The sequence below is a fragment of the Dromiciops gliroides genome, chromosome 4 (assembly GCF_019393635.1).
Source record: "Dromiciops gliroides isolate mDroGli1 chromosome 4, mDroGli1.pri, whole genome shotgun sequence".
NCBI lineage: Eukaryota > Metazoa > Chordata > Mammalia > Microbiotheria > Microbiotheriidae > Dromiciops > Dromiciops gliroides.
Window position 1 is genome coordinate 223,011,103 of NC_057864.1, and position 144,179 is coordinate 223,155,281.

Here is a 144,179-nt window from a genome sequence, read left to right on the forward strand (position 1 = left end):
CTAGTACATTTATCATTACTGTACAATTGATCATCCTTGTTTGAAAAACTTCAAGAATATTAAAATCATAATTTAGATTTCAACTTCTTTAAAATATGTTATCTAAATATTTTCTTCCATGCTGGAAAAACAATTCCTTCTTTAGTTTTATAACTTAAATTGTATGATAAACTTGCATAAAATCTGATTGAAAAGCACTTCTTGGAATCAAGAAACAACACAAATGTAAGACTGGTATTAGAAGGCAGTCTTAGCAAGGAAGGGAAAAAGAATACCGCAAAATTTTGAAAAATTAGATGTTCACTCAGCAATATTTTCTAAACTATCCCTAACCCTGAGTCCATTTATTCATCTAGAAAAGGGCTTTCTAAAACTTTTTTTGTGTAATGGAACCCTTTGGTAGTCTGGTAAAGCCTATGGATCTTCTCAGAATGTTTTCAAATGCATAAAATAAATTACATAAAATTACAAAGGAAACATTATATCCAAAGTTATCAGAATTTTAAAAAAAGTTAGAGAGTAAAAAGAATCTCTAGTTAACAATCCTTGATCTAGAAGCAGTCCCTTAAATTACAATGGAACAACACCAGGAATTATGGTTTGGAGGAAACAGTTAACAGACTGTTTGGTAATTCTTGAACCTTTCAAGACTAAATCCAGAACTACTTTCATTACAAAGGTTTTCAATCTACATTACTCTAAGAGAAACTACCAAAGATAAAAACAAATGGGCAGCTAGGTGGCACAGTGGATAAAGCACCGGCCCTGGATTCAGGAGGACCTGAGTCCAAAATCCAGCCTCAGACATTTGACACTTAATAACTATATGACCATGGGCAAGTCACTTAACCCCAACTGCCTCACCAAAAAAAAAAAAAAGTACCCAGAGAAAGTAAATCTTAAGAAAATTTAACGCTAAGGTTGAAAATATCCTATACTTTTGGGTATGAGGTACTCTAAAGAAAGACAACAAAAACGTCAATAAAAAGTTTAATATACATATATTAAATTTGAAACATTAAAATGAATTCACATGATACTCACAAAAATATTATAGGAAGATCAAATCATAGTCTGAATGAGACTGTGATGAGACAGATTCTATAAAGCCACACAGTGAAAAGCTTTTTCAATACTTTATTAACCATACTTCATATTTAACTAAAATTTAAATAGTAGTAATCCCCACCTCTCATCCAAAGATCCATTGTGCAAATCTTTAAGGTCACTATCCTCATTTACAGATTTGAAAACTAAGTACAAAATTACATCAATGGCAGTCAGGGAAAACTCAAGTTTCTAATAAATTCAGTTAAATACCTTCACTTTTATTCCTTTCTTAACAACACTACTAGCAATCTATAGATGATGATGGAATACTATAATATCTTGGTTGAATCATATTCCCCCAAATTTCATAAAAATGCTACTCAGCATTTTTATTCTAGAGCTGTGAAGAATCACTGGAAACAAAAGGACAAGGGAAAGGTCTGGGACATTAAGTGGTCTGAGGAAATATATTGGAGACATTTTTTATCTTAATTATAGATAACTTTAAGACCTAGGTAAATAACAACATGGTCAGTGTATCTTATTTCATGCTACCTCTGAAACTGCACTTAGCAATTATTAACATCCTTTATGTTTGTTAATTGTACTTAATCTAATCCAGTAAGAGGCCATAGAGACTTTTACAGACTTATTAATATAGCAAAAAAGGGATAATTCAGTACTTTTAAATCAATTTTCCTGATTCTAGTGTTTACTAGTGCCTTAAATATAGTACATACTTTAAAATATTTGAATTTTAAATCCTAATTAAATGCAGGTTTTCCCCACCTCTGCCTTCCTGCCTGTGGCTGATAACTTCACAATAAAAATTATCAATCTGAACATTAAATATTCTATTTAAAAATAAATATGGGGAGACAGTTAAGATTTCCACTTAAGCACCTCCCTCAATATTGAAATTACTCTCTCAAAGACCTGTGGACATCGCTGCCATTTTAATTGAAGAAAATAAGGAATAATTTTGAATAAGTTATTTTTCTCATTGACCATGGCAATCTAGGACTAGAGGACTAATTTTACTAGCACATAATGGACATTTTGTATAACATCTTCCAGGAGAACTATAGGCAAGCTTCTAGCTTAGCTGCTATGTTTTTGTTCATTATATCACTTAGCTTAACATTTTTTAAAGCCTCCTTACAATCTGTAACTTTGTAATAATTTTCCTTTGCTTTGATTTTTAAAGTTAAGCCTCAACTATAAACTGTAATTTGAAAAAGGGATTAGTGAGCAAAATGTTTAATAGAAGTTAAAGTATAAAGCTTTTGAAAGTTGAGATTTACATTTGAGCCTGTCCCATAAACTTTAAATTTAATTTTTACATACATATGGCCATATGTTATAGCTATTTTTCAATACTGCATAATAAAAAAACATACTCCATGCACAGCAGGAATCTTTAAAAGATACAAATTCAACAGCTAAGATGGATCCTCAAATAAGAACAGGAGTGAGAGGAACAATATTAATATTTTATAACCCAACTATAAGAGTGAAATAGAATTATATCCAACAAAAACTGTTCAAATAATGTCTCATTATTTCATCCTTTAAATATCCTACGTCTGTAAACTTGACCAACTTTGGCTGAGAGTCCTTTTTTCCATACTGGTTGACACCATCCATTATACTGTTTAAGTTGACTGTGGCTTCTTCATCCAAAATTCTGCAACCATGAATTTCTTCCCACTTTGCCAAGTTTTTTAAACAAAAATGCTTTAAACGTGAGATCAAATGCTTCTGTACTCCGAGCCTCGAGCTACAAAATCAGCTGCTTCCCATTCCACAGTGAAGAAGGAAAGAGTTCCAAAAAAGCCAAATATCACCATGACCAGAAGTTGCCAATGAAGTAGAAGGTAGTTGCTATAGAAAAATGCCACTGCTGCACAGATGGACTGAAAGATCACAGAAAAAAACCCACAGATGATATAAAAATATTCCTACAATTTCAATAAATGACCCCATTTCCTTTCCCATCTAAATGTTATCTATTCTAACAGTCTGATAGATGTTGAAGGGTTAGTTATTTCCCTAACATCACACATGTCCTTGCTTACCTCTGCTAATATTCACATAAGCTCTGATCCCAGCTGTTAAAATTGCATTTTGTACATAAAAAGAGGGCTAAAACACAGTACATGTAGTATGATAAATTCCATTCTCTGGAAGAATGGACTATGGTAACAAAGAGAAAACTCCCCTTATAAGCCCTGGAAGACAAGCAGGCCAATATCTCTTCAGAGAAAAGATTTTATACACACATGCATTTGTCATGTGTGTATATACGTGTGTGTATAAACACATACACAGAAATGAGACCATGAAAGCTACACTAATCACCTACTTCTAATCAAATATTCTTTGAAAGGCTAACCTTGACATTAAAAAAATATACCCATTTTTAATAAAAACCAACCCACCAATACAAGATAACACAAATTCCGAATACATAGCAAAAAAACCCTGCCACTTTAAATACATTTTAAGGAGCATGACATTACCTGAACAAACTTGAATATTGCAAAGGCAGGTGCACTATCTTCTGAATAAAGGAAACCCAAAATGCTAATTAGTTGGGTGTTAAAGCAGCTGTCTCCAAGACCCAACAGAAAGCTGCAAAGTAGGGCAATCTCTTTGCTGAACGAAAAAAATTCAAGAATATTTTTATATAAGTATCATGAGTATTTACTAGAGGCATTTAAGAGAAAGTAAAAGCATTACAATATAAGTGCTAAATACAAACTAAGTGGAAAAAAATAACAGAATTGGAAAAACATAAAATTCTATAGTAACTTGTTTTCAAACTCTGGGAAACTTTACTCCTGAAAGTTTTAGGAGTCATGATGCCTTTTTTTTTTTTTTTTTGGTGTGGTAGGGAAAGAGTGGGGAAGATAGATCCAAATCAGCAACTAATCTTTAACTTAGTGTTAGAAGGTTTTCTGAAGTATTGAAGTTAAGTGATTTGCCAGTAGTCACGCAGCAAGAATGTATCAGTGGCAGGACTTTAACCCACTTGTCCTTCATCTACTGTGCCATGCTTTTTTTCTCATCATGACCCACTCCAGGATAATTTCTGTTTTTCAGAGAAAGCCTCTATATCTTTTGTCAGCATGTGTTTGAAGACTGATATTACCTATACACCAGAATTTTAAAAGGATTTTCCATTGAAAGGACAATCTCCTGACAAACTAAAAAAAAACAACTTTCAATAATTCCAGTGTCTATTCAGAAGGGTAGCTATTGTGAAAGAAGACTAGATTTGATACCAGAACACCTGGATTAAAATCCCAACTAACATTTATTAGCTTAGTGATACTGGTCAAGTCACTTAACATCTTAGCTGTATAACCCCTCATCTGTATAAAAGGGGGATTATAATGTCTGCAGTACCTTAAAGGACTGTTGTAAGGATTGAAATGAAATAACCTATGTGAAATGTTTTATAAGTGGTAAAGCAGGAGCAGCTAGGTGGCACAGTGGATAGAGCACCAGCCCTGGAGTCAGGAGGACCTGAGTTCAAATACAGCCTCAGACACTTGACACTTACTAGTTGTGTGACCTTGGGCAAGTTACTTAACCCCAACTGCCTCACCAAAAAACAAACAAAAACCAAAGTGGAAAAGCATCACATAGATGCCAACTATTGTTATTGTTAATTTATGGTTCACTTTTCTTTTTTCTTTTGTCTAAACTAAAAGACTTAGTAGGAGAGGCCAAAATCAACAAACTAGAGAAATAATTTTGGGATTATCTGTAGGATTCCAATTTGCAAGCTCCAACTCTACCAACAGATATTTAACAGCTGTCTTTATGTAGATAGAACAGTTTTTTAAGGTATATGTGTGACCTTCTCCTCCTCCCAAGTTAGTCACTAAGAGAGTTATAGGCAAGATAGTTACTATACCTTGAATTGATATAAGCATTGCTATCAGTTCCTTCAATAGGAGCAACTGGGGCATCACTGGGAATGTTAAGAAAAATTAAATAAAAAGCTACAAAATGCACAAAAATGCCCAACAGCACAACTGGGTTCCTGCCCAAACGACTGTTCTTGCTTAATAAGCCAAAGAGACTTCCACCTACAAAGTCAAGAAACATTTATTATTGTTCACTGAAAGTTGAGAAATTCAACACTTCATTACATGGACAATTATAATAATGATCAAAATGTTAACAGTGTTTTGGAGAGGAAAAGGCACTTAACTTACCTGTTTATAATCTGAATGCAATACAGCATTTATAGGCAGACTCCTATCAATGAGGGAAAACATAAGAGGTCATTGGGTCATCATATTTTAGAGCTGGATAGGACCACAGAGACAGTATCTTGGGGCTAGAAAGTACTGCAATGATGATATAGCTGTAGTTCAATCCTTTTATTTTTACACCAGGAAATGCAGCCCAGTGTTTTGTCTACTGTCAAATAGAAAGTGAGTGGCAGAACTGGGACTAGATATAATCCAGGCTTTGTTTTTCAGGATCAAAGAATTTCAGAAGCAACCTAGACCAATTCAAACAAAAATCCTTGCTACATTCCTGACAAGTGGGCTTCTAGTCCAGTGCTCTTTCTCTTAAATAAGGTATTTGTGTAAAGATTTCAGGAGGTCCTTGGACTTGGATGGGAAAAAAATTACATCTTTACTTCAATATAACTGCTTTTTCTTCTAATCCTATGCATTTTATTTTATATACTGGAAAACATTATTCTCTGAAGTGATCCATACACCTGATTATCAAAAAAGAACGTGAAAAAAAGGTTAAAAAGCCTTGTATTATGCGGTTTTCTAGTACAAGTCATGTATGAATCATTGTACTCAACCTACAACTCACAACAAACATGAACAAGGGGAATTACTTTAGCCAAATTCTGTATCAATTTTTTATTCTAATCTCAATTAAATGGTTTATGAATCATACAATTCCAAATCAGATCCCTGACTCCTTTTCCTTCCCAGTTTCTCTTTGGAGCCCCACTTTAACTATATATATATATACACTACACTATCACCTCATACATTTTAGTTTTTGTATGGGTTTTTAAAGAAGTTTTATACCTATTATTCAAAATGATCCTTGTTAAATCTCAGTGAAATAGGAAATAAATCTGAATTAACCTTTGCTTTAACCATTTAAAAAAGCGATTTGCTGCAATTCATCCAATGAATGGAAAGACCAATATTCTCAAGGTCTGGGTTCTAGATCTGGCTCCACTATACTTATTAGAAGTATGATGCTGGGCAAGTCACTTATCTATATTTTAAAAATGAGGTTTTCTCTTCTGTAAAATGGGAGTGATAACTGCCCTACTTACATCACAGACATGCTTTGAGGATAAAATTAAAAAGTGGATATGAAAACATTATGAAACACTATTATTAACAACTAAAATCTTTTGATTAATTGCAGAGTGCTCTTTCTGCTACAGAATGCTACACAAAGAATGTAAGCCACTCATAATGCTTCAAACATTACTAGATTATTACTACAGACTCCAAAAACTAGAAGATGTAAGAAATTGCTTTAATAGCATTCAGTGTAATAAGGTAGAATCCCATTTAGAATCCAAGGAGAAATAGTTGTTTTCACCTATTTCTAAACAAGTTGGACTTGTTTCCAAGGGAGACCAAGGCTGATAATATAGGACTCTTCTAACATATGGGCTGGAACTAAAAAGTAATGACTTTATTTTAGCAAACTTGTTCCAAATACTCAATATTTAAATGGATTGGAAATGCTTATGTGGGAATTACTGCCATTGAGGCAGATTGTAACCCAAACACACTTACCTATCATGGATTCTTATAAATAAATCTGCCACAAAGGATCAACTCAACATTCTGGGTACTTTTGCTTCTGTTCACATTACAAAGATACTAATATCTGGCACATCATTAGCCCCCCCCCCCTTTTTTCCTCATACATTTCTTTAACTCCTTTTACATTACTTTTTCATAATTCCTGGCTTGTAATGCCTTACAACCTGGTCACACCTGTTTGGGTGAGCCTCAATTTCAGTTCTTCATAAACTATAGCATTCAATGACTCATATACCAGACATATACCAGAAGAATCCTAATAATGAAAAATAAAAAGACCTTGGTCTATTTTGAGGAGAAGACTAAAAGAACTCTGCCTTTTCCCAAAGACCACTCTTCAGTTCTTGACCCAACTCATCTGTTTTTGGCAATCAGATATATGCACATAAGCACACACAAAATTATAGATAAGCTCTATAGATTATCTATTCAATTGCACACCATAATCTGGATAACAAACATCCTTCAAATACTGGGTTTTTCCTTTTGGATAATTAGACCAAACTCTTGACGGTGACTACGAATCTTGTTTTTTACAATGTTATGATATGTCATGGCATATCATTTTTACATATATATGATTTATGATATATATATATATATATGAATGATTTATGACATTATGCTAATGGTAAATAGCAGAATGTGATGGACCTTATCATCTTTAGAGAATCCCTCCTCAATCTGGACTGTATGCTGGTCTTCCTCTGTAACAGTGATGAAAACTGGTTAGCATACATCCCTGTGTCTTATTCCTGGGTTGTTATTGATCAGAGGGTCAGCAAACACCTTTATTCTATCTTTTAAGGAATACAATATAATTTTATAACTTTTTTGTTTTGTTTTTGGATTTTGTGGGGCAGTGAGGGTTAAGTGACTTGCCCAGGGTCACACAGCTAGTAAGTGTTATGTGTCTGAGGCCGGCTTTGAACTCGGGTCCTCCTGAATCCAGGGTTGGTGCTTTATCCACTGCGCCACCTAGCTGCCCCTGCCCCCAATATAATTTTAACACAAGCAGCGGAAAACATCTAATTGGAAGTTCCTCGAGGAAAGATTTTGCTCTACGGAATTGACTTTTTATAGTCAATAAATAAGGACAACAGAATCTTACATTCTCTACATCTTTCAGCAAATTAATTACGTACTGGAAAAGATGCTGCTTATTGTGGGAAATGATTTGTGAAAGCCTATTCTCTTCTAATACCCTCAAGGATGCCCTCAGTATTTAGATTATAATAACAAAAAATTTATATACATAAGAAAAAGACATGTAAGTCAATAATTATTGATGTACATCAGTCATTTACTTTAAAAAAATAAAAGGTCTCAGATTTCTTCTGCTTTGGATATGTTGAGAATCTGTTGCTCAAAAACATGTCACCATCTTTGCTTTCTTTAGTGTCGTTTCCATTTCCTTTATAAAAGCAACTCAGTGGTTATGATACTAATGAGTTTAAAAAGTGCCTTTATGATCCTTGATAGTGAAAAGAGCTGGTTATAGAAACTTTTGTAGACTTTTTCCATCTTTTGTTTGTCTGCTGTCAGCCTGTTAGCTCTATCCTTCAATTCTTTGAGGACACTAAGGTGTTTAGGTTATTAGGCTCTTTTTGTCTCATTGCAATAACTAATTTACATTAGCTGAACTTCTGAATGTTTCAGTTTTTGATGTTATTTCCTCCATCCACTTTTTTAGTGTCAATAACTTGTTTAAATATTTCATGTTTTTGTCTTTTGATCTTTGTTTTTGTTGTTTAGCCATTTCAGTTGTGTCTAACTCTGTGACCCCTTTTGGGGTTTTTTTTGGGGGGGGCGAGATTCTGGACTGGTTTGCCATTTGCTTCTCCAGCTCATTTTACAGGTGAGAAGCTGAGGCAAATAGCATTAAGTGACTTGCCCAGGGTCACACAGCTAGTAAATGTCTGAGGCCAAATTTGAACTCAGGTCTTCTTGACTCCAGGCCTGGCATTCTTACCATTGTACTACCTAGCTGCCCCAATAATTTTTCTTCTAGCTTATATTCATTTAGATTTCCTTTCTACTAAGTTGGTGATCTGCCTGTACACAAAAAACCGACTCAGGAATGATAACAATAACATCAATATGAGTTATTTTCTATCTGTTAAAAGATGACCAATTTTATATTTTTCTAATATTATTCTGTGCTCAAATTTATCTTATTAAAGTGCAATTCTTATCAGATGACCCTACCCCTCCCCACCCCACATTCAATAAACTCTAGTGGCTCCCTATTACATCCAGGATAAATTCTTCTGTTTGGCTTTTAAAGCCCCATACAACCAGGTTTTTTCATACCATTCAAGTCTTATACTTTAGTCCCCTCCACTTTACTCTTTGATCCAGTGACACTGGTTTGCTTTCATTGTGCATCATACTCTATCCTTGTATTTTCACTGGCTGACCCCCATGCACCCCCCCCTGGATTCTCTCCTTCCACATCTCTCCTTCCCAGCTTCTCTAGTTTCCTTCAAGTCTTAGCTAAAGTCCTACTTTTGGAAGAAACCCTTCCCCATCCTCTTTAATTTTAGGGCTTTCCCTCTGCAAATTCACTCCAATTTACCAAAGATTTGCTCATAGTTATGAGCATGTTGTCTCCTCATTTGACTGTGAACTCCCTGAGAGTAGTGACTTGTTTTTGTCTTTCTCTGTAGCCTCAGGACTTAAGCACAGGCCTGGCACATAGTAGATGCTTAATAAATACTAGTTGACTAGCTACTCACCATGTCCAGAGCCTTCCAACTCTTTTCACAAAGAATGTACTACTGAGGTATAGCTATTTCTGTGCATTTTGAGTCCTTGGTCTTTCTCATTTTCCTTACTCTTGAACTATATTTAATAACATTTTCTATCTTCCTCATCTATATCCATCTTTGCACTGAAGCCACTAAGTATTAAGGTAAAAATTAACTTAATTTGGAAAATCTTACTAAGGTTCTCTAGAATTTCTCTACCTCTATATCTTCTACAATAGATGGCATATACTGACTGCATTTATTTTTACACTGGGCTTTATGAAAATATCATGAGTACCGCAACATGAGATGATCACATAAAATATTTCTTGTTGCCTTAAGGTAAATAGCAAAATCAACTTTGCCTACTCCTTTATTTGCCTCTCCAAGGAAACCTGTTGTTCATCCTTCCATTTTATAGTTTTGTTTATAGCAAGAATATCAGGATTGATACAATTTGATTCCTCCAGTATATGACTATGGTCACTGGACAAAAATCTCACATTTTGGGTAGTAATAGCTAAGTTCATGTTTATAGATAGTCTAAAAACCATCAGTTTCTAGACAAACTCAGCTTCCTTGAAAAAGAGCCATTTGGTCAAAAAAGGTTTATTAAATGCTTAAGTCAGTTGCAAAAGCCCATAGTCTAGAGATAGAACATTATGTAAGTCACTGTAGCTGCATCATAGGATACATGGAGGGATGTAAGGTGCAAGAAGCCTCGAAAGGTAGGAATAGGCCAGTTATATACCAAACAAAAGAATTTATATTTGATCCTATAAGTAAAAGTGAGACAGTGAAATTTATTTAATTGGAGGAGGGTGTTGATATGGTCAGATTGATTTATACTTTAAGAAAATCATTGTTAGCCGAATGGAGAATAGGTTGGAGATGATGAGAGATTTGAAGCAGAAGATCAATGAGAAGGCTATTATAATAGTCGAGACAAGTAGTTAAGCAAGCTGGAGACTGGGCTGTGGCTGTGAGTGAAGAGAAGGGTATGTATATAACAGACAGTGAGTGTGAATGACAAGATCTGACAATAGCTTGGATATGTGGGGTAGGTACAAGTAAGGAATCGAGAATGACACTAAGGTTGTGAAACAATGAAGAGTGCTATGTGAAATAAAAATTCAACAAAATTAAAGGGCGATGCTAGTGAATTCTTTCATCCAGAATAAGGATGCACCTGGCTGGAACCCCACAGACATGCCATTTGGAGGAACAAGCACTTAAATCCAGCTTGAGCTCCTGGTTAGAACGACATCAGAAAACAGGGCAAAGCCAATTTGAACTTCTGATCAAGAATGTGTGTCAGAAGAGCCAAATTCCCAGATTGTAGCAGTAGTGGGTACCTGGTACCCACTCCAGGTTCAATTCCAAGTCCCAGAGCTTCCTAGCAAGGGACTATTATATGGGATATGGAACTAATCCGGCCACATCATCCAAAACTGCATAAAAGTTGCTGTATTTGGATTGTAATGAGAGCAGGACATAGACCCAACACATAATAATAGAATATCCAATTCTAGGACTGCAGTGGGAGATAGGCTCTAGATATAGCCACTCCACCCAAGATTGTAGTATAAAGCACAATCTGGCACAAAGTTCCATCCAGGAACCAGGCCTGAAAACATGAATCAACAGAAGAAAACTTCTAATACGATGGAATCCTATGGATTAAAATAGTCTTAACAGAAGAGTACAACATTAAAAAAAAATTCTACAATATTTATTAGTAGACACCAGGGGGAAAATGAATTGGTTCTGAGGATTCGAGGATTAAGGGAGAAAAAATTAAGGAAGAAGTGAAAGAGATAAAAGTATGAAATAAAAACACTTGGAAAGTGAGTGAATAGCTTAGAACTGAAGATGAAAAACCTTACCCAACTAGTGGACACTGAAAAACAGCATGCAGTAAACAGAATTCAATTATTCAATAAGGCAACAAGAAATATTAGAAAAAGCCACGTTGTCATGATATGCCATAAAGGGCCTGAAGACCTAGCCTTCTGAACCTTGAAGTGGAGGCCTAATTCCAAAAAGTGGAGGTCAGAACTCAGGGGACCCAAGGCAAGACCACACCTCACCCAAATGCACAGCAGTATAAACACAAACAAATAGAGACATGTATATGGAGGGAATAATTCTGCAAAAACTATAAACAGAGAAACAAAGGGAAAAAAATGAACTTTTCCCAAAGACTGTATGAATATATAAAAGAAATGAAGGAAAAGATTTAAAAAATGAAATAAAAGCTCTAGAGTGAAGAAATGTAAGAAGAATCACTGGACTCCCTGAAAACCATGATATTAAAAAAAAAAGGCCTGGATGCTATTTCAAGAAATAATAAATGAAAATCTATTACACTTTCCAAAATCTATTAGAACCAGAAGGCACAGTAAAGATAATAAAAAAAAAATCCACTGATCACTTGCAAAAAGGATCTCTAAAAGAGAAAATCTCTGGAGTGGCAGATATAAAACTCAGAAGCTTCCATATCATGGAAAATGGATCTCAAATACAAAAACCATAGTCAGGATCATCTAAATCCTTGAAGCTTCTCCTAGAAATGAAAGAAGAACTTGGAATACAATATTCCAAAAGGTAAAAGATATAGGCATACAGTCAAGAGTACCATACCTTAAAATAATACCATTGGGTCGGGTGGGGGGATTTAATGGAATAGAGGACTTTGATAACATTTTAATAAGGAAGAAGAAAAGAGTGTTCCATCAGAACCATAATATCTTTAAAGAATACTGTAGGAGATAAATAAGAAAAACAGAGATCCTGGGGGTGGATTGGTTCTGTTGGGAAAATGTGAAGAAAGAAGCAGAAGCAAAGATAAAAGAAATACAGAAGTATGGAAAAGAGGAAGAAAGCAGAGCTTGCTAGTTCTCTAACTGGACTATTTAAGAATACATAAACAGAGGAAGGTGTTAGGGAAATGGACATCAGATGAATCTTAACTTTTATCTGAAATAGACAAAGAAGGGTTGAACACACACGTATGGACTATAGAAAAATCATTCAATAGGGAAACAGGGAAAAGGGCTGAGAAGAAAGATCATACTAGGGAGGGAATAGTCACCAAAAAATCCCCCCAAATTCCTGATCTTGAAGGGAGGAGAAAGAAAGCTTGCCTCTAAGACAACTGGGAGAATGGATTAATAGACTGTGTTACATAAATGTAATGGAATATTTATCGTATTAGTGCAGTGATTACTGTATTAAAGCCTAGTAAGATGATAGAGAAGTTGGATCATGAGAAGGATGAAGAAAAGATGACAGAAATAATTTCAAAGAATCCTGGGTAGTAGGACTGGAATATAATGTGGTGAGTAGAACTAGGAGTTCAATTTATAAAAGGTCAGCAACTCTGAAAAGAAAAACAACTGAAAAACTAATCAAAGTCAACCATATCTGCAGAGGACCTGTAAAAAAGCATATTTCTATCTCCTAAAACAGAGGTGCAGAAGGAGACACGACTATGGTATGGATTTATTTTGCTTCATTATGCTTATTTGTTATTTTTTCCTTTGTTTTTCTTTCAGTTTTGAACTGGGTAGCAAAAGAGATGCTCCAAAAAGAGGCACTGAAACATAAGGAACTGATTCAAATACATAAGATTAAGAGCCATTCCCCAACAAAGAAATGGTCAAAGAATAGAAAAGGCATTTTGAAAGGAAGAAATGAAAGCTATCAATAATCATATGAAAAAATGTTCTACATAATTACTAATTAGAAAAATGCAAATTAAAGCAAATTCATTATCAGACTGATAAAGATTTTTAAAAAGAGGAAAATGACAAATGTTGGGGGTACTATGGGAAAATAGGTACGCTTGTGTATTGTTGGTGGAGCTGTGAAGTGGTCCAGTCATTCTGGAGATAATTTTGCAACTATGCCCAGAAAGTTACCAAATATGCATACTATGCTTTTGAAATGAGCAAACTGCTATAAATCAGGGCTTAATTTATTGTTTTATTGATTGTCTAAGCTTAAGAAAGTGATGGAGAAAATGTCAATAGTGTAGAATAAACTTAAAAGTGTGTTGTACACACATTGTTTTCTGGAGAACAGATTATTAGACATTTACCAGCACACCCTTGCCTTTGACCCAGATATACCAATACTAAGCCTACATCCCAAAGAAATAAAAGAAAATGGAAAAGGATCTATATAAATCAATTTATTTATGTCAGCTCTTTTTGTGACAGCCCAAAATTGGAAGCTAAGGAAGAATGGCTAAACAAATTATAATATATGAATGTTATGCTCTAAGAAGTAGATGAAATGGTCAATTTCAGAGAAAACTAGGAAGACTTTTATGAACTGATACAGAACAAAGCAAGTAGAACTAGAACAATTTATACAATGTTAACTGTTATAGAGAAAAACATCTTTGAAAGATTTTAGAATTCTGATTAATACAATGATAAACTTTGAATCCAAAAAGATGAAGATGAAATATGACACATTCTGACAGAGAGGTAATGAGCTTAAAATGCAGAAAGAGATAAATTTTTAGACACTGCTAATATGAAACTTGTTTTGTAGGACTATATAGATATGTATTGAAGGATTTGTTTGGGCTTTTTTATTTGCTCAGTGGAAGAAGAGGCTAGAGGAAAGGACAGATTAATAAAAAATAATTATTAGTTCAAAAATAAAAGTAACTAAACACAAAAAAGAAAAATGCACAGAAAAGAAGTAAGCACAAGCAGGAAAAGTTTTGAAAGCAACATGTAAAATTTATTATGGACTGTTTTGAAAAAGTAAGTAGTATGAAATGGAGATTCATGATTTCACAAAAATCCTATTTTGTGTCTCATGTGTGCATTTAAATACTTTTTTATATTTAACATCAGAATAAAGAATTTTAAAATAAAACGTAAAGTAGAACTTTATTCATTTTGGCTAATTTTTATTTTAAAATCAATATATATACATTAAGTCGGGTTAAAATAAATATACTACCCAGGTATGATTAAGTAGAGTCCAATTATCAGGTAATTTTAGATCCAGAAGAGGTTTTAAAGATCAAAGGAGCATAGATTAAAACTGGGAAGAGACAAAGAGATTACCGAGTCCAACACCAATATTTTACAGATGAGGAAATTGAATAGAGGGGATGGATGGGGTGAAGGAATATCTTGCCTAAAGTCACAGAGTGGCAAAGAAGGGATTTGACCTCAATTCCTCAGACTCCAAATATTCCTACTCTTTATACTATAGTATGTTTTGACAGTTTAGCTATTTCCCTCCTATAAATAAGAACAAAATTGAAGTCTGGAGATGTTAATGACTAGATGTTGATGACTAGAGCTCCAAATTTCTCAACTGCTAGTCCAACATATATCACTTCTTTTCTATTCATTTTCATGTTGCTTTGTACCATTAAAAATAATTTATTGGGGGGCAGCTAGGTGGCGCAGTGGATAAAGCACCGGCCCTGGAGTCAGGAGTACCTGAGTTCAAATCTGGCTTCAGACACTTGACACTTACTAGCTGTGTGACCCTGGGCAAGTCACTTAACCCCCAATGTCCCCCCCCCAAAAAAAAATTATTACTTTGTGTGCTTTTTTCCCCTATGAAATTGTGAGCTCATCAGGGATAGGGATATTCTGTCTAATACTTCCTTTAAATCCTCTACAAATCAATACGGTTCAAATATAGAGAGGTCAAACGACTAGACTGGCAGTCAGGAGGGATGACACTAAATTTTATCTTTAAGACATGTACATATATCTTAAGGGGAAAGGGAACGAGCATTTATTAATCACTTACTTTGTGCCAGGCATTGTGCTTTACAAATAATATCTCATTTGATTCTCATAACAAACCTGAGAGGTGAGTACATTATTATCCCCATTTTACATCTGATGAGATTGAGGCAGACATCACTTATATGACTTGCCCAGGGTCACAAAGCTAGTGCCTGAGGCCAGATTTAAATTCAGGTCCTCTGACTCCTGTGGTCTCTCCACTGCACCACCTAGCAGCCACTTGCTTGTATCTTAAGACATTTCCTTGTGTGTGATCACAAGTAAAGGACCTTTCTGAGCCTTAGTTTTCTCAAACATAAAATGTAGATAAAAGTATATGCACACCTACCTTAATGAGCTGTAAGGAAAATGCTTTAGTTGAATATGAATTGAAAATGAAATTTTATTATATGGAAGCAATACTAGAAGACTTCAAATACAAAAATGAGGAAGGAATTTGAAATTCCCGATCTTATTAAATGGAGAAAAAAGGCCTCTTCATGAAAAAGTAAATAGAAATAAGTTGTTATAAAACTATTTAGGATCATGGGATTTAGAGTTGGATTTGTCCTTCATTCCAGTTGCTCTTCCTCATTTTAGAGGAGGAAACTGAGGGCCACAAACTTAAGTGACTTGGCCAATGTCATTTAAATATGGGAAGTAGCATTAATTAGACTCAAACTCTGGTCCCCTTGAATCAAATCTGATGCTGTTTCTATGATAACATGTTTCTCTCATTTGGCCCTAACATTTGAGTCATGAAACTTCAGACTTGTCAGTTAACAAGGAAGCAAGTTTTTCATTATATACTTATCAATTAGACTTGTATACCTAAGTGTAAAACAGTTTTAGGCTCTATAAAGGCATTACAATAAACAGATATTAAAATTAATAGTACCTCTAGAAAGGTAAAATATAAGAATTTACCTTTTGAGATGAAATTTTGGGAAATGTTATGTATTTTTTTTGATAATTTTATTTCTGACTGATTTGGTCTAACTTGCTTGATTTATTTATTCTAAGATGATGGTAATAACCAGTAGTACAGAGTTCAAGTAAATAAGAGGAGAAATTGAAGGGCATGAAAAATAGAGAATCATATGAAAATTCTACAACAAACCTCACAAAACTGGAGAGATAAGTGAAAATTATTTCTAACCTAAAATTTCTCCAATGCCGATGAAAATGCCAGAAAGTCCAATAAGGCTTTTTTCTTCTGTGCCAAACTGATTTACAGCACCAATACAGGTTCCATATACACCAGAGAAGAAGGTTAATTCCAAGCCTTTAGAGAAAAAAAAAATTTTTAATTAATTATAGCATCATAATTTCCCTCTTATCACATATGTATTCTCTATGTCTAAAAGCATCATTAAAAAGACACATCCACACTCCAAAAATCTCATAGTTCTCATAGAACATTAGAAGCTGCTTGAAAAGGAATTGTTTGGTTATTTGCCTTTATATCTCCAGCACCTAGAACAGTGCTTAACACACAGTAGGCACTTAATGACAGACTGACTGCTTAAGGATGCTTAAGATAAATAATATTTAAATTAAATTATTAATCTGCAGCTGAGGAGTGTTTTTTCCATTCAATCTACAATTCTGATGTGCTACAAATGTAGCGAAAAACAGCTACAAAATGGCATCTGTATGAATCTTAAGATAAAATTAAATTATTCAACTGTATAAGAATATTATCAAGACTAACTTCTTAGTTTTCTTTTGGGAGTAAGCAGTGTACATAGCTTATGCTATAGTTACTATAAATGGGTGATGAAAATTAAAAATGTTCAACTTTCTCATGAGTAACCTTTCTTAGCAAGGAAAATGACAAAATTAGAAAAATAATGCTAAATACTTTAGTTTGGAGGTACAACACGTTCTAAACTAAACACAATTTTAAAAAATACTGGTCAAAACCAAAATAAGTTCATACTTAAACCAGTATGAAAACAGAATTTTCTCCTAGGTTATAACATTGTAACACTGAATTTTAAAAGGTCGTATTTTTGTTTCTAATTTCTCTAAAGACAAGTTTCTACCTTTGGAGCTCTTGAAGGCAAAATAACCAGCATGTTGTTAAATTATCATGTCTATAAAAGGATTGTTGCTCCAGATTCCTCTTAAGTCATTCTTTACATATCTCATTACACAGTGAATTATTGCATTCACCCATTTCAAAACATAAAGATTTATTTCTGAAGCTCTATCTCTATAGTGTCACAATACTGCCCTAGAATCATTAGATATTTACCATCTCTTTCATTAATTCCTTACCTGTATAGGCAGTTGTAACACTGAGAAACAGGATTTCTTTGGTGACACATAATGTAAGAGATTTTTCTATAAATAAAAGAGACATTAGATCAGACTTATATTAGCTCAACAAAAGTTCTCATAAGAAATTTCCTTAACCAGAACAAAAGATTGAGACTGTACACAATGGCAGCAGATAAACATCTTAGGAAGAAATTATGGGCCTGCAATATTCAGGAACTCATTTTACCGTAATCAGTATACTGGAATACTGGAACCATACCAAGGGAAGACTCATTCAATTTATGGACCAGGATTAAGTAAAAAATATATTATAGGGGGGCAGCTAGGTGGAGCAGTGGATAAAGCACCGGCCCTGGAGTCAGGAGGACCTGAATTCAAATCCACCCTCAGACACTTGACACTTACTAGCTGTGTGACCCTGGGAAGGCACTTAACCCCCATTGCCCTGCAAAACAAAACAAAACAAAACAAAACAAAAAATATATATTATAGGGGCAGCCAGGTAGCACAGTGGATAGAGTACCGGCCCTGGAGTCAGGAGTACCTGAGTTCAAATCCGGCCTCAGACACTTAACACTTACTAGCTGTGTGACCTCGGGCAAGTCACTTAACCCCAATTGCCTCACTTAAAAAAAATATATATATATGTATGTATGTATGTGTATGTATATATATATATATATATATATATATATATATATGTATGTATGTGTATGTATGTGTATGTATATATATAATAAATGTGTCAACCCTCATACTTTTTGGATTATACATTAGCATATTATTGTGGTTACCTCAAATTTTTTTTGCGCTTCTGATGTAGTCTCAAACGTGTGTTAGAACAGAAAAAAAAAATTTTAATTGGACATGTTGAGGTATATAAGGTCAATGAGGAAACTTTGTTGGGTCTTTCAGTACTCCTCATATCATACTATAAAGTGGTGAGCAACCTGTTAGGCTTTTCAATACCCCTCATATGCTACCATTTGAGTGACATGGCCCAATTTACATTATGCTCAACTACCAAAGTTCCAGAAATGAGGAAAAAGGTATAGCTACAAGCATGACACATAGAACATTCATCAAAATCCCATCTATAAACTCCTAATATAAACCTGATTTATATTATATTGAATTCACTCAACAATTATTTCTGGAAAAAGGTCTGATGTTTAGTTTGCTAGTTCCTATAAACATTTGTATTAGAGAAATTCTTTTGTGGAAAATGTTTATTGTGGCACAAACAAGTAAAGGTATATTGCTGTATTCTAGTTTTAATGAACATTATTACACTTAGATACTACAGATATGAAATAAGTTAACAACATTTTTGCAAAATATAGCTCTAGTTCAAAAGATGAATAAATAAATTATTTAGTTAAAGTTTGGTTGTAAGGAAGAATACTTCTTCAAAGTCAGAATTATATATTCTAATGAATAGTAACCATATTCTTTTTTTCCCCCTTTTTTTTTGCAGGGCAATGAGGGTTAAGTGACTTGCCCAGGGTCACACAGCTAGTAAGTGGCAAGTATCTGAGGCTGGATTTGACCTCAGGTACTCTTGAATCCAGGGCCAGTGCTTTATCCACTATGCCACCTAGCTGTCCCCGATAGTAACCATATTCTAATGAATAGGTTTGAATGGCTTTTTGAATAAACAGAGAAGACTGATGAATGTTAAATCAAGTAAACACATATTCCCAGAACATAATCAATTTCACTCACTACAATTTAAATCTCTATAAAATACATTTTACTTTTCTTTCTTTCTTTTTTTTTTTTGAGGCAATTGGGGTGAAGTGACTTGCCCAGGGTCATACAGCTAGTAAGTGTCAAGTGTCTGAGGCCAGATTTGAACTCAGGTACTCCTGACTCCAGGGTCGGTGCACTATCCACTGTGCCACCTAGCTGCCCCTACATTTTACTTTTCAAAAATAATTAGAAATGTATTTGAACTTTCTTTTCAGGTACTATGCGAGGGTGATCTGTAGTTCTTATAGGATGGCTGAAATCTGTGTATATTTGGTCAAACTGATCACAAATACACTGTTAATGGCATACAACGACTAAAGAGCTGTATCATTCCAGAAATCTTTTATCCAAATCACATCATTTGTTCCTCACAAACTTCCACAAATGTCCTATTCCAATGCCTAACAGGTATGTAGATGATTCTAGGTTCCCAAAGGAATTGACAGTGGAGTATAGTATTTGGTTAAGTCTTAACAAGTTAAAAAAGTCTCCAAGTATGCATCTGAGTCACTAAAGGTCCAACCTAGCTAAATTCAGAATTGTGCACTTGCAATTTGACTACGAGGTAATAAATTTTTTGGTTCACAACTCAGAGAATTTTTACCAGCAGTATAGGTGATTTCAATCTTTACTGATTATGATTTACTGTATGTACATCAACAACATCAAAAAACTTTAAAGTTTCATTTTATAGATTAGGAAATAGATTGAAGAAGTTTAAATGAACACTGCAAAGTATCAGATCTTGGACAGGAACTCATGGTCTTCTGGGTAAAAATTTAGAGTTCTCTGCATTACGTTGTTCATCTTTCTAAAGTGCAGGTTTGTCCATGTCATCTCCCCCACCCCACACCAAATATAAAGGCTGCCTATCACCTCCAGGATCAAATATGAAATCCTCAGTTTTGCTTAAGACCTTAATGATCTGCTCCCCTCTCTCCACTTTTCCAGTCTTTTGTTCATCTTCCACTCCTATATACCCTGTGATCCAGTGATACTGGCCACCTCATTGTTCCTCAAACAAGACACTTTCTCCTGACTGGACATTTTCCCTGGCTATCTCCGATGACTGTAATGCTCTCCCTCTCCTCATTTTCTTGTATATACAGGATAACCTGTTGATTCCTCTGTTAGACTATGAGTCCTTGAGAACAGCCTTTTTCCTTTCTTGGTATCTCAAGCACATAGCATGGTGTCTAGCACATAGTAGGTAATTAATAAATGTCTATTACCTGACCTCTTACTACACTGCACACTGACTTTCGGGAGAGCTCTTTTATAACACCATTTATTGACCCACTCTTTTGATCTTAGTCAAAAGACCAAAAAGTGATCACCACAATTAAATCATCCTCTCCATCCCACCAAACTAAGAGATACACATAATAAAAAAGCTTGTACCCTAACACAAATTTCATAAATGTTTTGTGATAACACACAAATTTCATAAATGTTTTGTGATAACGAGCTAGCAGATTTCTGAATAACATGAGTGGAAAAGTGAAAGTTGTATAAGGGTATCAAAACAAGTCAATTATGGAAGAAGGAATTTGCTATATTAATTTCAGATGTACAGAATACTTACTAAATGCATCTACTGCCTTTGTCATGTTGTTCTGGATAGACCTAGTTAAATAAAAAAGATTTTCTTTTTAGTCTTCAAGGAGAAAAAAGAAAATACATCATGTTTCAATATAGCATTGAAACAATTGTAGATTCCAAGTATTAAGTGGCTTGGAAAACATCTCTGGTAGCCTTCAATGTTCCTTGTTTTAGGTTTTATCATGAAGGCCCATGTTTCTGTTTTAGTCAAAAACATATGCTATGCTTCATAAACTTAGGTCTTCAATCTTCTGAAAAAAAATATGATTCACATAAAGTTAGCTTTCTGCTAATTTTCATTTAGATCTTAGTCAACTATAACCCATAAAAAGGCAGTTATTTTTAATTAATGAAAATGATTTATTTTTTTCACTACCTTTCAAAAATTTTTATATATACAACATTCTCTGTATGGAGAATGAAATTCTTTATTCTTTAATGAAAAGGTAAAAAAATTAATTCCTTTCATCACTATACCAATAAAGCCTACTTTAGCAAGCTCAAAAAAGAAGCACCTAACTAGAATTCCAGTTTACTTAATATGACAAAGGGAATCTCAGAAGTCATTTAGTTCAACCCTTCATTTTAGAGATGAGTTAACTGTGGCCCAAAGGGAGTAAGTGACTTAGCCTAGGGACACAAAGATAGTGTTGGAGCCAAGATTTGACCTAGGTCCTGTTATTCCAAAGCCAGTGAATGCTCTTTTCACTATCTTATTGTTTCCCTTATGCTAATAAAAAAGCATATTAATTTAATAAAGAGGAAAGCCTCCCTTTTCAACAAGGAAACTGTAGCTGCCATGAAGGCAATTATAATTCAATCTTTTGCTATGTTTGCTATCCATGGACTTTATATCTCTGATAAGGTACTCTAAGAATCCTAGCTCCAACTAATAAATTCCAGTTAAGGAAAATAGTACTCTCAATCTATAAACTACATTCAATAAATAGAGTTCTGATTATTGACATCTTTTATATCTTATCAAATTAAGGACAGAGGAACACAAAAAAAGTTGCTATTCATTCATGTGACTAATAATTTATCACAGCACTATGAAGTTTTTTAAAATTCATACCTCATCTTCTACATCCGAACAATCCAAGTAAGTCAACACACTTGACTTGTAACTTTAAAAGTCAGTTTGACGTTTTTATAGAAAAATTTTTACTGCTGCACAAATCTAAGTACTAACTAATTTGATCTTTGATTAGGATCCAACCTGAAGTTCTGATCTTTTAGTCTTATAAAAGAGAAATAAAACAAAATTGGTCTAAAATCTACCACCTTTCAAATATGTTCAAATTAACTGGAACTTGGTTACCAATTACTTCCTGAAATTCCATTTATCAAGAAATTCCACGACTGAAGAATTCATAGTGTAGAAGTACATTAAATTTAATTCCCCATTTCTCTAAGGGTATAGTCTAAAGTCTTTGGACTAATCTGAATGAAAAATATTATCAGTTTTTCTTTAACTATCAATTCAAAAAAACACGCTATTCTGAAATCTTTTTACATCATTCTTATCAAAGGGCCCTCTCTAGTTTTTAACCTACTCCCAAACTCCTCTCTGCAGATAAACTAAGAAAAGACTTTTCTCTGAAGTGATTACAGTAATGATCATACAATGAAAAGCAAAAAGTCTAAAATTTCAATTGAGAAAAACAGTTCCTAAGTTCACTTCTGACTAAGTGGAAAGGAGAATCCTTAAAAGGGGTAGTCAAAGGACTTAACAGTTTTAGGAAAACAATTTTCTAGGATGCTACTCTTAGACTGTTACCTAAACTCTTGAATTCTTGCTCAATTTTTGGTGGGGAATTTTGTCTGCTTGAAAATATTACAAATTTTAACTCCAAATGCCTTATGTTCAATTTCCAAGGATATGGGGATAATGCTTACTTGTATTTGTACCCAGCTTCCTCTATGCCTATACCTTAAATGGTTGTAAAAAAAGTGCTTTGCAAACTACGAAATGATATAAAAATATGAATTATGATTAGTTAGTGGTAGAGATAAAACTAGAGTTCACATCCAATGCCCTTTCCACTATCCAACACTGCCTCAACCATCTGACAAAAGAGTATTTACTACAGTTATGATATCCTATCTTTCATCCTATTTATTTTTACTCGTTTATGTTGAGGACATTAAAAATACTGAAATATATTTAAAAGAAATTTATACTTTTAAAAATATTTTACATGAACTCTTCATGTACTTTTTCAATCTCTAACCAACTCATAGTTAAAGAAAAATTAAATGCTTCAGGTAACTCTCTTGGACTAAAATGAACTGCTTTAAAGACAAACAAAAATTTTAAGTCTTTTAGTGGCTGAGAGTTATCTGACATACTTTTCAGTTTGTTATTTTACAAAAAAATAAAAATATAATGGTCCAAATGATTTTTGTTTTTGCTTCTCCAAATATAGACTTTTAAAGTCCAGGAACTATTCATTTTTTTTCTTTTTCAGGGCAATGAGGATTAAGTGACTCGTCCAGGGTCACACAGCTAGTGTCAAGTGTCCAAGGCCGCATTTAAACTCAGGTCCTCCTGAATCTAGGGCCGGTGCTCTATCCACTGCACCACCTAGCTGCCCCTTATTACTTTCAATAAACAACATAAAATAACATTTTCATCTGAAATTTTGCTAGAAAAATTTAAGCCTATACAATATAATCTAGAATCTAGCACAGTTCCTTGAATGTACCAAGCACTTGATAAACGAAATTAATTCATCCAATTCAAAGAAAATCAAGCATTATCCCTTAGATATACTTTAAGTGTCCTTAAAGCAACAACTGGAGGATTTACTATAGAGCTTAGGAAAGCGACACCCCAAAATGGTTAAAGCAACTTGCCCAAGTCTCAAAGCCAAGATCAGAACCTATCAGTTCATTTATGTAACACTTCCTCTTCTATTTCCATTCCACCCTTTTCTTCTTCCTTTTTTCTTACTTTCTTTTTATCTTTCCTCCAACTATTGGGACCGTCTAGCTTGGTTAGTGATCCCTGGACAACATATACGCAGCCTTTGAAAAATAAAAAAAGTTAATTTCCAAAGTTCTTACATGTTGACTTCCAGACTCTCATTATCAGAGGACTCATCATCTCCCAATACATTATCAGGGTCTGGTTTCCTAATGAGAAAGAAAAGAACTGTCCCCACAAGGCTAATCACCGTCAGAGCAATAAAAACTGTTCTTCGGTCATTCTCTGAAGAAAAAAGGTAGTCAGTGTTAATTATATAAATCAGTAATTTTTCCACAGAAGCTAACAACAGTTAAGACATTAGATTATCAAAATACTTGCTAAATATCAATAAAACCTGATGAACTTTGGATAAAAAGTAAAATGTCAATTCTACTCTTGCCTTTATGTTTCAGATATAGTAATGTGCCAAAGGAATGAGCATACAAAAAGAAAATAATATTTTGTCATTACAGAGCAATGTAAAAATATTTAAAAGAAACAAAGTACAGAGATTTTTTTCTTGATTAAGTATCAAGTATTTCTGGCATAATCCTCAACCCACAACAAAACTGCAGAGATGACTTTAAAGTCTTTAGTAGTATTTGAAGCATGGCAATCAACTCTACAGGAAACATAAGTTGCTGGTTTAAGGTTGTTAAAATCTCAGAATATGAAAATGATAATCTAGAAGCCCAAATTTTATTATAGCAATGCCTGAAGTAACAAATAATAGATATCACTGGACCCTACACAATATATTAAAAACAAGGTAAATAATACCAACCTGATATTTGAGTTTTTCCTTGCCAAGCCAAATAAATATAAAGATTTCCAAAAAACATGCTGGGAGGAAAAGAAGGTGAGGGGGATAAATTAAATTACTATTTACAGACTGTTCAAAAGTGAATTCAGGTATTTTTAGACAAAAAAAAAAGTATGAGGTTTTTTTTCCCAAGTCTTTCTACTAACACTAAGAGTAATAATTATGAAAGAGGATGACACCCCCCCCCTTCATTCCATGCTTGGAAAATTTTAATTCACAACTGAGATCTGAAATAATATGCTGTCCCTACAAATGGAACACAATCTGTCATGTGATAGTGACCTGATTCACAATAGCCTTTCAAAGAAAAGTAAACTCATTCTGAATCATGTGATTTACTAGAACTTTGTAACAAGACAATTTGGGAACAAGTTCCTGAATTACAAGAATCTATGGAGAAATTACTCTTCTCTTATTTTAAACATGTATTTCATTTGGCATTCTGACCTGGGAAATTTGGGATTCATTCTGTATTAATTTCCAGTCACATAACCTCTAAATTTGGATGTCATCCTGGACTCTTAATACTTTCTCTCACCCCATCTATTGCCAAAGTCCTATGCCTCATTCTCTCCTATAATACTTCTACCATCCTGGTCTAGGTTCTCTATCACACCATTATTAGACTATTGTAATGGCCTTCTTGTTGGCCTCCCTACTTCAAGTCTCTCTCCACTTCAGTCCCTCTTCTACTCAGCTATGAAAGTATAAGCCTGATTGTGTCAGCTCCCTAGTCTATAAACTTCATTAGCTCCCTGTTGCTTCCAGAATGAAATGTAAAATCCTATTTGGCCTTTAAAGTGTTTCATAACCTGGCCCCTTCCTGCCATTCCAGTCTTTTTATACTTCTCACTACACATTCTTTGATCCAATGACAGTGGCCTCATTGCTGTTCCTTATTGCACCTCCAGATTCCAGGCATTTTTAATAACTTTCTCCTATGCCTGGAATTCTCTCTATTCAAATCACTACCTTCTGGCTTCTCTGGCAAACTTCAAGTTTCAGACAAAACCTATCTTCTGCAAGGAGCCTTTCCTGGTCCTCCTTAATCTCAAGGCCTTCCCTCAGAGTCTGTCCCCAATTTATACTGTGTATATCTTGTTTGCACATAGTTGTTTACGTGTGGTTTCCTCCTATTAGACAAAAACTACTTGAGGACAGAAACTATTTTTGCTTTTCTTTGTATTCTCAGTGCCTCAGTATAGTGCCTGGCACCTAGTAGGTGTTTAATAAATACCAACTGATGCAACATTTGTATTTATAGTCATATGAATTACCAAAACATAACAAGAGCATGACCACGTGATGCTTTTTTATTTGGTTGACATAATTCATCTTATGCTTTTATATAGTTATAATTTTTTTTCTTTGTGATTGCACCTGTGACTTCTTGGAGGTACAGGCTGCATATTCTAACTCATTCTATAATCTTGAGCATAATGCTACACATATCTAGAAACTTAATAAAATCAACTGATGTGGAAATTGAGTAAACACTGAATAACAAAGTAATGAGTTTGTTGAGTTGAATGGAATTATCAAAGGAAAAAGACTTCATATAAGAATTCTACCTGGACTGGTCAAAACAATTCGGGGGTACTATCTCATACCTACTGGATTGGACAATAGGACAGCAGAGGAAAATGACAAATGTTGTAGGGGATATGGAGAAAATGAGATTTTAATGCAGTCTTGGTGAAGTTGTACACTGAATCAAACATTCTGTGGAGCAATTTGGAACTATGTATGGTCAAACAGCTATAAAACCACATCTACTCTTTGACCGAGTAATACCACTACTAGGTTGGTATCCAAAAAGAGATAAAAACCAAAAAGTTGAATTCAAAATTGAGGAGATGCCCATCAATTGGGGAATGGCTGAAGAAATTGTGGGATGATATTATGATGGAACACTATTGTGCTATAAGAAATGATGAGCAGGATGCCCTCAGAAAAACCTGGAAAGACTTACATGAGCTGATGCAAAATGAGATGTACTGTATACAAAGTAATGGCAATATTGTAAGATGATTAGCTGTGAATGAGTTAGCTATTTTCATCAACACAATGATCCAAGACAACTGTGAAGGACTTATGAAAAATGTGATCCATCTCCAGAGAAAGAACTGATGGTGTCTGAATACAGACTGATGGATAATTTTTTTTAGTTCCTTTTTCTTAAGTTTTTTTTTTTATCTGTTTTCTTTCACAACCTGACTAATGTGGAAATGTTTTGCATGACTACACATAAATACCTTACATTGAATTGCTTGCGTTCTTAAGGGGGGGAGGGGTGGGAAGAGAGGGAGGAAGAGAGAGGGAGGAAGAGAATTTGGAACACAAAGTTTTAAAAATCAACGTTAAAAATTGGTTTTACATGTAATTTGGGGGGAAAAAATACAATTCTAAAAAAATAAATAAATTCTACCTGGACTGCAGGAGTGCCCAGAAAATTCCACTGTTTCTTCCAATAGTATTTTCATCTGAATTTATTGTAAGGCAATTTCCTTGTGCTGTCCAAAGTACTAAAAGGCAAACCAAAGTTAATAAAAGAGAGAGAGAGATTAAGTCACTTAATTTTAAAAACAAATGATACCTACTGATAAGCCCCAGAAAAATGTAGAGCAGCAAAACAAAGCTATGCTTACCAGCAGCTGCAATCCCAATGAAAACAGATGCTGTGTAGAAGGACCATGTGAAAGGCTGGATAAAAACGGCAATGTATATGCTAAAATATAACAGGTCAATTTATTATCTTCAAGTAATACACAAAATATGCCAATAATGCCCTCCAAGAATCAATTTGAGTCTTCTCCTTCCTCTAAAATGTAAGTTCTAAGATGTCTTCAGGTTTCTAAAGGAAGAAAATGTGATTTGCTCATTTCTGCTACAGCTAACCATTGTTTTATAAACTAAGTGTTAAATGAAATGGTTTCCTGAAAAGCAGATCAGCAGAATATAGAGAGGTTATAGTGATACTCTCAGGTTGAAAGATTCAGTAATCAAGCAGTGATATGCCTCTGGCTAATTAAAACAATCTAAAACTATTTCAATGGAAATTTTGTTCAACTCTCTCAGGAAAGAGTTCAGATACCACAAATAAGTTGTTATATCAACCTGTCTCCAGTAACACAAAAATGAATACAAATGTCCTGACTTTAATTTTCCTTTCTTTCCTATAACTTTTTAACAAATGAACAAGAATTATACACCAGCCTGAACTACCCATTGACACAATAAAATTTTGTTGCTAAGACTTTGGAGCTAAGTTTTCTTCTGCAAATTTTCAACTAACTCAAATTCATTAGCCTGGTTTCCTCACTGAAAGTTTACTACTCTCAAATTTTTTTAAGCAAAGTAATTTTTAAAATTAAATATTAATGAATATTAGGCTAGAGGATTCCTGAGAAAGAGGATAAGATTTCCTACAGTTGTAAGTACATTAACATCTAGAAAGGATCCCAAAGTACAAAATAACCAAACTGATGAAATACTGCTTTAGAAAGAATGATATTAGGTTCACATCAAGCCAAGTTAGAAAACATTTGAGCTTTTACCAAGTTCTTATAAGATGCTGACAGCATTCTGATGAAATGATGTACTATAATACTACTTACCTATAAAATAAACCACTAGCAAACATAGATAGCTGAGGTCCCACTATGGCTACAACTGAAGGTGTAATCAAATTTGAAGCAGACAGCACTCCATAAATAATTGCCATGCTACATGAAAAAAAAAAATTAAGATTAAACAGGAAAAAACCTGTGAAATGCCATCTAAGAAGTTTCAAATAACTTTCTTTAAAAAACAAAACAATAACCTGCCAATCTGGATATATTGTACATTTTTCTTTCAATAAAAATATGTGCTATTAACATTAAAAGATGCTTATAAAAACAAGACCACCAGCCTGTATTAATCTATACTATTGGAGTTCACTAGACTGTATACAAAACATTTAGTCAAAAAGGTATTACTATCTAAGTCTAGAATACTTGGTTATAATTTTCCTTTTTAAAAATCACGTTACTTACTTCAGTACCATATTGCCTAAAATTCTTCTAACAATCTGATTTAACATCTTTAAACATGAAACATGAACCCCTGTTCTTGAAAGTGAATTTTCACTTGCCACAACTCCAATTTGCTTACCAGTGATATTATTTAAGAAAAAATTTAGGACCTACTCATGAATAATTTGCTTTGGCTACCAAGAATGTTCACTAGAATGCAATTTATGCTAAGTTTAAAAACTCAGTTTTAGGGCCTAACTTAAGTTTACAAAGCCAAAATAAGCCCTCTCTTAAAAGTTTTTAAAATGAGAAATGTTATCACAAAATAATGTTAATCAAGTTAGAATTTCAAATTAACTTGGATAAAGTACATATATTCTTATTAATCACTTTAGACAACCACATACTTATTACATACTTATTAATCTGAGATAGGCATAAAAGTTGGACCTGTGATTTCTTTGGTTATAGGGAACTCCTACCAATACAGGCTGGAGCCTTTTCTGCAACTTAAAGTCTTTTCTGAGAATGACTTGTCCAGAGACACACAACCAGTATGTGTCAGAGGCAAGACTAGATCCCAGATGTTTCTGGCTTGGAGGCCTGGGTCTCTAGCCACCAGGCAATGCTACCTCTCATTACTTAACATAATATAGGTCAAACCTAGGAGAAATAAATTACAAAATATAGAAACTGAACTGCACACAGGAAACTATACTGCTTTTGTTATTTCTTCCAGAAAAAAAAGTTAACTGTATTTCTTTGTTCAAATATGATTTACTTGGGACCTGAGCAAGACTATGCACCTCAAGTTTCTCCATCTGTAAAAAGGGACTTTGGCCAAAGAACTTAAACTTTTTGGGTCTCAGTTTCCTTAATTGTAACATGAGAGGGATAGATGTCTAAGCAGTTCCCTTCTAGCTTTAAAGAGAAGATCCCATGACTCAAAACATTTTCCAACAGTAATTTATACTTGGAGGCTTCTTTTGATGAAAGGCAATGGGCAATATTACTTTTCCTTTGTTCTAGACTTATGATTCTGTTGGCAAATTGGAAACTCTCTATTAGGAACCTAGTTCCCTTCACCAGGGCAGATCTACAACAGTTCTGTAACTTCCAATCTTATAGAGTTGCTAGGGGCATTGAGAAGTGAAGTGATTTTCCCAGGGTCACACAACCAGTATGTTTAAAAGGCAAGATTTTAGCCCATACCTTTCTGAATTCTAGGCCAATGTTTTATTCACTATCCCAATATGCCTGTCATTACCGTACAAAATGGGGAAAGCAGAGAAATGCTTAAGGTACCAAGTAAATTCCCTCCTATTTAGGACTGGGTACTAATTAGATGACTTTGATAACTAAGAAAATAAATCAGAATTTAAACCGGAAAAGAACAAGTAGAGATGAGTGATAATAGCCACCATCTTTGTAAATTAATATATGAAGAATTTTGAGGCTTAGATTTTCATCATAAGCACGCTGTGAAGTGAGGTATTTAATGCAAGTATTAGTATTCCTTGACACAGGAGGATATGGAAACTCAGCAGTTAAATAATTTGCCTATGGTCGTATAATAAGTGGTTGGGCTGAGATTCAAAACTAAGAATTCTTGATTCTAAAGTCCAGTGATTTAAATATCATTTAATGTGATTCTGACAAAATTCAATAAAACAAACAACTGGTATACTATACCTGGTATATCCACTGCCATGAAAATCTGTGCTATTTAAGCTTCTGATAACAGTTTGCTGTGTGAAAAATAAAAGGAATTACTAAATGCCTACTGCAAGTTCCCTCTGCTATGAAACTATCCTTTAAACTTCTAAAACAGCATTAAAGAATTCACAATCCGACAATGAATACAAGTGTATAATGCTGCAGGGAACCACAGTCCCAAAAGGAATAGTTAACACAAATGGTTGACACAAATTGACTAAAACTATGGGTTCGGGGTTTCATTTCCTTGTCCAAGTACTAATAAAGCACATGCTATGGTCAAAAAGTCAAATAACCAGGGCGAACACCTACCTATTCAAGTAAAAAATCAAAGGAAGAGCAAGGGTCAGCAATGATTGAGCACCCATATTTAAGGAGGAACAAGCGGCGTGTCTGGCATACATAAAATCAAGCCTAATAACCACCGGGAGAAAAGAGAAAAGCGAAGAGGGAGGTGGGAGGTGGCACAGCGAGGATGTCGAGGGTGTAATTTAGAATCCTTGTTACAATTCATGAGCATCGACGCTTGCTGGACTCATAAGGAGCAGGGAGGATTTGAAGAGGAAAAGAGAGCACCACTCACCGCCACATTTCCACAAGTTTGAAAGGCAGTGAACATAAACATAAAGGCAACGCCTAAAATAACGATGTTGAACAGCTTTTTGGATTCCGGGGACATTTTGCCTCCGCTCTCGCTGCAGCACTGACCCCCCGCTCGAGATCCCTGGGGAGATAAGCGATCAGAGACTAAAGAAGGGGGTGGGCGCCAGGGCTGGTAGTCAGTCACAGGAAGGGTGGAGGCAGCGGGGCTGACCCCTTCCAGGGCTGGGACGAAGGTTCCTTCCGCACGTGCAGACAGGACACTCATTCCCCGCCGGACTCTGGTGGGCAGCGGGTGTGACTGGGGACCCTGCCCGGGCCGGGGAGTGCCGCTCGAGTCAGGCGACTCCGTCAGCTGATGGGGCACGGGTCGGGACGCGCTGGGGCAGCTGGGAAATGTAGTCCCTGAGGTGAGCGGGCTAGGCCGGGGCGGGCACACCCACTCCCTGGCTGTGGACGCGAGTAGGCGTGGATCTGGCGGGGGCACCGGAGGGCTGGAGCTGAAGGGGGGCGGTCTAATGGGGCGGCGGGCCCATAGGACAATTGAAAGGGCTGGGGCCTCCGCCAGAGCGAGCGTGGAGCTCCTACACTGGCGTCTGGCGTGGGGCGGGGCGGGGCGGAGCCAAGGGAGGCCACTAAGCTTCCCTCCCCTTCCCCCCCCCCCCCCCCACTTAAGGGGAAGGGGCCTCCAGCGTCCTATGGACGGCGGGAAAAGCGTGTGGCGGGCTCGGGAAGTCCCCTTCCCGCCAAGCTCACCCTGTCAGCGAACGACGCCCTCTGCAGGCGGGGCCTCTGCTCCTACGCCCAGACCCTAGTGGGGGCGGGGAATCGGAGGGCGGCCGTGAGGAGATTGGGCTGCACAGATTGGCCAAGGGGCGGAGCTAGTGACTCAAGAGTTTTCATTTCCGGGTAGCGCTGCCGCCATTTTGTGAGGAGGGTGATAAACGGGCGCTGGTAGCGCCCTGTTCAGTTACTTTTCAGGTGAGGGAGGAGGAAGGTCGTGCAGCCATCTCGAGGGTCGTGAAACCGGACTAACTTCTTCTAAATCCCCTTCCACCGACCGAGCCGCAGGCCCTTCTGAAGAGGAAGCGTCCCTGGAGGCTGCTAGTTGCGGCGAACCGTCGGGGTCGCTGCTGCCGCCTCTAGCTGAGCGCGCGCGGGCCCTCCCAGGGCGTTGATTTCTCGGCGCGCAGCCTTCGGGCCGAGCCCTCGCCGGCCATGAGTTACGGGCGTCCTCCCCCAGACGTGGAGGGGATGACCTCTCTGAAGGTGGATAACCTGACATACCGCACCTCGCCCGACACTCTGCGGCGAGTCTTTGAGAAGTACGGCCGGGTGGGCGATGTCTACATCCCCCGCGATCGCTACACCAAGGAGTCCCGTGGCTTCGCCTTCGTGCGTTTCCACGACAAGCGCGACGCCGAAGACGCTATGGACGCCATGGACGGCGCCGTGCTTGACGGCCGGGAGCTGCGGGTGCAAATGGCCCGCTATGGCCGCCCGCCGGACTCCCACCACAGCCGCCGAGGACCGCCGCCCCGCAGGTACGGGGGAGGCGGCTACGGACGCCGGAGCCGCAGGTAAAAGGCGGGGTCGGTGACTGTTTTAGGGGTGCTGGGGTGGCAGGGAGGGGGAGAGAAGTCGGTGGGGGTGGGGTGGTGAATTGGATTGGGCTTGAAAGTCTCCAGGCAAGGGTTGATTTTACGCCCCATTCTTAGCCCTGGAGTCGGGAGGCAGGGCGGGTGAGGGGACGGCGGAGACGGGAAGGTGTCTCCTTGGGCCCGAGGAGCCACGTGGTGGCCCCAATGGCGGGGACTGGGGGGGGCGGCGGCACGTGGTCCCATTCCCCCCTCCCCCACCGTGGAGTCTTTTGTTCCCAATGTCATGGGGCAAGATTCCGGACCCCTCGGGTTCCAGGGTGTAGCCGGGCCCGGCCTGCGAGGCGGGGAAAAGTGACTCCGGGAGAATGCCTCCCCTCCCCCTTTAGACTGGGGAAATGGCGGCGCTTGGTGGGGTGAGATAATGGCGGCCTGGGCGGGAGCACGCGGGCGGGGCCGAACTTGCTATTTTCTAACCCTGCCTGTTATGCCTGTTTCTGCCTCTAGCCCGAGGCGGCGTCGCCGCAGCCGCTCTCGAAGCAGGAGTCGTTCCAGATCCCGCAGCCGATCTCGTTACAGCCGGTCCAAGTCTCGCTCGCGTACTCGATCCAGATCTAGATCTACCTCCAAGTCCAGGTCGGCCCGTAGATCCAAGTCCAAGTCCTCGTCGGTCTCCAGATCGCGGTCGAGGTCCAGATCCAGGTCCAGATCCAGAAGTCCTCCACCGGTATCGAAGAGGGAATCAAAGTCTAGATCTCGATCCAAGAGCCCCCCCAAGTCTCCTGAAGAAGAAGGAGCTGTTTCCTCTTAGGATCATGGTAATGTCTGAGGGTCCAAGGTTTATCTCCTAAACCGGGAGACAGATTTACATAACATAGCACTTAAGTGGGGTTTGGAATAGTTCTTAAGCCAATTGACCTAAAATAACTCCTTAAAGTTAGGAGTTATACTTAACTCAGCTATGGGAGTAATAGCAAAGCCAGGGGTCTGCAGAAAGAGTATGTTTATTTAGATATTAATGGCTATTTGCTTAAACTGTTAAGAGACCTATTAATGAAAAGTGATTATTTCTTGCTGTTTTTATCCAACATCTGCATTTTCCCCTTTAAAGCTGCGGTCTCCTGTTTGCTAAAAGAATATTGGCCAGTATTGCAGATTTTAACTGATTTGGCTGATCCTCCAGGGACCAGTTTCTGTGGGCGTGTGTTGGAGCAGGTTTGTCTTTAAATGTTAAAGATGCACTATCCTTTAAAGAAAAAATTCGGTTCATCAGTTGCTGTACTGACTGGGAATTTGATTGATTTGGCCAATATTTCTTAAGCAACCAAATTTGGGGGGGAAATAAAATTGAACACAGGGTGGGAAAGGATAGTGTGTCTTTAACTCCTCGAATTGTTTGGTCCTGTTTTTAAAAGTAAAGGGGCCTGAGTAGCTCAGATTTAAAGCTAAGTGTTAATTCTTAAGTGACCTAAGGTTATTTCTCCCGCTGCAAAATAACAGTTAATTGACGTTAAACAGACTGGGTTCAAGGTAAAGATGGTTTGAATACAACCTTTTTTTCATCTCTTTTGGTTCATGGTCAAGGAAGTTTAAACCAGACTTTGAGTTTGTGCTGATGTTGCTTTTTGTAAAAACTCATTAGGCAATTCGGGTGGGTGTTAGAGCATTATAACTTTCTAAAATTTCACTAAATTTTTTAGTAAGGCCATCTCAAGCATAACCAGGAACTTGGCCTGAAGTTAACATCCTGCTAGGTGGTCTTCGTGTGGAAAGTTGGCTGAATTTCTTTCTTTTCAAACCTAGATACGGCAGAAAGCAACATAATGGATGACTTGGGGGGAAAGACCACATTCAGTCCATTGAAGAGTCCCTGGAACAAGCAACTGGCTATTGAAAAGGTTATTTTGTAACATTTTGTCTAACTTTTTAACTTGTTTTAAAGCTGCCTCAGATGGCAAACTTCATTTTATGTGCCATTTTGTTGCTGTTATTCAAATTTCTTGTAATTTAGTGAAGTGAACGACTACAGATTTCATTATTGGCTTTGGATATTTGAGGTAAATTTTCATTTTTGTTTATATAGTGCTGATTTTTGTTTGAAATTAAACAGACTCCCTTAACCTAATTTGTGGCCTCCTGAGTTTTGAGGAAACATGCAGCCATTACATGCTGAATAGCCTAATGCTATCAAGAGAAGTTAACTCAACATTGCCTTCATTCTTTTTTTTTTTTAATCTACAAAACCTTGGTGTAAATTTGTTTGTAAAATACTAATTACTCTCAGATACTAAGTAGTATCTGAACCCAAATTTGTATAAGACTTTTCAGGTGACAAAACTTAATTTTTGAAAGGATTCTTTTACCAAACACAATTCTAATCTCTTCTCTTATGTATTTTTGTGCACTAGGCGCAGTTGTGTAGCAGTTGAGTAATGCTGGTTAGCTGTTAAGGTGGCGTGTTGCAGTGCAGAGTGCTTGGCTGTTTCCTGTTTTCTCCTGATTGCTCCTGTGTAAAGATGCCTTGTCGTGCAGAAACAAATGGCTGTCCAGTTTATTAAAATGCCTGACAACTGCACTTCCAGTCACCCGGGCCTTGCATATAAATTACGGAGCATACAGTGAGCACATCTAGCTGATGATAAACACACCTTATTTTTTTTCCCCCCCAAAAAAAGTGGTAAATCTGATCATCTTCATGTATGAACTTGGCATATGAAAAATGTAACATTAAGGAAAGCATTCCTTTGTAAGTACTGATAACATGGTGTATCTTTTGCTTATGATATTCTGTATTATAACCACTGTTTCTGTAGTTTACAATTAAAACATTTTTCTTGATGTTAGCTTTTCTCTAAACTCAATGTCTTGGTCTTAATTTTTTTTTTTAGTTTGAAAGACCTATGCAACTAACCTGTGAATGTCATTATTGACTGTACTAAAGTAAAATTATTTTTTATTTTTATTTTTTTTTCCAACTGAGCCTTTTTCTCCCCCTTGAGTTAAAACTGGGTACTACTGCCAAATTGGCACATGCCCAAGTTCATTACTAAAACCAAGGTACCAAAGTAAGCCTATCAACAGCTCCTGCATTGGCTATTGATATTTTTCACCTGTTAAAAAGGTGAAAGTCACCAAGTACATATCCTCTTGGGACTAAAGATCTAAGTCATGATTCTTAGGTAAAATTTATTATGGTGGTTGCATGCTTTGGTTTACACTAAAGCTTTATTTTATCAGAGCCAAGTGAATAAACATCATAATGGTTAGCAACTTAGGGTTTTTTCTTTTTCTTTTTTTTTTTTTTTTTCCCCCACGATACTCTGCAAATTTTTATTCCTGGTTCCTACTGAGAAGGGTGGGCTTGTAGTGGCTTTACTATGCAGCAAGCACACTAAACAGAATTGTGATGTTGTTCAAAAGAAGCATATAGGACTTAATTGCTGAAGACATAGGAACACTTCAGAGGACATTCTTTGCCAAAGAAATGATCATCATTTCAACAGTATGTCTTCCTGGAAGGGCAGATTCTGCTAGATGTTCTTTGTCGGCACCAAAAGACTCCAGAGGAATGTGGATACATTGCAGCTCCCACTTGTAGAGCAAAGCTTCAAGTGAACACTCAGCACTAAAGAAAATAAAGGTTTTTCTTAACAATGCAGTTGGCTCCCCCCTTCAATCATTAATTTTTCCTTAACTATGCCATGGCTACCTTACAATTTGTTTATAAAGTTTGGGAGTATTTTTAAGTTTTAATTATTTAGAATATTGCTTAGTTTGCATAGTGATACCTAGATGTAAAGCAGCTGTGGTGATGAACAACTCTTTACCCTTTATCCTTATTTAAACTCTTAAAGCAGCCAGAATGCACAGAACAAGAAAAAGATAGTTAAAGGTGCACAATGTTTTCTAGGTTACCTTCGAACTTGGTAAGTAGTCCACAACTGAACATGAGGGTTCCTTTGTACTAGGTAGTACACTGTAGTTAAAATATCTTCAAAGTCTGTAGGAACAATTTAGTGAATAAAGGTTTGCTTTTTCTATCATAAAACATGGATTTAAGTTTATTGAATTAATATCTGAAATACTTATGGTTTATCTTTAAAGGAAGCTTAAAAGTAAATTCCCATGGTCACTACATTAAGCTTACCTTCTGGTTCAAAAAATACATCAGAGGCCAGAATGATATCCAAGGCTGGTAGAGCCAACAGCTCTGGAGAGATCTGGCCCCAGGTGAGCCCAGTAATGTGTACATTGGGTAGGTCATTCATCCAGCAGCTTTGTCTACAATTTTCTAGACAATGAGGTAGCTCTGAGCTGTCGGACAGTATTACTTCAGCACCACATTTTGCTGCTACTATGCCAGGGAGACTCACCCCTGCTCCAATCTAAAACAGCAAACTTAGTATTTTAGAAAGTTGTGTAGAAAAATTAATGAAAATAAGCACTGAACTTATGATATAAAGGTGAGGAAAACATCCTTGCTTTAGGAAGTTAGTACAGACTGACTTGAGAAAGTGCAAGTCCTTTTCCAGTTTAACAACTGTCCATTTGTAAAGTGGGTGAGTATCACCAGGTAATTTTTCACTCTGTCACTGGACAAGTATGTGCCTGATGGGTCTTAAATACAGTCCTGTATAAAAGCAGTTTCCAGGCTGCCTTAAGTGGTAAGGCACACATAAGGGATTTGTCTGGGGAAATTTAGAAGATGCTATTTATGGAGGAGCCTAACAACTTTCTCAAGTGCCAGAGTACTTGGCTAACACTGGAGAAACATCCTTCACAATCTCAACTGTTTTAATTGTTGGCCTTCTGGTAATTCGTGGACTAGTCCACAATTTTCAGTGGAGGCTTACAAAACTTGAAGGGAGCGTGGTAATATAAAAGTAAGACAGATAGTTTCATGGAGTAGTGTTGGAAAAGAATTTTCAGTAAAAATGACAAGATCTTAAGATTCCTTTATTATAAAGTACCTTTTAAGATCTTGTTTTTAGGAAATCAAATGTCTTAAATAGATCAAACAGCAAGTTTATAGATCTGGTGTGTGACTCATTCTGCCTGGAACTGTGGCTATGTATACAAAAAAAAAAATGACAGTATCTGCCTTCAAGGAGCTTACATTCTATTTAGAGCCATTATATAAAGTATAAAAGAACATTTTGGGGGGAGTTGTTAGCATCTTGGAGGGATTATTAGGAAGCTCTTGAAATGAGGTTTGAAGGAAATTAGATTTTGAAACATCAACTTTTACCTCTAATACAGCTTTGCCAGTCAGATTCCTTCTGTGATGCCAAATGTATTGAGCCAAGACCACAGCACAAGGCCAGATATACATGCCGTACTGGAAATGCAGAACCTAGAGAGGCAAAAGCATTCTTGCTGGTTATAAAGTCTTCATGTGGTACAAAACTGTAAAGACAGGCCCAACTCCCATGTGTCGATTTAGTGGGAAAACTTGGATAGGCAATATACTATATATCAAAAAGTTACCTCAGCCTGTTTACTTGGTGGAGAAGTGAATAGAGATCTGGCCCTAGAGTCAGGGGAACCTGAGTTTAAATATGACCTCAGACACTAGAACCCAGGTTCTAAAGTACAAATCTGACATCTACTCCACTATGCTGTTGCAGGGCTTGGAGATGCATCCTGGCTAAGTGCATAGTGTGCTGGGGAAAAAAAAAAAACAAAACAAAAAACCTTCCCTTAATCTCTATTAGCTATATTACTGGCAAGTTGGCTAAACTGCCTGAGCCTCCAGGGTACTCTGTAAAAATGGGTTACTACCTGCTAACAAGTAATGCTTTCAAGATTTTTTAAAAGTATTTTCCCCACAACCTACAATGTTAGATACTGCAAATACCTAGGAGGCAGCTAGGTAGTGCAGTGGACGGCTGGACCTTGAGTCCGGAACACCTGAGTTCAAATGGACTTCACTTGCTGTTTGTCCTTTCTTGAAGAGGAGTGATGTCATGACTTGCAATGAATTGGATTTAAGTGGGGGAGGGCTGTGCAAAGTCACCAGCCTCATTTCTCCAGAGTCATCTAGGTCCAGTGGCAAGATATATATCAGGACCTGAGATGTTTTAAGGCAATTGGGGTTAAGTGCCCAAGGTCATACAGGTAGTGTCTGAGGTGAGATTTGAATTTGGATCCTCCTGACTTCAGGGCCAGTGCTCTATCCACTGTACCACCTAACTGCCATAGCCATGTGACCCTGGACGAATCATTTAACTGCATCAGTTTGCTCAACCATAAAATCAGGGATAAAATAAAATAATGGTTGTAAGTGTTTTGTAAACCCCTATATAATTCCATTTTTATCAATATTAGGCAGGAGATGCTGGGCAGACAGACAAAAGTCCATATCCCTAAGGAACTTAAATGGTGGAAGTTGGGACGGGCAAGGTAATTTGGGAAAGGGACAGTTGTGATGAGTTCAAATCTGGCCTCAGGCAGTAGCTGTGTGACCTTGAGTGGGTCACTTTGCCTCAGTTTCCTCATCTGTAAAATGAGCTGGAGAAAGAAATGGCAAACAGCTCCAGTATCTTTGCCAAGAAAATCCCAAATGGTATCACGAAATGGACACAACTGAACAAAATTTTGGGAAGAGTAGCTCAGGATAGGCTTCATGTGGAACGTGATGCAGAACAGTTTTAAATAAGTACATTTCAGATTTAGGGCTTGACAGCGCTAGTACAAAGACATAAAGAGGGAGGAGAGGATGAGGAGGAAACTACAGGCTCAGGGAGGTTTAGTGACTTCCCCAAGGTGACAGCTTTTATTCGGCAGACCTGCGATTCAATACCCCTCCTGTCCGAAGCCATTTCTTTCCACGAACCCGCTTCTACGGCCCTAAACTTCCCCACCAAAAAACTTTCATTCGGCCAACAGGCCTCCCCACAATGGAGGGTCCTCCAGGGGCCTGTGGGTCAGCCTAGCCTAATTCAGGAAAGCAACCCGGCAGGACTTCAGTTGTAGACCAGACCAAATAAGGTACGGCCGTTTATCCAGCCAGCCTACCCACCTGGGGAATGTGGACCTCCAGCACCGCCCTTTCCCCACCGGGTCCTGGCTCCTCAGAGAACCGGAACCGCTGGGCCCGGACCACAGGTTCTTCCAGGAATGTAGCCTCCTCATGAGCCATATCTGAGGTACTCAGGATGCAGACAACACTCCATTAAACGTACGCAGAACACCCTCAGCACTAGTAGGGCAGAGACCGGAGCAACCCAGATGGGACCCTAAATGTTTAACTCGGGAACACGTGGCTAAGGCATCCACGTGTTGGCTACTCCCCCATCACCCCGAAAATGGCCGTTTGGTTGGCTCCAAATCCCTTTGGGTCTCGGCCCTCTTTGGCAACAGAATGAGTTAAAAAGACGAAAGGAACAAGGGGATAGGGCAGAAAAGGGATCTAAACCAGATCTAGACAACTGACCCGGGTTAGGGATAGTCGAAAACATAAAGAAAGATGTCGAGCGGAAATGGATTGCTGAGACCGGAAGCAAGACTGAGGAGAGGCTATAGCAGGCCAAATTCAGGCCTCAGCCTGTTGTTTCTTTCAATTTGACCTTCCCAACATGGCGGTGGAACAAGGGGTCGGAGGGCGTGCCTGGGAGGCGCCAAGGCCAATGAGCGGCTCCCTAGGACTTGTGGGTGGTGCCGCAGGGGCTCGTTTGGCCAATCCGAGCCTCGGGATAGGGGAAGTGTAAGTGAACTGAATTTTCTGGAAGGTACATTTAAAGGAGCCGGTGGCAAAGGGGAGCTAGTTCGGCGCTGTTCCTCCTTGCTCCTTTTCTCCGTGTCCGGGGTATAGGGGGCGGATCGCGGAGCCTCCTGGAGGTTGTTGAACGAGGAGAGGGTTTAGCAGAGACAGGCGAGGGCCGGCCGGAGCCTCCTGCAGGATGAACCACAAGAGCAAGAAGCGGATTCGGGAGGCAAAGCGCAGCGCGCGGCCCGAGCTGAAAGACTCCCTAGACTGGACCCGGCACAACTACTTCGAAAGCTTCTCTCTGAACCCCGCCGCAGTGACGGTGAGTGCGGCCCTGGGCCCCCCGGAGGGAGGGTGGGAGGCCCGCAGCAGCCCGAAGCCCTTGCTCCGTGCCTGGGGCGGAGCCTGCACTTCCCCAGGTCCACGACGCAGGAGCGCGGAGCCGGTGCCGCTTGGGCCCGTGCCCCGGGGGCGGCCTTGAGGAGGACAAGCAGGCCGGGGAGGACGTCCTCATCCCGCCGGACAGTTTGGCCGGGAGGGGAGGTTCCGTCTCTGCTGACAGGGGTTGCAGCACCCCCACGTGGGAGGGAGCAGCCACGGGGCGGGGGAGCACGGACCCCCGCTAGCTAGGCTTCCCCCCAGAGGCTGAAAAGAAACGGGGAGTGTGACCACCCACCCAAGTCCTGGATAGTCGGCACCTGGGGGATACCCGCATTTTGGCAATCACCCCCCCCTCCCCCTTTTAACCGCAATGTCTGTTATAACGTTTTCAGGATAATGTGGAAAGAGTGGATGCTCTGCAGCTCTCTGTAGAGGAATTTGTGGAACGCTACGAAAGGCCTTACAAGCCTGTGGTCCTGCTGAAAGCCCAGGAGGGATGGTCGGCCCAGGAAAAATGGACTCTGGAGCGCCTGAAACGCAAATACAGGAACCAGAAGTTCAAATGCGGGGAGGATAATGACGGCTATTCGGTGAAGATGAAGATGAAGTACTACATTGAGTACATGGAGAGCACCCGAGATGATAGTCCCCTTTACATCTTTGATAGCAGCTATGGGGAGCACCCCAAGAGGAGGAAACTTTTGGAGGACTATAAGGTTCCCAAATTTTTCACAGATGACCTGTTCCAGTATGCAGGAGAAAAACGCAGACCACCTTACAGGTAGACTACCCAGTTTTCAACATACAGATAGGTTTTATTGGGTGACTAAAATTTTATTACAGGCACAGATTCTCATAGTTGTCAGGAGCTTAATTTGGCCATTTTCAATCCATTACCAGAACAATTGACAAGCATCAGTATTGACCAGGCTTCATCAGTCTTCTGTTTATCTTGCCTTCACCCAGACAGGTAAATTAACTGCTAAATATACTAGTAATCATGGTAGAAAGAAAGCTGATAATAAAGTAAGTGAATAATTGGATTATTATTTAAGGTTGATTGTCTTAAGTCATGGCTTTAAATTAATCAAATATTAAGTGCTTTCTAGTACACAGTTTAAGAGTGAAGTGGTTTTTTGTTTGTTTGTTTTTGGTGATAGGAGGAAAAGGGGTAATTGAGACGGCAAGATTGTAGATATAGAGCTGGAAGGGACTTTATATAGAGATCATCTAGTCCACCTTCCTCCTTTTTCACAGGTTAGATTACTTGCCCTTCTCACACAGGCTTGTCAGTTGCAGAGCCAGGATTTGAACCAAGAACTCTGAATTTGATCTAGTATATAATTTATTCTCTGCATTACATATGATTAAAGAGGGGGTCAGGGTAAGGTTTTCTTCAAAAGAAAACCCTTTACCTGGTTAGCCACGCGTTATTTTCAATAGCTGTGGACAGACCATATACCATGAAGCCTTAAGAATCTCTGGATAACCATCCTTTCCAGGGTATAAGATTATTAGTAGGAAAGGAAAACTTAAATTTAAAGCTTTCTTTGCAAGAATGAAGTATCTGGGTTATTATACCAGAGGACAAGTAGGGATTTCGTCAGTAGCTTTTGTTCCAGGACTGTTTCTAAAGCAGAAACAAGATATATTAAGACCTTGTCTAGGGGAGAACCCTAGGAGTATTCTGCTTCTGATACACAACTTGCTTTGTGAGCCTGGGCTAGGCATTTAGCTTCTCAATGCTGTAGGCAATTCTGATACAGTAAGTCGCAGAGAAGGTGCTGACTTCTTTAGTATGAGGTTTCCTCAGTGGGGAGTTCCCTATACCAATGAAATCTCAGGTCTAGTCCCTTATTCTAGGGGAGAATTGGGAGTATCTCCCCTTTTAGCATCAATGTCTGAAAGTTCTTCCTTTATTTTTTTACCTTGATTTAATGATTAGGAGTGATTTCATTTAAATTTTGAGTATCCATTGTTGCATAGACTTGGGTCAAGTAGCATGCTTTGTTCTAACCAGTCATTCTTTTTTCTAAGCATATCTTGTTCAGTTATCTTGGGAGATGCTGTGTTAAGTTTGTCTTCTTTCTCCCTCTGGATTGAAAACAAAGACCTCATTTTAACTCCTCTTCCTTAGTGCCTTGCTCCCAATTGGCACTTAAATATTTGGATTGATACATAGGAGCAAGGGGAAAGAAAGATCTTCTTTTAACACTCTTCTCCACATTTCAGATATTTGGCAAAATTTGAGTAACAGACTACATTAAATACTGCTTTCTAACTGTTGTAGGTTTGAAAAGCTTCCTGCTCTTAAAATGAATAGTGTGTTTGTGTGTGAAAAGATATTGAAGGATTATAATTTTTACACACTACTCATATTTAGATGGGTTTCCCCCCCTACTATAGGTGGTTTGTGATGGGACCGCCACGATCTGGAACAGGAATTCACATTGATCCCTTGGGTACCAGTGCATGGAATGCCTTGGTACAGGGACACAAACGCTGGTGCCTATTTCCTACCAGTACTCCCAGGGAACTTATAAAGGTGACTCGTGATGAAGGTGGAAACCAGCAAGATGAAGCTATTACCTGGTTCAATACCATTTATCCACGGACACAACTTCCAACTTGGCCACCAGAATTCAAACCCTTAGAAATCTTACAGAAACCAGGAGAGACTGTCTTTGTACCAGGTGAGTGGTGAAAAAATAAAATCACAGGAGATTCAGCACATACAAAATAGGCAGATTAAAGCAAAAATCAGATCGACAGTGCACATTTTTGAAAATATGGGGCACTTAATTGTGTCCCTGTGAATCAAATACCAGTTATAGGAAGCATTTTATTTAGAATAGAATGTGTTCTTGACTGAAAGTAGGAAAGACAACTATTCTATTTGTATCAATAATTTGTACATAGGAAGTACTTAATAAATACTTTTTATTCAGTCATTTATTCAATCATTTTCAAAACCTGCTATGACTTTATTTGCAAGAAATAATAAGGTGCTTATGTAGGAACTCTGACTTAAGGTTACTGCACAAAGACTTCTTATAGCTGAACTGATTTATTTGTCTCACTGTATTTCATCAGGCATTTACTAAGTGCTTATTTTATACACTAGGGACAAATGGAACTGAGCTATATCCTAAGTATGTAAAAAACAAAAAACCTTAAGAAGTTTACATTCTATAGAAGAGGATGGAGTGTATAAATTTGAGGAGAGAGCAAGCATTGACTTAGGAGATTAGGAAAGAGTTTTTATAATAGAAGGTGACACATGATCTAGCCTTAAGGGAAGCTTGGGATTCTAAAAAGCAGAAAGGTGAAGAGGGAATGCCTTCTCTAGGCACTGGGGCAGCCTCTGCAAAAACAGAGTAAGGAGATGGAGTACAGAAAAATGACTAAGTTGTGCTTATTGAAAACAGAGATTTGTGAACAGTTAGGGCAGGCGGGGAAGCTGACAAGGATATTTTAAAGACTTTTTCAAGTCACTTGTTAGGAATTTTCAACTCTTGAAACCTAAGCAGTGTTGCTAAAATGTCTGAAGTTTGGCACAAGGACCTATGGAATCCCTTTCCTTAAGAAATAAATATTATGCTTTTCTCCAAAAACAAAAGTTTATAAGTGATAAAATTAAGTTAGATAGCTATGAAATCAAAATTTAAGCGGTTTTGACATAGAAATGCCTTTGATGTTCTACCTAATGTGACATCTCTGTTTAATGGATGGACAATGTTTTTTGAATTTCAGGAGGTTGGTGGCATGTTGTTCTCAACCTTGACACTACTATTGCCATCACCCAGAACTTTGCCAGCAGCACTAATTTCCCTGTTGTGTGGCACAAGACAGTAAGAGGAAGGCCAAAGTTATCAAGGAAATGGTACAGGTGAGAAGTGTCAGATTTTTCTTTTTGCCTTGAACACATCTCTACAGAAAACTAAACGGAAACAGCCCAGATTTCTATCCTCATTGCTGAAGTGAAATACATCCATATTAAATAGGTCTGGGAACAGTTGGGACTGCCAGAAAAGTATTTGGGGTTGAAGAGATTGGGTCCAAAATCAGTTACTTCTAGGGATGTCTGACTAGAATTTTTTGTGCATGCTTAGGATCAGAAATGTATTTTTGTTTTGTTTTTTTTGTTTGTTTTCATTTTATTTTTAAATTAGAACTGGGAAAATGAGCTTGTTAGTTTTTTTGTTTCGTTTTGTTTTTTATTTTTGTTTTTTTTTTTTTTTAATTACACCAAGAAGCATTATTCCCATTTGAACTGTTGCCTTCAATTCTTGTGGGGTGACTGCCCTGGAGACTTAGCTCCTCTATTTATCCACAGAACAGATACAGCACGGGCAGCGGCAGTGCAAGCCACCCCCGTGCCATTGTGTCCCAACCCTGACCTGGAGGGACCAGCACTCGGGGTAAGAGGGGGATTCTGGCTCATTCAGCCCTCAGCTTCCCTGCTGAGATGGCCAGCAAGGGTGGTGGCTTTTGTTGTTCTTCCTTGGATTCTTGGGTACCTCAGAGGGCTGAGACCCATTGACTCTGTTCATATAGGCCACTGCAAGGTGTGATATGGGCTATCCAGAAGCCCTCCAAAGAGAATGGGATTTTTGCCATCCACTAATGTGGATGTCAGACCAGCTTTTCTGAAGATAGAAGGCTCTCTCTTTAGTCCAATTTCTGAGCTTTCTTTCTAAGCCCCTGTTTAGTAATGTATCATTTTCTAAATGATAACCCCCTCAATAAAAGGAAGGATACCAATTTGCCACATATAACTCCTTTTTCTTATATGCCTAATTCTCCCCAGTCAAAATTGAATTTAACCAAATCAGTTTCAGGCCTTTAAATGCTGTGCTGTGGAAAGGTGACTTTCATTAAAACAACCAGGAAACCTAATTCCCCTGTGCTTCTTGTTTTCGTCTCTAATGCCAAAAAACTTCTCACAAGTATAGTCCATTTGGCTCTTTTCCCTACGGTGCAATGTAGTGGTGTAGATAGCTGATTAAACAAGCAATTTTTAAAAAGCATAAATTTTTGTGCCCCAACCTGTGCTTTGGTCTGTGACTTCACCACTATCAAAACATTCCCTCTGAAGTAGAGCATATATTGGTATTCCTCGGTTCAAGGCGTCTAAGTCTCAACTCTAACCCTGCATCCCTGTGTGTCATCATTGCTCCTTGGTTAAAGCCACACAAACATGATCTCTCATCTCTTAGGATTCTGAAGCAAGAACACCCTGAGCTGGCAGTACTCGCTGATTCCGTTGACCTCCAAGAGTCCACAGGCATAGCTTCTGACAGCTCGAGTGACTCCTCCAGCTCTTCCAGCTCTAGCTCGTCTGACTCTGATTCTGAGGTAAGGCTGGTACCTAGAGACCTGCTGTCCTGAGAGCTTGATCTAGCTTATTATCATGACACTTGATCCTTCTCCTAGCCAGGGAGATTTGGGGGAAGTTTATAGAATAAATAGAAGTTTATAGATCTTTGTCTAATTTCTCCAGAAGTCATTACCCCTTCTAGTAGCTTTCTGGAATGAAAGCTTAAGGTGATGAACTACAAGAGGGTAGTCTCACTTTATATAATTAATATCTGATAGACCAGGTACTTGTGTTTTACGTAGAGATTTCTGTCATTTTGTATCACTGACTAGCCTACTTAATATTTTTTTTCCTTTTTGAGATAAACTAAAAACCTAGATTCCATGCTTGTCATCTGTTTTGTTTTCGTTTCCCTTGTTATGGGACTAAAATTAAGGAGTTTCCCCATTGTAATTGATTATATAAATGTCTTAAAGATCAGTTCTTACTTAAATAAATTTCTTTAAGTTCTAATCTTTTCATGATGTGAGGTTGAACTGAGTTTTCAAGGGGCATGCTAGAAGATTGTTGAGGGGTAGGGATGGTCTTCCTATAGGCCCTGCCAAGCTTGAAAAAATTGGAGTATAATGCTAACACTAAACTATATCTTTCACTCAAAGACTAGCTTAGCTAAGTTTAGAGAGGCTTATCATTGGAAGGTTTCCTCCTAAGGTTTTGTTCATTAGATGCCCGGGAGGATCGGTGTGGAGGAGGAGGGCTGGGGGGAGTGGCACAGCAATTTAGGAAGCAATAGTCTACTACTAAGTGAATTAAAGTGTTCATCAGTAGGGGGAGTATCTGCTGAAATTATATCTCTTTAAAAATATTGAAATGTACTTATTCATGTATTAATAAAAGGAAATTTTAGATGGAGGATAATTGTAAACCTTCTGGGAGCCAGAATGACTCTACTAGGTAAAATGTGCTTTCGTGGTCTCCTGAGGACAATGAGGAGCTTATATATACTATTTTGAATTTGTTTTTTTTTCACCTTATATTTAAGTGTGAATCTGGCTCTGAAGCTGATGGGACAGTGCACAGGAGGAAAAAGAGGAGGACCTGCAGTATGATGGGCAATGGTGACACCACCACTCAGGATGATTGTGTGAGCAAAGAGCGCAGCTCCTCCAGGTGACCGAGTGGGATTGCTGTTGATTTTAAAGGACATGCTCACACGGAGCTGACAGGATGAGGGTAGGGAGTCCCAGTGGATCCTGCAGATAAGGTGAGGGACAAAGAATGTCAGACAACGAGGACTGCTCTCAAATATGAATCCGTTTGCTTGCCAGTTGATTTAAATGGCCTTCTCCTTCACCAATTCAAATTAACATGGTTTGTTCTACAAAAGAAGCTAAGAACCGCTGTCTAACTGGTGCCAAGAAAAACATTTGCATTATTTAATAAAAATGGAATCCGTTTTATAACTTTCAAATGTTTCTTGCCTTTAGTTTATCAGAACCTTCCCTGGTGTCCTTTTACATACATAGTACTGGAGGAATGTTGACTTGAGATTTGTTTCCTCCCCTTTGCTGCTGGAATTAACAGGCCCTTGTTGCTTATGGAAAGCAACCAGGCAAATGAGGGATCGGGGCGTGGAAGCTTCTTACTTTGGCTCATCTACTGCTGTCTGGACCCCAACCCCCACCCCCTCACCCATCAGCCTTGTCTGCCAGCAGCAATATCCACTGCTTCATATGAGAAAGGAAGCAGTTCATAGCCCTCTCACCTTTCATAATGGAAAGTCACAATTTGAAATAAAAAAATAATTACTCTCTCTTTGTACATCAAAAGTAATCCTTAGGAGTTTTGTAGGGGTTTGAAAAGTATGTTAAGAGAGTCAACATGTTTAAGTTTCTAAAACGTCTATAGCTTTTGTCACTGAAATGCTTTTTGCCAGTGAGATGAGTGCCATCTTGTTTTTTTCTCCCCTAAATTATAAAAAACTCCAGAGACCACACATTTGTCTTTCCATTTGAGACTGGAATTCCATTAGAAAGTTGGTCTTTTAAAAATTAGGTGAATACTTAGTGAGATAAGAGTCTCTTGAGTTAGCCCTAACACTTTATAAACTGTTATTTTGTTATAACTAAAAATTAACTACATAGTTGTCCCTTTTGTAATCTTGTACCTCTTCCTTCCTGTCTTTGTTGTGCTTTGAGCAATGTTAAAGTTGTAATTAATTGTTGAGCACTTTATCATATTTATTGGTTTGTAATGTTACTCCCATTTCCCAGTCCAGACCTTGAGAAATCTAAGCTTTCACTTAAGTACCTATGATTTGGGGCATCCTAATATTTTGTAATTCACCATCTCCTTTTCTCAAACTTGTGTTGTCAACATACTGATTTAGGCAGTAGTACTTTCCTTGGCAGGATTAGGGAAACTTTTGGAGGCTGTGCTCATCCCTGAGTATTAATGAGACTCATCTAGAGATGGCTGCAAGTGTTAGTAGCCACCCAATCTGGTTTGCACCTCCTCTGCTTCTACCTACTCCTTAATCTTCTTTGAATCTGGACAGTTCATTTCTGCTCCAAGCTTCTGTCTTCCATCAAATGCTGCTTAAAGGATGAGAAAATCTAAGAAAAGATTAAGAAGCCTAAAAGTTTCATGAGTTCTCAAGGCTAATATGGTATTCAATACTTTCTTTTCCATTACTTAAGAAGGATAAAAATAATTTGTTTAAAGACAAGTAAGTTTATTGTTTTCTTATTTATAGATTTACATTTAATCAATTAACATAAAAGGAAACTTCCTTGACTATCATCGAAGGTAACCAGAGACATTAATTTTTAGTTGAGTTGACTTCATGATTATTGACTGAGTAAATTTCTGTTCAAGATAGGATTTTTTTTGCTAACTTACTAAATTGCAGATAGGGGCCAGGCCAACAAAATTTTTGCTCAATTCTTAACACCTTATCCCTTCTGCTGGATAATCCATAGGTATGTGGGCTAAATTCTGATTATTTTTTCCATTTGTTGCTTCAAGTATTTTGGAGTCCATTTTCATACAGTTGCAATGCAACACCAACATACTACTTTGGGACTGACCATCAGGTTCCATATTTCTCCTCTGCTGATTCATCTATTTGCCTTAACCTGTCTCCTGTGTGTGATCTGTTCAAACAGTGTAAGAAATGAGGAAGGGAGAAGAATGTGGGGCAATAAAAGGAGCCACTTGGCCCAATAATAGTCACCCTACATTTTAATGTAAGAATTTTCATTTTGAACTACTATCTGTTCACAAAAATATTTCCAGTGTCAATGGTGTTTTTCTCTCTGTGTTAGCATTATCTGGTTTCACAAAACAAACTCTGTATAAGTTTTGAATAGTTTGAGTGCTTCTCAGCACTTGGGAACTAGGGGTGTCTTTAAAAAGTTGGTATTCATGTAAGAAATTCAGATCATTTACTGTAAAATATTAGATTGTAGCTGTCTTAATTACTTTCACTATTGGACCACTCTGGTTTTATTCTGAGGATGATCATCTCTTCCTGTGTAAGCTTGGTTCTTCTGTTATAATGCTGTTTGCTAAACAGTTGCTGGAGCAGGGGTGGATTCCAATGAATATCCAGTATCGTTTCATGTTGGGAAATGAGGGAATTGATATGTCACCCTGCAAGCTGCAAGGTACCTGAGCTCTAAGCCATGGTATACTGCTGCAGCCCCTTCTAATTACATGGAATAAATTGCAATATCCAGGGATGAGTGGAAAACCTTTAACTGTGAATGTGTGTGGATGAAGTGTAAATCATTGGGCATTTAAACTGACTTTGTACTTGATATCTAATAACACTCTTAAATACCATAAACAGTACCTTGTTTCCACATTTCTAGTAGTTGTACTTGCCTTTTTAAATACTCACTTAATTCTCTACCACAAATCCTCATCTACACTTTTTTTTAAACTGATTATCAGTAAATAAAATACTTTGCCATCAACAGGGGAAACCTTTCCCTACTAGTTTGTTATACAACTTGAAATTTCTTTCATTATATTTTTCCTACTAAACCATTAGCATAGGCCATTTAGCTGTTCTTTTGGAAAAGAGACCAGGGAACCTGAGAAAATGTAACACAGACTTTGTAAGTGTTGGGGGGAGGGAAGGAAGAAAGGGAAGGGAAAAGTCCTGCTAGGAAGGACAGGACTGAGAAGGATGCTGCAGTACCCTCCCAGGTAGTTTAAGAACATCACAAAGACATCTTGATTCCTTCATGTTTATCATCACTTTGCACAATCTGAAAAAAATCCTCATAATAAATATACAGTCTAGCAAAACAAATCCCCACATTGGTCATGTCTAAAAATAAAAATGAACATCCCTTCATTTTAAATCTTATTACCCCTTTGGCAAGAGGTTTCAACTCATTTTATCTTCAGTCCAAAGCTTGCCTTGTGTCAGTAGTAAGAGGACTATATATTTATCTTACCCTGCATGTAGATCATCTATAAATAATAATGTGCTATTTGGATTTTAGTCTACACCTGGAGATATTCAAGTTGTGTTTTTTGCTAAATAGCAAAAGTATAGAAGCTAGTATCTGGACCACTGTACATCATAAGGGACACCTGTCAGAATGGACAGATAAGTGCAAATATGTCCCCACTACTAGAAAAACAAGGATGAGCTTTACTGATGGTAAGATCATTTTTTATATTAAAAAATGCTAACATGGAATTGAGCTTATAAATTGGTCAATTGTAAGCATTTAGGCTGAGGATCAGACAAAATGATAGTTATGTACTATTGCCTATTAGCTGAAGAACTTTAAAAACCTTGTTATTGATTATGACATTTTTAAAAGCTAAAGATGTTGGAGGTTTTTTTTCTTGTTTTACTTATGAAAGGCATGGCCTGATCTTTTTAAAATTGTAAAAAAAAATTCATTTATTACATTAATTATTTTCCAATTACATGTAAAAATTTCCAATTACATGTAACAATTTAAAAATTGTTGAGTTCCAAGTTTCCTCTCCTGTCCCTCTCATGAAGGCAAGCAATTTTATATTGATTATACACGTGACGTTGAGCAAAACACTTTCATATTAGCCATATTAAAGTTAATGTTGTAAAAGCATTGCCCATCATCTAAGCTCATGTATAGTAATAAAAAAATTAAAATTTCTTCAAGTTTTGTTCTAATGTCACCCATAATAGGTATTGTATGAAAAGTAACACTACAAGAACCTGGATTCTCGTTCCATGGCAGTTACCACTATCAGTAGCAGACAGCAATCTGAGTGCCCTAGTGCCTTTGTGCTCATGGTAGTGCCCTGAGACAGTGTTTGCTCATCCCATGGCCAAAGCTCGTCCATCAGAAGAAACTTCTCTTCACCTCCACCCACCTGCCCCTGCCACAACCCTCAGATTTATAACAAGAATTAACAGTCCCATAAATTCTCCACAGTGACAAGATATTAAAGAGGAAATATAATTGTCTTCTATTCATGCTTCCACATCAATCAGAACTTTCTTGACTTACCTGGGTTAAATTCGTTTCTTATTCTAAATATTGATTTGAGGTTGAGTTTTTTTTCTTTGCTTCCCTTCATTATTCGTTTAAGTTTGTACAATGCAATTGCAGTTTATTTGTCCTTCAAATATAAAATTAAAGCCTGAAGACTTGCATCATGAGTGCTCCACACAACAGGATATAGAGCTAAGATAAGTTTTGGACTAGGATAACCTATAATCTAATACTCTTGTCCTAAAGCATTATGTATCAGTCTCCAGTTTGAGGAGGTATGTATCCCAACTTTTCATGAACTGTACCAAGGGAGGAAATTTGTTTTGGATGTCAGTTTACTTGGTTTAGGTCCTCAAGAATATTGGCTGCATTAATCAGTCAACAACTAAGTCTTAAGTAATAACGACAAAAAGATTTGTTCCATGCCTTGAGGAAATGTTTTTTCAACTCCATTTCTACCTTAGATTTCCCCTGACCATAACCACATCCTGACATCTTGTCCAATATAACCCAGACTCTAATTTGCCAGATAGCATCAAGTGCAATTTGATGTAAAAAATGGGAATCTTTTTTTTTTCCTACACAGGATTAAATTACTTTCATCATAATGTATTAACAAAGTCTAATTTAGGGGAGGATGTTCACTGAAGTAGGAGGGTATGAATGGTTAATTTACTTTCTGTGCATGATCCAAGACCAGTCAATTTAATGTTATAGGCCATTGAAGAAGAAATGCCTTCTATTTTACTTCTTCCACTCAGAAATTGTGAAAAGGATTGAGTTAAGAGATGAAATGATTTGTGTTGCCTAAGAAATTGTGGATTAGTAGGGCCAAATTTAAAAAGCTACTTTTGAGTTTTGAGAAAACTGGTATTACTCTCAAGCTTGTTGTTGAAACCAACTTGGAATACAACCCAATAATTTGCTATAGTGCTGCCAAAAATCAAGAAATGATAGCTATTCACACTGATGCTGTAATCCTATAGCATACAAGAACTGCTTCATCAATATCTCAGTGGATATTGCAATGACAGTTTTGGTTTGAAATGACTTCTTTCATTCCTCTACTGCTTCCCTAACTAGCTTTTTGGCTAGCATCTCCTTTACCAAAAAAGTATTCTTAGAATAAATAAAATTTTCATTATGGTATAGTAGAGGGCAGCTAGGTGGCAGTGGATAAAACACCGGCCCTGGATTCAGGAGGATCAAAGTTCAAATCCAACCTCAGACACTTGACACACTAGCTGTGTGATCTTGGGCAAGTCACTTAACCCTCATTGCCCCACGGGGGTGGCGGTGGGCCGAAAGATGGTATAGTAGAAAAAGCACTGACTCTAGTTAGGGGTTCAATTCCTGTTTGATGCTAATCTTTGTGAACTTGGACAATAATAACAATAACGTTTATATAGCACTTTAAGGCTTGCAAGGTGGGTGCTATTATTCCCATTTTATAGGTGAAGAAACAGGTACAGAAAGGTTAAATGACTTGCTCAGGCTCACACAACTAATCAGTGTATGACCGAATTTGAACCCGGGACTTCTGGACTTTAAGGACTGCACTCTATCCACTGCAACATCTAGGGGCCTAAATCAACCTCCTTGGAGCTCAGTTTTGCTATTTTGTAAACTGGGGTGGGGAGTTGGACTGGTTGGCCTCTGTGGTCCTTTCCAGCTGTTGATCTATGATCCTATGGTTCAAAATACTGTACCTCATTCTTGGGGTATCGACTTGAGTGGCCCTAGGCCTAGAGCACATACAGTAAAGTTCAGAACCTTTAAGGTCTCTGTCAATTGCTGGTGCGTACCCTAACTATAAACCCTCCTCTTACACCTATTTCACAGTCAAAACAATGGGAAGAAAATTGCTTTAGGAAGCAGAGCCACGCTTTGGGTATTTGGGTCCCCAACCCTGGCGTTTACCCGATTCTTTGGGTTGCAGAGGCCTGAGCAGGTTGGCGGAGGGGAAGGGGCTGGGGCTTAAGGAGCGTGGAGGATGGAACGAGACAGAGGGCGCAGGCAGAGCTCGCCCAGCGGAGGAGAGGCCCGCCGCGCCGCGGCCGGAATTCTGGCCCCGGAGTCCACGAGGGGCCGCAGTTGCCGCCCCGCCCCCCTCTCGGCGCCGGCCCCAGGGCTCCGCCTCGGGGTGGGACGGGATCCCAGACCCCCAGCCCCGGGACCCCTGCCCTGCGGCCCGGGCCTGGGATGGAGGCGCCGACGGAGCTGCTGGCCGCGCTGCCGTTCTGGGGGACCGCCTTGGCACTGCTGCTCGCCTCGCTGTGGCTCTGGCGGAGCCGGGCTCGTGCGCTCCGGGGCTCCGAGGTTCGTGCTCCCTTAGAGCAGGCCCGGCCCTCCGCGGGCGCCGAGGAGGCGCGGACTCGAGGACCGACACGGTTCGAGCTAGAGGAGCCTCGGGCGGGGGCAGGAAAGGAGGAGGAGGAGGAGCAGCAGCAGCAGCAGCAGGAGGAGGAGGAGGAGGAGGAGGAAGAGGAAGAAGAGAGACAGGTACGCTTGCAGACCGAGGGCACGAGCACGCCCAGGTCCTCGGGCTGCTTCTTTCTTCCACTTGGCCTGAACTCGCCGTCTCTTCCGGTCTTTTGTGTGGACCCTCTTCTCTTGCTCTCTCCTCGGGATGCCCTTTCATTGCTCTAGAGCTTGCATCCAGAGCCCCGGCAGCCTCTTCAGCCTAGTCCCTTCCCCGCCTCGGGGTCAGGGCGCTTAAGCAGGTTCTTGCCCTCCGATCACCCTCCTTTCCCCTCACTTTTCTCCTCTCCCCCATTATACGAAAGGCCAAAGAAAGTGCCAGTTTATGCCTTTTATGCCTTCCCCTCAGACTACAGCTCGGGGTGTCTCCTTTCGGAGCGAGAAGTGAGGAAAACGCTCCATGCTTTCGCCCCCCCGCCCCCCCCCCCAGCAAATTTACATCAGTTTAACTAAAGCGACTGACATCTTTCCTTTAGGCTCATCCCTCAAGGAAACCCAGTATCTGGAATGGACGGAGACTGGGTGTGGTGGAGTACTGTAGAAACAGAGGCCTCCAGATCCAGACCAATTAGTTCTGTACACTAAGATATCTGTACCTGAAACAATGGTGGGTGGCTCCTCTAGCCACCCACCTCCCTGAGGTTGTTTCTTAGCTATTTGGGAAGAGTTCTGTCTTCTCTGCCTAAGTCGGTACTCAGCTATTGCCACTACTGGCTGCTAGAAGGCTTTGGTATTTCATCTTACACTGATTTCCTTACACCTCCTACCTACGAAACTTCGTGAGGTATTTTCTCAGGCCTGAGATAGGAATTTCTAATCGTCAGTCTTTCTGAAAAGGAAGGGAGGGTGGTGGCACTGGAGTGTTTTCTTTTTTTAGAACAATTTCAGATCTAGATTTCTGAAGTGATGAGCTAATTTGCAAAGCACATGGCGTGTTCATTTGGAAGAAAGATGATGCATTTGTGGCAATTATTTCATATCATTGTCTTAAAAGTATAGGTAATTTCTGGGACTCACAGTAGTCCTCTGACCAATGTTTACTGTATGAAGCAAGGTGAGGACTACGATATAACAGAGCTGAGTTTCAGGCTTTACCTTCCCCTCCAACATTTTGCTCAGAAGTTGCTACTCTTTTTTTTTTTTTTAGTGAGGCAATTGGGGTTAAGTGACTTGCCCAGGGTCACACAGCTAGTAAGTGTTAAGTGTCTGAGGCTGGATTTGAACTCAGGTACTCCTGAATCCAGGGCCAGTGCTCTATCCACTGCGCCACCTAGCTGCCCCAAGAAGTTGCTACTCTTAACATTTTAAAATTCCTTTTAATTTTATTTTCAATTTCATATTCTCTCCTTTCCCATACTGCTTTTCCTAGCCATTGAAAAGGCAAAAATTTTATTTTACATGATTGAACATGTATAACCCATATCAGATTGTTTACCCTCTCAGGAAGGGGAGAAGGGAGGGAAGGAATGTGGAGCTCAAAATTAAAAAAAAAAAGAATGTTAAAAATTTTTACATGTAATTGGGGGAAAATAAAGTGTTAAAAATAGAATGAAAGAATGCAGAAAAACAAAATTTATTACAAATATGAAGTTATACAAACCAAATTTCTACATTAGCCATTTTCTGGGAACAACAAAACAAGAAAAAGAAAAAGGAAAAAAATGTTTCATTCTACATTCCATCCGTTCTCTATCAGGATATAGTATTTTTCATCATGAGTCCTTGGGGAACTATAGTGAGTCATGGTGTTTATCAGAGTCAATTCACAGTGATTTTCTTTGCAATATTTTCCTTACTGTATAAATTGTTCTCCTGATTCTGCTCATTTCACTTTGCATCAATTCATGTCTTCCCAAGCTTTTCAGAAACCATTCTCTGCATCATTTCTTACAGCACAATGGTATACCATCACATTCACATACCATAACATGTTAAGCCATTCTCCAATTAATGGACATCGCCTCAGTTTCCAATTCTTTGCCTCTACAGAAAGAACTGCTATAAATATTTTTGCACATATTTGCTGTCCTTTCATTTTTTCTTTGATTTCTTTAGAGTATATGCCAAGTAGAACCAAAGAAGCCCTGCTAGGGCCCTTAGTTTAATAAAACAAAAGTTTTTATTAGATTAAATTAAAAGTTTAATGATTTGGGGGGCAGAGTTCCAAATTGCTTTCCAGAATGATTGTACTAGTTCACAACTCCACAACAGTACATTAGTATAACTATTTTCCCCACATCCCCCTCTAGCATTTTTCATTTTCTCTTCTGTCATTTTAGCCAGTCTGATGAGTGTGAGGTGATATCTGACCAACACTTTCACTTTTCAGATAGCAAAGTAGATAAAACACTGGCCCTGGATTCAGGAGGACCTGAGTTCAAATATGGCCTCAGACACTTGACACTTACTAGCTGTGTGACCGTGGGCAAGTCATGGGTTAACCCTCATTTCCCCACAAAAACAAAACAAAAAAGAAATACCATGGGAATAAGGAATAATTCTTTTATGTTTATTGTCGTGTGGGAGTGAGGCCTTATTCATTTTATTAAGTATATATTTCTCATACAGATTTTGCTGAAAAATCTGCATTGCGTGTCCTAAAAGCCTCTTTTTTTCTGAACACCTAGTATAGTTAAAAGGTGGGAAAAGAGTTATTATACTATTTTGTTTTGCAGCAAATTAGATATCCCTGACCTTTATTTTCTTTTTGAGATAGTCATTATTGTACTTAACATTTTGCAAAAGGGAATTGCCAAACATAATTTGCCCATTATTACTCTTTGGAGAAGGGAAAGGAAATTAGCATTGATATAGCCAGGCATTGTGCTGAGCACTTTACAAATATTATCTTGTTTGATTCTCATAACAATCCTCCAGGATAGGTACTCATTTTATAGTTCAAGAAACTGAGGCAAACAGGTCAAGTGACTTGTCCAAGGTCACACAGCTAATAAGGTTCTGAGGCTGTATTTGAACTTAGCTTCCTAACTCCAGGCCCATGACTGTTTTCACTGTGCATCTGGATAAGAGTTTAGAATCCCCTACTATTGCATTGCTTAGTCATTTTCAGTTGCAGTACACTCTTTTTTGATTCCTTTTTGGGTTTTCTTGGCAAAGATACTGGAGTAGTTTGCCATTTTCTTTTCTAGCTCATTTTACAAATGAGGAAACTCAGGCAAATGGGGTTAAGGGACTTGTCCGGAGTCACACAGCTAGTAAGTATCCAAGGTGGGATTTGAATTCAGGTTTTCCTGACTCCAGGATTGGCATTGGGCCTCTACAATATACCCCAATTCATAATTTAATCCCACTGAGTCATAATAGTCCATAAGGAAAAGAGAGATCCTGATCTCTTGGGGCAAATTATCTCAATTGTACATCAACACATATTCAAAAGTACATAAATAAACTTCATATCAGAATACATTTAAAGCATCATAGCAGAAATGTGCTGTTGGGAAGAAGCACCGGGGACATTACCTGAGATCTTAATGACTTATCAGATTGTTACGGTTTTGTGCACCAGGTACCGACAGAAATTGCTATTTGACAAACAGATTTAACCTTTGATACCAGCAGCTTGAATCCTGAAATTCTGACCATAAGGCTGATTTGGGACTGGCAATGAGCAAAGCTTGTGTCTGCCAAATACTTGGACTCATTCAAAGATAGGTCATGCTCCCCATCTGTCTGCTTAATCCTGCCCAAGACTTGAAACAATAACCACCTTGAATAGCTAATATTATAGGCCTCTTGTAATCAGAAAGAAATGATAGCAAGAATGAGTTCTAGGATTTTGGAAACCACAAGGACTGTGCCCTCAGCCTCCTCCTTCGATAGGTGAATTGTCTAAGCTAGAGATAGACAGTATGGTGTAGTGTAGATGTAGAGCCAGCCTGGAAAAGAAAAAGACCTGGATTCAGTTATTGCCTCTGACACATAATGGCTGGGTCACCCACTTCACTTATCCTCTCAATGGAGACAACATATAAACAATTATGTGCCAGCAAGATCTATACAGGATAAATTGGTGATAAATACAGAGGGATAAACACAGGCCTCTTAACGATGATCAGGAAAGGATTCTTGTAGAGGGTGAGATTTTAGTTGAGTCTGGAAGGAAGTCAGGAGGAGGGAGAAAAATCCAGTCATAAGGGGTCAGTTAGTGAAAATGCCCAGAGTTAGAAAGATAGAGTGTTTTGAGAGAGAGTAGAGAAGCCAGTGTCAATGGATTCCAAAGTATGCATGCAAAGGGAGTAAAGTGTAAGAAGACTGGGTAGATTATAAAAGATTTTAAAAGCTAAACAGAGTAGGGGCAGCTAGGTGGCAGAGTGGATAGAGTACTGGTTCTGGAGTCGAGGGACCAGAGTTCAAATGTGTCTTCAGATACTCATTAGCTGTGTGACCCTGGGCAAGTCACTTAAAACCCAGATTGCCTCTCCAAAAAAAAGAAAAAGAAGAAGAAGAAGCCAAACAGATGATTTCATATTTGATCCTGGAAGTAATAGGAAGACACTGGGGTTTACTGAATGGAGGGTGATATGGCAGACCACTTCAGGAAATTGAACTTGACACCTCAGGGAAGAATGTTCTGGAGTGGGGAAAGAATTGAGGTGGGAAGTCCAACCAGAAGGTTATTGCATTATAATCTAAAAAAAGAAATCCATTGTTTCATCAGGTCTGGGTCCAAAAGTTAGACTGATCTCATAAAAGTAAAAATAAACAAAATGTCTAAGTTCTTTTGAATTTGGGATAAAGATCTGATAATTTGGGGAGGAGGGAGTCAATTTGTGCAATGAAATTTCACATCCCTTCCAAGGTATAATAGCAATTCAAATTATAAACCTAGAACTGGTTTTAAATCTGCTTAGTACTCCAGGTTTGCTAACATTCTCCCTTAACATAATAGGTTTGTGGATTCATCAGAATAAATAATTATTTTCCAGGATTAAAATAAAAGTGTAGGCAATAAATTGATATAATTTATAGTTAAGAGATTTCACTTCACACAGCAAATTCCAATGCTTATGGTCAGGTATCATTAATACTAACAAGTACTGGAATTGTTTGCCTTTGTAGCCTATACATAGTGACTGGCTCTGTGATTTCATTGGTCACTCCTTAGTAAAGAAACTCTCCAAATGCAGGCTGGTACCTTTCTCTTCCATTTAATGCCTTAGAGAATTGCTTAGGGTACTGAGTGGTTGGTTAAGTGCCTTGCCCAGGGTCATACAGTCAGGATGTCAGACTCAACCCTGGGTCTTCCTAACTTAAAGATTGGCTTCCACACCATACATAAAACTCATTACATTTCATCTTTTTTATCCATTTTGTTTATATTGTCTTTCAGCTCAATTTTCCTTCTCTTTTCAAATTTCCAACTCTTATCTCTTGCGTATAATATACCACACTCCCTTGTATTATACATTCCAAATCAAGCATCAACGACACAAATGAAAAATTACAAAAAAACACATTTTTAATGACATTGTGGAGAAAGTTGCCATTTTAAACTGCATGAAGATTACAGGAAAATTTATCTCAAATTTATCATAATTTACATTTCTAATCATAGTGCAGACAGCTTTCCGGCAGGGATTATATCTAGTTTCAGGCACAGGCAATGGATGTATAGGTCCAAAAGCTTCCCAAGTAACTGCTGTATATTTACAAAATGATTTTAATTCAGAAAAAGAAATGTCAAACAAACTGCTATAGAATTATCATCCTCTTATTCTAGGGACAACAGGAAAGAAAAAGCCTCTGACAGCTTCAGCTTGTATATGTAGAGGGAAACCATTTAGACAAACTCACATCCAAAATGTAATATGTCTCTGTGTGTGTGCGTATGTACACACACATACATACAAATTTATATCAATAGAGGTTTTTTTAGTCATTTGGAACTTTGAAATAAAAAGCTATTTCAAAAAATCATTATATAGAGGACCAGCAAATATTCAGAAATCCCTATCTGTAAATACAGATAGGACATTTAAAATTTCAATTATTTTTAGTCTTCAAATCATAAAATATTTTATCTTTTCACGGAAGCTTCTCAGAATTAAAAACTGATAAAATGTTAAATTTTTTCAGAGTGTTTTTGTATTTTGTCAGAATTAGATCAACTCAATATATCAGAACATACATATCTTAAATGGTTAGGCAATTTTTCAGAGGAGACATCATGTTTCCAATGCAATGTATTTTGTGAGGGGATTGAATTTTTTAATGACAAAATTTAATCCTCTGAAACTTACGAAGAGTCTCTGTACAGTAACTTTTCCATTCCAACTGTTTATCCATCTCTCCTGGAAGCACAGATTGGCTGATTGTTGTTATTGTTATTTTATTATTTAATCTCAAGACTGCTTGTGTTCAAATTGGAAATTATAACCTAAGCACTTAAAATTATAGAATTCAGTCTTTGTATATATGGAATTCTCATTCTTGCCAGGTACAAATATACAAACCACAAAGTACAAATTTTCTGAAATAAAATATGCATTGGACACAGGGAAATAGCATTCCAAAGATGATGATAAAGGTAATTATAGTTAGTATTAGACTAAATGTCAATATTTTGTTTTAAGGTCTTTAATTGATCTTTTAATTTTTGTGTGTGGGGGGGGTTGTTTTAGTTTTGGCTTTTTTTAAGCTACAAAAGGTAGATTTTTCTCTTTTGGAAATGCCTTCATGCCAATGATCACTATGGGCTTTAGAACCATGGTACTAAAGTATACTTTCCCCAAAAAGAGTATTTTTATCTAAGTCAAAGGTACTTTGTGTTTTTTGGCTCCTGTTTAGAAAGATTATGATATGTGAGAGAAAACTACGCAGCCATAAAACTCTATATATCTTAGCATCAATAGGTTCCTGCTGTGCATAAACCAGACTAGAATGCCTTTTTCTGAAACTGGCAAAACTTTGGGAGAAACTGTGGTATTCATTTTACTTCTCAATTCTTATCATCTTGCACATGAAAAGTCAAGAAGCCACTTATGTTGCCTGGGTTGTCTACATAAGAAGGTCACATAGTTCATTACTGTGAAAAGAAAGAGGAATGGAGCTTCTTTTTACCTTTAACTCAGAAACACTTAGCCCTATACCATGTATTCATTTCTCTTAAAACTAACCAAATAGGAAAAAGGAATTATTCCTCCTTTTTTTTTTTTTTTGGCAGGGCATTGAGTGACTTGCCCAGGGTCATGTGGCTAATAAGTGTCAAGCGTCTCAGACTGGATTTGAACTCAGGCCCTCTTGAATCCAGGGTCAATGCTTTATCCACTGCACCACCTAGCTGCCCCTCCTCAAACTTTGATAGCCCAAGGTTGTACTAATGCCCCTTGTTTTCTAACATACTGTTCACAGAAACTACAGGAGGTATGGTTAGCATTAGTTTGAGTCTTAGATCCAGTCAACAGGTTTAAACTCTACTACTTAAGGGAAAAGGAATCATAGGTGGGGTTTGAGGAAAAATAGTCAAACAGCTAGGTGGTATAGTGGATAGAGCACTGGACCTGGCATCAGGACGACCTGAATCCAAATCTCAGACACATACATATGAATGAACTGTGTAACTGTGGGTAAGTCATTTAAGTTCTGCCTGCCTCAATTTCCTCATCTGTAAAATGGGGTTGATTATAGTATCTATCCCCCAGGGTTGTTGTGAGCATCAAATAAAATAACAATAATAATATTTGTAAAGATCCAAACCTTCAAGTGCTATATACATGCTAACTATTGTTGTCATCATCAAGATACATACTCCCAGTTCTTATAGGGAAAACACAATTTACACTGAGGTGAAAAACTCTTAGGAAATACCTATTCCAAACTCAATTCATTCTAGGTGGCATAGGGCATAAGAAAGACAGGAAGACCTGAATTCAAGTTTCACTTCAGACACTTGACTAACTATGTGACTCTGGGCAAGTCATTTAACTTCTGTCTGCCTCAATTTCCACATCTACAAAATGGATATGATAATAGCACCAACTTCACTGGGTTTTTGTGAGGATCAAACGAGATAGCAAATGTACAAACCTTAAAGCTCTATATTATTGCTAGCTATATGCTGTTGTTGTTATTATTATTATTAGTGATACATTAGGAAATTGGAGAAGAAAAATACCTCTTGCTGGGTTAGGAAAACAATTCAAATGAGGGAATATTCACTTGCTCTGCCTGAAGAAAATCAGACTACTCTCATTATTACCATATTCATTGACTTATGGTGCTAATCTCAATATTCTCCTTTAGCAATATTTTCTCTTAACTTATTTAAATATTGGTTCCAACAGGTCCAAAATGTACAAATTTGGTCTGGTACAGATCTAAGCAACTTCTAGCAGATAGAAACCAAATACAGTTATCAAACACAACACTAAAACATCAGGCACAACCTATACTTTCTTACAAAATAAGGAAGAGAAAAAACTAATAGTCATTTTTATATTTAGGGCATTATTCTCTTTTCTTTTCTTTCTTTCTTTTTTTTTTTTTGGTGAGGCAATTGGGGTTAAGTGACTTGCCCAGGGTCACACAGCTAGTGAGTGTTAAGTGCCCGAGGCCGGATTTGAACTCAGGTCCTCCTGACTCCAGGGCCGGTGCTCTATCCACTGGGCCACCTAGCTGCCCCCAGGGCATTATTCTCAAAAGCAATATGAGGTATGTTCTTAACTTGTTCCTTTTATTGTGTAAAATAGAATAAAAATGGACATTTTTGACTCAAGAAATCTGTATTATAAATATACTTTTGGGAATTCTTCCGGAAAAAGTTACAGGAATTACTTAACACTGTAGAGTTTATATTAAAGCTATAAATTGAGAAGAGTGTTTATCAAATATAAAAAAGAAAACAGATGAGAAATAAATAGGATGTTATATCCTAACAGTCGGTCTCCTACAGCTTCAAAGACTTGTAGGATAAGATAAAGTTTTATCACATAGGAAAAGATTCAAACAACAGTAGTTTTATGAAACTCCTTTAAGTCACAGACTTTAATTTTTTCTAGTCATGTAATAAAACGTTAATGTCTTCTGATATCTTGGAGCATTTGCACATTAACTTTTAAATAGTAAATTTTAGCTAAGCCTTTTGATTACTTAATTTCAATAGTCTATAAATCTCAGACCCCACTGTTTTGCTTTCACATTGTCAACATCTTCCTCTGCATTCTTCTACTAGGAGTGAAGAGGTGCCGCTTAAGTAATACTAAAATATAAGTACCCACACCCCAAGTGAGTTAGTACACACCTACAAAGGTACAGCTAAAATCCTGGTTTTCTGGAGACTTCCCCTAACCTACAAAATATAACCATAATAACTGTCCCATTTGTCTTCAAATTATTTTAGAATTGTGAGCAACAGATCAGGAGGGCTCTGATTACAAAGGCCCTTAAATGTCTTGACCTCAAAATGGAGACTCAGATGTTGTTTTTAGTCCTAGGAAGCCTGTACTGATTGCCTTTCTAATAAGAATAAATACAGAAAGTAATATTATCCATCAATTAACAAGTATTTAGTAAGGGTTTTGGGGTTTTTTTTGGTGTGTGTGGGTGGGGGGGGGGCGGTGTGTGGGTGTAAGCCAGGCACTGTGCCAGGAGAATAGAAAAAAAAATTCAATTTTTAAGGAGTCTCCATGACTGAGAGTTGGGGGCCAGAGTGGAGAAACCTGTAAATGTATAAGTATATACAGAATAAATACAGGGACAAGAGGGAGTATAATCTGGAAAGGCTCTGTGTAGAACAGAGGTTCCTAACCTTTTCTGAGTCATGGACTCCTTTCACACTGTGATAAAACTTATGGACCCCTCCTCGGAATAAAGTTTTCAAATGTATAAGTCGAAACACATAGGATTACAAAAGAAATTTATTTGAATGTAAATAACTATCAGAATATTTTTTAAAAAACAAGTTCACAGACTGTGAACTTAAGAACTGCTTTGTACACTGTAGAAGGTGGTATTTGAGTTACTTCCTGTAGAAAACAAGGGGGGCAGCTAGGTGGCACAGTGGATAGAGCACTGGCCCTGGAGTTAGGAGTGCCTGAGTTCAAATCTGGCCTCAGACACTTAACACTTACTAGCTGTGTGACCCTGGGCAAGTCACTTAACCCTAATTGCCTCATCAAAAAAAGAAAAAGAAAGAAAGAAAAGAAAACAAGGGATTCTTTGAAGTAGAGGTGAAAGGAAGGCTGCATTACAGACATGGAGGATAGCCAGTGTGCCAGCACAGAGACAAATGGTCGGAGTGTTGTGTTTGAGGAGCAGCGAGAAGGCCACTTTAGCTCCATTGTAAAATGTGAGATGAAAAGTAATGTAAAATAGGCTGAAAATGTAGGTTAGAGCCAGACTGTGAAGGGCATTAAAACACACACACACACACACACACACACACACACACACACACACGATTATCCTTAGAGGCACTAACCACTGCAGTTTAATAGCAGAGTGACATGGTCATATTTGCACTTGGGGAAAATTATTTTGACAAGCTCAATGAGTATGAATTGGAGATGGGAGAAACTTGAGGCAGGGAGAAAATTTAGAAAGTCATTGTAAGTAGTCCAGGTAAGAGCATGAAGGCCTGAAATAAGGGGGTGGCCAAATGAGTGCAGAAAGGTAAGAAATGTGGTGAAATCAGCAATGACAAGATTTGGGGTGAGACAATGAGGAGTTGAAGATAATGCCAAGTGGAAGAATGGAGAGCTACCTTCAAAAGAAATAGGGAAATTTGGTAGATTTAGGGGAAAAGATGAGTTTTTGGTTTTTGGCAGTTGAGTTTGAGATGTCTTTAGGACATCCAGTTTGAAATATCCAATAGGCAGTTGGTAATGTGGAGCTGGAATTCAGAAGAGAAACTAAGAACTAGATTCATGTAGGTTTGTGAGTCTCTCTACATAAATATGAAAACTAGGCCCATGGGAGCTGATGAGATTATTAAGAGAGAGCATGTAGAAAAGAGAGAATGTGGTTCAGGACAGAATCTCGCACTACACTTACAGTTAAAGGGTATGATATGGGCAATTCATCTGCAAAGGAGACTGAGGAGTAGTCAGATAGGTTGATGTAATTTCAACTCAGCAAACATTTTGGTGTGCAAAATACTGTGTTAGTAATTCTAGTATCAAACAAGATACCATTTCTTTCTCTAAGGAGCTCACAATCTATTATCAGGTTCACAAGAGATTACTATTTTAGTAATAAATTATTATAATATACTAATTAGTTAATGCATATTGCTTAATTTTATCCTCAAAACAGTCCCATGTAATAGGGAGTACAGATGGCATTGGCCTATTTTAAGAATGAAGACACATAGCAGATGACAGTTAATTGATCCTAGGATCAATAATTGATCTGGAATACTTTAACATTCTTTTGAAGCAACAGGATTCTTTGTAATAATACTGGAATACTAATTCCCTAATTTTCCTAGTGACTACTTTCAGATCTCAGTGGGCTTAAACTTGGGAGAAGTAAGCTAGAACCTGTCCTGAGTGCCAACTGCCAGGGAGTCAAGTTCAGTTTGGCTGGCTATTCAAGAATGTTACTAATAATACAAATGGGCCTTAAAGTATTCCACTTTCAGGTGAAGCCCCTGAAATAGTTAAGGCACAAGAATAGGCAACATACACAGGAACCAAGCCTAAAATATTTCGGCATAAAAGTATCAAACAAATGGCTCAGTCATGAGGATTGATTTCCTGAAAATATGAATTTATCAACTACAATAGACTTAACCCTTCTCAGTAATACAGTGATCCAAAACAATTCCAAAGGACTCATGAAGGAAAATGCTATCCACATCCAGAGAAAGAACTAGGGAGTCTGACCAAAGATTGAGGCATACTATTTTCACTTTTTTTGTGTTGTTTTTTCTTTCTTGTTGTTTTTCCATTTTTGTTCTGATCTTTCTTTCGTAACTAATGAAGAAACGTGTAACTTGATTGAACTGCATAACCTAAAATATTTTATTTTATTTTTAAAATATGGATTTCTAATGGTAATTCAAAACCACATGATTGCCACCAGAAGTTAAAAATGGTTAACCTTAATGAGTTCAGATTTAGTGATGTAGATTGTACAAGGAAATAGTGAAAAGTGAAACACATCAGTGCATGCTGTAAAAATTTAGTACCTACCAAGACTAGACCTGGAAAATAGAATTATACACCAGAAGCTTACTATTTTTCATGGGCTGACAGAAAACAGTTCTAATTCTACAAATGTGGAACTGAATATATCCTAGAGAACAAAACCAATAATTTTTCCCCTCATTTTCACAGAATGAATCACCCAAAGATAGCATTGATCATAAAAACTTAAGATCAATATTTTAAAAAGCTGTGTGAATGTCAAATACTTATAATCTCCAAGCCTCTTGGAACAAAACTCTTTCACAATATAGAGATCTGGCAAAGTAGATCATATAGGAACAAAATGAGGTTCATGTCATTCCCTGTTATCCTGTTTTACTAAAGATGTTTTCAGCAACCACATAGAGATCATATTCTAATACTTTTTTCAACTACAGAAGTGAATTATTTTACCCACCTCTGCATTAGAATATTAATATAAAAGAATAATTGCAGATAGTTATTTGTCCCAAGGCCAATTTTGTCTGAACTCCATTGAAATAGATGAGAAAAATGAGTTTGATAACAACAATTACAATAACAATGAGTTTAATAATAGTAATAATGAGTTTAAACTTCATTGGAAAAGAGAATGAGTTTAATAATAATTACAATAATAACATAAGTTTAATAGTAATAATGAGTTTAATAATAACAATAATAACTTTTATCAATAGTCAGTAGACATTTACTAACCACCTACTATGTGACAGGCACTGTGCTAGGCACTGTGCTAAGCACTGCGAATACAAATAAGAAAAAGAAAGACAATCCCTGCCTTTGAGTTTACAACCTAATGGGAGAGGTAGCATAATAAACAAAAGGAAGCTGGAAAGGGGTGTTTTTGCAGGGGCGTAATGTTCCTGGAAACCAAACAGAGCTACTGATGAAAAATGAAGAGTGACCTAGAAAGCTGAGTCCTCTATTAAAGAAGGCTTTGGGAGGAGTTTATTGCTCCACTCTCCATCGCTCCAGTCAGAGGGAAAAGGCAGCCGAGAAGATGTTTAGTATCAAAGCTTAGTCAATTTTGGGAAGCCTTGATTTGTAAATTGCTTTAAAATTTTCAATTTCAATTCTTTTACATAAAAATGTCATTTGATCCTCACAACAAACCCGTGAAGTAGATAGTCTCAGTCTAGATAGTCTATAACATTTTGTTGATAAAGAAACACGTTCAGAGAGGTAAAATAATTTATTTGTCCATGGTATCTCAGTCAAATTTTGAAATTAGCTTTTCCTGACTCCATGTCAGCATACTATCCATAATTATACCATGTTTCTTCAGTAACCTTAGTTGCTCAACACAAGGTTCTCTGCTATTAATTCTCCTACTTGTCTTTCAGGAAGAAGAGCCAAACTCTGATAGTAAGAAGATGCCACTACCAGCTGAACTAGAAGAGGAAGATGGTAAGTAGTAGAAAGTGGGAATGACTTCCTATGACAACAGAATGTAGAGCCAAAAGGAAACTTAGAGATCATCTTGGCCATTCTCCTTTGACAGATAAGGAAATTGAGCAATCAAGAGGTTACATGACCTACCCCAAGGTCAGTCTCTCTCACACACACACACACAAAAGCATAAGGGTTGAGATTTGAATCCAGATCCACTGATTCCAAGGGTAGCTAGATGGTGAAGTAAATAGAATGCCAGGCAATGGAGTCAGGAAAACTCATTTTCATGAGTTTAAATCTAGCCTCAGATACCTACTAGCTATGTGATCCTGGACAAATCAGCTAACCATGTTTGCCTCAGTTTATTCATCTGTAAAATGAGCTAGAGAAGGACATGGCAGACCACTCCAGTATCTTTGCCAAGAAAACCCCAAATAGGGTCATGAAGAGTTGGAAATAAATGTATAACCACCATCATTCATTCCAAACCCAAGACTCTTTGCACTTCACAAAGAAGTTACTTACAATTTTAACCTACAATTTAAAAAAATTTACTACAGTATAGAGGGTATGGCAGCTGCTGACATTCAAGGTGTTACTGCTATAAGTGGGGGGAAGTTGGGGATGTGGATTGGATGGGAATCGTAGAGAAGGGCCAAGAAATACACTTCTACCACAAGCTTCAGAATACCAAAATAATTTGCTTACCATCATGCTATTTATTGGTAATTTGCTCCATCCTCCTGCTTTTTCTTGTCATGCAACAGCAACCACCTCCCCTGTATTCTTTTTTGTTGTTGTTGTTGTTTTTTGTTTTTGTTTTGTTGGTGAGGCAATTGGGGTTAAGTGACTTGCCCAGAGTCACACAGCTAGTAAGTATCAAGTGTCTGAGGCAGAATTTGAACTCAGGTCCTCCTAAATCCAGGGCTGGTGCTCTATCCACTGCGCCACCTAGCTGCCCCTCTGTATTCTTTACCTCCATTTTTTACCAATCTGAGTACTTGTCCCTGGATGGAGTCTCTAGAAAGTTAAAGATTAGCTCTCTAAGCAATTTGGAATTATGCCCAAAGGGCTGTAAAGCTGTGCATACCCTTTGACCCAGCAATACCACTTTTGGGTCTTTTTCTCAAAGAGATCATAAAAAAGGGAAAAGGACCCACATGTACAAAAATATTTATAGCTACTCTTTTTGTGGTGGCAAGGAATTGGAAATTGGGGGCTTGCACATCAATTGGGGAATGGCTGAACAAGTTGTGGTATAGGAATGTAATGGAATTCTATTGTGCTGTAAGAAACAATGAGCAGGAGGAGTTCAGAGAAACCTGGAAGGGCTTGCATGAAGTGATGATGAGTGAGATGAACAGAACCAGAAGAACATTATACATAGTATCATCAACATTATGTGTTGATCAACTGTGATAGACTAGATTCTTCTCACCAATCCAGCGGTATAAGAAAGTTCCAAAGGACTCATGATTGAAAAGGCTCTCCAAATCCAGGAAAAAAAAAGAACAGTGGAATATGGATGCTGATTGAACCATACTGTTTCTTTTGTTTTTGGTGCTGTTGTTTTTCTATTTTGAAGTTTTTCCTTATTGCTCTGATTCTTCTCTTAGAACATGACTAATGCAGAAATATGTTTAATGTTATTATATATATATATATATATATATATATATATATATATATATATATATATATATATATATATATATATATATATATATCCTATATTAGATTACCTTCTGTCTAGGGGAGGTGGAGAGGGAGAAAAATTCGAAATTGTAAATCTTATATAAACAAATGTTGAAAACTATCTCTACATGTAACTGGAAATAATAAAATATTTTTATTTAAAAAAAAAATTAACTCTCTAAACTCCACCTGCTTTGCTCAGTCCCTGTGGTCTTCCACTCTATTCTCCACATAGCTGATGCTTTGATTTTCTGTAAGCAGTCATTACCCTACAATGAATATAAGTGGCTATTATCTTCGGGATCAAATATCAAATACTCTTCTGTTTGACTTTTGTTTTGTTTTGTTTTGTTTTTTTACAAGGCAGTTGGGGTTATGTGACTTGCCAAGGGTCACACAGCTAGTAAGTGTTAAGTGTCTGAGGTCGGATTTGAACTCAGGTCCTCCTGAATCCAGGGCTGGTGCTCTTTCCACTGCGCCACCTAGCTGCCCTTCTGTTTGACTTTTAAAGCCCTTCACAACCTGGTCCCAGCTTGCCTTTCTACCTTATTATATTCTTCTTCCTTTCAGAGACACAACAATCTATCTAGACTCTTATTATTATTATTTCTTCTTCCATCCCTGTGCCTGTGCACTGGCTGTTTGAATCCTCACCCTTCATCTTAGAATTAGCTTTCTACATCAAGCCTTTCCTGATCCCCTCAGCAAGCTAAGACCTCACCCTCGTGATGTCATTAGTCCTCTTCCAGAACGAAAAACAAGCAGTGCTTTACCCCCAAATTCTTTTGTATTTATTTTCTATACACCTGTATATGTATATTTTGTATCTCTCCCCACCCCTTTCCCCCATTGCCTGGCACATAGCAGGTGCTTAATGCATACTTGCTGACTGATTTCTCCTTGTTTGGTGAATTTGAGATTTTTCCTCTGTGAACATTTCTTGGACAGTCTTTAAAAACTACTTCTCATAGTTCTTTTTAGAATTTAAGACCCCATGGGGAGGAAATTCCTCATTTCTGAGTAGTTTATCAATCTTCTCTTTAGCCTGTGGCTCTTAGACTTTTAGGAGAGGAATCAAGGGAGAGGCAGAGGAAAACCATAAAACTCAGGCAGTCTGGCCACACTGGATTGTTGATAGAAGCTAGGAATTAAAGGCCTTTTCCTTAATTCAGAACCATAGAAATGACGTTGCTATAACTTTAAGTTTGCAACTGGCAGCCGCAATGGAAATAGGCTTCAGGAATGCAATAACCTAGTCATTTGTGTTCAGTGCAGAGCTCGGATAACACAACCCTTTGGTCCCGGGGGTCTAGGGCAAGGCTGTCACTTTCTATAAATACAAACCATTGAGGAAGGCCTAGGAGTTATGCAGGTTGAGTGATTACAAGAGAAAGTGAGGAAGGGACTTAGGCCTTCCCACTGGAGAATGCTTGTTTTCAGAGTTTGTTCATTTTCCCTGATCTCCCTATGAGCTAAGGGAACATTCAGAGGCATTGGTCTCTGGAATCTGTGGCTTTGCTATAAACAAAGGCTGCTGGAAGGGAAATGTCAGGATACTGTTCAATGCCTCGAGGGACTGAAAAAGGAAATAAAACAAGTGTTTTATAGGGATCACCAGAGAGATGCCGGAAAATCTCTGCAGGTCATTCTCCTTTAATCAGTCCCTATAGACTGGTTGGAATATATACAGTTGAAACCGGTTCTCTAGTCAATTGTTAAATTTTCACTGTGAGCATTTATTTGCACCTCAGAAATCAGCAGACTCTAGAAATCAGGGTTCGGTTTTGTCAATTGTCTAGACTTAAGAAAATGTTAATAAAGGGGCAACTAGGTTGCACCAGCCCTGGATTCAGGAGGACCTGAGTTCAAATCTGGCCTCAGAAACTTGACACTTACTTAGCTGTGTGACCCTGGGCAGGTCACTTAACCTTCATTGCCCTGCCAAAAACAAAACAAAAAAGAAAAGAAAATGTTGATAATTCAGATTCAACTTTAAAAATGTGTTTGTGATTATTTTTTTTCTAGAAAGCTCGTTTGTTAAACATTTACAAGTGCACCCTTGTACAGCCCAAATTATTCTCAGACATACCTCTTGATGGATGCTTTGTTTTCTGAAACTTTATCTGAGCTGCCCCAACCAAATATTTTGGTCTCCTGAGTCTTCCTCTTACCAGGTTTGACATGGCAGAGTGAGCATAAGGGAAGTTTATGGTCTCAGCTGTTAGAAGAGAATATCAGTGGAGCCCCTCAGCTCCTCTCTTGTATTTAGCTAAACCCAAGTGGATAATTAATTTGTGTCATTGACATGATTTATATAAATATCTTCCCTGATTTCAGATGAGGTTAGAAGAGAAAGTTCCTTGGATGGTCTCTGGAGGCCTCTTATTGAAACTATGCGACCTGGAAGGATTGGTTATGTTTATGTTACTTATTATACTATGCTTGATTAAATTAAAGCCTTTTGCAAGAATTTGTGATATTTGACTCAAAAATTAGGGAGTTAGAGGCAGCATAGTACATACTGGAAGGATTTGGAGTCAGAGGATCAAGTTTCAATGTAAGAGCTGTCGTTATTACTTGCATGACCTTAGGCAAGTAATTGGTCTTCTTTAAGCCTCAGTTTCCTCAGTTGTAAAATGACAGGATCAAATTAGATGAATTCCAAGGCCACTTGAGCTGTAGATTCACAATTCCATGAGTCAAGACCAACCTGAAATTGACTTACTACTACCCTGAACAGGTCTTCTACACTGCACCCCATAATGTAAGGTCAATTAGTTTCCTTTTCATTTTTATTAACTCCTTAAGCTTCTTTGAAAATACAACTGGATGAGCTGGAAAAATCTGTTCCTGACATGGTTTGATTCCCTAGGTTTTGGGGGGGGGGGTTTGGGTGGCTTTGATGGTAACCAACAAATAAGCCAGTCTCCACCTCTGCTCCAGGAATTTTTCCTGGCTTTCCCCCATGCCTGGAAAGCTTTCCTCCTTGGCTATGAAACTTCCCGGCTAATCCCATATTTTATTAGAAGCCTTCTCTAACCCATCTGAATTCTAAGGCCATCCTATTAATCCTGTATATGCCTTGCTTTGTATATGTTTACATGCCGCCTCCCCCATTAGATTGTGAGCTCCTTGAATAAAGAGACTTGCTTTGACCTCTTTTTGTATCCCTAGCACTTAATAAATGTTTATTGATTGATATTTATAGGTTATCAATCTTGAATTTAAAATTGCTCCGTATATTTTCTAGATACCCATTCAACTAAACTATACTTGGCAATATACAAAATTTCTTGAATGAAAGTATCCTGAATAGAGAGGTGGGGAACGATAAGTACAAAATGTTGCATATGCTGTTAGATGCAGTCACTTTGTTGGTGGTTTTGCTTGACGGGTTTTTTCTTTTGTTGCAAAAGAATTTTTCTTTGTTACAAGTCAGAGTGCGTGTACAGTGTTGAGAAATGACTAGGATGTAGAAAACAAAAGACATCAATAAAAGGCACTTTTTTAGGTTCATTTCCTCCCTCTTTTGTTCTTTGAACATCTGCCTGGAACAGAGTTAGTTATGGAGAGACAGACTAAACCCTCAGTCCTAGGGTGAGATGTCACAGTGAAAAGAGAAAATAGGTTAAAAAAAAGTTGCTCCAATGTACAAAGTGTTACTAAATAACAGACTTTTCTTCAACTTAAAGATTCCAGTCATCTAGAGCATCATGCAAAAAAAAAAAATCCCTACTTCAAAAACCACTTTTGAGGAAGCAGGTCAGTTTTATTGTTGAGGATAAGAAAAAAAACCCTGCATGCTTCAAATGTATTTCTGGAATTAGTTGCTTTGGTACCCCCAAGCTCCAGGGGGCTTTATAGATTTCTTTGTCTTCTTATAAATGTCACACTTGAAAAGCCCCAGTCTGAGAAGAAAACGTGGCTTGACTTTTTCTATTATTAGGGCATGGAGTATAGACATGATTGGGATTCTTGACACTGGAGTGACAGAGAGATGAAGATTTCCAGAACAGTTGGTTTCCAGAACAAAGGTTTAGCTTCTGTACTTAGCCTCAAAAGAACAAATCAGGAAGGGAATATGATTAGTGGAGCTGTGTATTTTAGAGACTGATTCAAACATATATGGACTGATTTAAACATAGAAAAACAAGAGCTGTTCCCAGTAAATTAATGCTCAAAGGCTATGAACATGCAGTTCTCAAAAGAAAAAAGCAAGCTGTTAACAACCATGTAAAAATGCTCCAAATCTCTAATAATAAAAAAAGTGCAGATTACAGTCACTCTGAAGTTCTACCTCATACACACCAGATGGTCAAAGATGACAATGAAAGGTATTGTAGGAAAGGCACACTAATTCTGTTGTTGGGGTGAAAATGATACCAAAGAAAAAGAAAGAAAAGAATATTGTTGAAGCATTGAAAAGAATGCCCAGAAAAAAACTGAAGGAAGTTCAAAGAAAGACACTGCTTTGTAGTTGAGATTCTTGATTTCATATGAAATCATCTTTTAAAAAAATGCACTTTATATATGTAAATGTTTATATTTGTTACCATTTGTAAGTTCAGAGTAAATAAATTAAATATGATGGGCTATTCAGTCCTTCACTCATTAGGTGAAAAAGGAAATTTCTTATCATATTCTTGAGCTGTGTACTGTTGAGCTTAAAGGTTACTATCCCAAGTTTTTCCCTTTCAGTTACCTTTCTGACCTTTCAATACAAATTTTCCTGTTTTTTCAGGTCTTTGTCATACTGTTTAATAGCATGCATTCACTATATATAATTTTTCTTTCTGGTATTCCTCATGATCTATTTTCATCAAATTTTCTTTTTGCATGTTTTTAATCAGTCATTTAGTAAACATTAAGTGCCTATTATGTGCCAGGCACTGTGCTAAGCTAAGGTGGTTATTGTGGTTGCTTCTTCATTGTAAATGTTTATGGCATTTTAGTAAAAGTCTCTGGACAGGGAGAGGGACATACTTAGATTGCTTGTGGTCTTTGTATGGTTATATCTCTCTTGTTGAGATAATAGCACCCCCTTCTGACCTATAACTTTTGATTAGAGTATTTTGTTTTGTTTTGTTTTTTGGTGGGACAATGAGGGTTAAGTGACTTGCCCAGGGTCACACAGCTAATAAGTGTCAAGTGTCTGAGACCAGATTTGAACTCAGGTCCTCCTGAATCCAGGGCCGTTGCTTTATCCACTGTGCCACCTGGCTGCCCTGACCTATAACTTTTAAACTTTGTCCTTAAAATTTGGCTTGGAATCTCTGACAAAACAGTATATCAGGGTCTGTGGACTGTTGGATATGTTACCTTAACACCTGGGAGACTTGAGGAACTTGTCAAGTGTTCCTTTGGCTCTTTTATGTTGGCAATGAAATTTTGAAAGAGAACTAGAATTTACATGTGATCATAGCTAGATTGATTGTCTCCAGGCAGATTGATTTTTAACTCTAATTTTGTGCGGACCTGGGGACAGAATATAGGGCACTGGAGAAGTGTTTAGAATTAGAAGTGAGGAATCCTGGAACTTTATTTGGAAAGGTATAGAACTGATAGCAGATTCAGTTCAGGTGATAAAAGTGAGAAGATCATATATTAACCTCAAGCCAGCAGTGTCTCCAATACATAGGGAGAAATATTGCATCAACTGCCCCTGCATTGGAACGGAGCTGAATGTGTTTTTTTTTTAAAAGGAGGTGGTATTTCTTCAGTAGAAATCTGCTTATTTTGTAGTTTATAAAAGGAAAAGTGGCTCTTTCTGAAATTTGTCTTTAGGGACCCAGAATTTTAACTTGTGTCACTACTCATATACATTCTCCCTTTCTGCAGAAAAGGAGGCATTTTCCTTTAAATATAGTCCTGGGAAACTGAGAGGAAATCAATACAAAAAGATGATGACCAAAGAAGAGTTGGAAGAAGAGCAAAGGTAGGTTGTACTTCTCCCCAACCTGTGTGTTAAAGAACTTTTTCAGTTATATTCAAGCATCTGCCATGTTCTCTCAAGACCCAAGAGGGACATGTAAAATAATCCTCTCTGAATCCTCTGGAATATCACCCTCCCCTACTGACCCATTCAGGGTTTCTTTTCTATTAGCTAATCTTTTCAGTTCTAATAATATCTATCCCTGAGAATTCCCTGAGCATCTTTGGAAAAAAGAGATTCCTTTATTGTGCTAGGAGGCAACCTTTGAATTGTGTGACAGGGCCAAGCTCATGGTATAGGCGAGAGTGTCTCTGTTTATGGAGGGGATTAGAATACTGGCCTCATTCCTACCTTCTCCCACTTCCAAAGCTTGTTCTCTCCAAGTAGGTAAATCCCAGTAGTTCCCTTACATGGGGAGCTCATGACAAAACCAATTTATTACTTCAGCACAGTGCAGGATTCTTCTAGCTCAAATCGGATTATCAGAATGTGCTCCTTCCCATCTTTACTCCACAAATCCCTCTCCCTCCTTGCCCAGCACTAGAAGTGTAATCTTTTTGTTTTGGACTGTGGCACTCAGGACAGCTGCAGCTGCTCAGCTTTTCATTCCAGTTATCGTCCCACCCCCCCAGACGAGGACCCAGTGGGTACTCAGAGCTGTCTTGTATTTCATTCTCCTTCATTTACTCCTGTCAGGGCAGCTGTGGAGGATATTTGCAGAACTTGGGAAGCAATGAGAAAAAAACAGGGAGAGTAGTGACAGAGAAATTACTGTTGTAAAAACTGTTCAAATCCTCCACATGTGTCCAGATGCTATTATTCTACACAGGGGGCCCCTCTCTGTGCCCTTGATTCACTTGGTAAAGTCAGGAGCATCTATGGCAGCTGCATAGCTGTGATACTAACCCCTCTCTACCACAAACACATTCATCATCACTATGAAATAATATTCCAGAGTTCTAGTGGAATGGAGGAATGGTGGTGTTGCAATAATGCAAAACTAGATAACTTTTTTATTGTTCATGAGGATGCTCTTCTTACTCACTGACCCCTCCAACCTTTCAAGTATCAGATAATATTGTCAATAATAAACATAGTGTCAGGGGTCTACTATAATCTTTAGCTCTCTAGCTTCCGCATAGCAGCTCTTTCAAACTGTTACCACCATATGTTTTTTCCATAGAACAAAATAAGAAACACATCCAGGAGAGCAGCACCCCAAGGACCCCAGCCCCCACCTTAGGTCACCTTTGCTAAGCTTTCTCTCAGGTCTTAACCATGCTGCCTCTTTGGTCTTATCAGGTTTACTCCCTTTATGTTACAGGATTGAGCTGACCTCTGACTTCACTTGCCTGTAGCAAGTACCTTAGTTCTGCACCACAAATACTCTCCCAAAACTTTTTGGTAAGGATGTTGACTTCTTAGACTAGTGGTGCTTCACTCATTGTCTGTGAATGTGTTACACAAAACTGACATGGTCTAACTCTGTTTTCCCACACTTCCCTCATAACTAATTAATAAACTGTGTCTCCCATCTGAACCCCATTTCATCCTTCATGAGCATCAAAAGTCACAAGCAAAACTAGACTACATAATCCCCTTGACAGTTGTGAACATCTATGGGATGTGTGATGACTCGGGTCCATAATCAGTCTTTTTTTTTTTTTATGAGGCAATTGGGGTTAAGTGACTTACCCAGGGTCACACAGCTAGTAAGTGTCAAGTGTCTGAGGCCAGATTTTAACTCAGGTCCTCTTAAATCAAGAGTAGATGCTTTATCTACTGCCCACCTAGCTGCCCCCCTCATAATCAATCTTAATGGGACAGCTGGATGGAGGAACTAGTCTGTTGTGAGACTGTTGTTTCCTAGAGAAAACAAGAGAAGAATCTGGAAGTAAATGGGATAATTTCACCATCACACCATATTTTATAGGTGTACCTTACATTTTATATATATACACACACATATACATATGTATATGTATATGTGTGTGTATGTGTATATACATACATTCATACATTCATACTGGTGAACACCCTCATGTGTGTGTGCACACCTGCACCCATGGGGAAGATGGTCCTTTTGTGTTGTTAGCTTTTAATTTTAATCCATATAAAATGACAGCTGCATCTTACTAAAAAATGACTACACAGAATATTGCCACTACAGTGACAGTGTACTATGGGAAAAATACATTGCAATAGAGGCAAATCTTAGTTCTTATGGTTTTAATATAAATAAATGATGAAGGGGATAATTCAGAGTTGCTCCCTCTTTCTGTACGTTAGAAAAAGGAGTGGCTGGATTAAAGAAGTCATAGGATCATATGATTTAGCATCATAGACGTTTTAGAGATCATTTAGTCTAATTCCCCCATTTTACATGACAACAACATTGCCTAAGAGGCTAGCTGAGCCCAAATGACCTACATTACTATAATCAATCTATTGTAGACTGAGGTTTGGAAAATAAGGTAATCTTATGGCCAGGTAACAGGAAAACCCTAATTAGGCTTTAAGTAGAAATCTAGTCTTTGGGGCCAGTGATAAGCTGCAAGCTTATATAGGAGCACAGAGTGCCTTGGTTGCTTTCAGAAAGATGATTTTATTTGCACTTTCAAAGACTCCTTTCTTCCAATCACTCAAGCTCTTATCACCATAATTCCCAGTCTCTCCTTGGCTGGTTTGGAGACTTGTGTACTTTGAACAATTCCTCCCCATTTTCAGTCTGCCCTCAACACCATCACCTTCTGTGACTTGGTAGGGAAAGAGAATACTAGACTCAAGACCCTTAATCATTGTCCAAGTTGAGCTGCTGCAGACTCACATGTATTTCCATTACTACCATCTTGGTCAGCATGAACTTCATAGTTTTAAAACACCACTACGAATATCTCCTTGTTTATGTCTTTTTGTCTGGAATGTTTTTCCTTTCCCCTCCCTTCTCTGTGTATAATGAAGGTGACTTTAATTCTGTTGCTTCCTCAATTCCTTCACAGCTTGGGGATGCTTGAGGATATAGAGGCTAATAAGTTTGGCTTTTGTCTTTTCATCTTCAACGGAATGATGTTTTTGTTGGGAGTATAGAAATCATTACTGCTATTGGTCAATCATTAAATATTTGTTATGGTTCCACCATATACCAGGCACTGGGGTAGGCACTGGGAATACAGATATCAAAAATGAAAATCCTTACTCAAAGAGCTTACATTCCAATCAGGAAATGAGTTTTCTGTCATTTTCAGTCATGTCTGACTCTTCATGACCCCTTTTGGGGTTTTCTTGGCAAAGATACTGGAGTGGTGTGCTATTTTTCTTCTCCAGCTTATTTTACAGATGAGAAAAATGAGGCAAATGTGGTAAAGTGACTTGCCCAGGGCCACACAGCTAATAAGTATCTGAGATCAGATTTGAACTTACAAAGTCTTTTTGACTCCAGGACCAGCACTCTATTCACTGCATGACCTAGTTGCCCCTATATAAGTCAAACAGAGTGAAAATAAGGAGGATAAATACAAAGCAGTTAAATCAAAGGATGTGGGGACAGAAGGAACTATCAGGGGTGGGTGGGATCAGGAAAATTTTATTGTAGAAAATGAAAGGATCACTGAGGTGAGAGCAACAGCTGTTGGCAGTCATTCTGTGCCTGTACTGCAGGTTGTATTTCCATCGCAAGGTTCAGGAGCAGAAGCAGTGTATTTTGAAAGAGAAGAGGCAGGAGTTGAGGACAGCCCTTGATGAGAATCCACTGCTCCCTACTGAGCTCTTTGGGGAGTCCTTGACCCTTGAGGGGGTAGCAGGATGATGAGTGCCTCTGGGCAGGTGTAGAAAAGTAGAATTTTGATCACTCTATTCCATGACCCCAGCTCTCAGCTTAAGATGCTTGCCATTGAGTCAAAGCTGCTATTTCCTGATGATTCTGCTAATGAGCCAAGGACAGAATGAAACAGGTGCTCTGCTTTATGTCTGCAAACCCAAGAGAACCATAGATCTGTTGCTGATGTATGAGTGACACCAGTTGGCTTTATTGTGAACCTCCTGGTCCCACTGCATATTTCATGCTGGATAACATGGCAGTAATGTGTTGTGATAACTCTAACCTGGGCACAGCCTCAGAGGCCCTGCCCCATCTTATCCTCCATGGTCTTTCTTCCTACCTAGCGTGGCAAATCTCAAATATCCTCCAATTCCTTTTCCCTATAAGTATGATAAAGCAGCCATGTCATCACCTTTGCCAACCAGGATGACTACATTTCTTTTTGGCATCACGTGCATCAGAAGCTAGATTATTATACGGTAGAGCTATTTGATATGGGGCACAGGTTTGAGATGAAGTTGCACATGATTCACTTGGGCATGCCGGAAGTCACAGCAGACATGGGATGGTGTTGGCACCCATATACCTGCACAGCCCAAAAGAGGACTTTCCTCAGTATCTACCCTGTCTTCCTTGCCTACTTCAAGGAAAGAAATGCAGAGCTATCCCATAAATAGGCACTGAATCATGTCAAGGACTCAGGGAACTAACCCTGTCTGGGGAGTGGCCAGCTCTAGTATTGACACTCAAGCTCACTCATCTCTGCCCCCTCCCCCAAAAGAAAGAAAGAGAGAGAGGGAGGGAGGGAGGGAAAGAAAGAGAAAGGAAGGAAGGAAGGAAAGAAAAGAAAGAAAAGAAAATGGTGCTTGAGCTAAATTGGGTCTGGAAGGAAGAAAGGGATTCACTGGAGCTGAGGCTAAGAAGGAATGCATTCCAAGAGTGTAGGAAAACCAATGCAAAGGCACAAAAGTGGGAGATGGAGTGTTGTGTGTGAGGCTGGATTGCAGAGTGCATTAGATGAGCAAGATACAGCAAGACTGGAAAGATAGATTGGGGCTACTTTGTTTTGTGAAAGGCTTTAAAAGTGAAACAGAGAAGTTTGTATTTTAGCCTAGAGTCAACAGAGAGTCACTGCTGTTGATTGAGTAGGACAGTGACATGATCGTTCTGTGCTTAAGGAAAATCACTTTGGCAGCAGTGTAGAGCATTGATTGGATTTGGAAGAGAGTTGAGACAGAGTGTCTATTTAGGATATCGCAGTAATCTATGTAAGAGATGATGAGGGCATAAACTCAGGAAGTAGCTATGTGAGCAAAAAAATATATATATTTTTAGAAAGTCTTTCAAACAAATTTGTTTTTCAGTCATATTTGTTTAGTAACTATTTAAATTAATTTCAATGTATATACAATCATTAATGGTTTTCAATCACTGACTTTTTATCATAATTTACAGTTAGCACATTCATTCTCACTTTTCCCTTTTTTAAAGTTTCTGGTCTTTTAAAAAATTTTAAAACTTTCAAAAATGTTATTACTTATTTTAATATTCATTAAAAAATCTGAGGTCTGAATTCTTCTCACCCCTTCCCCATTTATTAATAAGGAAAAATATGCAATATCAATTACAAATGTGAAATTATGCAAAACATTTCCATATTAGCTATGCTGCAAAAAAAAAGCAAGAAAGAAAAACTCTGAAAAAATATGTTTCAGAATGCATTCAGACTCTAGTTCTCTCTCTGGAGGTGGATAAAACATTTTTCATCATGGGTCATCATTATGTCTTGGATCATTATATTAATCAAAGTAGCTAAGTCATTCACAGTTGATTCAGTATTGTTGTTACTGTTTACAGTGTTCTCTTGGTTCTTTTCACTTCTTTTTGAATGAGTTCATAAAAGTCTTCACATATTTTTCTGAAATCATCCTGGTTATCATTTCTTATACTACACTACTATTCCATCATATTCACAAAACACACCATTCCCCAATTGATGGGCATCTCCACAATTTTCCAATTCTTTGCCACCAGAAAAAGAGCTGTTATAAATATTTTTATATAGAGAGATTCTTAGAGCTATTGTAAAGGTTGAAACAGCAAGATTTAGCTACTGATTGGATAAGTGAAGTGAGAAAGAATGAGGAGTTAAGGATAGTGCCAAAATTAGGAGCTTAATAGACTGGAGAATAGTTCCTTAGACAAAAATAGTGAAGTTTGAAAGAGGGGAGTGAAGGTTTGGGGTAAAAGATAATAAGTTTGGGGCAGCTAGGTGGTGCAGTGGATAAAGCACCGGCCCTGGAGTCTGGAGGACCTGAGTTCAAATCCGGCCTCAGACACTTAACAACTTACTGGGCAACTGATCCTGGGCAAGTCACTTAACCCCAATTGCCTCACCAAAAAAAAAAAAAAAAAAAAGATAATGAGTTCATTTGAGGATGTATTGAATTTGAGATGTCTCCATGATATCTAGTTTGGAATGTCCAATTAGCAAAGTAGTTGGTGGTGTGGGACCAAAGCTCAGGGCAGAGATGAGAGTTACATATGTAAATATGTGAATCATCTGCATGAAAATGATAAACCCACAGGAACTGATGAAGTTACTGAGAGAGAGAAGAGTAGTGGGTATAGGAGAGAACCTTAGCAGTTGAGAAGGAACCTAAGTGGAGACTGGAAAAATTCAAAAGGGGGAGAGAAGAGGGGTCTGATGATTAAGGTTGGAATTGACTGGAGAAAACAGGAGATAGGATCAAACACATTTAAGTGAGATAGAGAATCAACTAAGAAAGAAAGAAAAAAGGATTGCCCTGCTTCAGTGATGGTCCAGTTGTAATTGCATAATATGAATTTATAATATAACCAGTTAGCATAGTTCTATTACCCCTCCAGTTCTGTTCAACGGTACTTGGTTTTTTGTTTTTTAATGAGGCAGTTGGGGTTAAGTGACTTGCCCAGGGTCACACAGCTAGTAAGTGTTAAGTGTCTCGTTTTTTTTGTTTGTTTTGTTTTTTTGTTTTTTTTAGTGAGGCAATTGGGGTTAAGTGACTTGCCCAGGGTCACACCGCTAGTAAGTGTTAAGTGACTGAGGCTGGATTTGAACTCAGGTACTCCTGACTCCAGGGCCGGTGCTCTATCCACTGAGCCACCTAGCTGCCCCAAGTGGTAAGTGTCTGAGGCCGGATTTGAACTCAGGTACTCCTGAATCCAGGGCCAGTGCTCTATCCACTGTGCCACCTAGCTGCCCCCGGTACTTGAATAGAAAATGAAGCAAATGATGAGGATAATCTGGGGATGAGGTAGCAAAGGATGAGTGATGATAGGGCACAGGATTTGAGTAGAGGAAAAAGTATACATTTGACAATTGAAGGGATAAGAGAGGACCCACCCCTTTACAGAGGAGGGAAGTCCACCGGTATTACACATCGCATATGTGTTTGGACTTTTTCAATGTATTGATTAGGAAGTTATGGTCTGATAAAAGAATGTCATCATTTTAATTAGAGAAGCAAAATTCTTGTGAATAATCCTTTGTGTGAAGTTCCTAGTTTCTAGACCCTAGGAGAAAAATGTGACAACATAATATATAAATTTGTGTGCATTGCTGCAAACTCCCTTAAAACTGCTGCTCAGTGAAACGGTTTTGTAGCCACTGTTCTCGTCCTTGGTCATGTCCTTGATGTCCCTACTTATCAGTTTTTTAGTTCTTTCCCTTATCCATCTCAAGGGCTTCCCTATATGACACAGCCCATAGTTTCAGACTGATAAATGTATGTCTCGAGATGCCATATGTTTTAAGCATTCTAGGAACTTCAGTGATAGTTGTTTAAAACTTTCTTTCATTCCCAGAAATCTCAGTTTATAATCCTTTTCGGGTATAGCATCTGCCATCCTCTCTTTTCTTTTCTTTTCTTTTTTTCTGGTGAGGCACTTGGGGTTAAGTGACTTTCCCAGGGTCACACAGTAAGTGTCAAGTGTCTAAGGATGAATTTGAACTCAGGTCCTCCTGACTCCAGGGCCGGTGCTCTCTCCACTGCGCCACCTAGCTGCCCCTCTCTGCTCTTTTCAATCTGGTTTCTGACCTCATCACCTGACTAAAACTGTTCCCTCCAAAATTACAATTAACCTCTTAATTGACCAATCTAATGGTATTTTTTTAGTCTTCATTTTTCCTGTTCTATCTGCTGCATTTGACACTGTTGACAATCTTCTTCACCTGTATACTCTATTCTCTTCTGCATTTGGTGACAAAGCAGTTAGAGTGGTGGGCCTGGAATCAAGAAGAGCTGAGTTTCAAATCAACTCTCACATACTTACTAATTGAGTGACCTTGGGCAAACCGCATAACCTCTATTTGCCTCAGTTTCCTTAACTGTAAAATGAAGATAATAGCACCTACCTCACAGAATTGTTGTGAGGATCAAATGAAATATATTTATAAAAGCAAGCACTTGGCACAGTGCCTGGAATATAGCAGGTAATATATACATTTTTATTCCTTTGCCCTTCTCTTTCCTTCCTTTTCATGAAACTACTCTCTCCTAGCTTTTGTTGTAACTGTCCAGCCATTCCTTCTCATTTCATTCTGACAGTTCATCGTCCATCATCAAGAACACATTCTGTAACTGTGGGTGTTCCCCAAGGTTCTGCCCTAGGCCTTTTACTCTTCCCTGTCTACTCTCTCTCTGTCTCTCTCTCTCAGTGACTTCATCAGCTCTCTTGTATTTAATTATCATCTCTCTACCACACCTCCCAGATCTGAATATCCAACCCTAGTCTCTCTCTGGACCTTTAATCCTATACCACCAATTAATTGCCTCTTGGAGTTCTCAAACTGGATGTCATGATGACATCTCAAACTTGGCATGTCTGAGTCTGAACTCATCTTTTCCTCTAAAACCTTCCAAACTTCCCTATTTTTGTCTAAGACATTACCATTCTTCTAGCCTCCTAGTGTTTCTTAACCTTGAAGTTATCCTGGATATATCACTTTATCCCATTCCAACTTATCCAATCAATTTCCAAATCTTACCACTTTTACTCCCATATCTCTCACCTCTGACTTCTCTTTTCATACTCACAACACTTTAAGTTCATGCCCTCATCACCTCTCTATTAGATTATTGCTCTTTTCTCCATTTGGAGGAACAGATAAATGAATTACCGGTTGAATTATATATCCAAGATAAAGGCTTGGAGTTTTACTTCAGGTCTTAGAGATTTTATCACCCACTTTCCTCATCATCTTAAGCACACCCTTCTTCAAAGAGTTCATTTAGAATTTAAAGGTCAGAGCACAGTTCAATTCCACTCCTTCCTCCAAAATCCTCTTTTGAAATTAGAAGCTTTTGAGGTATGTGGGGCACATGAGGATACAGCCAGTATTTGGCCTTCTCTGAAGGGTGTGGGTTTTTTTTGTTTTTTTGTTTTGTTTTGTTTTTTTGTTTTTACTCTGGCCAGCTTAGTGGTTTTTAATAAGTGCTCCGTTGACTATTAGGAAGCAATAGCATAGTTATAACTTAGTGATTTTTCGTTCTTGTCTGTACCTAAGGAAAGTACCTTAAAATTTTGGGGACATTTTGAAAAATATCCCTATTGAATAACAAGAAGCCTCATTGTGGGAATTCATATCAGCTCAGATGAATTCCTTTTGGAAATTTTGTAATAGTAGTAGTAGTAGTAATTACAATAGTATTTTAAAGTTGATCTCTTGGTTTTGCCTTTACCTAAAAAGCATCATGGATCAGTTAGATTTTTACCAGATAGAAGACATGGCCCACAGTAGATTACTAGATTTTCATATATCCTCTCTTTGACAATATTCATATCACACTAATTTCCAGATTGTGAAGTTGTTAGGTAAATACTTTTAAAAAATCAGCAAGCCCTTTAAAGAGTATTTTCTAAGCCCAAGAATTCCATCAGTATTGACTTCTAGGGCTTATTCCACTGCCCTTCCACTCCTGTTCTAAGCCTGATACTCTTTGTATAACCTCTCATTAGAAAACCATCCTCCAGGGTGCCAACCATGAAGAAAAAATTGCCTTATTACACAAAGCCTATACCAACTATGACAATTAAAAATATGAGAGACATAGTTTCTGGGTTATTGGATGGTCAATGGCCATTTCTCTCAGACCAAAGACCAAAATGGTGGTGGACTCACAGTTTATATACTCTTCAAAATGATAGGTGATCCATCAAATAGCAATCAAATCTAATTGACTGACATGATTGGAAGTGGGTTATAGTAAAATGAGGTCTTTTCATGGGTGACTTGAGTCACTCAAATCTTTGTCAAAAAGAAGTCAGAGAAAGAATGTGGACCCCACCCAAGCTGGTCTGACCACTATAGCTTCTACCTAGGTGTGGTATGGTGCAAGAAAGTTAGTCTAAATCTTTTTAGAAAGAAGGTGGGGGAGTATTGAACCTTCCCAAGATAGCGATTATTAATAATTATTTCTCAAAAAAAATTATTATTATTTCTCACATTACTTGACCATGTGCATACATGGCCAATGGCAGTGTTGGGTCTTTGGTAGGGTCTTGCTTGTTATACAAACTGGATGATCCCTCATTCACATAGTTTTCTAGGTTTGTCTGTTTTTATGTCTGTTTACATATCTGGAAGTAGCTCTTTCTTGTTTACATATCTGAAAGTAGCTCTTTCACACCAAACTATTTTTAGTGGCTTCAATCTGTGTATTTAACCTTCATTCAGTCCAATAAATCTGTGAGTAGCTGATCTGGATGGCTGTGTGTTTTTCCCTCCAGGTTTATTTTTTCATTGACTTACTTCTTTTAAATACACTAAAATTTGGGCATCTTCTTCCTCTTAGTGTTTTAGTTACCCTTTTGTGGTAGTATAGAGTATTGTGACAACCCTAAAAATATAACTGCCACTTTCTTTCTCAAAATCTTGAAATAATACCTATTTACACAAGGGTCCAGGAATCTAGATCAATATAGTTGCATTCAAAGCACCTTATAGAATCCTTTTATTTATTCTTCATCATTTGCCTGTAAGGATATAGGTGCTGAGTCTTTAATTGTCTCCCTGTTTCCCAGATTGGACAAATTATTTATGCCTTTATTTTTCCCAAATGATAATGAGAGTATTGGAACTTGGGTTCCCTTATTCCTATATGCTGCTCTGATTACAAAACAAGTTGTTTTTGGTTAGAAGACATAGACCTCAGGGATTATGGAAAGATAGATGTGTATAGTAAGGAGTTAATTTAGAGGTCCAATAGGTATAGTACACTACATATCCAAATAAATAAATAGTCTGCTGCCTTAAGTAGTGGGTCTGTGTTGACATAGTGGAAAAGACTAGGCCATACTGGAAAATACTATAGGAAGGTAGTTAGCTACTGAGTCTTTTTTTTTTTTTTTTAGTGAGGCAATTGGGGTTAAGTGACTTGCCCAGGGTCACACAGCTAGTAAGTGTGTGTTAAGTGTCTGAGGCTGGATTTGAACTCAGGTACTCCTGACTCCAGGGCCGGTGCTCTATCCACTGCGCCACCTAGCTGCCCCCTAGCTACTGAGTCTTAATGGCAGTTACTTAACTTTGTACTTGTTTAAGCCAGAACATCAATCAGAATAATTAATAAAACACTGCAGGAAGGTAGTTAACTATTGAGCAAACTTGCTAGTGCCTGAGGCAAGCTGCTCTCTCTCTGAACCTTAGTTTCCTTGTCTGGAAAATGGAAATAAAAATATCGCTTCCTCATGGTTTTGCTCAGAGGAAGGACATTTTGTAAACCTTTCAAGCACTATGTAAAAATCAGTCAGTCAATCAACATGTTATGTACTAAGCACTGGGGATGCAGAAAAGAGGCAAAAGACAGCCCCTGCTTTCAAGGAACTTACAATCTAATGAGGGAGACAACATGCAGACAAATAAATACAAAGTAAGCTATAAACAGAACAAATAGGAAATAATTAACAGAGGGAAGGCATTGTAATTAAGAGGGGTTGGGAAAAGCTTCCAGTAAAAGATGGGACAGGGAAAGCAGGGAAGTCAGTAGGCAGAGTTAAGGAAAGAGAAAATTCTAAACATAGGAGAAATTCAGAGAGAATTCCCAGTGTAGAGAAATGGAGTGTCTTGTTTGTGGTACAGTAACTGTTCTGAAGAGTAAGGTGTAAGAAGACTGGAAAAGTAGGAGGGCACTAGGTTATGAAAAGCTCTGAATTCCAAACGAATAAGGGGAGTGAAATGATCAGACCTGTGGTTTAGGAAAATCACTTTGGTGACTGAATAGATGATGGATTGGAGTGGGGAGAGACTTAAGGCAGGCAGACCCTCCAGTAGGCTATTGCAATAGCCCAGGTGTGAGGTGATCAGGGTGTCCACTAGAATGGTGGCATTGTCAGAGGAGAGAAAGGGCATGCTCAAGATTTGATATGAGGGGTGAGAGACAGTGAGGAGTCCAAGATGACTCTTACGCTTTGCTCCTTAGGGACTAGGAAGATGATGATAACTATGGAGGGAAAGGGGAGGTAAAGGAGGTTGAGGGAGGAAGATAATGAGTTCAATTTTGATCATATTGAGTTTAAGTTGTCTACTGGACATCTAGTTTGAGATGTTTGGAAATGTGAGATTGGAGGTCAGCAGAGAGTTTGGGGCAGAATAGGTAGATTTGAGACTCATTAGCATGGAGATAGTAATTAAATCCATGGGAGAGGATGAGTTATTAAGAATGAGTTGTAAAAAAAAAAAAAAAAGAATGAGTTGTAAGATGTCATTCTATGCTGGCATGCTGTGCTAATGGAAGCTTTTCCAAGCAACATGAATTTCTATTGCCTAAATCAGGCACAGATGGTAATGCTGTGACTCAATATCCTACCCCTAACTGCAAAACCTATAGATAGAAAAATGAGTATCAAATGTTGAACTGTATGACCATTACCTGGTATGAGTGGGTAGGTAAAAATATCCTTTATTGCATAAGCCTTTGTGTCTTGCTGTATTTTGTAGCATAGAACTGTCCAACATTTTTTTTGTTTATTTGTCCCATTTTTTAGTTGTGCCTCTTAAAATAAATGCTCCCTTGCTTACTCTACATTTTCCCAAATGTTTTCCTCATTTATTTGTTCCATTTTTCACCCATGCCTCTTAAAATAATTGCTTCTTTGTTTGCCCTACCCTTTTCTTCAGTGGATGTCAAACCATTTAGTAGATATTATCACCTTACTCATCACCAGATTTCTTGAAAGTGAGAGCTACACTTCATTCATTTAACAAGAATTTATTATGAACCTGCTAGGTACCAGGAATTACATAGAAGGTAGAAATACAAAGAAAAAAGTTCCAAACAATCCTTTACCCTCAAGGAGCTTACATACACACCAAAAAAGGAAAATGCTAAAGTATATGCAAAATAATATCCAGCGGGGATAGCAAAGGGAGAATCAGGTTAGGTGGCACTTGGGTACAGTCACAGGTACAAAATGGGACAAATAGAATAAATGAGGAAAAATTTGGAAAGAGCAAGAACTTGATGGAGTGTGTTCAAGGCTCGTACATCCATTCCAGCACAGAGGCTATCTGTGACAGCCTCTACAGAAGTAGAGAAATGGGAGATTCAATATAGGAAATACTAGGCAGGACCAATTTGGCTGGAATGTCAAATTCATGAAGGAGGACAAGGTGCAGTAAGCCTAAAAAGAGATTATGAAAGGCTTTAAATACCATTACAAGAAGATAAAATATCCTATAGGTAAGAGGCAGCCACTGGAGCTTCTTGAGCAAGAGAGTGAACGTTCTTCCTGCCCCCAGATATAGAGCATTGCAATCTTTAGGAATCCCCAACCTGACTGGGAGGATATGTACTGTCTTGTTTGCATGGACTTACCCTGACCAAATTCTTTTCCTATTGTTCATAGGTTTCTGACTGTCTTTTTGTGTAATCCTGGGTTAGGTGAAGGCACTTGGTCATTATTGCTCTGGTGCAATTAATTGTTAGGTCTTTGCTGGAATACTTGTGTGTAAATTGGGCTCTTCTGTGACTTCACTCAGTAATCCTAAACCAGAAATCTCTTTCTTCTTTCTTCTTGACAGAGTTAAAAAAGAACAGCTGGCTGCCATCTTCAAACTCATGAAGGACAACATGGAGACTTTTGGTGAGATGTCTGATGGAGATGTACAGGAACAGCTCAAGCTTTATGATATGTAGGATCAAAAACAGCAGAGGTCTCCCACGGCTACTGCCTTACGCTACAACAAGACTTTGAAGATAATTGTACTGTGACTGATTTTAGATTAGAAACTCTGGTTTTCAGATTGTTGTAGGTTTAAATACATATATATGCATATATGTGTATATCTTCTTGCATATGCTATTTATATCTCATCTCATAGGGATCCGTAATACTTCCCATAGAGGAGGAAGAACGGGCAGACCCTGTTAGTTGAGTTTCCCTCCCTGCTTCTTCTTGTTGAGGTTTGGACTACGTGACATAATTAGTCCACACACCTTATCTTCTGACTTGAGCTAAGAAATTCCTCATTAGGCCCAAGACAGACATTAACAATACAGGACCAGACTAGATGATGCTAGAGTAGGGCTGACCCAGAGCCCTAAGTAAGCTGTTTGAGAGGATGTATGGGGTGCTGAAGGATATCTTTACTATTGACATCCTTCTAAGGCTCTTATAGGGTTAGGGCCTAAGAATTTTTTTTGAGGGTCTGAAGTCCATTTGTTCCTAGATGGTCTAAAAGTCTATTTCAAAGACTCATCATCCTTTGTGGATCAAAATAAAGGTACTAGAAATGATGTTATAAGAGTCTGTTCTATGTTTTTTCCTAGTCCTTGTTGAATTCAAGTGTTTGTAGAGTGCCTACAACATGCTAGGCACTGTAGTATATACAAAAGAAACCAAAGATGTGACATTTGACTCGGAGAAGCTGCCAATCTCTAGGGAAAGAAATGACCCCAATATAAAACAATAGAGCTAACGTAATATTTAACTGATATCCCTACAGGAATTCCTCTGATGGTTCATTGTTGTATGAAAGTGACCCTTGGTTCTTGAAGGTTCTTCAAGTGTGGGCTGGGTGAGGAATTCATGTGATCTGGGTCCCAGCCCAGCTGGGTTTGGAGAGATTCATCTCTAGTATGGCTAAAGATGAATGAATTCATTAGCCACAGCAATTCTTAAAGGCTCTCTACCAAGGTGTAATAATACTTGCATTTTTATAGTACCTTAAGGTTTGCAAAGCACTTCCAGATTGACAAAAGGAGTATCCACATTGTTGAAATCATAAGATTGTTGAAGGGTGAGTGCATCCAATTTTCTAGTTAGTTGCAGTGAGTGCCATTTACAATTCTGGCTCAGGAGCTGAAAGATGCCTTTATGTAGAAGGGAATCCCTCGGGTCTGAATGCTAAACTGTCAGTCAAGTTGCTGCAATCATTTCCCAACAGCCAGTGATTCAGTCATGTTTGTGCTCATGCTTCAGCATGTTTTATTACGTTTTTGTTTGCCTACTTCATGTGCAGCTGTTCCAAGCCACCTCATCCATAACATGAAGCTACTCTTTAGTGAATTATGACTCATGCACTAAACTAATAAGCAACTTGACTGAGCTAATTTTTCTGATAATAGATCAATTCACTCTTGCCTCTCTGATGGAAAAAGCAGTCCCATTTGTGGCGAAAAGAGCCCTCTTAGAACTAATTTTCAAACAGGTATACAGTTTCAAATAAGATGTGGTGGTATGTCCCTTGTTGGTTTTTTTTCTTTAAAAACTATTATTTGTCGGGGCAGCTAGGTGGCGCCATGGATAAAGCAATTGCCCGGCCCTGGATTCAGGAGTACCTGAGTTCAAATCCAGCCTCAGACACTTGACACTTACTAGCTGTGTGTCACTTAACCCCCATTGCCCTGCAAAAAACCCCAAAAAACTATTATTTGTCATATAGGATGGCACTCTGGGAGAATGATTGGGAAGTAGATGAATACTGGGAGAAAATCTGGTAGTGTTAAAAAACAACCCAAAAGATATAAATAAAAATTTGTAAAAAGGAAAATTTTGTTTATTAAATGCCAAAAAACAGATAATAGAATGTATGAAAACAGTAAATGGAATGTGTGAATATTTATTTAAAATTTTGGGGTTATTTTTAATTTAGTATATATTAACAGGAACATTTCTTCATCCAAAAACCTTCTAAAACAAAAAAGAAGATTGCATTTGGAACCCCTTATCTCCTTTACATACATTGGATTTCTCTTAAAAAATTATATCGTATGCTACTTGTTACTTTCAAAACTATCCAGTTTGTCTGTGTCTCCTTCTTAACCTTCTTTTATTTAAAAATATGTTTCAAAGGCTTTTCTTTGTCTTTGTCTTTTTTTTTCTGTCACTGTTCCCCTTCCTCTTACCCCATTCCACCAGTTTTAAAAAATTATAACAAATATGTATAACAAACCCTTTAACATCTACGTAAAAAAATGTCCCTGTGCAACATGCTACAAAGGCAGATGGGAGATGAGATCTATGATTGGCTAAAAGAATGTGAAGTTTGATGCTGATGTTACATACCTGCATATAAGACTTATTTCAGTTGGTTTTGGGTCAGAAAATAAAGAGAGGAGTCAAGAGAGAAATACGTATGAATGATGGGCTGAAGCCCTAGTAGTTGTGGATGTTTATAAGATCTGGGCCTGTCATCTTCCTTGTCTCCCAAGGCTTGCAGCTCTGAAGACTATTGATAATATACCTCCCATAAGTGGGACTGTTTTCCCCTTCCTGGTCTGAGCTAAGATCTTATCTCACTCCAAGATGAAGCAAGATCAATTAAAAATAGATTTTATTGATATCTTTTGTTTTGATTTCATTTAGATTTTCCCTTGTATCACTCCCCTTCCTCCTTCCAAAGAACCATCCCCCAAGGCTAGGCAAACTATATCCTGCCTACCCTTTCTTTGTATACCCCATAAGCTAAAAATGGTTTTTATATTTTGAAATTATAATATATCTAGGAACAGGTGGTAGGCTAGATTTGGTACATAGGTCTTGATTTGCCAACCCTTGCCATATAACAGAATTTTTTTATAAAAACAAAAAGATGAAAAGCCAACAAAAACAATCAGTACATTGACAAAAAAATATGACGTTATATGTAGTGCTCCACATTCAAGAGGTGGTGAGAAATGTCTTCTCATATCTCTTCTTTGGGAACAACTTTGTTCTTTATAATTTCACATTTACATTTGTGGCAGCTGTTCTTTCCTTTCACATTGTTGTAGTTAGTATTTATTGGTTTTTTTCTGACTCTGCTTATTTCATTTTTCATCAGTTCATATAAGTATTTACATACTTCTCTATATTCATTATAGTAATAATTTCTTATAATAATATTCAATGACATTCATATAGTTCACTTTGTTTATCCATTTCCTAATTAATGGTCATCAACTTCTCACTTTCCTCTCCCTCCCAAGGTCTCTGCTACCACAAAAAGGGCAGGTACAAATGTGGAGTCTTTCTTGTTGTCAGTTACCTCCTTGAGGTATGTGCCTAGCAGAGGAATCTCTGGGTCAAAGGGGATGGTCATTTTAGCCACATAATTCCAAAGTATTTTCCATAATGGTTGTACTTATTCACCACTCCATCACGTGGCAGCCTTTCTGCAATGCCTCTGACATTGATTATCCCTATCCTTTTCCATTTTTTCCATTTTTCTGGGTATAAAGTACCAAGGGTTTTTTGATTTGCATTTCTTTTTTTATTAGTGATTTAGGGCATTTTTCATATGTTCTTAGTAACACGAAATTCTTTTGAGAACTGTTCATTCATATAATTTGACCATTTGTCTATTGGAGGAAGCTTAATTTGCATTCTTTGGCACAATCTAATCGGTGGAACTTTGATCTGTTTCTTATTTTTCTGTAATGCATGGGTTTACTCAATATTCACTATTTGTGACTGTAACGATTGGAATGATTCCACCTGCTGGAGACTTACTGTAGCAAAGCTCTGCCATGAGGAGAAGGCCTCTGAGGGCAAGCCATGTGGTCAAGGTCCTTAGCATCAGGAAGTGACGTTTACTTGTGGGTACTGTCTATGAAGGCTACCAGCCAATCAACTTGAGGAGCCTTCCATTTCTGGGAGGAGGACACGAAGTAGGGAGCGGACACAGGTGAAGGGGTTCTGTCTCTTAGTTCCTGACCTCGCCATGGTGGGTCGGATGATAGGGTCTCTTAGAAATAGTTAGATTTTTACCTTTCTCTCTGATCCTAATGCTCTGTAATAAATACTTAAACACTTAAATACTCTTTCTAAAGCTTATAATTTATTGGCAACCACTCATTAGATTTTAGATGGTATAGCTAGAATTTTAGCCCCTTACAATGATGATCTTTTGTGTAATTCGCATTTGGTGGGAAGGGAATAAGTTGGAGACTATAACCAACCTAAGGGCTGCCTTCCACATTTGGAGCAATGAGGGACATGGCTTTTGTTCTGAACCTGTTGTAACCTAGAGATCGTTGATGGGTGGAAGACAGATATTAGTCTAGCCCTATCCTGAACTCTGTATGCCTCTCCTCCTAGCTAGGTTGCTAGTATAGGCATAGTTCTTCAACTGTAATGAATAGTTCAGACCTCAGATCATATCTATGCCACTCATAAACATGTTTTTTTAACTATGATCTATATTTTAAAAGCCACACTCACATATAAATCTTTTTTGTTTGTTTGTTTTTGGTGGGACATTGGGGGTTAAGTGACTTGCCCAGGGTCACTCACATATATGTCTTAAGCAGAATCAAACAAATCTTCCCACACACATAGACATTGACTATATCTTACAATTTATATTTTAATGCGAACTTTCACTTTGAGTTCCCCACATAAATAATTGGGGGTTGTCTGGGCATGTCCAGTTTGCCTAACTAGAGTCATACTGAAGGGCCTTTGGAGCATGTATTGCCTAACATGGAGGCTTCTGAGACCCCTACCACTTGGGTGGGTATTTCTTTAAATTGGTGAGACTGAACCTGTGCCTTCTCTTTTCCCACTGCCCTCTCTGCTGCTTTTTCTTCAGCCACTGTTATCTGCTGTGTCCAAAGGACGGAGATGACATGGTGCCCACAGCATGGGTGTCATAAACTATACCAGTGAGAGTGGAAAGTCTTCCTTTCCCTGCTCTCCCAGTTTTTACCTTGGCTCTGGAAAATGGACCTGGGGGTGTTTGTTTCTGTTCTGTGTTGCTCATCCTCTTCAGATCCAGGTGCCAGAGATGATCCCCATGGGAATCAGCAGTTCAAGCCATGGTAACCATGAAGCTAGTATAGCCAATACGGTGTACAGCCCAACATGGAGGCCCTGAGAAGTCAAGATACCTGGGATTCAAATACACGAGGAATTTTGGACTTGGAACTGGGACTAAAATTTATAGGAAATGGGCTAAGCTATGAACCTAATCACTTTTCCCTTGCCAGAGACTGAGGGGGTACAAAGGTGTGAGGGGAGGGGAGGGAAGAAAGGAATTATGCCTCCTATGTGTTTGGGGGAATAAATTTGTATATTTGTGATTATATCTTCTGGAGTAAATATTTCTGCACACAAGCAAATCCAGTTGTTAGCAGCTGATGGAACTGGAATGCAGGTTACCCTCCCTGCATTTGAGGGAACACAGTCAGTGAGAGCTGGATCCAATGGCAGAGAACCTGGATACTCCCTAACCCCCTCAAAGGCTATGGAAGAACTCTGGGAGACTGGTGAAATTATCTACCTGGCATTGGGGTGTGTGTGTGTGTGTGTTGGGGGAGTCAGGGTGGTCTGTGTTATACTAACAAATGCCAGCAGGAAAAAGATAATTGAAATAACATTCAAAATAACAACACTCCATAGGCAGGATCAGTGTTGAAATCTCCTGGTGACAAGTTTATGAATGATGACAAAGAATCTTGGGAAATACAGTTCTTCCATCCCTATACTTTGCCTAAAAGAATATGGAGGAAATACTGGACAATTTGGGGACGAGGACAGAATTTGACAATATAAGAGAAGAAAGGATTGGGAATGGCTCTTGCTCTTCTGCAGTGGCAGTGACAGAGGCAGCAGCAGCTGAAATGGAAGAAAATTGGCTGGAAATTATCCATGATGGTGGTGGTGGTGGTGCTGGTGGCCTTGGTAGTGTTTGGAGTAGCGATGTGGCATTCCCTCTTAGGCACTGGAGGAACAGAAGAAGGAAAGGCAAGGAGGTTATGGAAAGGTATAGAAACTGATTAATCATGGCAGCTTATCTGTGTGGCTGAATCTCTTTTCATGTTACAGACACTTTGCAGAGGAACTGACCAGTTTCCAAACAACTACTTCCTCACTTCGACTTGTTTATTCACAAACAAGCCCATTTTGGTTAGCTATTTTCTTTTTATTGACTTGTATTTCCTCTTCAGAAAAGTTACTGAGCCAGCATATGTATCTGTGTGGATACTTTCTGCTGAATTCTAAGAGTAAAGGGGATGCATTTGATTGAGTAATTCAGAGGGAGTACTAAGGAACTTTCTAAGGAACTATAAAGCTTCAGTTTAGGTTTATGAATCATCCCATAACTCTCCTAATAAGCAGAAACTTAAAACCTGAATTCAGGCATTTAGTCTAATTTCCCTAGAGGAATGATTCTCTTGTAACAGGAGTATGGTTGTGAGCATGACCACAAGACTTCTCCTGCTCTGACCTAGAAGGACAGAGGAAGAAAGAAGGGGAGTATGAGATGAAAGTCTTGCCTGTTAGCTATTCCAGTAGGAGTTTGTGTTCTGAAATGAGACCTGGTATTATAATAGCTATAGAATATATAAATTTATAGGATATATAAAATATCTGAGTTCCCCTCTTAATTCAGTTATAAAACACTTATTACAGAAATAAAAATAGATATAAATCATTAGAAAAATGTTAATTGTTCATGGTTAGGTAGAGCCAATATAATAAAATTGATAATACTATCTAAATTAACTGATTCATTCAATGTCATAGCAAAGAACAAAGAGATTATTTTAGAGTTAGAAAAAACAATAACAAAATTCATCTGGAGGGATAAAAGGTCAAGAATATTTAAGAAAATGATGAAGTGTGGGGGAGGAAAGGTACCAGTCTCAAATTATATTACAAAGTAGTCATCACTAAAACTATTTGATACTAATTAAAAAATAGAAAAAATCAATCAGTGGAAAAGTTTAGTTTCACAACATACAGAATCAAATGGGAAAAAAGCAGCATATTGATCAATAAACCCAAAGACCCCAACTAAAAACTTCTGGGAAAATGTCATTTGAGACTGGCAGAAAGTATTTAGACCAACACCTTACATCATATACCACAATAAGCTACAAATAGATATTTGAGTGAGACATAAGAGGTCACCTACAAAACAAATTAGAGAATCAAAGAAGGCAACACCATTTGCAGCTCTGGATAAGAAGAATTCATGAGAAAACAAGGAATAGAAAGGATCAAAGGAGACAAAATGGGTAATTTTTACTACTAATGCTAGTGAACATTTTTATAGCAGATATGCCAGGTACTATGCTAAGATTTTACATGTTTTCTCTTTTGGTCCTCACAACAGCCCTGCAAAGTAAGTGCTTATCCCCATTTTACAGATGAGGAAACTGAGGCAAACAGAAGTTAAGTGACCAACCTAGAGTCACAAGCTAGAAAGTGTCCAAGGCTGGGTTTGAAATCAGGTCTTCCTGATTCGAGGCCCAGAACACTATCCACTGTACTACCTTTCATACAAAGGCAATCAATGCAGTTAAAATTAGAGGGGAAACAATTAAATGAGAAAAAAAAATTATAGCACCTTTCTCTGATAAAGCCATATTCTCCAAAATACATAAGTAATTGATTGAAAAACATACTAAAAAGATATATTAGGGGCAGCTAAGTGGCACAGTGGATAAAGCATCAGTCCTGGATTCAGGAGGACCTGAGTTCAAATCCAGCCTCAGACACTTGACCCTTACTAGCTGTGTGACTCTGGGCAAGTCACTTAACCCTCATTGCCCCCCCACAAAAAGAATAAATAAACAAAAAATATATATTAGCCTAACAGATAAATGGTCAAATAATATAAACAGGAGTTAGGACCCAAATAACATTTTAGATAAATTAGACATGCTAGATCTCTGGTAATTATTAAATAGGAATAAAAAGAGTATACATGTTTTTTTTAAGCCATTCATGCAGAACTTTGTACCAGGTGGCATAAAAAAGTCATAAACAAATGTAGAAAAGCAGTAATATTAAACATATCTTTTATTGACCATAAACAAGAAAAATTCTATTAATTGAAGTTCTAAGAAAGGCTTAAAAATTAATTGGGAAATAAATAACTTCTTGTTAAAGAATTCATGGGTCCAAGAAAAATAATAGAAATAATAGATAATTTCATTAAAGATAACGACAGCAACAAGACAACAAACATACCCAAATTTGTGGGATACATTCAAAGCAATCTTTAGGAGAAAATTTATATCTCTAAACACTTTTATTAACATAAGAAAGAAGAGATGAGTGAACTGGGCACACAACTTAAAAAATACAACAACCTAGAAAACCCAATTGATATCATGTAATCAGTGATTGGCCTGGAGTTCTGTGGTCAGACAGACTCATCTTCATGAGTTCAAATTCGCCCTTCTTAGCTGTGTGACCCTGAGCAAATCACTTCACCCTGTTTGCCTCTATTCCTCATCTGTAAAATGAGCTGGAGAAGGAAATGGCAAGTCACTCTAGTATTTTTGCCAAGAAAATCCCGAATGGGGTCACAGAATCAGACACAGCTAAAACAACCAAACGACATGTGCCAGTCACTGTGCTAAATATTTCACAAATATCTCATCTGATCCTCACAACAACTCTAGAATTTAGGTGTTATTATTATCCCCATTATACAATTGAGGAAACTAAGACAGACAGGATAAGTGTCTTACTTAGAGTCACAGAACTATTAAGTGTCTTAGATGGTATTTGTACTTCCTGACTCCAGGCCCAATATTCTATCCACTGTGACACCTGGACTCTGTCCCTGTTTGATTGGCAGAAGTACTGGTTTTTTTTTTTTTTAGTGAGGCAATTGGGTCAAGTGACTTGCCCAGGGTCACACAGCTAGTAAGTGTTAAGTGTCTGAGGCCAGATTTGAACTCCTGACTCCAGGGCCGGTGCTCTATCCACTGCACCACCTAGCTGCCCCTTGGCAGAAGTATTGGGACCCTGGACATAGTGTAGTTTTTCTTGATGTCATCTTCCCATGAACTCCTGCTCTGCCTGTCCCCTTGTATTGACTTTTCAATGAAACTGTGGTCATTCCCTCAGGGCCTGTTCCTGGGCCATTATTTTCTTTCCCACGGTGAGTTCCAGGCAACACTGAGGGCTTCACTTTATAGCTCACCCTGTGACTGGACAAAACTTAATGATTCGTGAAGTTGGTCTTAAAGCACTGGTTTTGGGAGCATCAGAGCAGAAACATATCTAGTGTTTATTCTTGAGCCTGGGTCAAGTTTCAGACCAGTCTCAGTAGGAAGGATAAAGGTATTCCTGAAACCACAGTCAGATTTCATCAGAGCTCTGCCCTCACCTATAGGAGAAGGTGTCACAATATTTCATTCTGCCCAGAATGAGGGCAGAAAATGACAGTATTAAGGAGTTCCAGAAAAAAGAGACTAGCTTTGGAGGGTTGGGTCAGTGCTACAAAGAAGAGCGGCTGCCCCATCATGACTGGAAAACTCAGCTTTGCTGCTTAGAATTCCTTCTTTTTGTGGGGGCAGCTAGGTGGCACAGTCGATAAAAGTGGATAAAGCACCAGCCCTGGATTCAGGAGGACCTGAGTTCAAATCTGGCCTCGGACACTTGATACTTACTAGCTGTGTGACCCTGAGCAAGTCACTTAACCCTCATTGCCCTCCCCCCCCCAAAAAGACAAAAATAGAATTCCTTCTTTTCTTCAAAGCTCAGCTCAGTTTTCACCTTCTACATGACAACTTCCTGGTCTCCTCAGTTATCAGTACCCCTCCTTTACCCCCCCCCGATTTGTCCCTATTCACCCTGTGTTTATCATAGATACATTTTGTATATGTTAGTATGTGTACATGTTTCCTCTTAGAGAAGTTCTTTGAGCTGGAGGCTAATTTCATTTTTGTCTTTATATTTCCAGAAACTAGCACAGTGCCCAGCATACTAAACACATTTAATAAATATTTTTAATGGAATGATTAACTTAAAATGCAAATATGAGGATACCAAGAAATACAGACAGTCCTGTAACATCCCCCAACTAATACAAAGGGGAAAAAACCCAGAACCAATATACATTGCCAATGTGGTTGTTTCTTTTCTCCCCCTTCAATCACTTTATATGTATGCAGATGCTCTATTGTTGGTATGTGTCTTTCTCTCGAACAGTACCATGACATTCGGGTGATGTCATGACTTGCACTGGACTGGATTTAAGTGAGGGAGGGCTGTGCAAGTTCACCTTCACCAGCCTCACTCTCTGCTCCAGAGCCATCTAGGTCCAATGGCAAGATACACATCAGGACAACTGGAGATGGCCCCGGAAAAGAGATTGGAAGGGGATAAATAGTGTAAAAATATGGGAGTCAGGAAGACCTGAGTTCAAATCTAGCCTCAGATGCACAGTGACTCTGGGCAAGTCACTTAATCCCTGTTTGCCTTAGTTTCCTCATTTATAAAATGGAGAAAATGATAACATCTACCTCCCAGGGTTGTTGTGAGAATTAAATGGGATAAGAATTATAAAGTGCTGAGCGCATAGTAAATGCTATAGAAAAATTAGCTCTTTTTATTTAGTTAAGTACAGTTTTGTCGTAAATAGAAACGCAGCTTGGAGTATTGAATAGAGAGCCCCAAATCCCTGGGATCTAGTCCTGCCTCTGACACATCATGACTGTGTAACCTTGTGCAAGTCTCTAAGACTGAATTATTGAAAATGCGCTGATCTATTCTGGTGGAGCAAGTTTTTTTACCTGAGAATTTCCTTGTCAGTGATGATCACATCTACTCCCAGTTGTAAACAGTTCTGCTTTTGTGGAGCCTTAAAGTTAGAAAAGGGACCTTTGATTTTATCAATGCAAGGAATTCACAATGTGAAAACTCTTTGTACAGTTGTAAAATTCATGTTTAACTTAGTTGCTGGAGGCATTGAAAGGTTAAACTTTCCCGTGGCCACACAGCTAGTAATAGGCAGTATTAGAATCTTCATCTTCCTGACCCTAAGACCCACTTCTACTGCTTTAAAAAAATATATATATTTTTTTTTTGCAGGGCAATGAGGGTTAAATGACTTGCCCAGGGTCACACAGCTAGTAAGTGTCAAGTATCTGAGGTCAGATTTGAACTCAGGTCCTCCTGACTCCAGGGCCGGTGCTCTATCCACTGTACCACCAAGCTGCCCCTCTACTGCTTTTTTATTTATTTATTTATTTTTTTTAGTGAGGCAATTGGGGTTAAGTGACTTGCCTAGGGTCACACAGCTAGTTAAGTATTAAGTGTCTGAGGCCAGATTTGAACTCAGGTACTCCTGACTCCAGGGCCAGTGCTCTATCCACTGTGCCATCTAGCTGCCCCCCTCTACTGCTTTTTAAAAGGAATTACTCTTTAAAAATTATTGCAAGTTATATGTATGTGTGTATATGTATGTGTATGTAAGTTATATGAATGTATGTATATATACATATATACACCTATATTATATATGCAAATACACAACATACATATATATACATATATAGGTATGTATGTTTGTCCATCTATCCATCTATCATCCATCCATCTATTAATCTATTATCTATCTCTCCATAATCTATCTATCCATCTGTCAGCCAACCATCTATCAATCTATCATCTATCTATCTATCATCTTTCTCTCTGTCTCTCTCTCTCTTCCTCCCTCTCTCTATCTTTTAAATGGGGAGAAGGGTCACCCAAGAAGGACGACCAGATGTTTCCTCCAGTACCCATTAACTCTCTTGAAAGAACAAACAAAAATCCACAAACCAAATAAATGGCAAACCCCAAAGAAGAACTGTGTCAGAGGCAAAGCAATTAGGACTATTTCCATGGGACAAGAAAGCAAGAAACTCAACAAGGCTAACTAATATGAATTAACAGTGGAGAACATTAATCATTAAAGCCAGCATTTCTCCCTCAACAGCTTCCACTTTCTGTCAGGGAGACCCCAGGGCTTGTACTTTGGGACCCACTAGGGGATTTCATTTCTGAAGTCTCTTCTGCCCTTCTTTCAGTGTCCAGGGAAGGCATAAGAAGGAAACCTCAGTTCCTTCCTGCCTGGGACAACCCCTAAGTTAGGGAACCCCAAGAGAGCAGAAATCGTAGCCAGGACCCTCAATTCCCCCTTTCCCCAAGTCTGTGATAGTTGACAGACACTGATTCGACCCAGTCAAAGTTGTAAAGAAGGGAGGGAACTGGGTCAAGCACCAAGCTTGAAGGAGAGAGGCAATTTAAGAGTCCCTCAAGAAGCCAGCACGGAGACCAGTGAAAAGTTAATTTTTAGGTTGAGAGAGCTCTGAGATCCAGCTCTGAGGATAAACCCAACATCAAAGAGTCAAGGGGTCAGAAAGTAAGCAAAAGGGGAATATAGGGGAAAAACTCTAAGGATGAAGAAAATCAATTAAAAACTTAGAGAACAACCAGGTAAATCAACAGGGAAGAAACAAAAATTAGAAGCCAAGATATGTACAAAGACATATAAAATATTGCAAATGTCTCTAAATATTGCAAGACAAAGGAAACAACCAATACCCAAAGACACATAAAATTGTTTGGATTACCAAGACAGCATAGAAGCACAGCAAAATGTTCCAGAATGATTCAAGAAGGAAATCAGGATCTTGAGAGAAATTAGAAAGGGACCAATGGCAGAATTTCTAACCTGCACAGCAGAGATAATTAGCAGAACAAAAACTCTAGAATTCATGGTGGTAAGTCTGAAGAAGCAAAAAGAGGGAATTACATATTGGAGATATACATATTTTGAAGTGAAGGACAGTCTAGAGCATAGGGGGACAACCTCTCTGAAGCCTGCTGAACCAGATCAAAATGTAATTGGGAAACATTTGGGGGGGGGTGTGAAGCAATGAGGGTTAAGTGACTTGCCCAGGGTCACACAGGGAAACATTTAACAAAATAAATAAAAAATATGGTACAACATAGATAATGTTAATTTGTGTTTTCCAAGGAAATATGAGACCTACAGGGATCCATTTTGATTTGAGTTTGACACTAGAGATCTAGAGGAAGAGAAGCAAAAAGCAAAACTATTAGGACACAATCTCTATATAAGCAAAATACATTGATTTTGAAGACAATGCAATATAAGAAAACCTCCCTCAAAAAAAAAAAAAGAAAACCTCCCAGAACAGATTTACAGAAAACAAAGCACCGATTGAAAGAATCCACAAATTACCTCCAGAAAAAGAGCCAAGCTTCAAACTTCAAAATACAGAATGGTCAAATTTAACAGTTCCAATAACAATGAATTTTGTAAGTGATCAGTAGAAAGACGTTGAAATATAAAGGAAAGGAAATTCAAATAACACAAGACTGCTCTTCCCCCACCAGAAACCACAGAAAAGAATGAAATAATATATTGTGGAAAGCAAAGAAATCAAGATGCAATTCAAAATGACATACCCTGCTAACTTAAGCTTAATCATCAATGGAAAAAGCTGGGCATTCAATAAAAGGGAGGCATTGGAAACATTATTGCATGCAAACAAAGAAAAAGAAAAATGATGTGAAATTATTAAACTTGCAAATACAGTCAGTCTTCAACATTTCCATTTTAAATTTTCAAAAAACTTCAAGCATTAGCATGATTTTATTAGTAACCTCATTTTCACTTCAAGTTGGTAACCACGCACATTCATGATTATGTACAGTAGAAAGAGAGCATGGGAGGTGATATCAAGACTTCACCAGTTTTCAGATAGCAGTCACGAAAATTCCCAGAAACTTCTTCCTTGGTTTTCAGAGAGTGGCCAAGGTAGAGAGGTTTACAGCAATACAGTATACAGTACAACACCCTCAAACCACCATCTGAAACAGAGGAAGGTAATATTCAGGTTAAAGACTGTTTTAGTTTTACAAATTTATTTGCTGTATAATATTTTTGGTATATATTATGAAAAATGAAAATTGAAATCTATGTTGGTTTTTTAACAAATTGAGATGTTAGCACAAAAGATCACAGAATTCTAGGGAATCACTAGAGAGAAAAATATTTTGTATGTTACCAATTTTATTTTCTGTACTGCATTTTAGGGGTTATTTCATGATTACTGTGTTAGGAGAAGCACATATTATCAGAATTAATGTTTTATTATAAAGAATTATATACAGGAAAGTGTATTTTGAGCAATCTCTAGTAAAAGATGGTCATGGGAACATAATTCCCTATCCTTATAGGTTCAATGTATCAGTATTCATGTTTTTCACTTTTGAGTTGTTTTCTTAGAATATTACCCCCATGAAAGTTGACGATTGATTGTACCTGAAACAACAGTAACAGGAATAAATACAATCACCAAGAAAAACACAAGTAAAAAAATAATCCCATCTCCTGAGATTATTATAAGAAAAAAAAAACACTCTAGAAACAATAACTGAGGGACAATTAAGAGGTTTTTTCCCCCCAAAAAAAGCACAAATTTAAAGAAATAAAATGACAGTGAAGGAGCTGGCCTGGAACACCACAGACTAAACCCCATAACCCATAACTTGAACTAAATTTAAATTACCCCTCATACCCATACATAATAGTCAAAGTTGGAGGTATTGGGGGAAAAAATGGGTATGTTGTTATTGGAGCTATGAATTAGTATAACCATTTTGGAAAACAATTTGGAATTATGCAAATAAAGTAATTAAAATGTTTATATCCTTTGATTTAAAGCTTCTTTTGATAGGCATATACCTCAAAGAGATCATTAGTAAAAAGAAAGTTTCCATATATATAAAAATATTTATGGGGGCAGCTAGGTGGCACAGTGGATAAAGCACTGGCCCTCAAATCCGGCCTCAGACACTTGACATTTAACTAGCTGTGTGACCCTGGGCAAGTCACTGAACCCTCATTGCCCCGTCCCCCCCCCCCCCCGTCCCCCCCAATATTTATGGCAAAACTTTTGATGGTAGCAAATAACTGGAAACAACGTACTGTGATGGAAATTTTTTTCCCCTTTTATCATTCAGGACTGAGGGTTATTCCTCATGCAACTTTTGGTTAACTGAAAGACTGTCAAAACACTGTTAATAGTGACCTCACCTGACCAACACCTCTCTCATGAAATAATAGTGTTCAGGAAAAAATTGTTTGGCTTTCTTCAGATAGAAACCAAAGGGGAGTTCTACCTTCCCAAAGTGATAAAAGTTATTTGAAGAATCCCAACTATCCCTGACTGTGGTTATCTTAATAACATGTAAGTCCTTTTCCCTTCAATCAGCCTGTTGTGAGCCCTCTAAATATAGTTTAATCTGTAACCTGACTTAGTTTACCTATAGAGTCTGTTTTTCTAGGTTTGTTTCCTTAGGGGATGTGTGAGATTCTGACTCTGCTTAACTAAGTTTTTTTCAACTTTTATGATATTGAAGGAAGCACAGGATTATAAATCTGTCTTTTTAAACTTTTACAGCCTAAATGAATGTATGAGATTATAATATATAAAAGAATTTATTTCTCTACCAGTCTAATGTAACTTTTCTATAAAGCCTCTTTAGAATCCTAATCTTTGTTCCGGGTTATTGTTTTGAGTTCTGAACCTGTGCTTAATGATAATACAACCTAGATTTTTACCTCTATATTGTTTGAGTTGTTGTAGATTTATTTTGGCAATAATAATCTACCACATGAACTCAAAGAGCAGAGATTTCTCTCATAATAGTACTCGTTAAGTGGGCAGAATCTAAGCAAATTTTGGTTTGTGTATGTAGTGGAATTACTTTGCTTTAAGAAACAATAGATATGGGGCAGCTAGGTGGCGAAGTGGATAAAGCACCGGCCCTGGAGTCAGGAGTACCTGAGTTCAAATCTGTCCTCAGACACTTAACACTTACTAGCTGTGTGACCCTGGGCAAGTCACTTAACCCCAATTGCCTTACCGGAAAAAAAAAAAGAAACAATAGATATGATGAATACATAAACATAGAAAGACTTATAGGAAGTGATGCTAAGTAAAGTAGAGTCAACAAAACAATATGTGCAATGAGTACAACAACGTATGTTGCAAAATTCTTTGACTTTGGTTCTTTTTTCTTTTATAATTTTTATTTTGAAGGACAGCTCTGGGTGAGGTATGGGAAAGGGGACATAGGGAGAAATTTAGATTATGTAAAAGCAAAATATATCAGTTAAAGTGTATTTGAAAACATTTATTTCTTCCTTTTTACTTCAGAAAGAAATGAGGGGAATCATGTATCTGGAGAGTCAGGAAGACTCTGTGTTTATTCTTCTGTGTCCTAAAATTTGGGTTGGGATGTCCTGGAGCAGGTTAGTTGAAGGAGGTGAGAGAGATCCAGACAATGTTATAGTAAGAAATTACTTGATTTCAAAGTGTTTTTATTTATTTTAGTTTAGTTTTTGGAGGCATTTGGGGTTAAATGACTAGCCCAAGGTCACATAGATAAGTAAGTGTCTGAGGCCACATTTGAACCCAGCTATATATTTGTGAGAGTGTCTCAGATCTTTTTTTGGGGGGGGATGTTTTTAATTTTTATCCTTTATCATCTCAGGAAATATCCCTTTGTAAAAGCTAATTGTCATTAACTGGTTAATTGGTATTAGGAAAATATCAACTGACTAAAAGAAAGTGATAGTGGGTCACATTATTTACTCCAGCTCCTCAGGGTTATCCCTAGAATCTGGCAAGACCTTAGTGTTCAGCCCCAACCATTCTCATGTAAGTCATAGGAGTTGAGAAGTGCATCTAAAGGGGTGCTAGGCAATGTAATCCTCTGCAAGTCACTCTGTAAAAGGAGATGGTTGGACCAGAGCACCTCTAAGGTGTCTTATAAGCTCTAAATCCTATTATATAACAACCTCTGGGCCTCTTCTTGCCCTACTTTGGAGGAAGGAGGAAAAGGGGGAGGGAGAGAGGAGAAGGGGAAGGGGAAGGAAAAGGAGGGGGAGAAAAGGGGAGAGGAAGAAGAAGGAGGAGGAAGGGGCTGATTAAAGGGAAAGAGATGAGGAGGGGAAGAGAAGGGGAAGAAGAAAGAAGGGGAAGAGGGAGGAGGAACAGAGGGAGAAAAGAGAGGGAGGGGTAGAAGAGAAAAAGGAAGGGAATAGTGAAGAAAAGGAAGGAGAGGAAGGTAAGAGGAGGAAGAGGAAAAAGGTAAGGGGGAGGAAAGGAAGAAGGGAGAAGACAGAAGAACAAAGAGGAGGAGGAGGAAGAGAGGGAGAAGTAAAGGGGAAGGGAGGGAAGGAGGGGGGAGGAGAAAGAAGAGAACAGAGGAGAAGAGGGGGAGAGAAGGGAGAAAGAGGAAGAGGAGGAGTAGGGGAGGAAGGAGGAGAAGGATGAGAAAGAAGGAGAAAGAGGAATGAGAAGAAGGGGGAGGAGAACAAAGGAGAAAGAATCACTGACATGAGGTTTAGGATGATCAGAAAATAGGACAGACATATCGAGTAATCAAGGAACTATTAAAGTTTAGATTGACCAACTTGGTATCAGGACAGACACACCTAGGAAGTAAGGGGAGATAAAATTCTATAGCAGGAAATTCAGTCCTGACTCCAGAGGTCAGGACTATCATTCCAAAAAAAAAAAAAAAATCCCCCTGACTCTCAGGAATCTTTCCCCATCACAACCCCAAAAGGAACTTTCCATTTTCAGGTGGTCTGCCCGTCTATCCTCTTTACAAGCTTTGGCCTTCCTTCTGTTCTGGGAGAATGTTTTCAAGCTCTCCTCCCCTTGAGGCTGTCTTTGACTTCCCTGTTGGTCACTTTCTCTAGCTCCCAATAAAGGACCTAATTTTAATTGGACTAAATTTGAGAGTGTAATTCTTTTTTTTTTTTTTTTTTGAGGGTTAAGTGACACAGCCAGTAAGTGTCAACTGTCTGAGGCTGGATTTGAACTCAGTTCCTCCTGAATCCAGGGCCGGTGCTTTATCCACTGCACCACCTAGCTGCCCTGAGAGTATAATTCTTTAGAGATACCTAAGCACCCCCACCACTGCTAGGCTGCTTGCCTTTGGGGACAGCTGCTCTTCTGATCCCAGGCTCCTCAAACACAATTCCTCTTCTCTTCCTGGTATGGGGGTGCAGCTCAGAGCAGAGAAAGGAGGCCAGGGGTCATATGCCTGACTGTGCTTCTTGGGTATTTGTAGATATGGCCCTTGGGTGCTGAGCTGTTGTGGGCCTCAAAGATCACAGCATTAGAGCCCAGATCTGGTCCAGGATCTAATTGGGTCTAGCTTCCAGAACAATATCTGGTAGGAGTGAAGATTGAAGGCAGAATCCCAGGAGTATGACCCATGAACAATGTTTTACTTCCTTCTTTCTGACCTGCACGATCCTGAGACTCAAACCCAAATCCTGTGCTCCAAGAAGGCCAGGGTAGAGAGGTAGAGAGGTGTGTGCATGCACACAAGTCTGTATCTGTGTGTGTGTGTGTGTGTGTGTGAGGAAAAAAGAGATATGCTTTCAGGAAGCAAATTTTAATGTCTACAATCAATTCATAAACCCCATTTATTAACAAATCATAGGATATCCCTCCCCCATCTAACTCTCCAGTCTTTTTTGATGCAAAAGAATCAAAAGCATCTGAGATCAAATGAACCTCTTACAACTGCGTGTGCCAGTTCTGTTCTACCAGGAATGGGAATTTTCCATTTGGAGTATGAGCAAATGGGACCTAGAGAGTGTGGTTGGCCCAGGGAAATGAAAAAGGAAGTTCAGGGCTTTTGCAGTCCAAGCTTCTTATTCCCCCACTCTCATATTTCCAGCTCAGACTTCTTGGAGCAGACTTAAACCTCTGTTGTGCTGAGTTTTCCAAAGTTTTCTCTCTAACTTCAAGTCATGTGATTCTGGGCACAGTATACATCATAGTGGTGTACTCATAGAAACATACACACACACACACACACACACACACACACACACACACACATACACATCAGTATTCCAAAAGTTCATTGCAGTTTTAAACTTCAAATAGACCTTGGAAGACCCTGTAAATATACACATATATACATACATACTACATACATACATACATAAACACACATGTGTAGCCTTTAAATTTGAGGGTCCTTATCCCAACTCCTACTCATGCACTAGCAGGTTGGGTCCAGAGCTTCCCTTTATTATTCTAGGGATAATATTTTTTTGGGGGGGGTGAGACAATTGGGGTTAAGTGACTTGCCCAGGGTCACACAGCTAGTAAGTGTGAAAGGTCTTAGGCCAGATTTGAACTCAGGTCCTCCTGAATCCAGGGCCGGTGCTCTATCCACTGTGCCACCTAGCTGCCCCCTCTAGGGATAATCTTAAAGCTTGGCTTAAGCCCCCATTTTGGTGTGCTTCCCATCAATATCATTGACCAATGATTCTTGCCTCAATAACATCTAACCTGTTAATATTAATTAGCATTTACAAAGGGATATTTATTGAAAATATGTAGCAAGAACCAAAACATAAAAATGTCCCCCTAAATTAAGGCCTACTTTCCTCCCTACACTTTGGTGTCTAGAATTTTAAGTGGTGGCTACAAAGTATTTACTATGACACCAAATTAATTTATTTATTCAGTATAGCTAATGGAACACTTGGTCCTTTGCTGCAAAATATAATAAATGTTCTAGTTACTGGGATAATTCATTGTTAGGTGTTAAACTGTTACCAGTTAACTGTTTCCCTTTTAATTTCTTTTAAAATTAAATTTTTTTATTCTGAATTTAACATCAAAAATAATATTTCCATATATAAAATAGGACAGAAAAAGATCTATTGTGTGCAGCTTGCTTTTTTAAAAAAGTACATAATAGGTGTTATTTTCAGACTTTTCGGCCCTCTATTTCTTTCTGAACTTACTGGTATGCATTTTTTTTTTTTTTAAGGCAATGGGGGTTAAGTGACTTGCCCATGGTCACACAGCTAGTAAGTGTCAAGTGTCTAAGGCCGGATTTGAACTCAGGTACTCCTGAATCCAGGGCCGGTGCTTTAACCACTGCGCCATCTAGCTGCCCCCTGATACGCATTTTTAAAATGCTTCAAAACCAAACCAAAACAAAACAAAACAAAACAAAAAAATGCCCCAATGATCCTCCTCCCTCCCCACCTTTTTTTGAAACACTATCTCTATCTTCTCCCTACCTTCTCCTGCCAATAAATAAAAACATAAGCCTTGTAGTGGATAAGCATAGTAAGACCAAAAAAACCCAAACTTACTTATTTTCTCACTAGACTGCATCAATGCCTTTGCATGCATGGGCTTAGAACTCAAAGGATTTGCACTATGCTTTGGGGGGCATAAGTGCAACACAAAACAGGAGTTTTAAAGGCAAACAATGAAAATATGCAACTAATGCACGGGGAGATCTTTACAAGGGTAGGGTGAACAAGACAAATGAAGCATGTAGTAGGATACCAGCCTCTCCCCAAACTTGCCATGCATAGGTATCTCATTTTTTTTCCTGTACTGCACATAGTTGCAAATGTTCAGTGTTGCCAACAGAAAAGTGAAATGATGATGAAATCACACAAATGCTTGAAGTCCCTGAAGTTAAATAAGTGAATGCTGAGGATTGACTGTATTTGGTACTACAAAGAGCTAGTATAAATATTTTTGTACATATGGATGTTTTTCATTGTTTTTGTACCTTCTTAGGGGCATAGGCCTAGTAATGAAATTGCTAAGTCAAAAGATATGTATTGCTTAGTGACATTTTGGGCATAGTTCCTAATGATTTTGCAGAATGGCTGTACCAATTCACAGCTCCACCATTGATATCTCATCAATGTACCTTCCCACAGCCCTAACAACTGTTATTTTCTTTTTTTGTTATCTTTGCTAATCTGATAGATATAAATTGGAACCTCATAGTTGTTTTAATGTACATTTCTCTAATTATTAGTGATTTGGGGTATTTTTTCATGACTATTGATAGCTTGGATTTCTTCCCTTTGAAGATGATTTTTTTATATCGTTTGGCCATTTATCAACTAGGAATTGGTTGCCATTCTTAAATGTTTGAATCAGTTCTTTTATTTCTTGGATATCAGCTCTTTGGATGTTAGATCAGAAAAACTTGTTTCAAAAATTCCCCTGCCCCCATTTAACTTTATGATTTTAACTGCATTGATTTAGTGTAAAATTTTCAATTTTGTGTAATCAAAACTACTCATTTTATCTATGATACTTTCTATTCCTTTTAATGGCATAAATTATTCCCCTATCCATAGTTGTGAAAAGTATTTTTGTTCTTCCTCCTTTAATTTGTTTATAATATAAGCTTTTTTATTTTGTTATTAATATGATACATTGTGCTTGTATTTTTTCTCATGTTGACAAAACCCTATACTCATGATATAAATCCAACTTGGTTCAAATATATAATCTTTAATTACTTGGCTAATATTTTTATTCAATATTTTTCATCAATATTCACTAGAGATATTAAACCATAATTCTGCTTCTCTTCTCTATCTCTCTCTGGATTATGTAGTCCCATGTTTAATCTAATTGGAAGGGTGTGGTAAGATCCCTTTGTGTAATTTAAGATTCTAAATGTGGATTCTAATGTGTTCCCCCAGTTTGGGGGAAACTGACTAAAAATCACTGATAAAACGAGTTTAGGGTTTTAAGGGTTTATTGGAAAATAGAAAGAAAAAGATTGAGAACAGAATTCTAACAGCCTGGCATTCCTATCTTTCCTCAAATTTCCTGTGAAGTCCTCTGCCGCCACCACCATCAAGTCCGGAAGCCAAAAAGGCCAGTGCTCTCTGCACAGGCTCCCTTTCCTCCTTCCTGTCTCCTCCCAGACCATAGGAGGCTCCTCCAGTTGATTGGCTGGTAGACTTGATAGACAGCACCCATGAGCAAACGTCATTTCCTGACGCCAAGGAAAAGCCACAATGCCTCTGAGGCATTTTCCTCATGGTGGAGCTCTCCACAGCAAGTCTCCAGTAGGTGGCGTCATTCCAATCATTACACTTTCTTTCCCCACCTTTTTTGTGAATGTAATATTGGAATTCATTGTTCTTTGAATGTTTGATAGAATTCACTTATAAATCCATCTGGTAGTACACTTTATTTTCTTCGTGAATTCTTTTGTGACTCTAATTCTTTTTTGAAGACTGGGTTATTTAAATTCTTTACTTCTCTTAATTCTGAGTATTTTATATTCTTGTAAATACTCATCCATTCATTTGTTATCAATTCTGTAAGCATATAACTGAGCACAATAGCTCCTAACAAATTTTTTAATTTCCTCTTCATTTATTGTGAATGCTATTTTTTAATTTTAGATATTAGCAATTTGGTTTTACTTTTATTTTTGATCCCATTGATTTTTTCATTAGTTCTTCCCCCCAATCAAGTTCCTATTTTTATTTGTGTAATATTTTTTTTGTTTCCAATATTTTTCTTTCTTTTTTATGTTCTGAATGTCTATTTTTTTGTGCTAGGGCGGATTTTTTGATTTGTTGCTCTTCTGACTTCATTTCCAACTAATTAATTTACTCTTTCTCTATTTTGTTGAGGAAAGTATTTAAAGATATACATTTTCCCTTGAGAACAGCTTTGATGTCTCATTGTTCTCATTTTCTTAAATGAAATTATCTGTTGTTTCTATGATATGTTCTCGGACCTACCAGTATTTAGGATTAAGTGATTTAATCTCAATTTAAGTTTGAGTCCTTTCTTCAGAGGTCCTTTGATGATTATAATTTATATTGTGTTATTGTACGGTTAATGCTTTTATGCATTTGTTTATGAAGTTCTTTTTTTGTTTGTTTTGTTTTGCGGAGCAATGAGGGTTAAATGACTTGCCCAGGGACACACAGCTAGTAAGTGTCAAGTGTCTGAGGCTGAATTTGAACTCAGGTCGTCCTGAATCCAGGGCCAGTGCTTTATCCACTGTGCTACCTAGCTTTATGAAGTTCTTAATGCCCTAGAACATGAATATTTTTTTGTTAGGGTGCCACATACAGCAGAGAAAGAGGACTTTAAACATGAGAGGAATGTCATAGCAGTAAGATAAAGCCCTGGCTAATGAAAAAAAAAAAGTTGCCTCCACCCCCCCTGCCCCAGTCCCACAAAAATGAATGAAAAAGCACTTTTAAAATGCTTACTATGTGCAAAACACCTCCTCAATCATGCTTTTCTTTCTTTCTTTCTTTCTTTTTTTTGTGGGGCAATGAGGGTTAAGTGACTTGCCCAGGGTCACACAGCTAGCAAGTGTCAAGTGTCTGAACCTAGACTTGAACTCAGGTCCTCCTAAATCCAGGGCTGGTGCTTTATCCACTGCACCACCTAGCTGCCCCCAATCATGCTTTTCTTAATGAAGGCCAAAATTATGTGGTTAATGGCCTCTAAGTTCCTTTCTAGCTCTTAGGTTTATGATTCTATTATTCTACAAGCATATAACACAATCAATTCCAAATGAATATTCAAGCTAAACATTTTTTAAAAATTAAACTTTTTCACTCAATAAAAATCTACCTTCTCTCCCTCCCACGCTCCCCTTATCCCATTCCCAAATGAGAAAAGAAAACAAAATCCCTATTACAAACCTGTATAGTCAAGCAAGCACATTTCCTCATTGGCCATTAAAAAAAAGTTTCTGGAGGTGGGTAGTTTCTAGATTTGTGGCTAGTCATTGCATTGATCAGCATTCTAAAGTCTTTCAAAATTATTTTTCTTTACCATAATGTTGTTATTGTATAAATTGATGTCCTGATTCTGCTCACTTTAGTTCATACAAGTCTTGTGAAACCACCTCCTTCATTATTTTAATATTTTACATTCATAACTTGGTCAGTCATTTTCCACTTCCAATTCTTGGCCACCACAAAAAGAGCTGTTATAACTAATTTTGTACATATTGGTTCTTTTCTGTTTAATAACTTTTGGGGCATAGTTCCAAATTGTTTTCCATAATGGGTAAACTGGTTCATAATTTATTTGATCTAAAAATAAAGAGTTCTATTGAAAAAATGCAGGAGAATGGAAACAGGCACTATTGAGAACTATGATCAGGGGAATAATTCCAGGGGTCTACCAGTAAAAGGTATTGTGATAAAATAATGGAATTTAGCAGATACTCAAAGGCCCACCTGGAGATTAATCTAAACTGATTGAATTAAGTGAGAGTGATTGACTGCTGATTAGCCTACTTCAAGCTAACTAGATTGTAATCACACCTGGCTAGCCCTTAAGAAGGTATTGTTCTCAGAAGCTAGACTGTGAACTCAACTTGAGAACACCTTCAAATTACAAAAAATATTATTTGGAATTATTATACATTGTAACATATTCTGAGTCAAAGCAAATTCACATTTTTTGTGATCATTATTATCCTCAAATTTTAAATCCATATAAATGTTTAATGCCCAAAGACTGGTGCTGAAGCTTCTAATTTAAGGTGATCACACAACATAGATTTTAAACATCACAGTATGCATGACACACTTTTAAGTTTAATTTATATTATCAACATTTTCATCACTTTTTAAATATAGAAAATAAATGGAATAAATCAAAGTCTGAATTATTGTATTTCCAAGGTGAAAATGCTCAAACCAAACATTTAATAATGGGCTCTCAGGAGCTACTTATGGTTGGCTTCAGCATACACTCGGATAATTCTTAACCATACACTATTTGGCTGCATTTTCAAATGGTTCTATAATCTCATCTATGTGGATGAAATATTCAACAATACAGATCACACATAACCTATCCATACTTGATAATTTTGGGTGACTCTTGTCCCTATTTGGAACAGCTAGTAGTTGCAGTATTTAGAGTGCCAGACCTAGAGTCTGGAAGTCTCGAGTTCAAATCTACCGTTGGATAATTGTGATGTGATATGTGTGTGCGTGTGCATGTGTGCACACACGTGACTATGGACAAGTCCCTTCACTTCTGTCTGCTTCAGTTTGCTCATTTGCAAAATGTGGATAATAATAGCACTTGACTTTCAGGGTTGTTGTGAGGATTAAAGGAGATAATACTTAAAAAGTGCTTAGCACAGTGCCTGGCACACTCAAAGTACTATATAAATGTTAGCAATTGTGATTATAATTATTATTTTATAAATTTACCACAGATGATGTCATGAGGATATGAGTGGCCATATAACAATTATCCCTTACTCTCACCACATGACCAGCCCCTCTTCTTTTTAAATTTTGATTTTTTTTTTATGTCCTCTGTTACTCTTTCTTCTTTGTAGTTGTCTTCTTGTTAGTGGGGCTCATATCCTAATCTCTGAGCTCACAAACACATGATGTTTCTCCTCCAGATCCTCTTTGTTCAAACTCTAATTCATTTACCCAAGGAATTGATGGGATGACTTTTAGAGAAAAGATTGCAGGCATTTCTCCCCCTCTTGAAAGCAGCAATTGATTCACTTTCCATTAGATCACTGTCATTAGCCACAGGCGCATAGACCTCATTAATGTCCTTTCAAGTCAGCCCGGAAGACACTGGCCATTGTGGACATGGAAAATGCCTTAGACTAAGGATTCTTAATTTTTTTGTGTTATGGACTCCTTTGTCAGTCTGGTAGAGTCTACAAACTCCTTCTCAGAATTATGTAACAGATAAAATAAAATATAAACCAATTATATTGAAATTCAGTTATCAAAGTATTAAAAAATGTTCACGGACCTCAGGTTAAGAACCCCTGTCCTAGATGATGTCGGTTCTAAAATTGTCCTTTACTTTCTCAAATTATTCTTGCATTTTTCACTCCACAGCATCCACAACTCTCATGAGGAGTTTCGAGGCTGTAACCATACTGCCCCAGCAGCGCAAGGTGTGCACAGCTCAAAGTCAGTGTATCACCCCCTCCCCTCCTTTCTCCTTGGCTAGATCCCCCATCTGCCAACACATGCTATTAGAACTCTGTCCCCGACTAGCTAAAAAAATAGCCCCAAAGTGGCAGAGAGATGGTTTTGGAGCTGTACTTTCTAATAAAGTTATGGTCTCAGTATTTCCGGTTCTTTACCCCCTAATCTAGGCTGTCTGTATTAGTTGAATTCAAGCCCTTTGTCCATGGCTCCCTGGTGTTTCTCTTAGGGACCTGACTAATGAGTCCAGCGCATTCAAAACACCAGCCTCTCCCTGGTCTCCTGAGACCAGAGTCACCAAATCCACCCTTCTGCTGGTGAGCATCTTTGTCTACTCTTACTCTCTCAACTCCATTTTGGGTTAGGTACGTGGAATTTTGTTCAATGAAGCATGAGGATAGCCATTGCCTTTTTAGCTTCTAGTTTCCGAACCAGCCATTTCGTGCTGATCAGCAGTGATTCCTGAACCCCCAGGCGCTACTTAGCAGGGAGAAAGGGGGGGGAGGAAAGCCCCCATTTCAACCCTGACCCAGTAATATCGATGGGCTCACCACAGATTCCCCTTCTCTGCACGCACTCTCCTTGGAAAGCCTATTATCAGCCAGAAGCTCCGGAAAGAGCCCTTGTCATAAAACATCAATCAGAAAATATCCCAGGAGAAAAAGGCTAGCACTGCCACCTAGCGGTTAAACACCTGCTGCTTCTGTTTTTGCCCTCAAGCAACCCAGAAAAGACATTAGTCCCTCTTTGTCTTGGGGAGGAGAAGACATCCACTGTATCTCCCCTAAATCTTCCCTTCTAGAGACTAACTACTCCCAGCACCATTATCTTTCATCATCCTGGTTGCCCTCCTCTGGAGACTTTCCAGTTTATCAGCATCCTTCCTTAAATGCCCATAGGAATTCCTCAATGTCTTCGCAGCCCATTGCTCTGATGTCGATGCCAGGTGTGGCTGATTGAATGCAGCTATGAACCGTGAGTCATGAGGATAAGTCTGGAGTTTCAGCTTGGCCACTTAGAAGCTCTGTGACCTTTGACGGGCCATTACTTATCCCCATTTATTATACCTTGTGGCTCAGTACCTCACATACAGCCATTCACCAGGAAAGCAGGGTCTAAAATACATTACTCTATTTTTCCTGGAAGATCCTACGCCTCTATTCCAATTCATTGGTATAAAACGGCTCTTAAGCCTTTCCCCTGAGCTTCCATATTCACCACTAACTGAACGTTTTTTCCCCCCTGTACCTTTTCCTTCTTTCTCTCCTCTCACAGTCATGTTTCTATGTATATATAATTAACATTGATCACCAATGAAGTCCTCTTTTCCCTTTTTTTTTTTGGTGAGGCAATTGGGGTTAAGTGACTTGCCCAGGGTCACACAGCTGGTAAATGTTAAGTGTCTGAGGTCGGATTTGAACTCAGGTACTCCTGACTCCAGGGCCGGTGCTTTATCCACTGTGCCACCTAGCTGCCCCTGAAGTCCTATTCTGATTGCAACTTTTGGTTTTTTAAAGCAATGCCAAGAGAGCTGTTGCTGGAGCAGGTCCTACCAAGTTGGATAGGCTTCAAAAACAAAATGGCACTTGCATCCAGTGCTCCCTTTACAGTCAAGAAGACCTCAGTCCAAATCTGAAAAATATGGACAACCATAACACTTATTGGGAGAAGATATGTAAAGCATTTTGTAAATTCCAAGGTAAGTATTAGCTGTTATTATGAGCTCAGTCACAGAATGTATATATCTTTCTTCTGAAGACCATGTTGATTCAATTGAGAGAGACTCGTTACCAGCTTGACTAAAAATTGAGAAAATTTTCGGCTCATCAGGTCCCAAAGACTGTCTAGTAGTAGAGATGACTTAGTCATTGGTAAAGAGAATGTTCCTTGAAGAATCACAGTTTAATGTTTTCATAGATTGTGCTAAAGGTCACTCCATTTATTCTCTCTTTTTTGAAAAAAAGAAGGTATATGCTTTTATTTAAATAGCTCAATAGCATTCTATTTATCATCATTATTATCATCAACAACAAAAACAACTAAATCTGGGAACTATGAAGAATCAAGGACAGTCCCAATTGTACTGATAGAATCAATCAGAGGAGCTTAAGGACAGAATTTCATTTGTGAAGCAGTTGGCATAACCAAATTGCACCATTCTCATTTGATCTGAAGCTATATAGCTCTGATCTCACTAGAAATAGGGATCTGTAGAATATCTCTCTGGATCTTAGGGGTAGTGACAGTCCTTGCCAACAACTAACCGTTGTAACATTTTTGAGAGTAGTTTAATACACCAGGTGGTGCTGTGGAATAAGTCAGGTTGAGCTGCCAATCACCCCTGAACCAGGGAGCCTATCTGAGCATGCCCAGGGAATTTGATCTCTTCATATGGATGGAGTTTTCCTAGAAACTCATTCCCCATCCCTTCCAGAGGCATTTTCCTTTCAAATTCAATGTTCTCTACTTTCCCAGGGAAGGAAAGAGTGGTGCATGCCTGAGCTTGCTTCCAAACTAGGTCTTTTATTCATGTATTTTGCTAGGCTTGTAAAAGTCCAGTACTAGTCTCCCCACTCTACTAATGGCTCCACCCCCAAATCTAGCTGCCTCCATGTCTGGACTAAATATTTGTCTCTCAAGCAGGGATTGTTTTCTCCTTTCCATCTAGATATGTGAGCAATAAATAAAATATAACAAATAGTTCAGATTTATATTAGCCATCTTTTTCTAAATCACAAATTTTAAAAACTTAGCAACGAAAATATGTGTTTAGAACAGAGGCTAAGGCCTCCCAAACTCTGAACAAAACACAGACTTTAAAGTGAATAAATAACCAATGGGGACATTTGGCTTCCTTCTTGAAGAAAGACATGGGGAAAGAATGTGTCACCAGTCTGTCAATCTTTCCATCCTGGGTCCACATTCATTTCAGTTACTCATGCTAATCACAGATCTAAGTTTTCTTCTTTCCATAGATCTGTGTTCGTGTTTCATTTGCAGTGGCTTCTGGGAGGGGCAGAGCTTGGGTGTCTGGGCACTGCCCATTTACAGGGTAAGATCCCTTCCTTCACGTCTTTCCACCCCTTTTAGTTGTTACCAAAGACAGATTGCACATATAAGATAAACCTTAGGTTCACCCTTCAGTGGTGAAATCTATCTCCCCCCACAAGCCTCCTCCTTAGCTTCAGGAGTATACCCTTAACAGATGTATTTTTATGCACCTTTCTAAGGCCTGCCCCAATCCATCACAGTCACTGATGATGAGGCTAGTCAGCACCTGAGATTGGTTTATGCTAGAGCTCCTTTTCTTTACTTTTTACCCAGATCATTGCAAAGCTCTGTTAACATTATGAGTGGAAAGTGTGATTAAGATAGATTCTTGCCCCCCCCCCCCAGTGAGACCTTTTATTACATACACTATGCTTTCAGAGATGTAGTACCACTGAATCCTATAAGAGACCACAGTATAGGTTATGAGACACTCAGAAATGGAAGCTTGGACAACAGTGGAGGGTGAACTTTATTGGGATCCTCGAAGTGAGATTAACCAGCTAATCAACACATAAATTGGGGTAGGTAGGTGGTGCAGTGGATAGAACACTGGACCTCAGACACTTAGTAGCTGTACGATCTTGAGCAAGTCAATTAACTCTCATTTGCCTCAGTTCTTCATTTGTAGAAAGGGTATGCAATGGAGAAGAATATGACAATTCACTACAGTGTTTTTGCCAAGAAAACTCTGTGGACAAAATCCATGGGGTCATGCAGAGCTGGACATGACTGAAAAACAACCAAATGATGTTCTTCTTTGTGGTAGAATAGCAACAATAATAACAACTAGCATTTATATAATCTTTTAAGGTTTGCAAAGCACTTCACAAATATTATCTCATTCTATCCTCAACCACAACAACCCTGAGAGGTAGGAGCTATTATTATCCCCATTTTACGTATTAGGAAATTGATTCAGGTAAGCGTCCAGACTAAGGACTTGTCCGGGGTCACATAGCTAGTGTCTGAGTTAGGATTTGAACTCCCAAGTATAGCACTCTATTCACTATATGCCTAGTTGCATCTAGAACACATTCTGCTCTTTGAAACAAAAGATTCCTTTGGCACGTGAGATTCACTGAGAGCATCCAGAGGTGGAGGTGATTCCTCTGCAGTCTGCTGTGCATTGCAAATTCTGGTTACACCACAAAGAATTGGTTTTAGGATTGAGTCATTTGGCCTGGATTCAGATAGGGAAAGAATTGGGAGAAAAAATAAGACCAAGGTTAGGATAGCTGCTCCTGTATTTCACATAATTTATGAGATCATATTTTATTCTCATTCAGCAATTTGTTGGTCCCCTCACAGATCTGCTGTAGGAGCAGAAGGCTCAGAATGGTCATAAAGTGGCCAAGAACTCAAAGTCTGAAAAGTATGATTAATGTAGGTATGTGACTTGTCCATCAGGTGCATGATGATAGTTTTGTACAAGAAGTTGGCACTTGTCAAAAGTGATGTCTATCTGGTAGAAATTGGTGGTCCATGGCAAACAAGTGTTCCTTCTTGAAGTGTTCTACCAGTCCCAGATCATTAGGACTGAACTGTCTATTGCAATTGATGCCCAACTTTGTAATTATCTTCATAAGATTCATGAAGATATTTTGGGCCTCTTTGTAGTCCTTCATGTCTGGAATTCTTTCCTCCCTTATCTCTGCCTCCTGGTTTCCTTCAAGTCTCAGCTAAAATTATACCTTCTGCAAGAAATTTTTCCTAGCCCTCCTTAATGTTTATGCTTTCTGTCTGAGATTATCTCCAATCTGTCATATGTGTATATACATTCATACACATACATCTATATATGTGTATACACACAGGTTTGTTTGTACAGTCGTTTGCCTTTTGTCTTCCCCCATTAGACTGTGAACTCCTTGAGGGCAGGGACTGTTTTTGTCTTTCTTTGTATACCCAGTACTCGATATAGCACGTAGTAGGCATTTAATAAATGTTTGTTAGCTTGACAATTAGAGAAAAAAATGGATCTTTCATAGAATTGATTACTCCCATGCTTTCTTATTTAGGAAAGTAGACATGGTAGAATGAAAATACCAGAGAAAAGAGAAAGCTTGAAAGGTAAAGAAGTTTGAACAACTTGAAAGGACTAAAGGATGATCAAATGCTTTCATCTGAAAAGGGGAGAGGAGACAATTGATTTCCCTTCAGAATCCCAAGATATTCAAGCATCAAAGAGGGACTACAAAAACATAAACTCAGTACCTGTTTTGTTTTGTTTTTTGAGTGAGAGGGAGAAAACAAAAGAGGATGGGGAGAAATATGCAAAGAAGAAATGAAGGGATGGGAATAACTGGCTCTCATAATGGTCACATGACAGAAGATTGTATAAGCATGGAGTAGGGAGAGTGGGTATCATATAAACCTCATTCTTATTTTAGCTGGGCAAGAGTTGGGGTGGGGAGGAAGAGTAGACAGAGAAATATAATATAGTAAACAAGGAGAGTGAAGAGAGGGTTTGAAAAAGGGGATAGAGTTGGGGTAGGCATAGTCACAAAAAATAAACTTCAACTCTGGAGGGCTGATTACAAAGTTTAGAATAAATAGAGGTACAGAGGTCAATCCAGAAAGATCTGAGTTTGAGTGGGATGAAGAGAAGGAATGGAGAAAATCAGGTTTTGGAAACTTCCAAGTATCTATTACTAGTGTTAGTTTCATTCCATTTCTATCTTCACTTTATTTTTCCTTATGGGAGAGAGGGGTGAAGAACAAAGAGGAGAAACATTATAATAAGATATGATAAAGAAAAATAAAACTAACAATCATGACCATGAATGTGATTGGGACAACCTCATTCAAAAAATGGAGTAGGGTAACAGAATGAATCAGAAAGCAAAACCAAATTATAAGTTGTTTACAAATAGAATGTTTAAAAATAAAGCTTCACACCGACTTCAAATATGGATTAGAGTAAAATCTATTATTTTTCAGTTGAAAAAGAAAAGAAGCATGAATGTCAATCATGATTTCAGACAAGGTAACAGTAAAAATAGGAATACTTAATAGTTAATCAGGGAAAGCGCTTTATTCTTTAAAACACCATTTACAATGAAATATTAATACTAAATATGTGTACTGAATGGAATAATATCTAAGTAATAAAAGGAAAAGCCATTCAAAATACAGGGAAAACTACATAACAATATTTGTTTTAAGTTTCAATATGCCCTCTTTCAGACCTAGACAAATTTAACAGAAAGATATTTTTTTTAAGTTAATAATCTGAATAGAAAATGGAAACAAGTCATCCTGAAGACATATAAAGATGAAAATGAGAATCTACACCTATCATTTTACTGAAGAGAAAACTGAGTTCCAGACAGGTTAATCACTTGATGCCAAATCCAGTGGTCTTTCTATTCTCCCTTGGCAATCCTAACTTATAACCGTTCTATTTTCTTTTTTTTAACCAGTCTATTTTGATAGGCCAGAGACCTGACCTCTTTTATTCAGTATCAAGAATATATGTTTTTATCAAAGGAAATCAATCCTATATTGAACCCATCTTGTGTCACCTATTTCCTTACTCTCATTCTCTAATTATATGTGTGTAGTTATTTTTGTGTGTGTTTGCATATTTAATACTTAATTATTTAATATTCAAATGGATCTGTGATTTCATCTATTTGGATGTTCTCTCCAATGATACAGCTTGAAACAGGATGTCTGATTATCCTGTGCAACTCTTGTCCATGTCTTCCTATAAGTTTGCCATAGGGCATCTAACATGCTGGAGGCTTTCCTTGCTTTTTGGTGACATCATGACAGTGTATATGTATATGACAGTGGAATACTCAGGCTATCTGTTTAGTATCTCTTACTTTTATCATATAACTATCTTATCTTTTCCGATTACACATTTTCCTAGTAATATCCTTTCCCGTCTTTTTTGAAGTCCCTTACTTGTCATCAGTTACAACATGCTCACCCCCACCATTCACCTTTCCATTATCCTCTGGTGATACTAATTTTGAATTCTTTGGAAACTGTAGCATTCCACAACATTAGTAAGATATTGGTATTGAAAAGATGGGCCTTGATTTTTTGAAGAAATTGGTATTCATTAAATAAGTCTTGCAATTTCCTAAAGAAAATCCATCCTCATCTTTTAATTCTCAGACCAACTCATTGTCCATTTGAAGGGTATTGCCAAGGCTTATATATTGATGAATGAGCTCTATGATTTACTGATCTAACCCTGTCTGATCAATAGTTATCTTTCATCAATTTGGTTTTTCCCATATGGATAATTAGACTAAACTCTCTTGAATGAGTTACAGACAGTAGTGTGCTGGTAAATGTTTGACAGCTGGCTCTCAAGGGAAAAATGTATGTACAATACATTTTTTTTCAGTTTGATATGAGTTATTAACATTTTCTCCATCACTTTCATAAATCTTGACCGGGGTCAGCAAACTACAGCCCTCTAGGAAACTTTAAAAAATGTTAAAAAACATTTTTTAGCTTGAGGGCTTGTACAAAAACAAGCAGCAGCTAGATTTTGCCTTCAGGCCATAATTTGCCCTTTAGTCTACACAACCAATAAAACAATAAATCAAACATTAATTTTTAGCATTTGCCAATTTTCAAGGTATAAATTCACTCAATGAAAATTTTAAAAACTGGCTCTCCTGCCAGTTTGAGCTGGCTCCAATACATCCCGGATATAGATCCCTTCCAGGTGTCCATGTAGGGTGCTAGGGTTTGATACAACTAACATGATGTCATTTACAAGAGTATTTGACAAACCTTCCTTTCCTTAGGGAATCAATCCCTCTACAACTCAGACTCTACGTTGGAGCTTCTCTATAACTTTGGTAAGCACATATCTCCCCATTTCCTGCCCCCTTGAACTTTACTATTTGAGTTCTGTGTTCCAGGCATTGTGCTAAGTGCTGGGAATACAAAGAAAGGGAAAAGACACTTCTTGGTCTCAAGGAATTAATAATCTAACAGGAGAGACAATATACTAAAAACTATGCACAAAAAAGCTATCTCTAGGGTAAATTGGAAATGTATTGACAATAACATCATGCAATCATCCTTTTATTGTATTGTTATGGAAATGCTTGTTTTATTCCATAAATTCAATTTTTTAAAAGAAAAGATGAATTGGTTGATCTTTGGAAAGACTGACTTTTTCCTTTCTGTAGGAAGGAGTCACCTGTTGTACAAACATATAATAATTAACAGAACTGTTAAGAAAAAGGTTGTCCCTATTACTATGTGTTTCAAGTAATCTTAAATAATTTGATGTATGGGTGGCAGATACCTTGTTGGAAGGCTACTGTTAAGGCAGCATTTTGCTTTATTGAACCAAATTTTTAAAAAATCAATAATAAATAAGAACAATGGGATCTTGTATTTCCTAAATCTTTGAGCCAATTATATAATATGAAGATACTATATACTGTAGAATATCAGTTTTGAAAATCCACCTGTTCTCTACTATTGTGCTCATCAAGGATTCCTTGAATTACATTTAGATGATTCTCATTTAAATTTCATATAGATGGGAGAGTAGCAATTCTCTCAGTTGTCTTTTTTTTAATTAATTTTTTTTGGGGGTATTTAAAGACCATGACATTTTTCCTCCCTTTCTTTAGTGTCTTCCTCTTCCTTCCTTCCTTCTTGCTATATTTCCTTCTTACTTTTGTGAGTTGATTCCTCAGTGTCCACACAGTTATTTTACCTTGAAAACTGGGATAATTCTCATTGACTTGTTGACTATTCTATTTGATTTTCTCACGTCTGTTCTCTTCAGTTCTATTTATTTATTTATATTTCTATCTCTCTATCACATTCAGAACTGTGATGATAGAGTCCAAGTGTGGTGGCCCTACTTTTCTTCTCTCTCTCTCTCTCTTTTTTGGTGAGGCAATTAGGGTTAAGTGACTTACCCAGGGTCACACAGCTAGTAAGTGTCAAGTGTCTGAGGCTGGATTTGAATTCAGGTTCTCCTGAATGGCCCTACTTTTATTGATGTAAAATGGTGTGTTATAAAAATCTTTGCAAATCTTTCCCACTGTGGTGTGTGTATATGTGTGTGTGTGTCTTTGTGTTTCCTCTCATTTTCATCCTTATGTGCTCTCAGAATGACTTTGCTAACTTGGGTATCATTAAATTTTCTTCAATCTAGTGTTACCTTCTACTTCCTAGTTTTATGAGACAGTGCTGTCAACAATCTTGCATTATTCTTCTTTGAAAGATTTTATGAATTAGTTTATATTCTAAATCAGTGTTTCCTTTAGCTATCATCTCTCTCCACTTAGTAAGTAAAATTTTTGTTAAGACTCTTTTGACCTCCTTGCTATGGTCACCAATTTATATCAAAAATTATGAAATTATTATAACCTGTCTGATTATAGGATCATAAAATACGTAGCTAGAAGAGACCTGAAAAGCCATTTAGTCCAATCATTTTAGTCCTCATTTAAAAGCCATTTAGTTCTCATTTTACAAATGAGGAAACTGAAGCCAAAGGAGATTAAGTGACTTACACAAGATCACAGGTAGTAAGTGTCACAGGTAGTAAGGTAGGATTTCAACCCAAGTCCTCTAACCTCAGGGAAACAGTGCTCTTGCCACTGTACTGTATCACTAAATATTAATTATAATCCTAATTATATTTCTACATGTGAATGGGTTTAATGATTTATTGCATACATTTAAAACATACAGACATAAACAGTTTGGAAGTGAGGGTTGAACCAAAATGTTTCAATCAACTCCAAAAAAATGGGACTTTCAATGATGATTTCTGATTAGACAATAAAAAAGTTTGTTACATCAAGATAGATAAATATGGAAGCTATATTTAAAAGGCATCATAGAAATGAAACAATAATAGTATATATAGATAGCTATAGATACATATATAGATACATACATACATATATATACACAAAATGACAATTCTGACATTGTTAAGTTAAAAGCTCATAGAATTGCAAAAAGGCATCAATAATTACATAACATTACATATTTCTCACCATCAGTGGTATCTTTGTGCCAGTGCACAAAGAAATTATAAATGAATATAAAAAAGTGAAATAAAAACCACTTTCCTTTTAGGCCATTAAACATTTCTTTTTTGGTGGGGCAATGAGGATTAAATGACTTGCCCAGGGTCACACAACTAATAAGTGTCAAATGTCTGAGGCCAAATTTGAACTCAGGTCCTCCTGAATCTAGGGCCAGTGCTTTATCCAATGCGCCACCTAGCTGCCCCAAGCCATAATACAATTTTAAACTATAGTGTTTTTGTTTTGAGTTTTTATCTATTGGTCCTCTAATTTTCAAGATGTATTATAATGTTATTAATTTGTTCATATTCTAGTTCTTTTTAAAATTGTATGCTCAGTTCATTACTTTTCTCTTTTTCTATTTTGCTATGTATTAAGAGATACAGGGGGCAGCTAGGTGGTACAGTGGATAAATCACTGGCCTTGGATTCAGGAGGACCTGAATTCAAATCTGGCCTCAGTCACTTAACACTTACTAGCTGTGTGACCCTGGGCAAGTCACTTAACCCTCATTGCCCTGCCCCCCAAAAAGAGATACAAATTATCTTCTGAAAACTGCTTTAAAAATGACAACCCAGTGGATAGAGCATGGGTCCTGGAGTCAGGAGGACCTGAGTTCAAATCCGGCCTCAGACACTTAACACTTACTAGCTGTGTGACCCTGGGCAAGTCACTTAACCCCAACTGCCTTACTAAAAAAAAAACAGACAACCCATAAATTTTGGAATGCTACCTCCTTGTTTTTCATATTTTCTATAATAATCATTTTTTGAAGGATGTATTCACTGAATCATTAATTGTTTGGGATGCCATTACTTAGTATCCATTTAAATCTGCATTTTCTTTTACTCATGTTTCCTTTTGAATATAAAGCTTTCTGAAGTCATGCCCAGCCTTATTCCACAGGTCTAATTTAGAATTACAATCCTGGCATGTGACTGGAAACTGGAGGCAATATTGGTTTGAAATTTCCATCTAGCTTAATATGTATATTGAGTTTCCTTAGTTTGAGGGCAGGAGTTGGTGTGGATAGACTATGAGTCATATATTGAACTCACTGAGGAAAATTTGATAAATAATGGCTAGGATGTGGATTGAGTGATAGATTTGGATACCAGGAACCTCAAAAGAAAAGTTGTTGAGTGACAGTGGTAGATAGAGTTTGGAAGTAATGATCAGAAGCAAAGAATATCCTCTTCTCCATCCTACCCTCTACCCTTGTGACCAGTGAGTCCAGGAATCTGAGTGACAATGTAATGAATACTAGAAAGGATGGCTAAGAAAGCAGGGAAACATCAGGAAGGAGACAATTCTCAGTGAGTGGTTAAAGATGAAAAGAGCAAGAAAGGCAGAGATTCAGATAAAAGGAAGTTATTAAACTATGGATTAGTCATTCTAGAGAGCACAATGAAATGTGCAGGAATATTTGGAGTGGAACATTGTGGGGCTTGGCTTGAGGTAGATGGGAGTAAAGGAGCAGGTATTTGGGATGGGGAATGAAGTTTTTACTTTGCTAGCTAGAGGTTGAGAAGCACTGTCATAGAGTGTATATGGGGTGGGGGTATACTAATCAGTGAGGAATGAGTCCAGGAAGAGTTCCAGTGATTGGAGAAAGGTCCACTGAGGGAGAAATATGATTATGTGAGAAAATAATGGGTTTTGGGGGGCTCAGAGGTCCCCTACTTGAGGGCCTAACTTGGGAGCCTTGCCTGATCTCTTTCAGAGCTAGCCCACAGTTGGTAAAATTGGAGCTAGGACCCTGAATAGAGACAAAAGAGATTAAAACCACACCTAGCTGAAAGCCTTTCCCTTCAGAGGATCTGTCCTCTGGACTCTGACCTCAGCATGTACTGCTTATTTTAATATGGACCACCCTCAAGTCCAGTAAACCAATAGATTTGAATGATGCTAGCCAATTAACTTTGAGCAGTGTGTAAGGGCAAGCTGTCCTCTGGACTGCAGGAAGCTTATGCTCTCTGACTCTTTCTCTTGTCGTGGGACACTGGAGGAGGCAGCCATGCAGTTCCCACTCTCTCTTCTTTCTCTGACTAGGTATTTAGAGATTCTGCTTCAGAGCAATATGATCTCTCTCTTTACTAACACTTAATATGCTTTAATAAATGCTTAATGCCCTAAACTGGTACAGTAGCCTCTAATTTATAAGTAGCAATATATTAGAAATCCCAGCTAAGTTCCCTAAAATCTAGAACAGAGACAGGTACTCCCATATATTTTCAAACGACACAATTAGATGTTTTTCAGCTTCTTCTTTGAAGTACTTTGTGGCTAATGGTGACGTTATATACAGAACCACATGCCATGTTAAAGCCCCTCCCCCCCAATGTCTCTCTTCCATATGTCAAAATTATACAATGAAAGATATAACAAGGGGCAGCTAGGTGGCACAGTGGATAAAGCACTGGCCCTGGATTCAGGAGGACCTGAGTTCAAATCCAGCCTCAGACACTTGACACTTACTAGCTGTGTGACCCTGGGCAAGTCACTTAACCCCTATTGCCCCGCAAAAAAAAAAGAAAGATATAACAAAATAGATAACTGTGCTTGATGACCTTCTGACCATTAATATCAGGGAAGGCTTAAAACAGAGAGATGTATGTTTGCCAAAGGTGTTAACTACTGTCATGGAGGAAGTGCAACACAAAGTCTAAGTCATGGAGGGATTCTCTATAACTGGTGGGTTCTCCCAGATGCTCCTATTGGTGGATGACACTGTATGGATTGTAGAGCCTTCTAAATGAGACCTATTCAAAATTCAAATTCAAAAAGAATTTGACCTAAGTATTCATACAGGTGAACCAAGATTGAAGAATGCCTATTGTCTAGACTATGATATGCAGTTGAATGAATGAACAGCCTATAGAGCTTATACATGAATATCTGTGATATATATCCATCTATACATATATGTACATTCCACATCTAAGTATATATTCCATATAAAAATACATGTCTCTCTATATGTACATATATGATGTGTGTATATGTATGTACGTATGTTTATTATATACATTCTTGGATAGATATTGCATGTGGACAGTGAGTTGGACCTGGATTTAAACAGGAAAAAGATAATGAGCTGGATTGTCTTTGGGAAACTGCAAGTTCTTTTAATGACCCAAAGAGTTTCCTTGAACAAAGGCGTATCTTTTCAATATCAATAGTTTTTTGCTGTTCTTGTAGGTCTATGAGTCATGGAATGCTACCATTTGTGAAGAACTGAAACTATAGAGTGGAGCATGGTTGTGTTTGCCTATAATCCCTGCCACTGGGGGAGGCTGAGGCTGGTGGATCACTTGAATTTGGGATTTCTGAGCTAGAGTAGAGATAAAGCTAAATGAATGTTCACACTAACTCTTGCTGCTTGCAATATTTTCTCCTTGACCTGGGAGTTCTGGAATTTGGCTATAATATTCCTGGAGGCTTTCCTTTTGGGATCTCTTTCAGGAGGTGATTGGTGGATTCTTTCAATTTGTATTTTATCAGGGCAATTTTCCCTGACAATCTCTTGGAGGATGGTGTCTAAGTTCTTATTTTGGTCATGGTTTTCAGGTAGTCCAATGATTTTCAAATGATCTCTCCTGGATCTATTTTCTAGGTCAGCTGTTTTTTCAAGGCGATATTTCACATTGCCCTCTATTTTTTCATTCAATTGGATTTGCTTTACCGTGTCTTGATTTCTTGTAAGGTCACTAGTTTCCATTTTTTCAATCCTAATTCTTAGGCAATTATTTTCATCAGACAGCTGTTTTATCTCGTTTTCCATTTGACTTTTCAAACTGTTGACTTTTTTCTCATGACTCTCCTGCATTGCTCTCATTTCTCTTTCCATTCTTTCCTTCCTCTCTCTACATCTTCCTTCTATCTCTCCTACTTTCTCTTCAAAGTCCCTTTTGAGAGCTTCCATGGCCTGAGACCAGTTCATATTTTTCTTGGAAGCTTTGGATGTAGGTGCTCTGAGATTGTTTTCCTCTTCTGAGGGTGTACCTTGATCTTCCTTGTTGCTGAAGAAACTTTCTATAATTCTGAACTTTCTTTGCTTGCTCACCTTTTACTTGACTTTTAGTTCCCCTCTAGGGGACCTTGCTTCTTGGCTACAATACTACACCCAGCTTCAGAGGGTCCCAGGTATTTTGGTTTGAGGGAGGGCAGGCCTGTTCTCTGGTCCAAAGATAACCTAGAGCCAAATTGCTAGTTAATCAACCAGCAGAGTGCTGTGGTGGTTTTTAGCTTCAATGAGTTTGCACCCCTCCCCAACCTGGTTCCCTGCTGGGTTGGGACACCTGAATTCCTCCCTAGATCCCACTGGTACCCCTGCACTTCCCCCTCCCCCCCCACCCCCAGGCAGCCATTCAGCCCTCTCACCCAAATGCAAACTCTGTTCCAGATGACGCTGGTTCTGCAGCTGATTCAGAGGCTCGGGGGTTAAATTCTTCTGGTATGGTGTGCTTGGGGTCTCTGTTAGCATGATTGCAGAGTTGGACTTTACTCACAGCCCAGGACAGCCCCCTTTAATCTATCTATCTATTGCTGTAAAATAATCTCAACCCATATTTTTGTGGATTTTTCTCCTTCAGGGTTTCTTTTATTGCTGTTTTTGGGGTAATTGTATCAGGAGCTCTGTGCATTTAATGTCTTTCTTCCGCCATCTTGGCTCTGCCCCGCCTTGATATTGCCTTTTGATATTTGGTTTACCTCTATGCTGCTGAATGCTATTCAGTTAGAGTTTGAAAGGTACCCTCCTTACTTCTCACCATAGTTCCCAACTAGGCACCTAAATCTCTTCCTATTCTGTTGCTATGTTGAAACAATTTTGGATTTCAACATACTTGGATGGGATATTTGACCATCCCCAATAAGTACAGCCACAGTTTAAGGGTTGTCTTATATGGGGCATCACAGAATCTCATATTTCAAAAGGACCTAATAGATATAATTGGGAAAAACACTGATTTGGAGTCAGATAATTAGCTCTGGACAAGTTATCCTCTGTGGGTTTTAGGTTCATGACATGTAAAGAAAGAAGTTTGGATTAAATAGTCAATAAAATCTTTTTTAAACATTTTAGCAATTTTAATTCTAGAATATCTTAACAGAAATCCTTTCTATAAACATCTTGAACAAATGACCATCCTTTTTCCACAAGAAGACTTTTAGAGGATTACCTTTGGAATTAGCCTTACCTCTTGATTCAGTCCACTTAATCCTTGGACAGCCCTAGTTATTAGCAAGTCCTTTCTTTTTTCAAGCCAAAATCTATTTCTCAGCAATTTCTACCCATTTCACACAGGGTACAAAAAACAGTCTGATTTAAGCATCAATGAGAAAATGGTATTTACCTCTGAGTTCCTTCTGGCTTCAATTCACACCTTTGGACAGCCCCAACCTAAGTGAGCAACCTCTGTTCTGGGATCAGAGCATCCTACCCTTTACCCCTGCTATTTCTTGCTCTTTGACCCTGGGTTTAGTTATTGAAAATCAACAGAATAGATTAAAGGAGAATGAAAGAACATAACATATAAAAAACTTGTGAGGGAATCAAGGAACTTGAGATGAAACAAGGTGGAAATATTTGTATCAGTATGGACAAAAGCTAAAATGGAAATATGGCTTCCTCAAGAATAGTCTATGACAGGATTACCTCATTTCTCTTTTGGATTGGATTAGTAGACTGTTAGATCAGAAGAATTCTATACCCAGGGTTTTAGCAAAACACTTAATAACATTTATTTTGCTATGCTTGTGAACAAGATGTGGTGGTATGGACTGAACAGGATACAATCACATGGATTCAAACTTGGATGAATGGCTGGACCCAATGGTTTGATATCAAAATGGAAAGAAAATTCTAGTGGAGGGACATGACGTTCTATCCTTGGTACTGTCCTATTTAACACTCATCAGTGACTTTGATAAAGTCTTACTTAACATGCTAATTGAATGTGCAGATCACACAAAGCTCAAAAGAATAGCTAATGGATGTTAGAGATAGGATCAGAAAAAAATCTCCACAGATTATAACATTGGCTTTTATCTATTAAAATGGAATTTAATAGAGATCAACATAAAGTACTACACTTGGGTTTGAACCATCAGCTTCGAAATTACAAGAAGGGAGGTATGGTTAATGGTTTGTTGAAAAAGAGGTCTGGTTTTAGCAGACTACAAAGTCAATTAGAGTAAATAATGTGATAAGGCATTGAAAAAAGCAAATATGATTTTATATCACTTTTTTACAGTCTCTGAGCTGACAGTGTTGTTGTACTTTGTCTGGTCAGATCACATCTGGAATACTGTGTGGGGACCACATTTTAGGAGGGACTTTGGTAAGTTGGAGAACATCCATGGGAGAGCAACTAGGATTGTGAAGTGCTTTTAGAACTGGTTGAAAGAACTGGCAAAGTCTATCTAGAGAAGAACAGATTTAGGGGAACATATTTATCTGTTTTCTAGTATTTGGAGGATTTTCATTTGAAATAGGAATTGATTTTATTCTGTTTGTCCTCAAAAGACAGAACTAGGAAAGTTCATGTAAAACCCTTGAGGTCAGAGATAATTTCATTTGAGGGTTGTTGTTGTTGTTGTCTGTATCTCCACTGTCTCACACAGTGCCTTGCACATAATATGTGCTTAATCAATGTTGAATTAAATTCAAATCACAAGGAGTCAAATATAAGGCAAAATTTCTTAACAGAGTCATACAAAAGCTGAGTAGAGCTCTTCAGCAAAGATTGTATGACTACTTATTAGGTATTTTGTAGAAGGGATTCTTGTTTAGTGATGAGTTGGATTAGATGGAGATCACTTCCAGCTCTGAGATTCTGTGCTCCTTAATCCTCTGATTTGTCCTTAAATCGCTTCATTCCTGTAAGGGAGAGAAGGGCTTCTAAGTCTGTACAGAGAATTCAGCTAATAAGGACTGGCCTTATTGGATAGTCCCCTGTTACATTCCCTTGTCTTCTTGAGTTCTTTTATTCCTCTTCAATTTCTTTTTTTTTGGGGGGGAGAGCTTCTTCTTTTGTCTTTACCCCCTTCTTCTTTTTCCTGACTTTAGCTTGGGTCCTCATCTCTTCTTCCATTTCCCCCTCACTTCTTTCATCTTCCTTCTTGATTCCACCTCTTTGATGTCCTCCTTAAGTTTGTATCTTCCTACCTTTCCTCTGATTTCTACTTGGGTTCTCCTTTTGTTCATACCCCCCCCCTTTGGAATCCTCTTCCTGGATTCCTTCTCCTTCTTCATTCCTTTTCCTTTTCTCTTCGCTTTTTATTCTTGGTTCATTACTTATTCTTGTATCCTACTCAAAAGAGTAGGACACTCTTTCTCCCACTTTACCTTCCCACTCTTCCTCCCACTTTACATTGAGTTCTCCTTTTTCTTTTTCTTTTTCTTATGCGAATATTTTACTTTGTTCTTAAGTTTTGCCCTTATCTGTAATTCCCCAACTTCTTTTAGACTCTTCATCCTCCCCTTCCCTCCCTTCTATACCTTCTGTTCCCTAAATCTCATTCTTTGCTCTTCACAATTCTTTTTTTTTTCTTCACAATTCTTAAACCCTCCAAATCACCATCTTTGTTTCTTCTAGGAGCAACAAGTGGAAGTGACAGGAGAGGCAGATTTTGGCTTGAAATAGGGAATAAACTTTATAACAATTAGAGCTATTCCAAAGTAAAATGAGCTGTTTAAGGAGGAAGTGGGTTCTTGTTCACTAGAGGCAATCAAGTGAAGCCTGGAAGATCATTTGTCAGATGTGTTCTAGAGCAAGAGTTTGACAATATAACCTTTGAGGTCCTTTCAGTTCTGTGATTCTGAGTCAGTCAGGCAATTACAAGGTATAGGTGGCTTAATTTCCATGGATTTAGAGAGATATCAATCCACTGAGGTTTCAGGGAGTTAGCAGCTAGATGGTAGATATGTTGCTACAGAGAGAAGAAATAATTCAAACTGAAGAGAGGAAGTGAATAAAAGTGGACACTACCATGGAAACACCTAACCTTTGGAATTCTCTTTGCTGTAGGTCTGCAAAACTCTTATCTACTGTTCATGAAGGTACAAAGCCCTGCTTGTTTACATGTATGAGAACCGCAAAGAGATTATGGTACTTCTGGTCATGCTCCACTAGGGGCAGGGTTCCATTGCAGGTCTCATCTCTTTTTTTTAGATTCTTCACTTTGTGGTTTAGAACCACCTTCAACAAGACAGGCATTACCAAAGATAGCAGAGAAAAAATAATCTTTGCAGTAGAGCGAAACTCATCAAGTCTGTTCACTAGTGCAAATCTTGTTGACTTTCTCCTCTTAGACCACAGATTTCACCCATCTATCTAGACTTGTGGAATCAGCCAAATGCAGAAGGACCTCTGGTCCTGTGTCCTCTTAGCCAATTCTATCTATGACATGGCATGTCTCCATGATCAGAGCAGCATAGAAAGAACAACAGAGTTGAAATCAGAGGACCTGTATTCAAATCACACTTGTGTTATTTACTAGCTCTGTGACTTCAGGCAAACAATTTCATGTTCCAGAAGATGAATTTCATTATAAAATAAAAAGTTTCATTATAAAATAAAAACAAAGCTTGACTAAATTATTTCTAGGATCCCTTCCATCTCTAAACTCTTCCCTCCATGCCATAATTGATAGTTTTTTAGTTTCTGTGGCTGACAAAATTCATCATCTGGTGGTGATTCTAATTGGCGAGTTCCTTCTGCTTTGAGAAAGTATCAAGCTTAGCCTTCTGCTCATTCCTTCACTCCCCTCCCAGTTCTGCTCTTGACCGTTTGAACTTTTCCATGTATCAATGGCCTATGCATTATGGAAAATTTCTTCCTCCCGTGGCTCTTTGTGCTCCTGATTTCTCCTCCATAGCTTCACATAGGTATTTCCTCCCACTCCCTAAGAGAACTCTTAGTTATTCTCTCCTCCCATTAGAATGTAAGCTCCTTGAATGACTTATGAACTCATATCAATACAATGGAACCAATGACAGTTCCAGAGGACTCATGATGAAATATGCTACCCACCTCCAGAAGAGGGGATGGACTAAATAAAGTCTAAGTGCAGAATAAAGCTTATGTATGACTTGTTTTCTTATAGGAGGGTGAGGGTACATGACCATTGCAGGAATTCCTTTTGTTTGACTATACATGTTTGTAATGGGTTTTGTTTTTCTTGCTTTCTCACTGGTGGTGGGGTAGAGGTAAGAGGGAGAGGATTTGGACCTGAAAATAAAAGTAACAAAATAAATAATAAAGTAAAAGAATAATAAATAAATAATAAAATTAAATTAAATGAAAATAAAGATAAAATTTAAAAAAGGAAAGTTCCTTTTGGGCAAGGATTATTTTTTCTTTTGTTTGCATTTATATATAGTGCCTAGCATGTAGTAGGTACTTGATAAATGCTTATTGATTTGACTTGCTGGTTGACCCCTTTGGTCTGTTAGCTCTTTGCATTTCTGGTCTTTGAATGACAGAAACACAGTTCATTACTGGGTCTGCATTCAGAGCCTTTCCAGCTTGGAAGGACCTGCCAAAACTTGGTGGCATAGTTTTCCAGAACCCAGAATCATTTCCATGGTTAGGATGAAGCAACAGATGGGAAACTTAATGGAGGCTTTCTGAATTGAGGTGAAATAAATTACATTTTCTTTTGAGAACTTTATTAAAAAATCCTGAGCTAGTTGCAGACACCATGCAATACTGACAAATTTGAGTCAGAAATCATTACCTTAGGCTGTTGAATTTAATAGCTTATTTGGGCTATTTTAAAGAAGTTTTGCTTAGTGTGAATTCAGTATGTTTTCTTGCTTGAGTTGGTGTGAGTGGCTTGTTTCCCTGTGTAATTGGTACACCAAAGGCACCCTTTTCTCTGGTTGTCAGCCATCAGGGCTGGGGGTGAAGGGAGTAGGGTTCTGGTCTTGTTATGGAGTTCAACCACCTATGGGATTAAGCCAAGTAGAAACAGTCTCTTTGCTGGTGCTAGATCTATCACTATCTGCAGTGACCAGTGCCTTCTACTAGGCTTTGGATCAGAAACATAAAGTTGTCTTTGTGCTTAGGGCAACTTCTGTGCTGAGTCACAACCAACCACTCAATCCCTGTCAGAAAACAGTTTATTTCCATCACGGCAAAAGGACTTATCTGGTCATCATCATGTTACCTGTCCTCTGGGACACTTAATTTTTCCTTGACCCCACAAGCCACCACAGCAAAAAAGAACTCTGGAAAAAAAGTGCGAATGTAGATGGCGGCCTTGGGGATGGGGTTGGCTATGAAAACCTCCTGCTTCTTCCTCCTTATTGTCTTCATCACTTCTTCAGCTACTTCCACAGGGTGGACACCATAGGTGAACTTTCTAAAAAAGACTGGGAGACCAAGGAGAGGGAAAAAGAATTAATAATAAAATGCAAATTTAAAAAGTTCTGCTTTCATTTCACACTTAGCAAACTGGTATAGACGACAAAAAATGGAAACAGTCAATGTTGGATAGGCTATGAAAAGATGGTTACACTGTGGGTAGAACTTGAGTTGTTCCAGCATTTCAGGAAAACAATTTGGGATTATATTTTTCAAAATGACTAAAAATGTCTGTATTTTTTTGATTCAGAGAGAGTCATGTTCCCCAAGGAGATCAAAGACAGAAAGAAGAGCTTCTTATATACCAAAGAAAGGGTAATTATATGGATTCTTAAGTAAGAATAGTTGGCACAGTACCAAAAGAATAGAAATTGGTCCAACTCCATAATACTCTACAGAAACCTTGGGCATCAGAAAAGTAGGAAAGGACTTTAAAAATATATAACACAAGTCATTCATTTCAAAGATGATGGAACTGAGGCCCAGAGTATAGGTGATTTGCTCAAGGTCTGAGTTCTAGAACTAGAACTAGAACTAGAACTAGAACTAGAACTAGGGTCTCCAGCTTTTAATGGTGGAAGCTATTAGAAACCAGTTTTTGAACTCAAGTCCTCTGACTCCAAATCTAGTGATTCTCGCCACACCCCATTCATATATATATATATATATATATATATATATATATATATATATATACATATGTGTGTGTATTATATATATTACCACATTACCACCTAATATTTCTCAGTTTCACTTTTTCTAGCTTAGGATGGGGGGCTGTGAGGCAGAAGTGAGAATTGAGGGAATTGTGTTCTAACATATCCCCAAACTAATGATATTCATCTTAGGACCATGCTTGGTGAATTGGTCAACCCACTTGGACCATGTCTTTGCCCTGTCCCCAGATTCCAGAGAATTCACAAATCACTATGATTTGCATCCTAGGATTTAGGGCAGCCAGAGAAGATAGCTCTGGAGCTGGCAGGGTCATTCTGGATCCTAACTCCTAAGCACTTGTGGGAATGAGGCACACACAGGGAACCAGAATGCAGGGACACATGCCTAGGACTTCTCTAGAGGACGTTGGGCCTTGAACCTTTCTTGGGTACAGTGGTATCTCTAATCCCTTCCAGAGTCTCAGTGGAACTAGGACTGAATTAGGATTCAGAGGTCTTGGGCTCGAACATCAGTTCTGTCACTCACTAGCTTTATAACCTAGAGTAAGTAAAGTCAGCTCCCTAGACTTCAGTTTTCTCTCATATAAAATGATGGTCAGATTCCTCCTGGCTCCAAGTTCCATGACATAACTCATGCTCAAGCTTTCTAAGAATTTTGTGCACCTAGGATAGATAGGACTCATCTCAGACCTGACTTTCTTAATCTTTTTTGTGTCATGGATCATCTCAGCAATCTATAGGCACATGGATCTCTTCTCAGTAAATGTTTAAATGCCTAAAGTAAAATATATAGGGTTATATAGGAAACTAGTTATATTATAATACAATTATAATTTTTTTAAAAAGTCACAGAACCCCTGTCTCAGATCCAATCTTTCCATTGCTCTTCCCCCCCCCCCCAGGTTCTTGACCTATATTACAGCTAGGAACTTCCCAAGTCTTTCAATCCATAGCCACATGATCCCTTCCCAATGGAAATGTACCTTGAATGTTGGTACTATGATATAGGAGTTGTTACAGAAAAAATAGTAGCGGGTGACAGAAAATTTGCAACCCCAAATAGTGGATTCAGCAGAAAAAGGCTATTCTAAAAAGTCAAGGGTGGTTGAAGCACTGATAAGAGGTCTTTTCCAGAATCTGTCCCTCTGACCCACTCCCTGTGTAACTCATAAATCTCACATTTCCAGATAGAAGCTTCCCAGTTCCCTGTTTCTGTATACATGTGGTAGGATCTGATGAAAGTTGGGCTCACGGTGCTAACGACCACTTCAAATTCTTCCACTTCTGCTCGGAGACAATCAAAAAAGCCTTGGGCAGCATGTTTTGAGGCAGCATCTAGAAGACAAACAAAGCAGAAATGAACAGAAAGGCCCCATTTCTTCTTTTCTATTCTACAGGAGAGCGTTTCAAGGATGAATACCTGCAAAAGATAATGTGCCATTTCTAGGGCTGTCTTGATGGCATGAGGTGGAGGAGATATCTAATCTCCCTAAGGAGACTGTCCCATTGAGACATACCTATACACATCCACTTACACTCTAGCAAAGGGACTGACATCTTGTCATAAAGGTCTAGTAGTTCATTGGTTCTTTTTTTTTTTTGGCATCTCATTTTCTTTCTTTTAAAGATTTTATAATTTATAATTTATTTTACATATTCTTTCCATTTTAAATTTTAGTTCCAAATTCTCTCCCTCCTTCCTACCCCTCTCACATCTACTGAGAAGATAAGCAATATGACATCAATTATACATTTGAAATTATGCAAAATATACTTCCATATTAGCCATACCAGAAAAAAAGCAAGAAAAAATAAAGTAATAAAATTATACTTCCAATTTCACCTCAGAGCTCATTGGTTCTCTCTCTGGAGGTAGATAGCATTTCTCATCATGGCCTCTTGGGAACTGTCTTAGATCATTCTATTGATCAGATTAGCCAAGTCTTTTTCCATTTGATTATTATTAAAACATTGCTCTTATTGTGCACAATGATTTCCCGGTTCTTTTCACTTCACTTTGCGTTAGGTCACATGGGTCTTGCCAATGTTTTTCTGAACCCATCTCCTTTGTCATTTCTTATAGTACAATAATATTCCATCACAATCACATACCACAACTTGTTCATCCATTCCCCAATTGATGAATATACGCTCATTCTCCAGTTCTTTGCCATCACAAAAAGAGTTGCTATAATGTTTTGTACATATAGATCCTTTTTCATTTTCCTTTGATCTCTATGAGGTACAAACTTAGTATTACTATTGCTGGATCAAGGGATATGCACAGTTTTATAACCCTTTGGGTACAATTCCAAATTGTTCTCCAGAATGACTAGATCAGTTCACTACTCCACCAGCAGTTCATTAATGTACTTATTTTTTCCTCATTCCCTTAAGTATTTATCTTTTCTGTTAAGTGTGAGGTGGTACCTCAGAGTTATTTTAAATTGCCTTTATCTAACCAATAGTGATTTTGAACTTTTTTTATATGACTATAAATAGCTTTGATTCTCTCTTCTGAAAACTGCCTTTTTATATTCTTTGACCATTTATCAGTTAGGGAATGCCTCTTATTTTTATAAATTTGACCTAGCTCTATACTCAATGTATATTTGAGAAATGAGACCTTTATCAGAGAAACTTACAGTAAGATTTTTTTGACATTACTTCATTTATGGTAATTTTTAGTATTAGCACATTATGTACTTTCTACGACTATCTTTTTTAAACTAGGTCTATTTTTGCTTTTTCTTTGTTTGAGATTATGATTGCTTTCCCTGTTTTTTTTTTTACTTTAGCTGAAGCATATTTGATTCTGGTCCAGCCCTTTATTTTTGTTTTTTGTTTTTTGTTTTTGCAGGGCAATGAGGGTTAAGTGACTTGCCCAGGGTCACACAGCTAGTTAAGTGTCAAGTGTCTGAGGCTGGATTTGAACTCAGGTCCTCCTGAATCCAAGGCCAGTGCTTTATCCACTGCATCACCTAGCTACCTCCCAGCCCTTTATTTTAACTCTGTATGTGTATTTCTCTTTCAAGTATATTTCTCTTTGAAACAATATATTGTTGGGTTCTGGTTTCTAACCCATTCTGCTATCTGCTTCTGTTTAATGGGTGAAGTATTACAGTTATGATTACTAACTACATATTTCCCTCCATCCAATGTTCTTTTGTTTCTTATTCTCCCTCTTTCTTTTAATCCTGTCAGTCCCCAAAGGCCTATTTTGCTTCTAATTACTGTCATTCTTAATATGCCCTTTCTTTTATCACTCCCACACCCATCCTTTTCTCATCCTATTTTCCTATTGGGTAAGTAATGTTTCTATACACAACTGAGTATATATGCATTTTTCCCTCTTTGAATCAATTCTGATGAGAGTGAGGTTCAGACATTTCCCTCCCCCCCATTTTTTCCTCCATTGTAAAAGTTCTTTCTTGCATGCCTCTCTTATTTGAGAAAACTTTCCGTACCCTCTTCCTTCCCCCTTCTCCCAGTACATCCTTTTCTCACCCCTTCATTTTAATGGAGATAATTTCAACATAATATGCTCACACTTATGACCTCAGTCTATGTAAAGTCCTTTTAACTGCCCTAATAATGTTAAGATTCTTAGGAGTTGCATGTATTATATTTCCACATAGGAATATAAACAGTTTAATTGTATTAAGTTCCTCATGATTACTCTTTCGTGTTTACCTTTTTCTCCTTTTCTTGAGTCTCTTTTTTGAATGTCAAATTTTCTATTCAATTCTGGTCTTTTCATTAGGAATACTTGAAAGTCCCTTATTTTATTAAATATCCATTTACCCCCTGAAGGATTATGCTCAATTTTCCTGGGAAGGTTATTGTTGGTTATAATCCTAGATCTTTTGCCTTCCAGTATATCATATTCCAACCCCTGTAACACTTTAATGTGGTAGCCACTAAATATTGTGTGATCCTGACTTGGTCCCACAGTATTTGAATGGTTTCTTTCTGGCTGCTTAAAGTATTTCCTCTTTGACCTGTGAGCTCTAGAATTTGGCTATAATATTCCTGGGAGTTTTCATTTTTGGATCTCTTTCAAGAGGTGATTGGTAAATGAATTCTTTCAATCTCTATTTTACCCTCTACTTCTAAGATATCACAGCAGTTTTCCTTGATAATTTCTTGAAATATGATGTATAGGCTCATTTTTCTATCATGGCTTTCAGATAGTCCAATGATTCTTAAATTATCTCTCCTTTATCTATTTTCCAGTTCAATTGTTCGTCTGATGAGATATTTCACATTTTCTCCTGTTGTTTTTTATTCTTTTGACTTTGTTTTATTGTTTCTTAATATCCTGTGGAGTCATTAACTTCCACTTGCCCAATTATAATTTTTAAGGAGTTATTTTCTTCAGTGAGCTTTTGTACCTCTTTTTCCATTTGGCCAATTCTGCCTTTTGCAACGTTATTTTCTTCAGTATTTTTTGATACCTCGTTTACCAAGCTTTAATTATCTTTTCATAATTTCAATGCATTACTGTCATTTCTTTTACCATTTTTTTCCTGTACCACTCTTATCTTTTTTTAAACTCTTCCAGGAATTTTTGTTGGGCTTGGGTCCAATTGGCATTTTTCTTTGAGACTTTTTGGCAGTTCTCTTATTCTAAGTGTATGTCTTAGTCTTTCCTGCTACCATACTAGCTTTTTATAATCATTTTTTTGTTTGCTCATTTTCCTAGCCTATTTCTTACCTTTGTACTTTGTTAAAGTTGGGCTCTCCTAACCTGGGGGTGGGGAGGCATGTCCCAAGCTTTCTTTCTGACCAGTTATCCAAACCCTTTACTGTTTCTGGGCTGAGAGTTCTTTAAGGTGCTGCTGCGGCCTCCATTGCCACTGTGTGTGTGGACTCTGAATAGACCTCCTCTCTGGTGTCACAAACTTCCCCTGCCTAACTCTTAAGTTTTTTAGCCCGGAAAAATGTCTTACCCTGTTCTTTTGTTGATTCTGCCACTCCAAAGGTTGATTTGAGGTGTTATTTTAAAGATGTTTAGAGGGGAATGTTGGAAGAGTTCAGCTGGGTGACTGTCCCTAATATGCCATCTTGGCTGGTTAATTGGCTCTTATTGTAACATGGTATCTCTGTATATGGATAAATTTTAGGGGATCCATGAACTTAGATAGGAAAAATTGTGTCTTAATTTTCATTAACCTTTGATTTCCTTTGCAATCCTATGTATTTTAATTTATAAAATTAAAAACATTATTCTGAAATGGTGTCCATAGGCTTCACCAGACTTCCAAGATAGGAATTCTAATATGTAGAAGTAAAGAAGGAATAGATTGCAGGAGTGAGGGATAGCCTTTGTACTGGCATGAAGAGAGGACATACAATATTGTGTATGGGAAACAGAAAGCAGGACAATTCAGCTAGAATGTATGGTGCAGAATAGAGGAATATTAAGGAACAATACTGTAAAGGGCTTTTAAATTCTAAAAAGAAGAGGGCTCTACTGGAGTTTCTTAAGTAGGTAAGTGACATATTCAAGTTTATACTTTAGGAATATCACTTTGGCTGCTATGTGGAAGATAGATTGAAAAGGGGAGAGACTTGAGGAAGGAAACAATTTAGGAAATCACTACATTAGTCAAGCAAGAGGTCATGAGAAACTGAACAAGGTGGGTGGTCATAAGAATAGACAGAATTTATCTCATTTAGCCATGTGAGGAACTTATTGAGGTAGAATGGGCAAGACTTGGCTATTTATTGGATGTAAATGGGGAGAAAGAGGGAAGAGTTGATAATTTGGAGGTTGTAGACTTGGGTAACTGGAAGGGCGGGTGGGTGCCCTGAATAGAAAGAGATATTAGAAAGAGAGGAAAGGGGGGGGGGCGATAATGAGATTTACTTTGGATATGCTTGGTTTGAAATGCTTATGGGAATTCTAATTGGAGATGTTCAACAGGCATTGGTAATGTGGGCCTGTAGATCACAAGACAGATTATATATAGAACTGGGAGTTTTCTACACAGAGGAGATTGTTGAAACACTGGGAGCTGATGAGCAAGATGATTTCTGCCCTCAAGGATTTTCCATTTTAATGAGTGAAGACAACACATAAAAGGTGCTAGAAGAGATAAAGATGTGGTATGGAAATGGCTGGGAAATACCTTTATGGCCTGGTTCAACATAAAATAAGGTAAATGTTCATCTGACAGAGCCTGAGTTAAGGTTCTACTTCTGACACATACTACCTATTTGACCATGAGCAAGTCACTTAGCCTCTCAGTTAAGACTATAAAAAAGCTTTCTCTTAAGGGAGTCCCCTATACTAGTGTAATCACAGGTCCAGTCTCTGTCCTTATATTATCCCTTGCAGATAGCTCAACAAGGACCATAAAAACAAATGGCCCCAAACCCCACCAATTTTGGACCCTGGAAAGGTCTTAATACTTAATGAAAACACTCAACTAGACCCAGAGGTTTCTCACTAGGTAAAAAAATCACCAATTTTTGGTGGGGGGAGAGTTCAAGTCTCTAAAAATGGGGAAAAAACTGAATACTCTACAAAATGTGACTAAATTCATCCTTTTCCCCACCATACTTCTGCCCTATCCCAGCATTATTTCCATATCCTATTTCTAGTCTATTTTCCCTTTTTATGCCATATTTCATCTCCTACTTGTCTTTTAAGATCATCTACCCTATGAAGCCTTCCATGACAACAATGAATGATGATATCTTCTTTCTCAACATAACAGTACTGTACTTCAAGTAAAAATCACCTAAGAATTGGAGCTGTTTAAAAGTAAAATGGACTGTTTTTTTTTTTTTTTACAGGGCAATGGGGGTTAAGTGACTTGCCCAGGGTCACACAGCTAGTAAGAAATGGACTGTATTTTCCCCCTCACTGGAGGTCTTCAAGCAAAAGCTAGACTAGGTGTTCACTGACTTAAGATATAAAGGGAATTATCATTCAGGTGCAGATTGTACCAGGGGGCTACCAATTCTTTTCTAAATCTAAGACAAGGCAATGCTATTTATCTAGCACTTAGTGTCTTTTGCCTAGATTGTAACTTGTGCAGATTCAACAAATTCAACAATTTCTGAAATATATATTAAGCTGCTACTGTGTGTGTTGCTAGGTATTGGGGGAGTCTCAAGGGGCTTTAGCTAAGCACTTATGGAATTTACATTCTATCAGGGAGATAAAACATCTATACAAGTAACTAAAATACATAATAATACAAGATAAATATACTAGAGAACAACAAAACACTGTGAAGTTAGGGAGGGAAAAGAGGGAAATGTTTGGGGAGAAGGTTGCATTTGAATTGGGCTTTTAAATGATGGGTAAGGAAAGTGACTAAAATGTCCATACCCTTGACCCAGAGATCTTGCTGCTAGCCATATATCCTGAAGAGGTCAATGACAGAAAGGTACAATATACACCAAAATATTAATAGCAGTTCTTTTCTTGTAGATGCAAAGAATTGACAATAAAGTATCACAGAATGAAGAATATTTAGAGATTAAAAGGGGGTCTCAGTGCACATCTTACCCAACCCATTCCTGCAATAAGGGCATTTGGGTGGCACAGTGGATAGAGCATTGGGTCTGGAGACAGGAAGACTCATCTTTGTGAGTTCAAATCTAATTCAGATACTTACTAGCTGTGTTACCCTGGGCAAATCACTTAACCTTGTTTGCCTCAGTTTCCTCATCTGTCAAATGAACTGGAGAGAAGGAAATGGCAAATCACTCCAGTATCTTTGTCAAGAAAACCTCCAGTGGGGTCATGAAGGACTCTTCTGACATGACTGAACAACAACAATAACAGCATCCCTGCTATAACATACCTGATAAGTTGT

General features: G+C 38.1%; 6 protein-coding genes and 1 pseudogene across 14 annotated transcripts in view; 4 read left to right on the plus strand and 3 right to left on the minus strand.

The window, feature by feature from the left end:
- Positions 1-1,123: 1,123 nt before the first annotated feature.
- On the minus strand, positions 1,124-32,020 carry MFSD11 (major facilitator superfamily domain containing 11). 2 transcript variants are annotated; one of them, XM_044002832.1, is made up of 14 exons: positions 31,931-32,020; positions 31,158-31,298; positions 30,551-30,606; positions 28,460-28,567; positions 27,491-27,570; positions 27,271-27,367; positions 24,804-24,862; positions 24,118-24,262; positions 21,032-21,072; positions 17,692-17,757; positions 16,568-16,693; positions 4,976-5,150; positions 3,573-3,708; positions 1,124-2,966 (listed from the first exon to the last, which is right to left on the minus strand). In XM_044002832.1, exons 2-14 carry the CDS (start codon positions 31,251-31,253, stop codon positions 2,802-2,804), a joined length of 1,350 nt encoding a protein of 449 aa, XP_043858767.1. In that variant the 5' UTR covers positions 31,254-31,298; positions 31,931-32,020; the 3' UTR covers positions 1,124-2,801. The 2 variants fall into 2 exon arrangements, with proteins under 2 accessions (XP_043858767.1, XP_043858765.1); XM_044002830.1 differs by lacking the exon at positions 31,931-32,020 and having other exon boundaries at positions 31,158-31,746.
- Positions 32,021-32,094: 74 nt separating this feature from the next.
- Positions 32,095-36,428, plus strand: SRSF2 (serine and arginine rich splicing factor 2). Of its 5 annotated transcripts, XR_006356370.1 has the most exons (5): positions 32,095-32,754; positions 33,280-33,590; positions 33,884-33,987; positions 34,576-34,670; positions 35,181-36,428. XR_006356370.1 is itself a non-coding variant. In XM_044002837.1 (3 exons), exons 1-2 carry the CDS (start codon positions 32,393-32,395, stop codon positions 33,581-33,583), a joined length of 630 nt encoding a protein of 209 aa, XP_043858772.1. In that variant the 5' UTR covers positions 32,096-32,392; the 3' UTR covers positions 33,584-33,590; positions 34,576-36,428. The 5 variants fall into 5 exon arrangements, 2 of the variants coding, with proteins under 2 accessions (XP_043858772.1, XP_043858771.1); XR_006356369.1 differs by having other exon boundaries at positions 34,576-36,428; XR_006356368.1 differs by lacking the exon at positions 33,884-33,987 and having other exon boundaries at positions 32,099-32,754.
- On the minus strand, positions 36,232-40,235 carry METTL23 (methyltransferase like 23). The gene is made up of 5 exons (XM_044002835.1): positions 39,794-40,235; positions 38,021-38,125; positions 36,920-37,157; positions 36,688-36,772; positions 36,232-36,397 (listed from the first exon to the last, which is right to left on the minus strand). The coding sequence occupies exons 1-5, from the start codon at positions 39,911-39,913 to the stop codon at positions 36,232-36,234; spliced, it is 714 nt and encodes a 237-aa protein (XP_043858770.1). The 5' UTR covers positions 39,914-40,235.
- Positions 40,236-40,452: 217 nt separating this feature from the next.
- On the plus strand, positions 40,453-50,049 carry JMJD6 (jumonji domain containing 6, arginine demethylase and lysine hydroxylase). Of its 3 annotated transcripts, XR_006356367.1 has the most exons (7): positions 40,453-40,802; positions 41,254-41,642; positions 43,268-43,554; positions 44,615-44,750; positions 45,198-45,282; positions 46,081-46,219; positions 47,224-47,361. XR_006356367.1 is itself a non-coding variant. In XM_044002833.1 (6 exons), the coding sequence occupies exons 1-6, from the start codon at positions 40,674-40,676 to the stop codon at positions 47,353-47,355; spliced, it is 1,212 nt and encodes a 403-aa protein (XP_043858768.1). In that variant the 5' UTR covers positions 40,453-40,673; the 3' UTR covers positions 47,356-50,049. The 3 variants fall into 3 exon arrangements, 2 of the variants coding, with proteins under 2 accessions (XP_043858768.1, XP_043858769.1); XM_044002833.1 differs by lacking the exon at positions 45,198-45,282 and having other exon boundaries at positions 47,224-50,049; XM_044002834.1 differs by lacking the exon at positions 47,224-47,361 and having other exon boundaries at positions 45,203-45,282; positions 46,081-46,217.
- Positions 50,050-53,751: 3,702 nt separating this feature from the next.
- MXRA7 (matrix remodeling associated 7) lies at positions 53,752-89,926 on the plus strand. Of its 2 annotated transcripts, XM_043964630.1 has the most exons (5): positions 53,752-54,190; positions 67,659-67,722; positions 75,241-75,337; positions 76,659-76,738; positions 89,212-89,926. In XM_043964630.1, the coding sequence occupies exons 1-4, from the start codon at positions 53,891-53,893 to the stop codon at positions 76,690-76,692; spliced, it is 495 nt and encodes a 164-aa protein (XP_043820565.1). In that variant the 5' UTR covers positions 53,752-53,890; the 3' UTR covers positions 76,693-76,738; positions 89,212-89,926. The 2 variants fall into 2 exon arrangements, with proteins under 2 accessions (XP_043820565.1, XP_043820564.1); XM_043964629.1 differs by lacking the exon at positions 76,659-76,738.
- On the plus strand, positions 77,817-79,828 carry LOC122753440 (annotated as a pseudogene).
- A 42,402-nt stretch (positions 89,927-132,328) lies between the features above and the next one.
- DHRS7C (dehydrogenase/reductase 7C) overlaps positions 132,329-144,179 on the minus strand; it is a 56,089-nt gene continuing 44,238 nt past the window's right edge. Inside the window, exons 6-8 of the mRNA XM_043964765.1 lie at positions 137,524-137,679; positions 135,471-135,675; positions 132,329-134,530 (exon numbers count right to left, since the gene is read on the minus strand). Coding sequence (XP_043820700.1) covers positions 134,275-134,530; positions 135,471-135,675; positions 137,524-137,679 — 617 coding nt within the window. The 3' untranslated portion in view covers positions 132,329-134,274. The remainder of the gene's footprint in view (positions 134,531-135,470; positions 135,676-137,523; positions 137,680-144,179) is intronic.

Excerpts from the sequence above, each read along its gene's own strand:
- SRSF2 (XM_044002836.1), top strand. The coding sequence starts at position 32,393 with ATGAGTTACGGGCGTCCTCCCCCAGACGTGGAGGGGATGACCTCTCTG. Across the intron at positions 32,755-33,279 it reads TACGGACGCCGGAGCCGCAG|CCCGAGGCGGCGTCGCCGCA; the intron begins GTAAAAGGCGGG and ends TTCTGCCTCTAG.
- METTL23 (XM_044002835.1), bottom strand. The coding sequence starts at position 39,913 with ATGGCTCATGAGGAGGCTACATTCCTGGAAGAACCTGTGGTCCGGGCC. Across the intron at positions 38,126-39,793 it reads TGGAGGTCCACATTCCCCAG|GTTCTGCATTTCCAGTACGG; the intron begins GTGGGTAGGCTG and ends TTGCCTCTCTAG. Across the intron at positions 37,158-38,020 it reads CTGGCAAAGCTGTATTAGAG|ATTGGAGCAGGGGTGAGTCT; the intron begins GTAAAAGTTGAT and ends TTGCTGTTTTAG.
- JMJD6 (XM_044002833.1), top strand. The coding sequence starts at position 40,674 with ATGAACCACAAGAGCAAGAAGCGGATTCGGGAGGCAAAGCGCAGCGCG. Across the intron at positions 44,751-46,080 it reads TTATCAAGGAAATGGTACAG|GATTCTGAAGCAAGAACACC; the intron begins GTGAGAAGTGTC and ends CTCATCTCTTAG. Across the intron at positions 46,220-47,223 it reads CGTCTGACTCTGATTCTGAG|TGTGAATCTGGCTCTGAAGC; the intron begins GTAAGGCTGGTA and ends CTTATATTTAAG.
- MFSD11 (XM_044002830.1), bottom strand. The coding sequence starts at position 31,442 with ATGAGTGTCCTGTCTGCACGTGCGGAAGGAACCTTCGTCCCAGCCCTG. Across the intron at positions 28,568-30,550 it reads CATGGCAGTGGATATACCAG|CATGGCAATTATTTATGGAG; the intron begins GTATAGTATACC and ends TTTTTCATGTAG. Across the intron at positions 24,863-27,270 it reads TGGGCACTCCTGCAGTCCAG|CATGTTTTTTGGAAATCTTT; the intron begins GTAGAATTTATT and ends TTTTCCTCCCAG.
- MXRA7 (XM_043964629.1), top strand. The coding sequence starts at position 53,891 with ATGGAGGCGCCGACGGAGCTGCTGGCCGCGCTGCCGTTCTGGGGGACC. Across the intron at positions 67,723-75,240 it reads TGAACTAGAAGAGGAAGATG|AAAAGGAGGCATTTTCCTTT; the intron begins GTAAGTAGTAGA and ends CCCTTTCTGCAG. Across the intron at positions 75,338-89,211 it reads GAGTTGGAAGAAGAGCAAAG|AGTTAAAAAAGAACAGCTGG; the intron begins GTAGGTTGTACT and ends TCTTCTTGACAG.